The sequence below is a fragment of the Marmota flaviventris genome, chromosome X (assembly GCF_047511675.1).
Source record: "Marmota flaviventris isolate mMarFla1 chromosome X, mMarFla1.hap1, whole genome shotgun sequence".
Lineage (NCBI taxonomy): Eukaryota > Metazoa > Chordata > Mammalia > Rodentia > Sciuridae > Marmota > Marmota flaviventris.
The window spans coordinates 51033610-51177788 of NC_092518.1; positions in this window are offsets into that span (position 1 = coordinate 51033610).

Consider the following 144179-nt stretch of genomic DNA (forward strand, 5'->3'; position numbering starts at 1 on the left):
TTGGTTGATGTTATTTGTTAATGTCAAACCTAATTGATCTAGGACATCTCGTCCCCATAAATTTACGGGAAGATGATCCAATACATATGGCTGTATAGTTCCTTCACATCCTTCAGGATCCTTCCAATCTAATACCATTGCACTTCTATGGGGATTAGTCGCCACTCCTAGGCCTCGAAGCGTTTGAGTGGCTTGTTGTAATGGCCAATGTTTTGGCCATTCTTGACGAGAGATGATGCTAAGGTCTGCACCTGTATCCAGTAGCCCATTAAATTCATGTCCTTGAATATTTAGTTTTAGCATGGGGCGAGAATCTAAATTTAAAGAAAGCATAGCCCAATCTATACCTGTGGAACCTAATCCCTTGGAACCTCTTTCTACAGTACGACTGGAAAATTTATCATGTAGGCTGGGTATTATTAGTAACTGTGCTATTCTATCTCCTGGTGAAATTACTGATATACCCTTTGGAGAACTGGCTATAATTTTTATTTCACCTTCATAATCGGGATCAATTACCCCAGGACTTATCATAAGTCCTTTTAGAGTAGAAGAGCTGCGTCCCAATAATAAGCCTACTGTTCCTTTGGGAAGAGGTCCTTTCACCCCTGTGGGAATGATTTGAACTCCCATCTCTGGAGTTAGTACTGCTCTGGCGGAGGCGCAGATGTCCAACCCTGCGCTCCCTCTGGTTTGTCTGATGAGGGATCTGATGGACAATGTGTCCTGGGCACTACCCTGATGGGGTTGCTGGGTTCCTCCAGTGCTCCGTATATTTGTGGTTTTGGGCCCCGGAGCATTGGGCCCCCTTGTCCATTTTTTGGCAATGGAGCCTGATGCCTTTCTCCACGATATCGTGGATAAACACCTGGTCCTTGTTCGTTTTTTGATAATGGAGTACCCTCTATGGTGGTTTGAGAACGGCATTCATTAGCCCAATGTCTCCCTCTACGGCATCGTGGGCAAATACCTGGTATTCTACTCCTTGGATACCTAGTTTTGTTAAACCCTCCTCCAATGGGGCAATTCCTTTTAAAATGTCCTGTTTGTTCACAATTGTAGCATGTTCTTGGCCTGGCATCTAAAGCCTGTTTTACTGCAGCTGCCACAATTTGCCCTTGTTCATTAATGTCTCTGGCATCTAAAGCCTGTTTTACTGCAGCTGCCACGACTTGCTCTTGTTCATTAATGTCTCTACATAATTTAATATATGTGTTTAAATCTTCATGTTTCCATGGTCTAATGATATCTCTGCACCAACGATTCGCTTGCTCATAAGCCAGGTGTTTTAGTAATGGCATTGCTTGTTCTGTATTCCCAAAAACTCTGGTAGCTGTTTGAATAAGCCTATCTACAAATTCAGCATAAGGTTCATTAGCTCCTTGTATTACCTTAGATAATTGACCTTGTAAACCTCCATGTCCTTGTAAAGTCTTCCATGCCTTAATTGCATCTGCAGCAATTTGTGCGTATACGCCAGGATCATATGCAATTTGTTGCTGCTGATCCTCATAAGGTCCCTTTCCTAACAACATATCTAGATTTCTCTGAGGATAACCAGCTGCTGCATTTCGCCTAGCCGTCTCCTTGCAAAATTCCTCATTGGCAACCTTCCATAACAGGTATTGTCCTCCATTTAGCACAGCTTTACACATATTAGCCCAATCTGCTGGCGTCATGTTCAAGTTGTTAATGGATTCGACCAAGCTTACAGTGAAGGGTGCTTGAGGACCATAGGTTGTTACAGCCTCTTTTAGCTGCTTCACTGTTTTGAAATTTAAAACTTGGTAAAATCGCTGCCCTCCTGCCTCAAATACAGGGCATGTTAATATTTGAGATCTTGCCTCAGGATCCCAACTATCAACTGCGGGGGTTGGGGACCTCCCAGCATATGGAGGTGGCCTTGTTAGTTGGACACTTACGTCCTCTGGTGATAGAAAGGTGTTAGTAGCAGTCTCCTGTAGAGGTGGTGCTGTTGGTTGGACACTTACACCCTCTGGTGATAGAAAGGTGTTAGTAGCAATCTCCTGTTGTAACTTTCCCCCTGATGGCTTTTTCTGTTTTACACTTTCTTTCTCTGTCTGACTAACTTGAGAGGCCTTCTCTTTTACTTGAATCTTTTCCTCTGTCTGACTAACTTGAGAGACCTTCTTTTTTACTTGAATCTTTTCCTCTGTCTGACTAACTTGAGAGACCTTCTCTTTTACTTGAATCATTATGTCTTCTCCTTCCTCTACCATTGTCTGAACTGAAGGCTTTGGACTAAGCAAACAAGATACGAACGTCCACAATGGCAATGTGCCAACTGGCAGAGTCCCTGGGCTTTTCTTTTCTATTCTTTTTAAATCTTCACCATGATGGTTCCATTGTGATATATTTAACAACTCCTCCTTAAAAAGCCATGGGCTACATTTTTGTATTGTATCAACGTATGCCCTGACTGCTACTGATTTTACTGGGATGCCTCCTTCCTCTAACAATTTACTTAACACTCTTTCAGTTTGTTTTTTACTAATTTCTGATCCCGTATTTCTACTATAATACAACCCAACAAGATGACGCCAAACAAAACCGAGACAGAATGAAATAAAAAGGGAACAACAAAAAGTCATTATAGCCTTTCTATCCTCCTGACATGTGCATCCGTCCTTTCTCCCTATCTGTTCCTCAGACGTAAATAGTTTTTCCTCAGATGTGAGCGGTTTTTCTTCCGTCTCACTCATCTCCAGGGACAGGCAACTTAAAACAAAAGTGAAACAAAATAACAAAAGAAGAATCTTAAAATGGCTACCCATCCTCTCGCCCTGCCCTCAGGGGCGAGCAGTTCACTTACCCTCAGTCGCTCCCCGTGCGAGCCACCAGATGCCGCAGTCTGGCTGGGCACAATCAGAAGCCACTTGTCAAAAGAAACTAACTTTATTTTTAGAACCAAACACGCCAAACAAACAGCCTCTCAGGAAAAACCCCTCAGAGCCCAACTGCCACCATCGGCTTTTCACAAGCCTCTCTCTCCCCCCACAAGCTTCTCCTCACCTCCCACAATCCTCCTGCTCTTGAGGCCGATTGGCTGGGTCACGTGGGCAGAGCCAAAAAGTCCCCCAATGAGCAGCTCCGTGGTCTGAAAGGGCAGGGAAACAGTCCAATGAGCATCACCGCAGAGGAGCCAATCAGCTAGATGTTGCTGGGGCCGAGGAGCCAATCAGCTAGATGTTGCTGGGGCCGCTGTGAGCCAATCATCAGCCGGCAGCTGGATTGCTGGCAGCTGGAAGTTTGCTGGGGCCCCTTCGGCTGTGGCTCTCAACAATCATCCACAATGGCAATGTGCCAACTGGCAGAGTTCCTGTGTTTTTCTTTTCACTGTCCCTTAAATATTCACCATGACAGTCCCTTTGTGATATATTCAACAACCCCTCCTTAAAAAGCCATGGGCTACATTTTTGTATTGTATCAACGTATGCTCTAACTGTTTTTGGTTTTACTGGGGTGCCTCCCTCCTCAAACAATTTACTTAACATTCTTTTGGTTTGTTTTTTGCTAATTTCTGACCCCATATTTCTGCTACAAGGATAATGCAACTCAAACAGATAACTCAAAACAAAACCAAAGCAAACGAAACAAAAACAGAACAAAAAATTTTTGTATCAATTTTCCTATTTTTTTGATATGTATATTCATGGTCTATCTTTATCTCTTCCTCAGGGCCGAGCAACTTCAAACCTTGAGGCTACCATTTTTCCCAGTTTGCCAGAGAAAGTTCTAGGGATAAGCAGCTTGAAACAAAAACAAATCAAATTAAAACAAGATCACATTGTTTTTTGATATGGTCACCCATTCTCTCGCCTTCCCTCATCGCAAGCAATTTCACATACCTACGAGTTCAGGCATTCCCTGCATGGGCCACCAAATGCCGCAGTCTGGCTGGGCACAAATCACGAGCCATTCAAGCAGGAACAAACTTTATTTCCGAATTCCCGTGAATGCCACACACCCGGCCTTCTCCCGGGACACACCACACACCAACCGGAACTCCCACCCCCAGAACTTCACCAACAAACGTGAACTCTTCAGGAATCCCTGTGAGAGCTCAACCAGAACTCAACGGGAACTCCGTGAGAACTCAAAAGTCATCATCTTAATGGATCGCTGGCATCACCTCTCAACCACTACTTCTTTCAAAAATGCCATGCGTCATCCCAATTCCGCTGTGGCCCTCAACAGGGTTACTTCTAGGGTTATGGTTAGGACTCGAATTAGGGCTAGGTGTAGGGTTATGGTTTGCTTTAGGTTAAGGGTTAGGGTTAGGGTTATTGCTCTATTTTACTTTAGGGCTAGGGTACACTTAGGGCTAGTTTTCCAATTAGCATTAGAGTTAGGGGTAGTTTTAGAGTGATCTTTGGTCTTAAGTTTAGGGTTAGATCCTGGTTTATAGCTAGGATGAAGGTTAGGGCTAGCATTGGGGCTAGGGATAGGGATAGGTTTTGGGTTATGGTAATGGTAGGTTTAGAATTAGGGATAGGGATAGGGCGAGAGTTAGAGTTAGTCTTAGGGCTAGGGATAGTGTTAGGTTTAGGGTTTGTGCTAAATTAGGGCTTGATTAGAGCTATGGTTAGTGGTAGGTTTAGGCTTAGGTTTAGGGCAATGATTAGGATTAGCATTAGGGTTAGGGAAAGGTATGATGTTACAGCTACATTTAGGGCTAGGGCAAAGCATAAAATTAGGGTTAGGGCTAGGATTAATGTTAGAGTTATGATTAAGGCTAGGCTTAGGGATATGATTAGACCTAGGATTTGTGTTAGGGTAAGGGCTAGTATTAGGGTTAGGGCTAATGTCAGGTCTAGGGTTATGGTTAGGGATAATTTTAGGGTAAGGATTATGGCCACATCTATTTTAAGTGTTAGGTTGAAGGTTAGGTTCAGGTTTACACCTAGAGGAATTATTAGGGTCAGTGTCAGTTTTAGGGTATGTGTTAGGTTAAGGATTAGGCTTAGGGCTCAAATTAGCTTTAGGGTTAGTTTTAGGATTAGTGTAATGGCTATGGTTAAATTTAGGGTTAAGGTTAGTTTTAGAGTAATAAACAGGTTTAGGGTTAGGGATAGGGTTAGGTTTAGGCCTAGGGATAGAATTCAGTTATGGTTATGGTTAGGGTAATAGATTGGATTAGAGCTACAGTTAGGACAAGGGTTATGGTTAGGTTAGAGCAATGGTTAGGGTTAGGCCTAGGGTTAGAATTTGGTTAGGGTTATGGTTAGGAATGGAGAAAATTAGAGCTAAGGATAGGGCTAGGATTATGGTTAGAATTAGGGCTACGTTTTGGGTTAGATTTTGGATTAGGTCAAGGTTTAGGATTATGGTTAGGTTTAGGTTAAGTGTTAGGGCTAGGGTTAGGGTTAGGTCTAGGGTAAAAGCTAGGTTTAGGACTCTGATTATGTCTAGGTTTTGAGTTACTTTAGGGCTATTAAGACTAAGGCTAATGTTAGAACTACAATTATGATTGGAGCTAGTGTTAAGTTTATTATTATGTCTAAATCTAGTGTGTAGTTTAGGTTTAGGTTTAGGGTGATGATTAGCGATAGGGTTAGTGGTACTGTCAGAGTTAGCATCAGTGTTACTAATCAGAGTTAGGGATAGATTCAAATTAGGGCTAGGGTTAAGGCTATGTGTAGGGTTAGGGTTTGTTTAAGGGTTGGGGTAAGAATTAGGGATAGGTCTAATCTCAAGTCTAGGGTTATGGTTTGGTTAGGGTTAGGGTTACGCTTAGGGCTTTGTCACAGTTTTGTTTAACAGCTAGGGCTACTTTTAGGATTAGTGATAGTGTTAGCGCTAGTGTTATGGTGAGTTTTAGGCTTAGATTTATTGTTATGTTTAGATCTATGTTTAGGGCTAAGGTTAGGGCTAGTGATAGGGTTATTAACGGATAGAGTTAGAACTAGAAATAGGACTAGGGTGAGAGTTAGAGATAGTCTTATGGCTAGGATTAGGGTTAGGTTTAGGGTTAGGGCTAAATTAGGGCTAGATTTAAGGCTAGGTTTAGGGTTAGGTTTAGGGAAAAGGATGGGGTTATAGCTAGGTTTAGGGCTAGGGCAAAGGTAAGATTTAGGGTTAGTGCTAGGGTTAGGATTAAGGCTATGTTTAGTGCTAGGGTGAGTGTTTGTTTTAGGGCTAGGGCTAGGATTAGGGATAGGGCTAATGTCAGGTCTAGATTTATGGTTAGTGTTATTTTTAGGGTTAAGTTACGGCTATGTCTAGTGTAAGGGTTAGGTTTAGGTAATGGTCAGGTTTAAAGCTAAGTGTATTATTTTTAGGGTCAGAGTCCAGGTAGGGTTTGGTTTAGGTTAAGTTTTAGGGTTAATGATTGAATTAGCTTTAGGGTTAGGGTTACAGATAGGGTAATGGATAGGATTAGGTTTAGGATTCAGGTTAGATTAAGAGTAATGGATAAGGTTAGTGTTAGTGATATGGTTAGCGTTATGCCTAGGGTTAGCACATGAATTAGGCTCTTCTTTAGGGTAATGAATAGTGTTAGAGCTAAGGTTAGGGCTAGGGATAAGTTTATGATTAGGGCTAGGGATAGGGTGAGGCCTAGGGTTAGTGTCAGGGATAGTATTAGTTTAAGAATTAGCATTTGAGCTAGGGTTAAGTCTTGGGCGAGGGTTAGGGTTAGAGTCAGTTCTAGGGTTAGGGTTAGGGTTATGTTTAGGGTAAGGGTTACAGTTTGAGCTAGGTTTAGGGCTTGGGTGAGGGTAGGATTAGGCCTAGATCTAGGGTTATGGTTAGCGTTATGATTAGGGTTAGGATTTTGGCTAGGATAAGGGCTAGGTTTTGTGTGAGGTTTAGGGCTATTATTAAGGCTATGGGAAATATGAGTTAGGAATATGCTTATAGCTAGTTTGAGGGTCAGGGTTATGGATATGTCTAGTGTTAGGGTTGGGTTTTGGGTTAGGATAAGGTTTAGAGCTAGAGTTTATTTAGTGTTAAGGGTCATTGTTCAGAATAGGGTTAGATTCAGTTTGAGTGCCAGAATTACAACTAGATTTTGGTCTAGGGATAGGGTTATACTTTGAGTTAGGTTAACGGTTATTGTAACGGCTAGTACTAGGTTTTTGTTTAGGACTAGGGCTGAATTTGTGACTATATTTAAGATTAGGTTTCATCTAGTATTAGTGTTACTGTTAGGTTTAGGTAAAGGTTTACTGGTAGGGGTAGGGGTAGGGTCCAGTTTAGGGTTAGTGTGAGGTTTAGTTTGATGGTTAGTGTTAGAGTCAGAATAAGGGTCTGGGTTAGGGTTAGGTTTAGATCTAGAATGAGTGATAAGATAGGAATAGTAATAAAATTATGGTTTGAGGTAGGGTAAGGATTACGTTTAGGACTAGGGTAGCATTAAAGTGAGGGTTTGGCTTAGGGAAAGAGATAGGGTTTAAGGTAGGGTTAGGGTTAGGGTTAGGGTTAGGTTTAGGACTCGGGTTAGGGTTAGGGTTAGAGTTAAAAATAGTTAGGTCTTGGATTCGGGTTAGGATTTGTTTTATCATTAGGGCTATGATAAGAACTAATGATAATGGCTAATGAAAGAAATAGGTTTCTGCTTAGGGTTAGTTCTAGGGTAATGTATAGAGCTAGGGTTAGTGTTAGGGGCCGAGTCAGTGTCAGAATTATTTCTAGGGTTAGGGTTAGAGTTAGGTCTCAAATTAGACCTTGGTTTAGGGCTAGGTGTAGCTTTAGGGTTTGGTTTACGTTAAGGTTTAGGGTTATGGCTCAGTTTTGTTTTAGGTTTTGGGTAGAATTAGGGCTAGTTTTCCAGTTACCATTAGGGTTAGGGTTCGTGTTAGGGTGAGGTTTATACTTAATTTTAGTTTTAGATCCAGTTTTAAGCCTTGGGCGAAGGTTAGGCCTAAGTTTGGGGCTATGGATAGGGATAGCGTTTGGTTTATGGTAAGGAATAGGTTTAGAACTAGGGATAAGGCTAGGGCGAGAGTTAGAGTTTGTCTTATGGATAGGGATAGGGTTAGGTTTACTGTTAGGGCTAAATTAGGCCTAGGAATAGTGCTAGGGTTAGTGTTAGATTTAGGCCTATGTTTAGGGCTAGGGTTAGGGTTAGCATTAGGGTTAGGGTAAGATATGATGTTACAGCTATGTTTAGTGCTAGGACAAGAGATAAAATTAGGGTTAGGGCTAGGGTTAAAATTATGGTTAGGATTAAAGCTAGGCTTAGAACTAGGATTAGGTCTATGGGTAGGGCTAATGTCAGGTCTAGGCTTTAGGTTATGCTACCTTTAGGGATAGGGCTATTTCTCAGTTTTGTTTTAGAACGAAGCCTAGGTATAGGGCTAGTTTTATGATTAGTGATAGTGTTAGGACTAGTGGTAGGGTGAAGTTTAGGCTTAGATTTATTGTTATGGTTAGATCTAGGTTTAGGGCAATGGCTAGGGTTAAGGCTAAGGTTAGGGCTATTGTTAGGGTTATGATAATGGATAGGGTGAGAACTAGAAATAGGGTTAGGGCGAGAGTTCGAGTTAGTCTTTGGGCAAGGGTTAGGGGTAGGTTTAGGTTTACGGCTAAATTAGGTCTAGGATTAGTGCTAGGGTTAGTGTTAGGGTTACACCTAGGGTTAGGGTTAGTGTAAGTGTTAGGGTTAGGAATAGGTTTACGGGAAGGGATAGGGTTATAGCTAGCTTTAGGTCTATGGTGAGGGTTACGATTAGGGTTCGTGGTAAGATTAGGTAGGATTTGGGTTAGGATTCACGCTAGGTTTAGGGTTAAGCTGAGGGTTTTTGTTAGGGTTAGGGCTAGGATTAGGGCTAGGGCTAATGTTTGGTCTAGGATTATGTTCAGTATTAGTTTTAGTGTTAGCTTATAGATTTGTCTCATATAAGGGTTAGGTTTAGGGTAAGGGTCAGGATTAGAGCTAGGTGTATTATTAGGGTCAGGGTCCAGGTAGGGTTTTGTTTACGTTAAATTTTAGGGTTAAGGATTAAATTAGCTTTAGGGTTAGGGTTCAGGATAGGGTAATGGTTAGGATTAGGTTTATGGTTCCGGTTAGGTTTAAAGTATTGTATACGGTTAGTGTTAGCAATAGGGTTATCGTTAGGCCTAGGGATAGCATTTCGGGTAGGCTTATCTTTTTGGTTATGGATAGGGTTAGAGCTAAGTTTAGGGCTGGGATTATGGTTATGATTAGGATTAGGGTAAGTGTAGGCATTTGAGCTAAGGTTAGGTCTAGAGGGAGGGTTAGTCTTAGGATTAGGTCTAAGGTTATGGTTAGGGTTATGATTATTGCTAAGTTTAGGGCTAGTATAAGGGCTAGGTTTTGTGTGATGTTTAGGGCTAACATTAGGGCTAAGTGAATGTAAGAGCTAGGGATATGGTTATGGCTAGTTTTAGGGTCAGGGTTATGGAAAAGTCTAGTGGTAAGGTTAGGGTTTGGTTTAGGATAAGGTTTGGAGTTAGGGTTTCTATTAGGTTAAGGGTTATTGTTGAGTTAGGTTAGTATTATGGTTAGGGCCACAATTAAGACTAGTGTTTTGTCTAGTGATAGGTTTAATCTTTACGTTAGTTTAAGGGTTATTGTTAGGGCTAGTGCTAAATTTTTGTTTAGGGCTAAAGATAGATTTATTACTATATTTAGATTAGGTTTGGTCTAGTGCTAGTTTTACTGTTAGGTTTAGGTATAGGTTTACCAGTAGAGGTAGTGTTAGGGTTCTGTTTAAGGTTAGGGTCAGGTTTAGATTAGGGTTAGTTTTAGTGTCAGAATAAGGGTCAGGGTTATGATTAGCATTAAAGCTAGAATGAGGGCTAGGTTTAAGAATAGTAATAGAGTTAGGGTTTGGGGTAGGCTAAAGATTAAGTTTAGGACTAGAGTAGCATTAGGGATAGGGTTTGGCTTGTGGTAAGGCATAGGGTTAGAGGAACAATTAGGGTTAGAGTTAGAGTCAGGGCTCGGATTAAGGCTAGGATTTGTGTTAGAATTAGGGCTATTGATAATGAAAGAAGTAGTTTTCTGATTAGGGCTAGTTCTAGCATTAGCGTTATGGCAATGTTTAGAGCTAGAGTTATTGCTAGGGTTCGACTAATGTTCAGGGTTATTTCAATGGTTAGGGTTAGGACTCAAATTAGGGCTAAGTTTAGGGATAGGTGTAAGGTTAGTGTTTGTTTTAGGTTAAAGGTTAGGGTTTGGATTGTGTCTCAGTTTTGTTTTAGGGGTAGGATAGGGTTAGAGCTATTTTTCCAATTAGCATTAGGTTTAGGGCTAGTGTTAGGGTGAGATTTAGGCTTAAGGTTAGGGATTACAACCATGTTTAGGACTAGGGTGATGGTTACAGTTAGAGTTCTGGCTAGGAATAGGGCTAGGTTTGGGTTATGGTAAGGGATAGGTTTTGAACTTTTGATAGGGCTAGTGTAAGAGAGTTTGGCTTAGGGCTATGGATAGGATTAGATTTAGGATTAGGTTTAAATTAGGGCTAGGATTAGCCCTAGGGTTAGTGTTAAGTTTTGGCCTAGAGTTAGGGCTAGGGTTAGGTTAGCATTGGGGTTAGGGTAAGGTATTATGTTACAGCTAGTGCATGGAATAAAATTAGGGTTAAGCCTCTAATTAAGGTTAGGATAAGGATTAAGGCTAGGTTTAGGGCTAGGATTAGGGGTAGAGTTTGTGTTAGGGTTAGGGCTAGGATTAGGTCTAGGGCTAATGTCAGTTTTAGGATTATGGTTAGGGATAGTTTTAGGTTTAGATTTATGTCCAGGTCTATTGTCAGAATTATGTTGAGCATTAGGGTCAGATTTACAGCTAGGACTATTATTAGGGTCAGAGTCAGGGTTAGGATATGGATTAGGTTAAGGTTTAGGAATAGGGCTAAAATTAGCATTATGGTTAGGGTAATGGATATGGTTAGGTTTCAGGTTCAGGTTAGGTTTAGTATAATGGACAGGATTAGGATAAGGCATAGGGTTAGAGATAGGCCTAGGGAGAGAATGGCTCAAGTAATGGATAGGATTAGAGCCACAATTAGGACTAGGATTATTGTTAGGTTAGGGCTATGGTTAGGGTTAGGCCTAGGGTTAGAATTTGCTTAGTGTTATGGTTAGGGTAATGGATAAAATTATATCTAGGCTTAGGGCTAGTGTTATGGTTATGAATATGGCTATGGTTTAGTTTGTGTTTCGGGTTAGGACAAGGTCTAGGTTTATGGTTAGGTTTAGGTTAAGTGTTAGGGCTAGGGATAGTGTTAGGGCTACGATTAAATCTACAGTTAGGGCTCAGATTAGGGCTAGATTTTGGGTTAGGATAGGGCTAATATAGGACTACCGCTAATGTAAGAACTAGGGTTACAATTAGGGCTAGTATTAGGGTTAATATTAGGACTAGGTCTAGTGTTTATATTAGGTTTGGATTTAGGGTATGATAGGAGATAGGGTCAGAGTCAAGATCATTGTTACTTTTAGGATTAGGGATAGGACTCAAATTAGGGCGAGGGTTAAGGCTAGGTGTAAGGTTAGGATTTGTTTTAGTGTTAGAGTAAGAATTAGGGATAGGGCTAATGTCATGTCTAGGGTTACATTTAGGTTAGGGTTAGGGTTATGGCTAGTTTTGGAATTAGCAAAAGTGTTAGGGCTAGTAGTAAGGTGAGGTTAAATATTATATTAATTCTTATGGTTAGATCTAGGTTTAGACTAGGCTATGGTTAGGGCTAAAGTTAGGGCTAGTGATATGGTTATGATAACAGATAGGTTTCAAACTAGAAATAGGGCTAGGCCAAGAGTTAGAGTTCATCTTAAGGCTAGGGTTAGGTCTAGGTTTAAGGTTACAGCTAAATTAGGGCTAGGATTAGCGCTAGGGTTCCTGTCAGGGTTAGGGTTAGGTTTAGTGTTAGTGTTAGTGTTATGGATAGGGTTAGGTTTAGGGAAAGGGATGGGGGTATAGCTTGGTTTAGTGATAGGGCAAAAGTTAGAATTAGGGTTACGGCTAAGTTAGGGTTAGGGTTATGATTAAGGCTAGGTTTTAGGCTAGGCTGAGGGTTTGTGTTAGGGCAACAGCAATGATTAGGGCTATGGCTAATATCAGGTCTAGGTTTATGGTTAGTATTAGTTTTAGTTTTAGATTATGGCTATGTCAATTGTAAGGTTTAGGTGTAGGATAAGGGTCAAGTTTAGAGCTAAGTGTATTATTAGGGTAGGAGTCCAGGTAGGGTTTGGTTTAGGTTAAGATTTAGTGTTAATGCTTGAATTAGCTGTGGGTTCGGATTAGGGTTAATGTAATGGATACAATTATGTTTATGTTTTCCGTTAAGTTTAGAGTAATGTATAGGATTAGTGTTAGCAATAGGGCTATCATTAGGCCTAGGGTTAGCATTTTTGATAGGCTTTTATTTAGGGTAATGGATAGGGTTAGAGCTAAGGTTAGTGCTAGGGTTAAGGTTAGGTTAGGGATAGGGTTAGATTTAGGGTAAGTGTTAGAGTATGAGCTAGGGTTAGGGTTAGGGAGATGGTAAGGTTTAGAGTCAGGGTTAGGGTTTTGGTTAGGGTTATGATTAGGGCTTGTTTAAGAGCTAGGAAAAGGCTAGGTTTGTGTGGTGTTTATGGCTAGTATTAGCGCTATAGGTTAGGGTTAGAGTTAGGGCCATAATTAGGACTAGTGTTGGGTCTATGGATAGGGTTAATATTTAGGTTATGTTTAGGGTTATTTTTAGGGCTAGTGCAAAGTTTTTGTTTAGGGCTATGGCTAGAATGTTGAATAGATTTAGGATTAGGTTTTGTCTTGTGCTAGTGTTACTGTTAAGTTTAGGTACAGGTTTACTGGTAGGGGTAGGGGTAGGGTCCAATTTAGGGTTAGTGTGAGGTTTAGTTCTAGGGTTAGTGTTAGATTCAGAATAAGGGTCAGGGTTTGGGTTAGAGTTACAGCTAGAATGAGGGCTAGGGTTAGAACTAGTAATAGAGTTGGGGATTGGGGTAGGCTAAGGATTAGGGTTAGGACTAGGTAACATTAGGGTGAGGGTTTGGCTTAGGGAAAGGGATGGGTTTAGAGTAGGATTAGGTTTAGTAATAGCTTTAGTGCTAGAATTAAGGTTAGGGTTAGGGTTAGTCTTTGGGTTAAACCTAGGGTTAGAGCTTGGATTAGCGCTAAAATTTGTGTTAGCTTTAGGGCTATAGCTAATGAAAAAAATTGGTTTCTGATTAGGGCTAGTTCTAGGGTTAGCATTAGGGCAATGTATAGAGCTAGGGTTATTGTTAGGATCTGAGTCAGGGTCAGGGTTACTTCTAGGATTAGGTTTAGCACTCAAATTATGGCAACGTTTAGGGCTAGGTTTAGGTTTAGTGTTTGGTTTAGGTTAAGGGTTAGGGTTAGGTTTATGGCTGAGTTTTGTTTTAGGGGTAGGTTAGGGTTAGGGCTAGTTTTCCAATTAGCATTGCTTTTAGGGCTAGTGTTAGGGTGAGATTTAGGCTTAAGTTTAGGGTTTGATCCAGGTTTTGGGGTAGAGCAAAGTTTAGAGCTAAGGTTGGGCTAGGGATAGGGCTAGGTTTTGGGTTATGGTAAGGGATTGGTTTAGAACTAGGGATAGGGCAACAGTGAGAGTTAGAGTTAGTCTTAGGGATAGGGATTGGATTAGGTTTGGTGTTAGGCCTAAATTAGGGCTTGGATTAGTGCTAGGGTTAGTGTTATATTTAGGCCTAGGTTTAGGGCTAGGGTTAAGGTTAGCGTTAGTGTTATGATAAGGTATAAGGTTACAGCTGTATTTAGTGCTAGGACAAGGGATAAAATTACTGATAGGGCTGGGGTTAAGATCAGGGTAAGGATTAAGGCTGGGCATAGAACTAGGATTAGGGCTAGAAATAGAGCTAATGTCATGTCAAGTGTTATGGTTAGGTAGGGTTAGGGATAGGACTATGGCTCAGTTTTGTTTTAGAACTAGGCCTAGGGTTAGGGCTAGTTTTATGATTAGCAATAGTGTTAGGGCTAATGGTAGGGTGAAGTTTAGGCTTAGATATATTGTCATGGTTAGATCTAGGTTTAGGGCTATGGCTAGGGTTAGGGCTATGTTTAGGGCTAGTGTTAGTTTTATGGTAATAGATAGGGTTAGAACTAGAAATAGGGCTAGGTTCAGAGTTTGAGTTAGTCTTTGGGCTAAGGTTAGGTATAAGTTTAGGCTTAGGTTTAAATTTGGGCTAGGATTAGTGCTAGGGTTAGTGTTAGGGTTAGGCCTAGTGTTAGGGTTAGTTTTAGTGTTAGGGTTAGTTTTAGTGTTAGGGTTAGGATTAGGTTTAGGGGAAGGGATAGGGTTATAGGTAGCTTTATGGCTAGGGCAAGGGTTAGAATTAGGGTTAGGACTAAGGTTACGGTTTGGTTTAGGATTAAGACTAGGATTAGGGCCAGGCTGAGGTTTTGTGTTAGGGTTATGGCTAGGATTAGGGCTAGGGCTAATATCAAATCTAGATTTATGGTTAGTATTAGTTTTAGTGTTATGTTATGGCTATGTCTATTGTAAGGTTTAGATGCAGGGTAAGTGTCAAATTTAGAGCTAGCTGTATTATTAGGGTCAGGGTCTGGGTATGGTTTGGTTTATGTTAAGATTTAGGGTTAATGCTTGAATTATCTGTGGGTTTGGGTTAGGGTTAGGGTAATGGATAGAATTACATTTATGGTTCCAGTTACCTTTAGAGCAATGGATAGGGTTAGTGTTAATGATAATGTTATAATTAGGCCTAGTGTTAGCATTTGGTTTAGGCATTTCTTTAGGGTAATGTGTAGGGTTAGAGCTAAGGTTAGGGCTATGGTTAAGGTTAGGATTAGGGTTATGGTTAGGGTTAGGCCTAGGGTTAATGTTAGGTTTAGGATTAAGATAAGTGTAGTTATTTGAAGTAGGGATAGGGCTAGGGTGAGGTTTAGGTTTTGAGTCAAGGCTAGTGTTAGGTTTAGAGTTAGGGTTATCTTTAGGCTAAGTATTAGAGTTTGAGCTAGGTTTAGGGCTAGGGCAAAGGTTAGCATTAGGGATAGGTCTAAGGTTATGGTTAGGGTTATGATTAGGGCTAGGTTTAGGGCTAGGATAAGGGCTAGGTTTTGTGTGATGTTTAGGGCTAACGTTGGGACTTGGGTAATGTAAGAGTGAGGGATAGGGTTATGGCTAGTTTTAGTTTAAGGGTAATGGATAAGTCTAGTGTTAGGGGTAGGTTTTGGTTTAGGATAAGTTTTAGAGCTAGGGCTTCTATTAGATTAAGGGTCATTGTGGGGTTAGGGTAAGTTTTATGTTTAGAGCCACAATTAGGACTAGCATTTGGTCTAGTGAGAGGTTTAGTTTTACGTTGGGTTAAGGGATATTTTTCGGGCTAGGGCTAGGTTTCCTTTTAGGGCTCGGGCTAGATTTATGACTTTGTTTAAAATTAGGTTTGTCTAATGCTACTGTTAGTGTAAGATTTAGGTATAGGTTTACCAGTAGAGGTATTGTTATGGTTTGGTTTAGTGTTAGGGTGAGGTTTAGATCTAGGGTTAGTGTTAGGGTCAAAATAAGGGTCAGGGTTAAGTTTAGGGTTAGAGCTAGAATGAGGGATACGTTTAGGACTAGTAATAGAGTTAGGATTTGGGGAAGGCTAAGGATTTTTGTTAGGACTAGGGTAACATTTGGATGAGGATTTGGCTTAGGGTAAGGGATAGGGTTAGACGTAGGGCTAGAGTTAGGGTAAGGGTTAGGGTTAGTTTTAGAGTTAGGGTTAGGGTTAGCGTTAGTGTTTGGTTTGGGGTTATAGTTAGTTTAAGTATTAGTGTTAGGGTTAATGTTTGGTGTAATTTTAGGATTAGGTAGTGTTAGGGTTCGGGTTAAGGGTCAAGGTTAGGGTTAGTGTTAGGGTTAGGGTTAGGGTTAGGACAGTTTTAGGTTTAGGTTTAGGATAGGGTTTGTGTTAGGGTTAGGGTTACATTAAGGTTAGGCATAGGGTTATGGTTATTGTTAGGATTAGTGTTAGGGTTAGGGTTAGTATTCAGGTTAGGGTTATGGTTAGGGTAATGTTTATGGTTAGGATTAATGTTAGGTTTAGGGTTATGTTTATTGGTAGGGTTAATATTAGGGTTAGGATTAGTGTTAAGGTTACAGTTAGGTTTAGGGTTACAGTTAGTGTTAGGGTTTGTGTTAGGGTTAAGTTTTGGGTTACAGTTAGCGTTACAGTTAAGATTAGTATTACATTTAGGGTTAGTGTTAGGCTTAGGGTTAGGGTTAGGGTTAGTGTTAGGTTTAGGGTTAGTGTTTGTGAAAGGGTTATGATTAGGGTTAGTTTTCAGGTTAGGGTTAGGGTTAGTTTTAGATTTAGGGTTAGGGTTAGGTTTAGGTTTAATGTTAGGGTTAGTGTTAGGTTTAGGGTTAGGGTTTTTGTTAGGGTTAGGTTTTGGGTTGGTGTTACGGTTAGATTTAGCATTAGGATTAGGGTTAGGGTTAGTGTTATTGTTAGGGTTAGGGTTAGGTGTAATATTAGTGTTACAGTTCAAGTAAAATTTAGGTTTAGGGTTTGTGTTAGGTTTAGGGTTAGGGTTAGGTTAGTGTTACTTATACAGTTATGGTTGGGGTTAGGATTTGTGTTAGGTTTAGAGTAAAACTTAGTGTTAGTGTTAGGGTTAGTGTTAGTGTTAGGGTTAGGCAAGGATTAAGGTTATTGATAGGGTTAGGGTTTGTGTTAGGGTTAGAGTTAAAGTTAGGGTTTGTATTAGGGTTATTGTTAGGATGTGGGTTAGTGTTTGGGTTCCAGTTAGGTTAGGGATAGGTTTCGTGTTAAGGTTAGGTTTGGGGTTAGTGTTATGGTAAGGTGTAGGTTTACGGTTAAGTTTAGTGTTAGTGTTACAGTTAGTGTTAGTGTTTGGGTTAGGATTAGTTTTTGGGTTAGGGTTACAGTTAGGTTTATTGTTAGTGTTAGGGTTAGGGGTAGATTTAGTGTTAAGGTTAGGGCTAGGTTTAACGTGAGATTCAGTTTTAGTGCTGGGTTAGGGTTAGGTTTAGTTTCAGGGTAAGGTTTAGGGTTAGAGTTAGTGTTTGGGTTAGTGTTTGTGTTAGGGTTTGTGTTAGGGTTAGATTTAGGCTTAGGGTTAGTGTTAGGGTTACTCTTAGGATTAGATTTAGGTTTAGGGTTGCAGATTGTTTTAGCATTATTGTTAGGGTAGAGTTAGGGTTAGCATTAGTGTTTGGGTTAGGGTAATAGTTAGGTTTAGGGTTAGGATTAGGTGTGTGTTAAGGTTAGGGTTAGAGTTAGGGTTAGGGTTATAGTTTGTGTTAGGGTTTAAATTAGTGTTAGTGTTAGCGTTAGGGTTAGGGTTACTGTTATGGAATAGGTTAACGTTTGTGTTAGGGTAAGGGTTACAGTTAGGGTTAGGGTTAGTATTAGGGTTAAAATTCAGATAAACATTAGGGTTAATGATAGGTTTAGGGTTAGTGTTAGGGTTAAGGTTAGGGTTAGGAGTAGTTTAAAATTAGGGTTAGGTTTAGTTTTAGGGTTGGTGTTATGGTTAGGATTGGTGTTAGGTTTGTTTTAAGGGTTAGGGTTAGGATTAGGTTTAGTGTTATGTTTAGCATTAGGGTTAGGTTTATGGTTGGTGTTATAGTTAGCATTAGGAATAAAGTAAAGTTTAGGTTTAGTTTTAGCATTAGGGTTAGGGTTAGGGTTAGTTTTGGTGTTTGGGTGATGGTTAGGGTTAGGTTTAACGTTATGATTAGTGTTAGGTTTATGGTTAGGATTAAGGTTAGGTTTAGTGTTCGGCTTAGGGTTAGGGTTACAGTAAACTTTAATGTTGATGTTAGTTTTAGCGTTAGGATTAGTGTTAGATTTAGTGCTAGGGTTAGGTTTAGGCTTAGAGTTAGGGTAAGGTTTAGTGTTAGGTTAGTGTTATGCTTAGGTTTAAGGTTAGGGTTAGGGTTAGGGTTAGGTTTTGTGTTATGGTTATGGTTTGGCTTAGGGTTAGGTTTACAGTTAAGATCAGGGTTACGGTTAGGATTAGGGTTATTATGAGGTTTAGGGTTAGGTTTAGTGTTAGGGTTAGGTGTTAGTGTTTGTGATAGGGTTAGGTTTACGGTTTGGGTTATACTTAGGTTTAGAGATAGTGTTATGATTAGGGTTAGGTTTAGGGATAGCTTTAGGTTTTTGGTTAGCTTTAGAGATATTGTCATGGTTAAGTTTAGGTTCAGGATTAGGGTTAGGGTGAAATTAGGAGTAGTATTATTGTTAGGTTTAGATTTAGGGTTAAGATTAGGGTTTCTTTTAGGTTTAGGTTTATGGTAGGGTTTGTGTTAGGATTAGGTTTAGTGTTCATGTTAGGGTTAGGGTTAGGATTATGTTAAGCGTAAAATTTAGGGTTAGCTTTAGGGTTACAGTTAGAGTTAGTATTAGTGTTAAAGTTAGGGTTTGGGTTAGTGTTAGGATTAGGTTTTAGATTATTGTAAGGTTTAGCATTAGGGTTTGTGTTAGGGTTACAGTTAGGGTTATAGTTAGGGTTATAATAAAGTTTAAGATTAGGGTTAGAGTTAGGTTGAGTTTGGGGTTAGGCTAGGCTTAGGTTTAGGTTTAGGGCTAGGGTTAGAGATACTGTTAGGGTTAGGGTTAGGATTATGATTAGGGTTAGGATTAGCATTAGGGTTTGTGGTAAATAAGGGTTAGGGTTAAGGTTAAGGTTCGTGTTAGGGTATGGGTTATGGTTTGTGTTAGTTTTAGGTTTAGGTTTAGGGTTAGAGTTAGGGCTAGGGTTAGGGATAGGTTTGGGGCTACAGTTAGAGTCAGTGTTAGGGTTAGGTTTAGGGGTCCTGTTAGTGTTAGGCTTAGGATCATGGTTAGGATTAGTGTTAGGGTTAGAGTTAGGGTTAAGGTTAGGTTTAGTGTTTGGGTTAAGGTTAGAGTTAGATTTATGGTTAGTGATAGTGTTAGGTTTAGAGTTAGGGGTTGTGTTAGTGTTAGGGTTAGGGTTATGATTAGGGTTAGTGTTATGGTTAGAGTTAGGGTTAAGGTAAGTTTTAGTGTTTGGGTTAAGGTAACAGTTAGGTTAAGGGTTAGTGTTAGGGTTAGGATTAGGTTTCAAATTAGGTTTAGGGTGAGTCTTAGGGTTAGTGTCAGTGTTAGGTTTAGCTGTAGGGTTAGGTTTAGGTTTCAGGTAATGGATAGGGTTAGGGTTATTTTAAGGTTGGTATTCAGTTTAGGGTTTATGTTAGGGTTAGGGTTAGGGTTAGAGTTATGGTGAGTTTTAGTGTTAGAGTTAGGTTCAAGTTAGGGGTAGGGTTAGTGTACATATTTGGGTTAGGGTTAGAGTTATTTTTAAGTTTAGGTTGACGGTTAGAGTTAGGGTTAGGTTTAGTGTTTGGTTTAGGTTATTGTTTGGGTTATGTTGAGGGTTAGTGTTAGTGTTAGTTTTAGGGTTAGGGTTATTGTTAGGTAAGGGTTAGGCTTAGTGTTAGTGACAGGATTACAGTAAGTTTAAGGGTTAGTTTAAGGGTTAGGATTAGGGTTAGGCTTATTTTTGAAGTTAGAGTTAGGGTTAGGGTTAAGGTTAGTGTTACGGTTAGGGTTAGGGTTAGGGTTAGTATTAGTGTTTGGGTTAAGTTTAGGTTTAGGTTTAGTATTAGGGTTAGGGAATGTTTACGTTTAGTATTGTGGTTAGTTTTATGGTTAGGATTAGTGTTAAAATTAGGGTTGTGTTTAGGGTTTGGGTTAGTGTTAGGAATAAAATTTGGGTTAGGGTTAGTATTAAGTTAGGATTAGGGTTAGGGTTTGGTTAGGGTTCGGGTTATGGTAAGGGTTAGGATTAGTGTTGGGGTTGGGAATAGGTTTGCAGTTATTGTAAGGGTTAGGGTTATGATTAGTGTTAGGGTTAGGGTTAAGATTAGGGATTGGCTTAGGGTTAGGGTTAGTTTATGTTTTGTGTTACGGTTAGGGTTAGTGTTAGGATTAGTTTTAGGATGAGGTTTATGGTTAGATTTGTGTTAGGGTTAGGTTTGAGTTATGGTGAGGTTTAGCGTAAGTTTTATTTTTAGGGATAGGATTATGGTTTGAGTTATTTTTAGGGTTAGGTTTTGGTTTAGGGTTACTTTGAGGGTTAGAGTTAGAGTTAGGATTAGGTTAGTGTTATGTTAGGGTTCAGGTTAGGGTTAGGACTAGTTTTTTGGTAAGGGTAAGATTTAGGTTTAGGATTAATGTTAGGATTACGTTTAGTGTTAGTGTTATGTTTAGGGTTAGGGATAGGGTAAGGTTTAGGTTTAGTGTTAGGGTTAGGGTTAGCTTTAGGTTTAGGGTTGGTTGGGTTTAGGGTTAGGGTAAGGGTCATGTTAAAGTTAGAATTTGGTTTAGGTTTTGTGTTTGTGTTAGGGTTAGGGTTAGGGTTATGGTGAAGTTTAGTGTTAGGGTTAGGTTTAGGGTTCATGTTAAGTTTAGGATTAGTGTTAGTGTTAGCATTAAGTTTAGGGTAAGCATTAGAGTTAGGGTTAGGTTTAGTGTTAGTGTTAGTTTAGTGTTATGGTTAGGGTTAGGGTTAGTGTTTGGGTAAAATTTAGGGTTAGGATTTGGTTAAGTGTTAGGGTTACTGTTATGGTAAGGGTTAGGTTAGGGATAGGTTTAGGGTTTGTGTTAGGGTAAGGATTAGGGTGAAATTTAGGTTTAGGCTTAGATTTACAGTTAGGGTTAGTGTTAAGGTTAGGGTAAGGGTTACTATTAGTATTTGGGTTAGGGTTATATTTAGGTTTAGTGTTAGATTTAGGGTTGGGTTAGGGTAGTGTTAGGTTTAGGGTTAGGGTTAAGGTGAGGGTTAGAGTTATGTTTTTGGTAAGCACAAGGTTTAGGGTTATTTTCATGTTTAGGTGTAGGGTTAGGGTTATGTCTAGGTAAGGGTTAGATTTAGGGTTAGGTTTACCGTTAGGATTAGGTTTAGGTTAGGGTTAGAGTTAAGGTTAGTCTTGGGCTGGGGATGTGGCTCAAGGGGTAGTGTGCTTGCCTGGTATGCGTGCGGCCCAGGTTCGATTCTCAGCACCACATACAAACAAAGATGTTGTCCTCCAAAAACTATGTGTGTGTGTGTGTGTGTGTGTGTGTGTGTGTGTGTGTATATATATATATGTATATATATATATATATATATATATATATATATATATATATATATATATAAATTCTCTCTTTCTCTCTCTCTCTCTCTCTCTCTCTCTCAAATAAAGTTGAGACTTATGTTTAAGTTTAGCATTATTGTTAGTGCTAGGGTTAGGGTTAAGGTTAGAGTGAGGATTAGGCTTAGGGTTAGGGTTGGTTTAGGGTTAGGGTAAGAATTAGGATTAATCTTAGGTTTAGGGTTAGTGTTAGGGTTAGCGTTATGGTTGGTGTTAGGTTTAAGGTGAGGTTGTCGTTTAGGGTTTCATTATAGGTTTAGGGTAATGGGAAGTGTTAGTGTTAAGATTTGGGTTAGCGTTAGTTTTAGGGTTAGTGTTAGGTTTAGGTTTAGGTTTAGTGTTAGGGTTAGGTATGGGTTAGGATTAGGTTTGGGTTAGGGTTAGGGTTTAAATTACTGTTTGAGTTAGGGTTAGGGTTATGTTAGGGTTAGGGTAAAAGTTAGGCTTAGTGTTGGGGTTACAGTTAGGTTTAGTGTTAGTTTCTTGGTAAGGTTTAGGGTTACTTATAGGGTTAGAGTTTGTGATATTTTTAGGTTTAGTGTTAGGGTGAGTTTTTGGTTAGTCTTAGGTTTAGGATTAGGTCTAGGTTTAAGGAAATGTTAGGGATAGGTTTAGGCTTAGGTTTAAAATTAGTGTTTGGGTTAGTGTTTGAGTTAGGTTTATGGTAAGTTTAAGGTTAGTTTAGGTTAGAGTTACTTTTAGGGTCAGGTTTGGGGTTAGTTTTACTGTTGAGATAATGGTTAGGGTTAGAGTTCGGATTAGGGATAGGGTTAGGGTTAGTGTAGGTTTAGGGTTAGGGTTGGTTAAGTTTTAGGTTTAAAGTAAGGGTTACGGTTAGTGTTAGTGTTTGGTTTTGAGTTAGGGTTAGGGTTAAAATTTGTGTTAGGGTTAGGTTTAAGGTTAGGTTTAGTGTTAGGTTTATGGTAAAGTTTAGAAAGTTTAGGGTTAAGTTTGGGTTCTGGGTTAGTTTAGGTTTAGGTTTAGGGTTAGGGTTAGTTTTATTGTTAGGGTTTTTGTTAGTGTTAGTGTTAGGGTTAGTGTTACTCTAACGGTTATGATTAGGGTTAGGTTTATGGATAGGGTTAGGGTTAGTGTTCGGTGTAGGGTTAGGTTTAGGATTAGTTTTAGCGTTTGGTTTAGGGTTATGGTTAGGATTAGTGTTATGTTTAGGGTTAGGTTTAGGGATAGGGTTAGTATTAGTTTTAAATTTAAGTTTAGTCTTTGTTTTAGTGTTAGGGTTAGTGTTAGGTTTAGTGTTAGGGTTAAGTTTATGTTTAGTGTTAGGGTTAGGGTTAGGTTTAGTTTTAGTATTAGGGTTCAGGTTAGGATTAGAGTTATGTTAGGGTTAGGGTTTGGGTTATGTTTATGGCTAGTTTTACAGTTACTTGTAGGTTTAAGGTTAGTGTTAGGGTTAGTGTTAGGATTCAGGTTATGGTTTTTGTTAGAGTTAGGTTTTTTGTTAGGTTTAGGGTTAGGCTTAGGGTAGTTTTAAAATTATTATTAGGGTTAGGGTAAGGGTTATGGTTAGATTTAGGGTTAGTGTTCGGGTTAGTGTTATGGTTAGTGTTAGTGTAAGTGTTGGGGTTAGGGTTTTTGTTTTGTTTAGGGTTAGTTAGGGTTAAAGTTAGGCTTATTGTTAGTGTTAGAGAAAGGGTTAGAATTTGTGTTAGGGTTATGTTTAGGTTGGGGTTAGGTTTTGTGTTAGTGTTAGGGTTAGGTTACGTTTAGGTTTTAGGTTAAAATTATGGTTAGGGTTAGGGATACGTTTACTTTTAATGCTAGGCTTAGGGTTAGGTTTAGTGTTTGTGTTAGGGATTGGAGTAGTGTTAATATTAGATTTAGGGTTAGGGTTAGGGATACGTTTAGTGTTATGTTTAGTATTAGGGTTTATGTCAGGGTTGTGATTAGAGTTAGGTTTGGGATTATGATTAGGATTAGCTTTAGGGTTAGGCTTAGGGTTTGGGTTTGTGTTAGGTTAAAGGATATGGTTAGGGTTTGTGTTAGATTTTGGGTTAGGTTTAGGGTTAGTGTTAGGGTTGGGTTTGAGTTAGGGTTAGTTGGGTTAGTGTTAGGTATAGCCATAGTGTTTGAGTTAGGTTTACGGTTAAAATTTGTGTTATGGTCAGTGTTATGTTTAGGATTATGGTTATGGTTAGGGTTAGTGTTAGTGTTAGAGTTAGGGTTATGTTTAGATTTAGGGTTAGGGTTAGGGTTAGGATAGGGTTAGTGTTAGTGTCAGCATTAAGTTTAGGTTTAGGGTTAGTGGTATGGTTAGCATTCGGTTTAGGTTTAATGTTACTTTTAGGGTTATTGTTAGGATTATGGTTAATGTCAGGTTTAGGGTTATGGTTAAAGTTAGGTTTAGTGTTAGTATTAGGGCTTGAGTTAGCATTAAGGCTAAGGTTAGAGTTTGGATAATGATATTTTTAGGGTTTGGGTTCAGGTTAGGTTTAGGATAAAGGTCAGGTTAGGTTTAATTATAGTGCTAGGGTCAGGTTGAGGATTAGCATTAGGGTTTGTGTTAAGGTTTGGGTAATTGATACGGTTAGAGGTCGGGTTTGGGCTAGGTTTATGGTTAGAGTAAGGGCCAGGGGTAGGGTTAGGTTCAGGTTTAGTGCAAGGATTAAAGTTAAGGTTAGGTTTAGGGTAAGGGTTAGGGTAGGTTTAGGGTTTGAGTTAGGGTTAAAGCTAGGGTTGGGTCTTGGATTAGGGCTAGGTTTTGGGTTACATTTTTGCTCTTAGAGACACAGTAATGTAAGAAGTAAGGTTACAATTAGGGCTAGTTTTAGGGTTACATTTAGGAATAAGTCTAGTTTTAGGATTAGGTTTAGGTTTTGGTTGATATTTTTAACTAGGGTTAGTGTTAGGTTCCAAGTCAGGGTCATGGTTCATTTTAGGGTTAGTGATAGGACTCAAATTAGGTGTAGGCTAAGGGTAGATGTAGCGTTAGGATTTGGCTTAGGTTAAGGTTTAGGGTTTGTCATATGGTTCAGTTTTGTTTTAGGACTAAAACTAAATTTAAGGGTAGTTTTATGATTAGCATTAGTGTTATTGTTACTGATACGGTGAATTTAGGCTTAGGATTAGATTTAATGTTATGGTTAATTCTAGGGTTAGGGCTATGGCTAGTGTTAGAGCTAAGATTAGGGCTAGTGTTTTGGTTACAGTAAAGGATGTGTTAGAACTAGAAATAGGGCTATGGCAAGAGTTTGAGTTAGTCTTAGGGGTAGAGTTTGGCTTAGGGTTAGAGCTAAATTAGGGCTAGGAATAGGTCTAGGCTTAGTGTTAGGCTTAGGTCTAGGATTAGGGCTATGTTTACTATTAGGTTTAGGGTTAGTTTTAGGGGAAGGTCTGCCTGGTTTTTTTTTTCCACCTTCATCTATATTTAACCAAAGGTGACAAAATGAAATTAAACCTTAAGAAACAATGTGTTCATGATAGTGAACAACTGAATTGATAAGAACATACCTTGGAAGCATACTAAGGCTATATAAAAGTTGACTCCAGCCCAGTATCAAAGAAATTTGAACAAAAATAAATCTCACCCTAATATTACCTCTAACCCTAGCCCTAGCCATAAACCTAAACCTAACATTAACCCTAACCTGATTAGAGAACCATTGATTTTAGAATTCCCGCCTTGGGGAGCCTTGTGCGGCAAGCTAAGTGATGAATCCTATGCAACATCAAACAAATCTGACCAAATAATTATGGGAGGTATTTCAGTACATGCATATTTTCTTGTTTTCTCCTAAAGGGCTCTCAGATTAAATTGTTCTTGCATGCTTAAGCATAGGCCTACTTTTACAAGGAACATACCAGTGTCCCTAGAGAGTACTTATGGAGTGTGTGAGGTTTCAATAAGCTAGCACAAACCCTGTTTGATTTTCAGCTGCATTAACTTTCCCATATAGGTCAAAATGAAGTGAAATCTTAAAATACAAAATGTTCCTGATAGGGAAACTGAACGGAGAAGGCCTAAACCTGGGGAAGAGAGTAAATCTAGCTAAAAGATAAATCCTTCTAAGTATCAAATATTTTTGTATAAAACTAACTCTAACCCTAACAGTACCTCTAACCCTAACTCTTTCTCGAACTCTGACTTTTTTATGAAACCTTTGACTGTAGAATTTCCAAAATTGTGCAGCCTAGTGGGACAAGCTAAGGGATGATTTCTGCACAGTATAAAAGAAATCTGTCCCAAAACTTCATGGAGTATATCAGTACATGCATATTTCCCTGTTATCTCCTAAAGAACTCTTGAATAAAGTTGTTTATATATGCTACAGCTTAGGCCTACTGTTACAAGATCAAAGCAGAGATTGCTCACAGAGAATTGATGGAGTATGAAGTTTTAAGCAGCAAGCACAAATGCTTTGATTTCCAGCTCCATTTCCATTTACCTGAATAGGACAAAATGAACTGAAACATTAAAATACAAATTATTCCTTACAGTGAACAATTGAACATATGAGGCCCAAAAATGTGGAGTATAGTAAGAAAGAAGAAAAAGGAATCCTGTCCAGTAACAAAGAAATTTGAACAAAACTAACTCTAACCCTAATAATAGCTCTAACACTAGCCCTAACACTATCCTTAACACAAACACTAACCAGTTTAAAAAAACTGTTGATCCTAGAAGTCCCAAACGTGAGAAGCCTAGTGGGCTAAGCTATCAGATGGATGCTTTGCAGTATCAAAGAAATATGTCCAAATAATTGAGGTGATATTTCATTTCATGCATATTTCTCTGTTTTCTGCTAAAGGGCTCTTGGATAAAGTTGTTTTTGCCATCTTCATCTTAGGGCTACTTTCACAAGGAACAAAACAGAGAGTTCTCACAGAGAACTGATTCAGTGTTTGAAGTTTTAAGCACCTAGCACCAACCCGGTTTGATTTCAACCTCCATTTTCATTTACCTATATAGGTCAATATGAAGTGAAACCTTAAAGTACAGAGTGTTCCTGTAAGCAAACCATTGAAATGAGAAGGCCCAAACATGATGAGCATATTAAGACTAGATAAAAAATGACTCCTTCCAAGTATCAAAAAAATTTGTACAAAACTTACTCTCACACTAACACTACATCTAAACCTAGCCCTAACACAAACTTAACACTAACCCTAACCTGATTAGAGAACCATTGTTCCTAGAAGTCCCACACTTGGAGAGCTTTGTGGGTCAAGCTAAATAATGAATCCTACTCAGTATCAAACAAATCTGACAAAATAATTATGGGAGGAATTTTAGTGCATGCCTATTCCCTGCTTTTTCCTAAAGGGCTCTCAGTTAAAGTTATTTTTGCATGCTTCATCTTAGGTCTAAACTCACAAGGAATATATCAATGTGTCTCCACAAAGAATTGGAGGGTGTGTGCAGTTTCAAGCAGCTAGCATAAACCCTGTTTGACTTCCAGGTTCATTTCATTTACTCGTATAGATCAAAATGAAGTAAAAATAAAATATTAACTGATCCAGACAGCAAAATGATGAACCAAAGGGCCTAAAAATGGGAAACAGAGTAAGGTTAGTTAAAGATGAATCCTGGATTGTATCAAAGAAATTTGAATAAAGTAACTCTAACTCTAACACTACCTCTAAACTGAGCCCTAATCCTAACCCTAAACATTAACACAGCCCAATCACTAACCCTAAATTTAACCCAAATTTTAACTGTAACCATTGCCCAAACCCTAGCTCTAACTCTATCCATTACCATAACTCTAACCCTAACCCTAATGCTAAATGTAGCCCTAAAACTAACATTTACCCTAGACCTGCTCTAACCCTAACTATCGCCATAGCCCTAAATCTAGCTCTAACCATAACACTTACCCTAAACCTAACCCTAACACTAGGCCTAACCATAACCCTAACCCTAACCCTAACACTAGCCCTAATACTAACCATAAACGTAGCCCTAACCCTAGCTGTAATCCTATCTTTTACTCTAAAGTTAAGCCTAACACAAATGCTAAAAATAGGACTAAAGCTAACTGTATAGCTATCCTTAAAGCTATTCAAAACCCTAAACATAACCTGAACACTAACCCTATCCATTACTCTAAACCTAATGCTAATTTGAGCCTTAACCCTAAACCTTAATCAAACCCAATCCCTAATCCTGACACTGACAGTAATAATACACCTAGCTCTAAACCTGATCTTTACTCTAAACCTAAACCTTACAGTAGACCTATTCATAACCACACCCCACAACTACCCTTAACTGCAATGCTAGACCTGACATTAGCCCTAGCCTTAATTTTAGCCCTAGCCCTAACCCAAACCCTCATCTGAGCCATAAACCTAGCCCTATAGCTAACCTTCAACCAAACCCTAACCCAAGAACTAATCCTAACTATAACCCTAGCCCTAACCTTAACTCTAACTGTATCCATTACCCTAAACATAACCCTTATCCTAATGCTAACACTAGGATTAACCCTAACCCTATCACTATTCCCAAAACTATCAATTACCCTAAACCTGACCTGAACCCTAAACCTAACCCTATTTTTACCTTAAACTAACCCTAACTCTAATTCGAGCCATAACCTTAAACTCAATCCTAAACCAAGCCCTAACACTGACCCTGGCCCTAATAATTACTTTAGCTCTAAACCTGACTCTTACTGTTTAGCTAATGCTTACAATAGACCTATCAGTAAACCTTTCCCTAAAACTATCGCTAACTGTAACCCTAGACCTGACATTAGCCCTAGACATAATTCTAGCCCTAACCCTAACACAAACCCTAGCCCTTATCCTAGTGCTAAACATAGCTTTAATTACAATTCTAACCCAAACTCTAGGCCTAACCCTGACACTAACCCTAGCCCTAATATAGCCCTATCCTAAACCTAGCCCTAAGACTAACTCTAACTTTCACATTAGACCTTTCAATTATTCTAACCCTATCCCTTAATGTAACCCTACCCCTAGCCTTAACCCTAGCCCTAACCCTTGACCTATCCTTTACCGTAGCACTAGCCTTAGACAAAACCTAACTCTAAATTGAGCCATAGCTCAAAGACTAAGCTAAACCCTAACACTAGCCCAAACCATAACAACTATCCTAAAACTAGCCCTAATCCAAGCTGTAGCCCTAAAACAAAACCTAGCTATACCTATAACCCTAACTCTTAATTTAAACCAAAACCTAACCTTAAATCTAGCCCTAACACTAGTCCTAATATGAGTTGTAAGCCGAACTCTTAAATTAGCCTGGAACCTGACACTGACCCTAACACTACTAGCTCTAAATATCACCCTAAACCTAAACTTAACCCTAACACTAACTCTAGCCCTAAAAACCTAAAACTAGCCCTAAAAATCACCCTAGTACTTATATTAGCCCAAACCCTAACCCTATCCCTAACTTAAACTAAAACCTATCCCTAATCCTAGCTTTAACCCTAGCCTTATTCGTAACCATAAACCTAGCCATAAACTGATCTCTAACTCTACACATTACCATAACCCAAATCACAACCCTAATGCTAACTGTAGGCATGAACCTAAACCTATTCCTAATCTTAACCCAATCTATTACCCTTAACATAACTTGATCTAAACCTAAACCTATCATTACCCTAACCCTAACACTAACACTAATTCAAGTCATAAATTTAAACCTTAACCTATCCCAAACCCTAACCCTGACCATGACCCTAATAAAACCCCTAGCTATAAACTTAAACATAAACCTACACCTAACCCTTACCCTAGATGTATCCATAATCCTAACCCTAAAACTATCTTTTAACATAATTCTGAACCTGAAATTATCCCTAGCCCTAATCCTAGTCCTAAAACTAAAACAAACCCTAGCCCTCATCCTAGCCCTAAATCTAGCTTTAATCATAACCCTAAAACTAACCCTACCCCTAACCCAAATTGTAACCCTCACTCTACCTCTATAACTAGCTATAATGCCATCTCTTACCCTATTCTTAACCCTAACCTAACTCTAACTGTAGGCTTAAGCCAAACAATAAACCTAGCCCTAATCCTAGCACTAATTTAGCCCTACCTCTAACCCTAACACTAACCCTAGCCCTAAGACACACTGTAACTCTCGCCCTATACCTATCCCTAGTTCTAACCCTATCCTTTACAATAACCCTATCCTTAGCCCTAACCCTTGCCTAATCCTTAGTCCCAGCCCTAACGGTAGATCTAAACATAACTCCAAATCTAACCCTAACCCTAAGCCTAAGCTTAACACTTACACTATCACTAAACCTAACCCTAGGATAAACCAAAACCAAGCAATAGCCCTAACCCTAAACATTAACTTAAACAAAACACTAACACTAAACCTATACCTATCGCTAGCCCTAATTTGAGTTCTAACACTAACTTTAAAACTAACACTGACCCTGACTCATATCTTAACACTCAACCTACCTCTAAACACCGCCCTCACCTTAAACCAAATGCTAAGAATAACCCTAACAATAATTTGAATACTATCCGTAACCCTAAAATGAACCCTGACCTGTCTCTTATTCTAAAACAAACCCTAGCTATAAATATCACCCTAAACTTAAACCTAACCCTAACACTACACCTAACCATAAAACTAAAAGTAACCTAATTTTAACCCTAGTTCTTACATTAGCCATGGACCTAATCCTATCCCTAACCCTAACACAAACAATAGCCCTAAACCTAGATTTAACACTAACTATAACCCTAACCATAGCCCTAAACCTAGCTCTAAACAAATCCCTTACCCTAAGCAAAACCCTAAACCTAAGGGAAACCCTAGACCTATCCTTAATCTTTAGGTTAACCAAAACCTAACTCTATTTATAGCCCTAACCCTAGGTCTCATTCTAGCTCTAAACCAATCCCAAATGCTAACCCTAACCCTGACCCTTATACTGACCATACCACTAATCCTAGGTCTAACTCTAACCCAAACTCTAACCCCAAACCTATGGTAATCCTATCCCTAGACCTAACCCTGAAACTAACTCCCATCCTAGCCCTAACATTAGCTCAGAACCTAACCCTTACGCTAAACATAACCCTAAAGCTAACCCTAGTTCTAACCCTTACCCTAACCCTAACTCAAGACCTAACCCTAACCATAATCCTAGGTATAAACTTAACTCTAACTGTATCCATTACCCTAAACATTACCCTTATGTTAATGTAACCCTAGGCCTGACCCTAACCATATCTCTATTCCTCAAACTGTCAATCACCCTAAACGTAACCTGAACCCTAAACCTAACCTTATCATTACCCTAATGCTAACCCTAAAGCTAATTCAAGCCCTACCATAAGCTCAAACCTAAACCAAAGCCCAACACTGACCGTGACTTTAATAATTCCCCTAGCTCTAAACCTGATGATTACCCTATACCTAACCCTTACACTAGACTTAGCCATAAACCTAACCTTAAAACTATCCCTAAACATAACCCTAGACCTGACTTTAGCCCTAGCCATAATCCTAGCCATAATCCCAGCACAAACCCTAGTCCTTATCCTAGCCCAAACATAGCCTTAATTATAATCCTAACCCTAACCCTAGGCCAAACCCTAACACTAACCATAGCCCCAATCATAGCCCTAGTATTGTCCTATCCCTAAACTTAAACCTAACTCTAACAAGGCCCAAAGACTAACTCTAACTCTCACCATACCCCTAACTCTAGTTCTAACCCTATACTTTACTGGAAGCCTAATCCTAGCCTGAACCTTAGGTCTAACCCTAGTCCTATTCATATCGCTGGCCATAACCCTAGATCTAACCCTAACTCTAAATCTAACCCTAACAATAACCCTGTCTAAACTTAACCCTAGTCCTAACAGTAAGGCTAATCCTAAAACTAGCCCTAACCCTAGCCCTATCTCTAAAACAAAACCGAACCATAGACCTAATCCTTAACATATACCAAGGCCCTAATCCTACACCTAGCCCTTACCCTAGAAATAATTTGAGTCTTAAGCTGAACCATAAAACTAATCCTCACCCTGACTCTGAAATTAACACTAAATCTAGGTCTAAACATCACCTAACTCTAAACCTAAACCTAACACTAGACCTAGTTCTAACCCCTAATACAAAAATTAGCCCAAATCATAACCCTAGTACTGACATTATCCGTAACCCTAACCCTAGCCCTAACTTAATCCAAATCCTAGTACTATTCCAAACCCTAACCCTAGCTTTAACCCTAAACCTAACTCTAACCCTATCACTAACTGTAACCATAAATCTAGCTGTAAACCTAGCTCTAAACCTATCCATTAGCCTAACCATAACCCTTACCCTAATGCTAACCCTAGGCATAAACCTAACCCTATCACTAATCTTCACCCTATCCATTATTCTAAATCTAACCTGAAACCTAAATATAACCCTATCATTATGCTGATCCTAACCTTAATGCTAAATCAAGTCCTAACTTCAAACCTTAACCTATGCAAAACACTAATCATGACGATAACTCTAATAATACCCTTAGCTCTAAACCGAACCCTAAACCTAAACCTAATGCTTACACAAGGCGTAACCATAAAACAAAACTTAAACTATATTTAACCATAAACCTAGACCTGAAATTAGCCTTAACCATAATCCTAGCCCTACACCTAGCCTTAATCCTAACATGAATCGTAACCCGAGCCCTAACCCTAATTCTAACGCCCACCCTAGCCCTAAACTTACCTATAACCCCATCCCTTACAATAAAGCTAACCATAACCATAAACCTAACCCTAACCCCTGCCCTAACTCTAGGCCTAATACTAACGCTAAGCATAGCACTAATCCTAGCCCTAATTTAATCCTATCCTAACCCTAACCCTAGCCCTAAGACTACCTATAACTCTTGCCCTTGCCCTAGCCCTAGTTCTATCCTTAGCCCTATCTTAACTCAAGATCTAATCCTGATTCTAAATCTAAACCTAACTCTAAATTTAACTGAAATCATAAGCCAAACCAAACCCTAACACTACACCTAACCATAATGCTAATCCTAAATCTTGCCCTAGCCCTGGCCCTAGCCATAAAACCAAACCCAGTCATATCCTTAACACAAACCCTTAACCTAAACCAAACCCAAACCTTACACCTAGCCCTAACCCTAACTCTAAAACTTACTCTTACCCTGATGCTGAACCTAACACTAATCCTAGCTCCAATCATCACTCTAACTTAAATTAACCCTAACACTAGACCTAGCCTTAACCATAACACTAAAACTAGCCTTAATTGTAACCCTAGTTCATACATTAGTCATTGTCCTAACCCTAGCATTAACACTAACACTAATCCTACCCTGGATACAAGCCCTAAACCTAGTTTAACCATAATCTTAACCCTAACACTAGCCCTAAACCTAACCCTAACCCTAGCTCTAACCCTATCCCTTACCTTAAGGCAAACCCTAACCCAAATGCTAACCCTAGTCTTAACCCTAATCCTTAGCCTAACTTCAACTCTAACCATATTACTAGTCTTAACCCTAGCCCTCATTTTACCTCTAAACCTAACCCTGACCCTCATCTGACCCTACAAGTAACCCTACAAGTAACTCTACATCTAAACCTGACCCGAAACCTAAACAAAAACCAAACACTAGACCTACCGGTAACCCTATACTTATACCAAAGCCCAACATTAGACCTAGACTCAAAGCTAATCCTAAATATAGCTATAACTCTAGCCCTAGACCTACTCAAAAACCTAGCACTAGCCCTAACTATAACCCTTACCCAAACCAAACACTTACCCTATCCCTAGACCTAAACCTAGTCCTAATTCTAGCTCTAACCCTAAACCTAACCCTAACCCGAACACTGACCCTGATCCTAAAACTTAAACTAGCATTAAACCTTACACTAACCCAAAACCTAGACCTAACACTAGACCTAGCTATAACTCTAAACCTAAAACTAGCCCTAAACAAAACCCTAGCTTTTACATTAACCATAGTCCTAACCCTAGCCCTAAGCTTAACCCAAAACCTAGAGCTAATCCTAGGCCTAAACATAGCTCTAAGTATAAACCTAAGCCTTGCCTTAACCCTAATCGTAACTCTAACCCTAAACCTCTCCTTAGACCTAACCCTAGCTCAAAACCTAACCCTTAGACTAAACATAACCCTAGCCATATCCTAAATACTAATCCTAACCCTAGCCATGAACCTAACCTTAATCCTAGCCCAAACGTTAGATCTAACCATATCCATTACCATAACCCTACAACTAACACTAATTATAACCCTATCCTTAACACTAAACCTAACTCTAACCATAATCTTGAACTCAGAAGTAAACCTAAACCTAACCCTCACACTAGCCCTAACGCTAGTTCAAACACTAACCCTTTTCCTAACCTAACCATAACCTTAACCCTAAATTAACACTTACCCTAACCTTAACACACTAAACCAAACCCTAGCCCTATCCCTAAACCTAATTCTAATCCTAGACTTAATTCAAACCATAACCTAGCCCTAACCCTAGCTCTAAAACTATCCACTGCACTAAACATAACACCAACCCTAATGCTAACCCTAACCCAATTGCTGAAACCTAACCCATCCGTTACCTTAAACCTTAAATAAAACCTAAAGTAAACCATTCAATTACCTTGACTCTAAACCGAACCCTATGCTAATTTGAGCCCTAACCCCTTAAACTTAACATTAACCAAACGCTAACCCTGACCCTGAAAGTGACACTAAAAATAATTCTAGCTCTACAGCTGACCTTTAACATAAACCTAACCCTTACACTAGACCTAGCCATAACTTAACCCTAAAATTATCCTTAACCATAACCCTAGACCTGATATTATCCCTAGCCCAAGTCCTAGCCCTAACCATATAAGAAAACCTACCCCTCATCCTAGCCATAATCCTACCCTTAATCCTTAACTGAAACGTAACCCTAGGCCAAATCCTAATTCTAAATCTCACCCTAGACCTAGACCTAGCTATATCCCCACCCATTCCTCTCAACTTAACCCTAACCCCAGTGCTAACCCTAAACCTAGCTCAACCCCTAGGCTTAACCCTAACACTAACCCTAGTCCTAATCCTAGCCCTAATTTAGCACTAACACTAACCCTCACACTAAACCTACTCCTAAGAATAACTCTAATTCTCACCCTAGACATATCCCTAGTTCTAAAAAATATTCCTTACCATAACCATAACCCTAGCATGAGCCCTAATGCTAGATCAACCCTGACTTTAGATCTAACCCTAAACCTAAGCCTAAACTTCACTCTAACACTATCCAAAACCCTGACGCTATTCCAAAATCTAATCTTAACACTAGCACTAGCCCTAAAACAAAACTGAGCCATAGCCTAATCATAACCCTTAACCTAAAGCAAAACCTAACCCTATGCCTAGCACTAACTTTAGCCCTAATTTGAGTCCTAAACATAACACTAAAACTAACCCTGACCCTGACACTGACCCTAAATATAACCCTTGCTCTAAACATCATCCTAACCCTAACCTAAAAACTGGCACTAGTTCATAAATTAGCCATAACCCTAACCCTATCCCTAACCAAACCCAAAACCTAGCCCTTATTTGAGACCCTAAATTAAACCTAGCCCTAACCCAAAACCTAGATTAACAATACCCTTATCCTAGCCAGAATTCTAACCATAACCCTAGCCTTATCACTAGCTCTAACCCTATCCATAACCATAACCCTATGGGTTTCCCCTAGGCCTAACCCTAACCTTATCGCTAATGCTAACCTTATTCATTAACCTAAACCTAACCTGAACCCTAAACCTAACCCTATCATTACCCTAAACCTAAACCTAATGCTAATTTTAGTCCTAATCCTAAATTTAACCTAAACCAAACCCTAACTCTGACCCTTCCCGTAATAATATACCTAGCTCTAACCGTGACCCTACCCCTAAACCTAACATTTATACAGAACCTAGCCATAATCCGAATCCTAAACTATTCCTAATGTAACCATAGACCTAACATTTAACCTAGCTCTAATCCTAGCCCTAACCTTAACACAAACCCTAGCCCTAACTTTAACCCTAAACATAAACCTAGCTCTAATCCTATCCATAACCCTAGCCATAAACTTAGCTCTAACCCTACCATATACCCTAAACATATCCCTAATTCTAATGCTAACCCTAGGCCTAAATCTAACCCTATGCTTAACTGTAACCCTATCCATTATGCTAAACATAACATGAACCCTAAACCTAAACCTATCATTACCCTATCCCAAACCCTAATGCCAATTTGAGCTCAAACCCTAAACCCTAATCTAAACAAAACCCTAAACATGACCCGGAAACTAATAATACCTTTAGCTTTAAATTTGACCCGTACCCTAAATCTAACTCTTACACTAAACATAACCATAAACCTAACCCTAAATCTATCCCTAACTGTAACCCTAGAACTGACATTTTCCCTAACACTAATATTAGCCCTAACAAAAACACAAAACCTAGCCCTCATCCTAGCCCTTAACCTAGACTTAATCATAACTCTAACGAAACCCTAGAATTAACCCTAATTCTAACCGTCGTCTTAACCCTAAACCTAGCTCTAACCACATTATTTACACTAAACCAAACCCTAAGCCAAAAACTAACTCTAGGCCTAAACATAAACAGAAACCTAGCCCTATTCCTAGCCCTAATTAATCCCTATACCTAACAAACCTGACACTAAGCCAAAACCTATCCTATCCCTAAGACTAACTCTCACTCTTGCCCTATCCCTAGTTCTAACCCTATTTATATCATAACCCTAATCCTACCTATAATCCTAGAACTAATGCTACCCATATCCTTAGCCCTAGACCTAATCTTAGATCAAATCCAAACTCTAAATTGAACTGTAACCCGAAGACTAAACCTAACCATAACACTAGTCCTAAACCGAATGCTAATCTTAAAACTAGCCCTAACCATAGCCCTAGCCATAAAACAAAACCAGGCAATAGCCCTAACTTTTAAACTTAACCTAAACCAAAACCTAACTCTACACCTAGCCCTAAACTTAGCCCTAATTCAAGTCCAAACCCTAACCCTAAAACTACCCCTGACCTTAATTTTGATCCTAATACTAACCCTAGCTCTAAACATCACCCTTATGTTAAACCTAACCCCAACGCTAGACCTAGTCCTTACTCTAATCTTATAACTAGCCCAAATCGTAACTCTACTGCAATCATTGGGTGTAACTCTAAAACTAGCCCTAACTCTAACCAAAATTTAGCCCTAATCTGAAATCTAACTCTAGCTTTAACACTAAACTTAATTCTAACACTAGCCCTAACCCTACCCTAAATGTAGCCCTAAACCTAGGTCTAACCCTATCCCTTACACTAAGCCAAACCTAACCCTAATTCTAACCCTAGTCCTATCCCTAATCCTATTACTAGTCCTAACCCTAACCCTCATTCTAGCTCTAACCATAAATCAAACCTGACACTTATTCTTACCCTAATGGAAACTGTAGGTCAAAACCTGACTCTAACCCTATACTGAACACTAACACTAGCACAAGAAATAAACCTTTTCCTAAACCTAACCCTAACACTAGCCCTAGACCTAAACCTAATCATAAAGCTAGCCATATTTCTAGCCGTAGACATAAACAAACATCTAGCCCTAGCCCTTATAATAAACCTTAAACACTAACCATAACTCTAGACCTAAACCTAGTGATAATTCTCGTTTAACCCTAAAGCTAACTCTAACCTGAACACTGACCCTAACCCTAACACTAATCCTAGCTCTATACATCTGGCTATCACTAACCTTAACCCTAACACTTGAACTAGCCATAACACTATCTCAAAAACTGGCCCTAATCATAACCCTAGTTCATACGTTAGCTGTAGTCCTAACACTAGCCCTAACCTAACCTCAAACCTGGCCCTAATCTGAGCGCTAACCCTAGCTTTAACCCTAACACTAACCCTAGCCATAAGTCAATCCCTAACCCTTCCCTAACCCTAGCTCTTATCCTATTTGTTACCTTAAGCCAAACCATAAACCTAATGCTAACCCTAATCCTAACCATAATCCATAGCCTAACCCAAACACTAACAATATCACTAGTCCAAACCCTACCCTTCATTCTAGTTCTAAACATAACCCAAACCCTAATCCTAACCCTGAAACTTATATTGAACCTAACACTAACTATAGGTCTAAACCTGACCCTAACCTGAAACTGAACCCTAACATTAGCCCTACTAGTAATCCTATAACTAAACCTAAACCTAACACTAGTCCTAGAGCTAAACCTAATCCTAAATTTAGACATAACTCTAGCCCTAGACCTGAACAACATCCTTGCCCTAGTCCTAACAATCACCCTTAACATAACCAAAACACTAACCCTAATTCTAGACCTAACCCTAGTCCTAATTATGGAACTAACCCCAACACTCACCCTAACCTGAACATGGACCCTGACCCTAACATAAACCTAGCTCCAAAGCTCACAATAACTCAAAACCTAATCCTAATAGTACACCTAGCCATAACCCTAATGCTAAAACTAGCCCTAATCATAACCCTAGCTCTTAAATACCCATGGCCTTAAACTTAGGACTAAAATAACACAAAACCTAGCCCTAATCCTAGGCCTAAACCTAGCCTTAATTGTAACCCTAAACTAACCCTAGCCATAACCCTAAATCTAACCCTACCCTTAGACATAAACCTAGCTCAAAGCCTAACATTTACCCTAAATATAACCCTAGCCCTATCCTAAACCCTATCCTAACCATAGCTCTAATCCTAACCTTAACCATAGCCCTAACCATAGCTCTAATTCTATACACTGCCCTAATGCTAGCCCTAATCCTAACCATAATCCTAGCCCTAAACCCACCTCCAATCCTATCCATTAGCCTAAACATAATCCTAACCCTAATTCTAACCCTAGGTTTAACCCTAACACTATCACAATATCTAAACCTGTCCATTACCCTAAAACTAACCTGTACCCTAAACCTAATCCTATTCATTACCCTAACCCTAAATCTAACCCTAACGCTAATTAAAGCCGTTAACCTAAACTGAACCATAAGCTATACCCTGACCTTAAAAATATATCTAGCTCTAAACTAATTCTAACCCTTTACTAGACCTATCAATAAACATAAAATTCTATCTCTAACCGTAGCCCTAGACTTAACCCTAGACACTTAACCTAACACAAAACCTAGCTCTAAAACTTATCCTAACTCAAAAACTAACCCTAACACTAGACAAAACTTAAATCTACCCATTAACATAACCCTAGCTCTTACATTATCCATACACCTAACACTAGCCCTAAACCTCACACACAACCTTTCCCTAATCCTAGCCCTAAACCTAGACCTAAGCATAACCCAAACCCTATCCCTAGCACTAACATTAACCCTAACACTGGCCCTGGCCCTAACCCAACTCAAATTCTAATCCTTACCCAAAATATAACAATAATCCTAACTCTCATCCTAACCTTAAAATTAGCCCTAATCCTAACTGTAACCATAGCACAAATCCTAGCACAAACTCTATCCATTACCTTAAACATAACCCTAACCTAATGCTTACCCAAGCCATAACCCTAACCCTAAACCTAACCGTAGCCCTTAATCTAACTCTACCCTCACCCTAGACATAACCCTAGCTCAAACCCTAACACTTCTTCTAAACCTAACACTAACACTGACCCTAGGCCTATCTCTAAACCTAGCCAAAATCCTAACATTAACACAAGCCCTAACACTAGCACTAACCCTATCCTTTACCATAAACATAAGCATAACCCAATGCTAACCCTAGGCCTAACTCTAATGCTATCACAAACATTAAAACTATCTAATACTCTAAACCTAACCTGAACCCTAAACCTAACACTATCCATTACTTTAACCATGACCCTAATGCTAATTTGAGCCCTAACCCTAAACCTTATCCTAAACCAAAACCTAAACCTGACACTGACCATAATAATATACCTAGCTCTAAACCTGACATTTACCCTAAACCTAACTTTCTGCTAGACCTAGCCATAAACCTAAAGTAACACTATTCCTAACCATAACCCTAGACCTGACATTAGCCCTATCTCTAATCCTAGCTCTAAACCTAACACAAACCCTAGCCCTCATCCAAGTCCTAAACCTAGCCTTAATCCTAAACCGAACACTCACTATATTCCTATATATAATTTTAACCCTCGCCCTAGCCCTGAATCTAGCCATAATATCATCCCTTCTTATAAAACTAACCATAGCCCTAACACTAATACAAACCCTAATTCTAGCCCTAACCATGGGCCTAAACCTAACACTAAACTTAGCGCTAATCAAACCCTAATTTAACCCTGACCCTAAGCAAATCCCTAACTCTATGCCTAAAAATAACTCTAACTCTCAACCGAGCCCTATTTCTATTTCTAAACCTGTCCATTACCATAACCCTAACACTAGCCCTAAACTTAGCCCAAACCCGAGAACTAACCATAACTCTAAATTATGGTTATAAACTCTAAATCTAACCTAACCCTAACCCTAACCCTCACTCTACCACTAACTGAACAGTATCACTAATCATAAAACTAACCCTAACCCTAGCCCTGGCCCTAAAACAAAACTGAGCCATTTCCCTAACCCTAAACCTAACCTAAACCAAAACCTAACCCTACAACTAGCCATAACTCTAGCTCAAGTTCGAGTTCTAGCACTAAAACTAACCCTACACTGACTCATATCCAAACACTAAACCTAGTTCTATATATCACCCTAACCAAAAAGCAAATGCTAACACCATTCCTAGCACAAAGTCTAATCCTAAAACAAACCCTAATAATAACTCTAGTTCTTAAATGAGCCACAGTCCTAACCCTAGTCCTAACCCCAAAACAAAAATAGCCCTAATCTGAGCCCTAAAAACTAGATTTAACCCTAAATCTAACCCTAACCCTAGACCTAAACCTAACACTAACCCTGACTCTTAGCCTAGCTCTAACCCTATATCCTAAGCCAAATCATATCCATAATGGTAACCATAGTCTTAATCGTAATCCTTAGCCTAAATCAAACACTAACCCTATTACCAGTTCAAACCCTAGCCCTCATTCTAGCTCTAAACCTAACCCAAAACCTAACCCTAACCTTCACCCTTATTCTAACCATAACACTAATTATAGGTCTAAACCTGACCCTAAACCTAAACCCTGAAACTAGCCCTCCCAGTAAACTTTTACATAAACCTAATCCTTACACTACCCCTAGTCCTAAACCTAATCATAAATCTACCGACAACTCTATCAATAGACCTAAACAAAACTTAGTCCTAGCCCTAACAATAACCTTTAACCTAAATTATACAATAACACTACCCCTAGACCTAAACCTACTCCTGATTCTGGCTTTCACCCTAACTCTAATCTGAACACTGACCCTGACACTCACACTAAACCTAGCTCTAAAAATGACTCTAAACCAAAGTCTAAACCAAACACTAGACCTAGCTGTTGAGAGCCACAGCCGAAGGGGCCCCAGCAAACTTCCAGCTGCCAGCAATCCAGCTGCTGGCTGATGATTGGCTCACAGCGGCCCCAGCAACATCTAGCTGATTGGCTCCTCGGCCCCAGCAACATCTAGCTGATTGGCTCCTCTGCGGTGATGCTCATTGGACTGTTTCCCTGCCCTTTCAGACCACGGAGCTGCTCATTGGGGGACTTTTTGGCTCTGCCCACGTGACCCAGCCAATCGGCCTCAAGAGCAGGAGGATTGTGGGAGGTGGAGAGAAGCTTGTGGGGGGAGAGACAGGCGTGTGGAAAGCCGGTGGTGGCAGTTGAGGCTCTGAGGGGTTTTTCCTGAGATGCTGTTTGTTTGGCGTGTTTGGTTCTAAAAATAAAGTTAGTTTCTTTTGACAAGTGGCTCCTGATTGTGCCCAGCCAGACTGCGGCATCTGGTGGCTCGCACGGGGAGCGACTGAGGGTAAGTGAACTGCTCGCCCCTGAGGGCAGGGCGAGAGGATGGGTAGCCATTTTAAGATTCTTCTTTTGTTATTTTGTTTCACTTTTGTTTTAAGTTGCCTGTCCCTGGAGATGAGTGAGACGGAAGAAAAACCGCTCACATCTGAGGAAAAACTATTTACGTCTGAGGAACAGATAGGGAGAAAGGACGGATGCACATGTCAGGAGGATAGAAAGGCTATAATGACTTTTTGTTGTTCCCTTTTTATTTCATTCTGTCTCGGTTTTGTTTGGCGTCATCTTGTTGGGTTGTATTATAGTAGAAATACGGGATCAGAAATTAGTAAAAAACAAACTGAAAGAGTGTTAAGTAAATTGTTAGAGGAAGGAGGCATCCCAGTAAAATCAATAGCAGTCAGGGCATACGTTGATACAATACAAAAATGTAGCCCATGGCTTTTTAAGGAGGAGTTGTTAAATATATCACAATGGAACCATCATGGTGAAGATTTAAAAAGAATAGAAAAGAAAAGCCCAGGGACTCTGCCAGTTGGCACATTGCCATTGTGGACGTTCGTATCTTGTTTGCTTAGTCCAAAGCCTTCAGTTCAGACAATGGTAGAGGAAGGAGAAGACATAATGATTCAAGTAAAAGAGAAGGTCTCTCAAGTTAGTCAGACAGAGGAAAAGATTCAAGTAAAAAAGAAGGTCTCTCAAGTTAGTCAGACAGAGGAAAAGATTCAAGTAAAAGAGAAGGCCTCTCAAGTTAGTCAGACAGAGAAAGAAAGTGTAAAACAGAAAAAGCCATCAGGGGGAAAGTTACAACAGGAGATTGCTACTAACACCTTTCTATCACCAGAGGGTGTAAGTGTCCAACCAACAGCACCACCTCTACAGGAGACTGCTACTAACACCTTTCTATCACCAGAGGACGTAAGTGTCCAACTAACAAGGCCACCTCCATATGCTGGGAGGTCCCCAACCCCCGCAGTTGATAGTTGGGATCCTGAGACAAGATCTCAAATATTAACATGCCCTGTATTTGAGGCAGGAGGGCAGCGATTTTACCAAGTTTTAAATTTCAAAACAGTGAAGCAGCTAAAAGAGGCTGTAACAACCTATGGTCCTCAAGCACCCTTCACTGTAAGCTTGGTCGAATCCATTAACAACTTGAACATGACGCCAGCAGATTGGGCTAATATGTGTAAAGCTGTGCTAAATGGAGGACAATACCTGTTATGGAAGGTTGCCAATGAGGAATTTTGCAAGGAGACGGCTAGGCGAAATGCAGCAGCTGGTTATCCTCAGAGAAATCTAGATATGTTGTTAGGAAAGGGACCTTATGAGGATCAGCAGCAACAAATTGCATATGATCCTGGCGTATACGCACAAATTGCTGCAGATGCAATTAAGGCATGGAAGACTTTACAAGGACATGGAGGTTTACAAGGTCAATTATCTAAGGTAATACAAGGAGCTAATGAACCTTATGCTGAATTTGTAGATAGGCTTATTCAAACAGCTACCAGAGTTTTTGGGAATACAGAACAAGCAATGCCATTACTAAAACACCTGGCTTATGAGCAAGCGAATAGTTGGTGCAGAGATATCATTAGACCATGGAAACATGAAGATTTAAACACATATATTAAATTATGTAGAGACATTAATGAACAAGAGCAAGTCGTGGCAGCTGCAGTAAAACAGGCTTTAGATGCCAGAGACATTAATGAACAAGGGCAAATTGTGGCAGCTGCAGTAAAACAGGCTTTAGATGCCAGGCCAAGAACATGCTACAATTGTGAACAAACAGGACATTTTAAAAGGAATTGCCCCATTGGAGGAGGGTTTAACAAAACAAGGTATCCAAGGAGTAGAATACCAGGTATTTGCCGACGATGCCGTAGAGGGAGACATTGGGCTAATGAATGCCGTTCTCAAACCACCATAGAGGGTACTCCATTATCAAAAAACGAACAAGGACCAGGTGTTTATCCACGATATCGTGGAGAAAGGCATCAGGCTCCATTGCCAAAAAATGGACAAGGGGGCCCAATGCTCCGGGGCCCAAAACCACAAATATACGGAGCACTGGAGGAACCCAGCAACCCCATCAGGGTAGTGCCCAGGACACATTGTCCATCAGATCCCTCATCAGACAAACCAGAGGGAGCACAGGGTTGGACATCTGCGCTTCCGCCAGAGCAGTACTAACTCCAGAGATGGGAGTTCAAATCATTCCCACAGGGGTGAAAGGACCTCTTCCCAAAGGAACAGTAGGCTTATTATTGGGACGCAGCTCTTCTACTCTAAAAGGACTTATGATAAGTCCTGGGGTAATTGATCCCGATTATGAAGGTGAAATAAAAATTATAGCCAGTTCTCCAAAGGGTATATCAGTAATTTCACCAGGAGATAGAATAGCACAGTTACTAATAATACCCAGCCTACATGATAAATTTTCCAGTCGTACTGTAGAAAGAGGTTCCAAGGGATTAGGTTCCACAGGTGTAGATTGGGCTATGCTTTCTTTAAATTTAGATTCTCGCCCCATGCTAAAACTAAATATTCAAGGACATGAATTTAATGGGCTACTGGATACAGGTGCAGACCTTAGCATCATCTCTCGTCAAGAATGGCCAAAACATTGGCCATTACAACAAGCCACTCAAACGCTTCGAGGCCTAGGAGTGGCGACTAATCCCCATAGAAGTGCAATGGTATTAGATTGGAAGGATCCTGAAGGATGTGAAGGAACTATACAGCCATATGTATTGGATCATCTTCCCGTAAATTTATGGGGACGAGATGTCCTAGATCAATTAGGTTTGACATTAACAAATAACATCAACCAAAATGCACCCACTATTATGACTAGACAAGGTTTTAGGAAAGGAAAAAGATTAGAAAAACAAGAACAAGGTATAGCAGCACCAATACAAATAGATCAAGGAACAGACAGACATGGGTTGGATTTTCAGAAAGGGCCACTGAGACAATAAAAATTACTTGGAAATCAGAAAGACCAGTGTGGGTTCCTCAGTGGCCCCTGACTAAAGAAAAGATACAAGCAGCCCATGACCTGGTCAAACAACAATTAGCAGAAGGACATATACAACCTTCTGTATCTCCCCATAATACTCCCATTTTTGTCATCAAAAAGAAATCTGGTAAATGGAGATTATTGCAAGATTTAAGAGCCATTAATAATGAGATGGTTATTATGGGACCTGCTCAATCAGGGATTCCTCAGTTGTCTGCTTTGCCAAAAACCTGGTATGTTTTAGTTATAGATATTAAAGATTGTTTTTTTTCAATTCCAATTCATCCTGAGGATAGTCCACGTTTTGCATTTACTATCCCTGCACTGAATCATGAAGGTCCTGATCAGAGATATGAATGGAAAGTACTCCCTCAAGGGATGGCTAACAGCCCAACTATGTGTCAAATTTATGTTAACAAAGCAATCCAGCGACTTAGAAATCAAAATTCTGAACTACAAATATTTCACTATATGGATGATGTATTATTAGCACACAAAGATAAAAACACATTGCTAGAATGTTATGCCACACTTACAAACTTATTAAAAAATTATAATCTAGAGATAGCAATAGATAAAGTACAATTAAATTTTCCAATTAATTATTTAGGAGTTCTATTATCCTCAACCATGGTCCGTCCAACAAAAATTCAAATACGAGTAGATCAACTCAAATCACTTAATGACTTTCAAAAGTTATTAGGAGACATAAATTGGATAAGGCCTTATTTAGGTATACCAACAGGAGAATTGGGACCTTTATTTGATATCCTAAAAGGTCCATCAGATCCAAATTCACCCCGAATGTTAACGCCTGAAGCAAGAAAGGCATTAAAAATCATTGAAACATATATGGAAAATATGCATTTGGATAGAATTGATATAAGTTTGCCTTTATTATTTATTGTACTACCAACAAAAAATATTCCTACAGGAGTATTTTGGCAAGAAGGTCCATTATTATGGATACATTTATCTTATTCTCCTAACACTATTCTTACTACGTATCCTGAGGCTGTAGGACAATTAATACTCAAAGGAATAAAAGCAGCAAAGGGAGTGTTTGGAATTTCTCCCAATAAAATTATTACTCCATATACTATGAATCAAATTGATGAGTTAGCTAATGAGTTAAATACTTGGGCAATAATCATGTGCAAATCTAATGTTTCATTTGATAACCACTTACCATCTAATCCTTTATTGTCTTTTTGGGCATTGCATCCTGTAATTTTTCCAAAAATGACAAGAAAAACACCTATCATGAATGCTCCAAATATATTCACTGATGGGTCAAATAATGGTACAGCAGCAGTAGTTACCCCTGATCAAACTTTTACATTTTTAGTACCCAAACAATCAGCTCAAAAGGTAGAGCTTAATGCAGTTTTACAAGCTTTTGTGATGTTTAAAGCTTCTGTATTTAATTTATTTTCTGATAGTCAGTATGTAGTTAATGCTATAGTATCTCTTGAAAATGCTGGTAGGATTTCCCATTCTTCTACTGTTTTCTCTTTGCTTTCCACTATACAAAGTCTAATCTGGGACAGAAAAGATCCATTCTTTATAGGACATATCAGGGCACATACAGGATTGCCTGGAGCCCTTAGTTTGGGCAATGATTTAGCAGATAAAACTACACATGACATACATATTTTCTCTACACTAGAAGAAGCTATAAATTTTCATAAAAAGTTCCATGTCAATGCTAATACTTTACAAAAGCGTTTTAAAATAACTAAGGAACAAGCTAGACAAATAATAAAACAATGTCAAAATTGTGTGACCTTTTTACCACAAGTTAATCTTGGAGTCAATACTAGAGGATTGATACCTAACCATATTTGGCAGATGGACGTCACACACTTGCCAGAATTTGGAAAATTAAAATATTTGCATGTTACAGTTGATACTTCTTCTGGATTTTTGATGGGCTCCCTTCATGCCGGAGAAAAAACTAAAGATGTTATAGCTCATTGCTTACAAAATTTTGCCACTGTGGGTGTTCCAAAACAGTTAAAAACAGATAATGCCCCTGGTTATACTTCTACCTCTTTTAAACAATTTTGCTCAACATTTGGCATTACTCATATAACAGGAATCCCATACAATCCACAGGGACAAGGCATAGTTGAAAGAGCTCATCAAACTATTAAAATGTACTTATTAAAGCAAAAAGAAGGAATTGGGAAGGGGTATATATTCCCCAAAGATAAACTTAAAATAACCCTTTTTACTCTAAACTTTTTAAATTTGGATTCATCAGGACTTAGTGCTGCGGAAAGGCATATGTGTCCAAAAAATGTACATAAGCCCAAGGTACTTTGGAAGGATATTCTAACAGGACAATGGAAAGGTCCTGACCCAGTAATTGTCTGGAGTTGGGGGTCTGTTTGTGTGTTTCCACAGGGAGAACAGCAGCTGATTTGGATTCCAGAGAGATTAACCAAAGTCCTGACCCAGTGATTGTCTGGAGTCGGGGGTCTGTTTATGTGTTTCCACAGGGAGAACAGCAGCCGATTTGGATTCCAGAAAGATTAACTAAAGCGATTTCTACAGACCAAAAAGAAGATGATTTGGCTCAAATCCATAACAACTGATATCCAAAACTCCAGTTTGGCTATTCTTACATCTGCAACAGAACCAGGATGCTTTTTTCAATATCTATTTTATTATTGCCCTTTGCCATATCATGAAGTTCTATTTTGTTTTTTGAGCTCATACAGACCTAGGTTAATGTTTTGCTGATCAGTTCTATTTTTTGACTATAGAGTTTTTAAACATTGCAATGGAGATTTCACCTGTAAAAAGTTATAAGGCCTTTACTATAATGTTATGTGTTGTATGTATTATGTTATGTGTGCACACTTGTGTTTTGTGTTATATGTTTGAATGTCCATATATCATATATGATGAGCGCTCATGATAAAATGGATCCAAATATTTTTTTTTCACGTGATTTATATGGTTTAATTTAAATTGGGTAAACAACTGTTGAGGATTGTTTTAATATGTAAACAAAAAAGAAGGTTAACAGATCTGTTTGTTTACTTTCACCTTTCCTTTTCATTATATTTAATAATTCTCTTAAAGACAATGTAAATTGTTAAGAAAATTGTTTTCTTTTAGTGCCTTCTGTAATGTTACATAATTTTTTCTTTAGCCATTATTGTCAGAATTCCTATCTTCATCCCAGTGCCGGTGAAGACAATGTAAATTGTTAAGAAAATTGTTTTCTTTTAGTGCCTTCTGTAATGTTACATAATTTTTTCTTTAGCCATTATTGCCAGAATTCCTATCTTCATCCCAGTGCTGGTGAAGTCAAAGATAAAACCAATCTACACCTTCTACAATAGCCATCACTGAACTGCTTGCAGAACTTTCCTGGACACATTGTGAGCTCACCTGTATGCATTTTGAACTATCTGTTGGTGCAGCGACTTGTGGTAGTGTTGGGGTATTTTTGCTGATGATGTCACCGGTGGTACAATTTTTCAAAGGAGCCCTCAATTGGCTTAATGTCATGGCATTTTGCATCCTCCTCTACTAGTGATGGTCTAAAATTTGGGGGCCAACAGAGGTGAGGCAAAGAACCTCACCCCCCCACTGGTGCAAAGGCCTATCCACAAGTATAGCTGTATGCTGGACCGGTAGTCAGTGACGGGTATGATCCAATTGCAGTGGTACCAACCTAAGACAGGAGGCTGACGCCTAGAGGTCAGTTCATCCGATGACGGGTAAGGACCATATGTTGAATTGGACTGCCTAACAGGCACGGTCCCTAAGCCACATGCTTGTTGTTTAAACAGAGAGGGGGAGATGTTGAGAGCCACAGCCGAAGGGGCCCCAGCAAACTTCCAGCTGCCAGCAATCCAGCTGCCGGCTGATGATTGGCTCACAGCGGCCCCAGCAACATCTAGCTGATTGGCTCCTCTGCGGTGATGCTCATTGGACTGTTTCCCTGCCCTTTCAGACCACGGAGCTGCTCATTGGGGGACTTTTTGGCTCTGCCCACGTGACCCAGCCAATCGGCCTCAAGAGCAGGAGGATTGTGGGAGGTGGAGAGAAGCTTGTGGGGGGAGAGACAGGCGTGTGGAAAGCCGGTGGTGGCAGTTGAGGCTCTGAGGGTTTTTTCCTGAGATGCTGTTTGTTTGGCGTGTTTGGTTCTAAAAATAAAGTTAGTTTCTTTTGACAAGTGGCTCCTGATTGTGCCCAGCCAGACTGCGGCACCTAGCCATAATCCTATCCCTAAAACTAGCACTAATTAGAACTCTAGATCATACATTACACATACCACTAACCCTAGACCTAAACCTAACACAAAACTTAGCACTAATCCAAGGCCTAAACCTTTCATAAGCATAATCCTAACCCTAAACCTAGCCCTAACCCTAAGCCTAAACATCACCTTATACCTAACCATAGCTCAAAGCCTATCCTTTGGCCTAAACATAACCCTAGCCTTATCCCTACCCCTACCCCTAACCCTAACTCTAACCCTATACATTACCCTTATGATAACTCTATTACTTATGCTAACCCTAGGCCTAATCCTAACCCTATCACAAACCCTAAATCTCTCCATTACCCTAAACCTACTCTGAAACCTAAATCTAACCCTATTCATTACCCGAAACCTAACTCTAAGCCTAATGCTCATTTGAGCCCTATCCCTAAATCTTAACCTAATACAAACCATAACCCTGACATTGAACCTAAAAGTACCCCTAGCTCTAAAACTGACCCTTACCTAAACTTATCACTTACACTAGACTAAGACATAGACCTAATCCTAAATCTATTCCAAACTGTAACACTAGACCTGACATTATCCCTAACCCTAATTCTAGAACTAACCCTACAACAAACCCTAGCCTAGCCCTCATCCAACTCTAAACCTAGCCTTATAATGGCCCTAACCCTAACCCTAGCCCTAATCCTAATTCTAACCATCACTCTACCTCTAAACCTATCTATAACTCCTCCCTTTCTCTAAACTTAACCCTAAACCTAGTCCTAATGCTAAGCTTAAGCTGAACATTAACCTTAGTTCTAATTCTTGCCCTGATTTAGCCCTATCCCTAAAACTAACCATAACCCTAGCTCTAAGACTAACATTAACTCTCTCCCTAGCCTTATCCCTACTTCTATCTCTATCATTTACCATAACCCTAAACCTAGCCATAACACTTGCCCTATACTTAGACCTAGCTCTTACTCTAGATCTAAACCTAACTCCAAGTCTTAACCTAAACCTAAGCCTACACCTAACACAAACACTAGCCCTAACCCTAAAGTCAGTCATATAACTAGCCCTAACCCTAAACCTAGGACTAAAACAAACATGAGCAATAGGGACTGAGGATGTGGCTCAAGCAGTAGCGCATTGGCCTGGCATGCGCAGGTTGCTGGGTTTGATCCTCAGCAACAATAAAAATATAATTAAAGAAAAAAAAGATGTTGTGTCCACGAAAAAATAAAAAAATAAAAATAAAAAATATTAAAATTCTCTCTCTCTCTCTCTCTCTCTCTCTCTCTCTCTCTCTCTCTCTCTCTCTCTTTGTCTTTCTCAAAAATAAAAAAAACAAAAAACTGAGCAATAGTCCTAACCTAAAACTTTAACTTAAACCAAACCCTAACATACACCTAGAACTAACCCTAGCCCTATCCTTAATTGAAACCTAGTTCTTATATTATCCATTGCCATAACATTAGCCCTAACCCTAACACAAAAATTAGCCCTAATCTGATCCCTAAACCTAGATTAAACCCTAACCCTAACCCTAACACTAGCCCTAACCCTAGTTCTAAAACTATCACTTACCCAAAGTGAAACACTAACCCTAATGGTAACCTTAGACCTATCCCTTTTCCTTAAGCTAACCAAATCTCTAACCCTATTAATAGTCATAACCCTATCCTCACTCTAGATCTAACCTATTCCAAACACTAATGTTAACCCTTACAATTATTTTGACCCTAACACTAACCCTAGGTCTAAACCTGGCCCCAACCGTAGACCAAATCATAACACTAGACCTAGACCAAGACCTAAACCAAATCCTAAATCTAGACTTAACCTAGCCATAGACCTAAACAAAAATCTATCCCTATCCCTTAAAGTAACCCTTAACTTAACACAAACACTAACCATACCCCTAGACCTAAACCTAGTTCTAATTCTGGCTTTAACCCTAACTCTAACTCAAACCAAAACACTGACCCTGCCTTTAAGAGTAACCTACCTCTAAACCTGACCCTAACCAAAAATCTAAACCTAACACTACACCTAGCCATAATCCTAACCCTAAAACTAGCCCTAATCATAACCCTAGCTCTTACATTACTCACACCCCTAACCCTAGGCCTAAACCTAACACAAAATCTAGAGCTAATCCTAGGCCTAATCATAACCCTAACCCTAACCTTAAGCTAAAACTTGATTAGTCCTAACCCTGGCTCAAAGCCTAAACCTTATCTTAAACATAATCCTAAACCTATCCCTAAATATACCCCTAACACTAGCCCTAATGCTAAACTTAACCCTAGCCCTTATTCTAGCTCTAAACCTACCCATTACCCTAAAACTAGCCCCAAACCTATTGGTAACCCTAGGACTAACCCTAACCCTAAAACTAAACAGAAAACGAATACTAGACCTAACCCTAAACCTCACACTTGCCATAGACCTCACTCTAGCTCAAACCCTAACCCTTACCATAAACCTAAACATAACCATAGCCCTAACCCTAAACCTAAACCTCAATCTAACACTAACCATAACCCTATGCCTACATCTAAACATATTCATTACTCTAACCCTAACCCTACCCCTAATGATGATGCTAGCCCCAATCCAATCGTAACTATAACCACACTCTAATCTTATCTCCAGACTAACTCTAGACCTAACCCTCACCCTAGCCCTAACTCTAGCTCAAAACCTAACCCTTATGTGAAACATAACCCTAAAACTAACCCTAGTTCTAACCATAACCTTAACCCTAACTCAAGACCTATTCCTCACCATAACCCTAGCCCTAAACTTAGCTCTAACCCTATCCACTATCCTAATTATTATCCTTACCTTAATGTAACCCTAGTCCTAACACAAAACCTATCACTAATTCTAATGCTATCAATTATCGAAAACCTAACCTGAACTCTAAACTAAACCTACCATTACTCAAAACCTGAGCCTAATGCTTATTTGAGCCTTAACCCTAAACCCTAACCTCAACCAAACTCTAACCTGATTCTGAACCTAATAATTCCCCTAGCTCTAAACCTGACCCTTAACCCTAAACCTAATCCTTAATTTAGACCTAGCCATTAACCTAATCCTAAAACTGTCCTCTCCTCAACCGTACCCCTCAAAAGACAATAGCCTTAGCCATAATCCTAGCCCTAACACTTACAAAAGCCCTAGCCCTTATCCTAGCCCTAAACCTAGATAATCCTAAACCTATCCCTAACCCTAGCTCTAACCCCAATAGTAACCCTAGACCCGATCTAAGCCCAAATTTTACCTTATCATTAAACCTAACCATAACCCTAGACCTAAGAAAAAATCGAACTCTCACACTAGCCCTATCACTAGTTCTAACCCTATCCCTTAATGTAACAATAATCATAGCCCTAAACTTAGTCCTAACCCTTGCCCTATCCATAGCCCAAGCACTAAACTTAGATCATAATGTATCTCTAAATCTTACACTGACCAGAAGCCTAAGCCTAAGCCTAACACTAGCCTTAACCCTAACACTAATCCTAAAACTAGCCCTAATTCTAGCCCTAGCCCTAAAACAAAACTGAGGCATAAGCTCTATCTCTAACCCTTAAACTAAACCAAACCCTAACCATGCACCTACCCCTAACCATAGCCCTAATTTGAGTTTTAAGCTGAACCTTAAAACTAACCCTAACACTGACTCTGACATTAACACTAATCCTAGCTCTAAACATCACCCTAATCTTAACACTAACTCTAACACTAAACCTAGCCCTAATCTTAACCATAAAATTACCCCTAATTTTAACCCTTTTACTTACATTAGCCATAATCCTAACACTAGCACTAACTTACCCCAAATCCTAGCCCTAACCCAAGCCCTAAACTGAGCTTTAACCCTAAACCTAAACCTAACCTTAGCCCTAGCCCTAATCATAACCATAACCCTAGCCCTAACCCTATACGTTACCATAACACTAACCCTAATTCTAATGATAATCCTATGTCTAAACCTAACCCTATCTCTAATCTTGTCCCTATCCATTTCCTTAAACCAAACATGAACCATAATTCAAAGCCTATCATTACCCAAACACTTACCCTAATGCTAATTCAATCCCTAAATTTAAGCCTTAACCTCTTCCAAACACTAAACTAGACCTTCACCTTAATAATACCCCTAACACTAAACATGACCCTAACCCTAAACCTAAACTTTACTCTAGACATACCCATAATACTAACCCTGGAACTATCTTTAAACATAATTCTAGATTGAAATTAGCCATACTCCTAATACTAGCCCTAACCCTAAAACAAACACTAGCCCTCATCCTAGTCCTAAACCTAGCCTTAATCATAACCCTCATCCTAACCCTTCTTCTAAACATCACCCTACCTCTAAAACTAACCTAGCTTACCCTAAACTAAATCCTAAATCTAAACCTAATTCTATACTTAAACTGAACACTAATCCTAGACCTAATTTAGCCCTATCCCTAACCCTAACCCAAACCTTAACCCTAAGACTAACAATAATTCTCAAACTAGCCTTATCACTAGTTCTAATCCTAGCCCTTACCATAACCCTAACCCTAGCCCAAACCTTTGTCCAATCCTTAGTCCTAGCCCTAAACCTAAGACTAAGACTCACACTAACACTAAACCTAATCCTAATGCTAATCATAAAACTAGCCCTAACCCTAAAACTAGCAGTAAAACAAAACCAAGCAATAGGCCTAAGCCTAAACCTAATTTAAAACAAACCCTAACACTACATCTAGACCTAATCATAGCCTTAATTCGAGTCCTACCCTAACCTTAAAAGTATACCTGACACTGACTCATATGCTAAACTCACCAAAGCTCAAAACACCATCCTAAACTTAAACCAAAACTTAGCAGTAACCTTAGCCCTTATTTGAGTCCTAACCCTAACCATGACCCTGACACATATCCTAAAACTAACCCTAGCTCTAAATATCACCCTAACCTTAAACTTAACCCTAAAATTAAAACTACCCCTACCCTTAAACCTAACACTAAAACTAACCCTATTTGTAACCCTAGTTCTTATATTAGCAATTGTCCTAACCCTAGTCCTATCCCTAACACAAAACTAGCCCTAATCTGAACCCTAAATCTAACTTTAACCCTAACCCTACCATAACTCTAGCCCTAACCCTAGATCTAATACTCTACCTTACCCTAAGTGAAAACCTAAACCTACTGGTAAACCTAGATCTATCCCTAATCCTTAGGCTAACCAAAATCCGAACCCTATTAATAGTCCTGACCCTAGCCCTGATTCTAGCTCTAATCCTATCCGAAACCCTTATGCTAACCCTGACCCTTTTCTGACCCTAACACAAACCCAAGGTCTAAACCTGATCCTCAACCTAGAGCAAACCCTAACACTGGCCATACCAGTAACTTATACCTAAACCTCACCCTAACCCTAGACCTAAGACTCACTCTAACTCTCAAACTATCCCTATCCTTAGTTCTAAGCCTATCCATTACCATAACCCTTACCATATGCCTAACCCTTGCCATATCCTTAGTCCTAGCCCTAACCCTAGATCTAACCCTAACTCGAAATCTACCTAAGCCAAAGCCTAAGCCTAACACTAAAACTAGCCCTAACCCTAAGGCTAATCACAAAACTAGCCCTAACCCTAACTCTAGGGTTAGTGTTATGGTCAGAGTCAGGGTAAGGATTAGTTCTAAAATTAGGGATAGGGTTAGAGTTAGGGTTTGGTTTAGGTTAAGGGTTAGGGTTAGGGCTATGGTTCAGTTTTTTTTTTTTTTTTTTTTTTTTTTTTTTTTTTTTTTTTTTTTTTTTTTAGAGCTAGGGCTAGGGTTAGGGCTAGTTTTAGGATTAGCATAAGGGCTAGGGCTAGTGTTAGGTTTAGGTTTAGCCTTAAGGTTAAAGTTAGATTTAGAGTTAGGGTTAGGGTTAGGGTTAAGCTTAGGGTTATTGTTAGATTTAGAATTAAAGTTAAACCTAGTTAGGGCTAGGGCTAAGGATAGGGCTAGGGTTAGGGCTAGGATTAGGGTTCTGGTAAGGGATTGGGTTAGAACAAGGGATGGGGCTAGGGTGAGAGTTAGAGTTAGTCTTATGGATAAGTTTAAGGTTAGGGTTAGGAATATGGCTAAATTAGGGCTAAGATTAGGGCTAGGTTAGTGTTAGGGATAGGGCTAGTGTTAGGGTTAGGAGTAAGGGTATGTTTTGTGCTATGATAAGGGCTGTGAATTGTGTTAAGTTTAGGGCTAGAATTAGGGCTAGTACTGATGTCAGATCTAGGCTTAAGTTTAGGAATAATTTTAGGATTATGGTTATGGCTAGGTCTATTGTAAGTGTTAGGTTTAAGGTAAGGGTCAGCTTTAGAGCTAGGGTATTTATTATGGTCAGAGTCAGAGTTAGAGTTTGGTTGAAGTTAAAGTTTAGGGTTAAGGCTCGAGTTAGCATTTGGGTGTGTTTAGGGTAACGGTAGGGTTTTGTTAATGCTTCAGGTTAGGTTTAGCTAATATTTAGGGTTAGGGTGAGATCTAAGTTTTGCATTAGGGTAAGTGTTAGGGTTAGTATAATGGACAGTTTAGGGCTACGTTTTGGGCTAGTTTTATGGTTAGGAATAGGCCTTGAGTTACAGTTAGGCTTAGGATTAGAACAGGATTAGGTTCAGGGTTTCGTTTAACATAAGGGTTAGGTTTTCACCTAGGGTAATGCCTAGGTTGAGCATTAGGTTTAGGGTTAAGTCTAGGGTTAAGATTACAGTACGTTTAGGGTTAGGGTTAGGATTAGGGCTAGGTCATCATTAGGGGTAGGGATAAGGTTAGGGTAATGGATAAGTTTAGATGTAGGTTTAGGGTTCTACTTAGGGTAAGATAGAGGTTTAGGTTTAGGGTTAGAGATTTGATTATGTCTAGGTTTATGATAAGGGTTAGGGTTTGAGGTCGGGTTAAGTCTATGGCGAGTGTGAGGTTGAGGGTTAGGTCTAGGGTTAGTTTTCTGGTTAGTTATAGTGTTAAGCATAGGATTATCAATAGTGTTACGGTTAGGTTTAGGGTAAAGGGTAGGTTTAGCGCTAGGGTTAAGGTTAGGATTAGAACTAAGGTTAGTGATATATTTAGGGATAGATGTAGGTTTATGTTTAGGGTAAGGGTTAGGCTTTGAGCTAGGATTAGGACTAAGGTGAGGGTTCGGTTATCGTTAGGGCGAGGGTTAAGGTTAGGGTTATGCTTAAGGCTAGCTTTAGCCTGGGATTAGCTCTAGGTTTTGTGTTAGGTTTAGGCCTAGGGTGAGATCTATGGGTAATGTAAGAGCTAGGGTTATATTTAGGGCTAGTTTTAGGGTTAGGGTTATGGCTAGGTATAGTGTTAGGTTTAGATTTTCGGGTAGGGTCAAATTTAGAGATAGGTTTACTATAAAGGCAAGGTCAGTATTTGTGTTATAGTTAGAGTTAGGGTTACAGCCAGAATTAGGACTAGGTTTAGGTCTAGGGATAGGGTTAGTGTTTTATTTAGGTTCAGGGTTATTGTTAGGGATAAAGTTAGGTTTGGGTTAGGTCTAGGGCAAGAGTTAAGTATAGATTTAGGGTTAGGTTTAGGTCTAGGGCTAGTGTTAGGATTTGGTATAGGGTTAGAGTCAGGTTTAGACCTAGGGTTAGGATTAGGATCAGAATAATGATCAGGGTTATTACTAGGGTTTAAGATAGGTTTAGAGCTAGAGTGATGGCTTGGTTTAGGACTATTAATAGGATTAAGATTTTGGTTAGCCTAAAGATTATGGATAGGTCTAGGGTTACCATTAGTGTTAGTGTTTGGATTAGGGTAAGTGATAGCATTAGAGCTAGGGTTAGAGCTAGGGTTAGGATTAGGGATAGGGTTAAAACTAGGTTTTGGACTCAGATTAAGACTAGTTTTGTGTTAGGCTTAAGTAAATGGCTAATGTAAAAACTAGGGTTACAATTAGGGTTATATTTAGGGTAAGGGTTAGGGGTAGGTGTAAGTGTAAGTGTTAGGTTTAAGATTATGGTAAAATTTAGAGCTAGGGTTATTGTTAGGATCTGAATAAGAATCAGAGTTTGTTTTAGGATTAGGGTTAAGACTCAAAGAAGGGCTAGGTTTACTGTTCGGGTTCAGTTTAAGATGAGGGTTGTGTTTAGAGCTAGGGTGACTGTTAGGATATGAGTTAGGGTCAGGGATAGTTTTAAGGTTAGGGTTATTACATGAATTAAGGCTAGGGTTACTGTTAGGGTTTCCTTTAAGTTTAGCATGGTGTTTAGAGCTAGGGTGACTGTTAGGATATTAGTCAGAGTAAGGGTAAGTTTTAAGGTTAGTGTTAGGAGTCCAATTAGGCCTAGGGTTAGGTCTAGGTGTACTTTTAGGGTTTGGTTTAAGTTAAGGTTTAGGGTTAGAAGTATTGCTCAATTTTGTTTTAGTCTTAGGTTTAGGGTTAGCACTAGTTATATGATTAGCATTAGTGTTAGGACTAGTGTTAGTGTTAGGCTATGCTTAGGGTTAGGGTTAGATTTGAAGTTAGCATTAGGTCTAGGGTTTGGGCTAGGTCTAAGGATAGGGCAAGTGTTAGGGATAGGGTTAGGATTATGGTAACAGATAGGTTTAGAAATAAGGATAGGGTTAGGACAAGAGTTAGAGTTAGTCATAGAGCTATGGTTATGGTTAGTTTTAAGGATGGGGCTAAATTAGGGATAGGATTGGTGCTAGGTTTAGTGTTCAGCTTAGGCCTAATAATAGGAATAGATTTATGGTTATCTTTAGGGTAAGGGATGGCCTTATAGCTAAGTTTAGAGGTAAGGTGAGGGTTAGAATTAGGGTTAGGGATAGGGATAGGTTTAGAGATATTATTAAGGCTAGGTTTACTGCTAGAATGAGTGCTAAGGTTTGTTGTAGGTTTAGTTCTAGAAATAGAGTTAGGATTAACGTCAAGTCTAGTGTTACAATTAGGGGTAGATTATTGTTAGGTCTAGTGTAAGTTTTAGGCTTTGATAAGGGTCAGGTTTAGAGCTAGGTGTATTTTCAGGGTCAGGATAAGGTTTAGGTTTTGTTTTAGCTTAATGTTTAATGATAGGGCTCAAATGAGCATTAGGATTATTGTTAGAGTAATGGATAGGGTTAGGTTTAGGGTTCAGGGTAGGTTTAGGGGAATGGAGAAGTTTCAGGTTACCAAAATGGTTAGGGTTAGGCCTAGGGTTACCATTAGGATTAGGGTTATCATAAGGATAATGTATAAGGTTAGAGCTAGGGTTAGGGCTAAGGTTATTGTTAAGATGAGGTCTAGAGTTAGGCTTAGGTTTTGGGTTAGGGCTAGTAAACCTAGCTTAGGGTAGGGTTAGGGTTAGGTTTAGGGTAAAGGTTAGGTTTTGAGATAGGGTTAATCCTATGGTGAGGGTTAGGTTTAGTGTTAGGTCTAGGGTTAGGATTATGGTTATGGTAAGGTTTATGTTTAGGTTTAGGGCTAGGGATTTCATTAGGTTTAGGGTAATATATTGGGTTAGATGTAAGGTTAACTTTAGAGTTAAAGTTAGATTTAGGGTTAAGTTTACTTTTAGGGCTAGGTTTACTCTTGGGTTTAGGGTAAGGTTTAGGGTTTTAGTTAGGGTTAGGGCTAAAAGAAGGGTTAGGTTTAGGGTTAGGTCTAGGGTTATGTTTATGATTTGTATTAGGTTTTTGGTTAGGGTTAGGGCTAGGGTTATCATTAAGGTTAGGGTTAGAGTTCAGGTAATGGCCAGGGTTAGAGCTAGGGTTAGGGCTTGAGTTAATGTTAGGATTAGGGCTAGGGTTAGGTTTATGCTTAGGGAGAGTTCTAGGGTTTTGTTTAGGCTAAGGGTTAGGCTTTGAGCTAGGGTTATGACTAATGTGAGGGTTAGGGTTAGAGTTAGGGCTAGAATTAGGGTGAGGATTATGCTTACGGTAGGTTTAGGCCTTAGATTAGGGCTAGGTTTGGTGTTAGGTTTAGGGCCTAGTGTTAGTGCTATGGTTAATGTAAGATCTAGGGTTCTAACTAGGGCTAGTTTTAGGTTTAGGACTATGGCTAGGTCTAGTGTTAAATTTACTTTTTGGTTTAAGGTTGGGTTTAGAGCTAGGTTTAATGTTAGTGTCAGGGTCAGTGTTCAAGTAAGTGTTAGGGTTAACGTGAAAGCCAGAATTAGGACTAGGGTTAAGTATATGGGTAGGGTTAGTGTTTGTTTTAGGTTAATGGTTACTGTTAGAGCTAGGACTAAGTTTTTGTTTAGGACTAGGGCTAGTGTTATCACTAGATTTAGGATTAGGTTTAGGTCTAGGACTAGAGTCAGGGTTAGGTTTCCGTATAAGGTTACTTGTAGGGTTAGTTTCATGTTTCGGTTTAGGGTTACGGTCAGGTGTAGACTTATCATTAGTGTTAGGGTCAGAATAAGGGTGAAGTTTAGAGTTAGGTTTTGGGTTAGGGTTAGAGATAGAATGAGGGCTAGGTTTAGGACTAGTAATACTGTTAGTGTTTGGTTTTGGCTAAGTATTAGGATTAGGACAAGGTTTAGTATTATGGATAGGTTTTGGCTCCGTACAAAGGATAGTGTTAGAGCTAGAGTTAGGGATACTGTTACGATTAGGTTTAGGGCTAGGGTTAGGGATAGGGTTAGGTTTAAATCTAGTTAGGGCTCAGATTAGGACTTTTTTTTTTTTTGTTACGGTTAGGGCTATTTCCAATGTAAGAACTAGGGTTACGATTAGGGTTAGTTTTAGGGATCGGGTTTGGGCTCTGTATTGTGTTAGTATTAGTTTTAGGTTTAGGGTGATATATAGAGCTAGGGTTAGTGTTTGGATAAAAGTTGGGTCGGAGTTAATTTTAGGCCTAGGACTCGAATTATAGCAAGGTTATTGCTAGTTATATTGGTAGGGTTTGGTATATATATATATATATATATATATATATATATATATATATATATATATATATATATTTAGGTTTAGAGCAAAGGCTCGGTTTTGTTTTAGGGCTAGGGCTAGGGATACGGCTAGTTTTTGCCGCAGTCTGGCTGGGCAAAGTAACCGGAGGGGCGGTGACAAGGAACTTGTGAAAGTTGATAAAGCTGGAGCTGCTTTATTACTAACCCCAGACGTATTTATACATAACTGAGTACACAGCTTTTTTCACTTTAGCATCATCCAGTTACAGCAATCAGTCATTAAAAATTCCTCATCATCTTAATAAGTATACACAGCTTAACTTAATTAACATCATTAGATAAGCAGTCAGTCATTAAGGAATCCTTATCATCTTAATGGCTCGCTGGTTTTGGCTCAGAAACCACTCCTCCTAGCATACTGCCATGGGCCATCTTAACTTGGTTGTGGGCCTCATCATCTCCCCTTTTTGTTTAATATAAACAACAAGTATGTGGCTTAGTGACCGTGCCTGTCTTATTGTCCAATAATACATATGGTCCTTACCAATCATCAGATGAGCTGACATCAAGGCGTCAGCCTCCTGTCTTAGGTTGGTACCATTTCAATTTGATCTTACCTGTCATTGACTACCGGCCCAACATTATTATCCATATTTGTGGGTAACCTGCTACAAGAAGAAGGAGGAAGATACAAAACACTACTATACCAAGCCAATTGATGGCTCCTTCTGGAAAAATTGTACCACCAATGACACATCAGCAAAGATACCCTGGTACTAATTATAATTTGTTGTATCAGTTCATAATGCATATAAATGATACATAGTCCAGGTAAGTTCTGCAAGCAGCTTAAAGCAGAGGAATCCATTAATATGTCTATTTCTTTTTGAAGTAAATATTAATGCATCAGTTTGTACAATTTGTCTAACAGCCATTGCAGAAGTTGTAGTAGCATCAGCAGAAACAGCAACATTTGTGATGATGGTAGCTATAATTCTGAAGTCCCATTTGGTTTTTCAGTAATACTGGAAATTCTTCTACCTTTGTCTTCACTGGCACTGGGTTGAAGATAGGAATTCTGGCAATGATGACTAAAAAAATTTGTATAACATTTCAGCAGGCACTAAGAATTATTCTGAACAGAATTAGATATAATGAAAAAGAAAGGTGAAAGTAAACAAACAGATCCGTTAATCTCCTATTTTTGTTACCTAATTTAAATGAAACTGTTTCAATCACGTGAATAAGAAAAAGATATTTGGATCTATTTTTACATGAATGCTCCTCATATAATATATATGGACATACACACATACAGATATGCAACACATAATACAAGTGTGCACACACAACACAAAAGTAAAGGCCTTATAGTATTTCACAGGTAAAATCTCCATTGCAATGTTTTAAAACTCCACAGTTAATAAAAAAATAGAACTGATCAGAAAACCTTAACCTAGTTCTGTATGAGCTCAAAAAATAAAATAGAACTCTATGACATGAGAGAGGACAAAATAAAATTGATATTGAAAAAAACATCCTAGTTACCACCTAGGTTTGACTCTTCTTTTGATATCTCATCCTTCTTGTAATTTGCATATGGGTTTGATGGTATTTCCACAAGAAAGTCTCAAGGTTTTTTACATTTGAAATAGGCCCTTATGATGCTCATCACTCATTAGCTTCCAGGAATGGGAGAACCATTGTCACAGATGTAAGGATAGCTAAACTGGAGTTCTGGATATCAGCTGTTATGGAAATTGAGCCAAATCATCTTCTTTTTGGTCTGTAGAAATTGCTTTAGTTAGTCTCTCTGGAATCCAAGTAAGCTGCTCTTTTCCCTTTGGAAACACACAAACAGGTCCCCGACTCCAGACAATCACTGGGTCAGGACCTTTCAATTATCCCCTTAGAATATCCTTCCAAAGTACCTTAGGCTTATGTACATTTTTGGGACACATGTGCCTTTCTGCAGCACTAAGCTGGGATAAATCCAAATTTAGAATGTTTAATGTAAAAAGGGTTATTTAAGTTTATCTATGGGGGGTATATACCCCTTCCCAATTCTGTCTTTTTGTTTTAATAAATATATTTTAATAGTTTGATGAGCTCCTTCAACTATGCCTTGTCCCTGTTGATTACACGGGATTCCTGTTATTTGAGTAATGCCAAATGATGAGCAAAATTTCTTAAAAGAAGTAGAGGTATAGCCAGGGCCATTATCTGTTTTCAACTGCTTTGGAATGCCCACCGTGGCAAAATTTTGTAAACAATGAGCTATAATATCTTTAGTTTATTCTCCAGTATGAAGGGAGCCCATCAAAAATCCTGTACAAGTATAAACTGTAACATGTAAATATTTTAATTTTCCAAATTGTGGCAAATGTGTGACGTCCATCTGCCAAATATGATTAGGTATGAGTCCTCTAGGATTGATTCAAAGTTTAATTTGTGGTAAAAAAGTCACACAATTTTGACATTGTTTTATTATTTGTCTTGATTGTTCCTAGGTTATTTTAAAACCTTTTTTGTAAAATTTTAGCATTGACATGGAAGAATTTATAAAAATTTGTAGCTTCTTCTAATGTCAAAAAATATGTATGTCATTTGTAGTTTTATATGCTAAATCATTGCCCAAACTAAGGGCTCCAGGCAATCCTGTATGTGCCCTGATATATCCTATAAATAATGGATCCTTTCTTTCCCAGATTAAACTTTGTTTAGCAGAAAACAAAGAGAAAAGAGAAGAGGAAGGGGAAATCCTACCAGCATCTTCAATGTAATTTATAGCATTAACTATATAAAAACTGTCAGAAAATAAATTAAATACGGAATCTTTAAACATCAAAAAATAAAATAAACTTGTAATACTACATTAAGCTCTACCATTTGAGCTGATGGTTCGGGTACTAAAAATATAAAAGCTTGATTAGGGGTAATTACTGTTGCTGTATCATTATTTGACCCATCAGTGAATATATTTGGAACATTCATGAAAGGTGTTTTTCTTGTCATTTTTTGGAAAAAACTACAGGACGCAAGGACCAAAAAGACAACAAAGGATTTGGATGGTAAGTGATTATTAAATGCACAAATAGATTTGCACATAATTATTGCCCAAGTATTTAACTCATTAGCTAACTCGTTAATTTGATCCATAGTATATGGAGTGATAATTTTGTTAGGAGAAATTCCAAACACTCCCTTTGCTGCTTTTATTCCTTTGGGTATTAATTGTCCTACAGCCTCAGGATACCTAGTAAGAATAGTGTTAGGAGAATAATATAAATGTATCCATAATGATGGACCTTCTTGCCAAAATACTCCTGTAGGAATATTTTTTGCTGGTAGTACAATAAATAATAAAGGCAAACTTATATCAATTCTATCCAAATGCATATTTTCCATATATGTTTCAATGAGTTTTAATGTCTTTCTTGCTTCAGGTGTTAACATGTGGGGTGAATTTGGATCCAATGGACCTTTTAAGATATCAAATAAAGGTCCCAATTCTCCTGTTAGTATGCCTAAATAAGGCCTTATCCAATTTATGTCTCCCAACAACTTTTGAAAGTCATTAATTTTTTTAAGTTGATCTACTGATATTTGAATTTTTGGTGGGCAGACCATGGTTGAGAATAATAGAACTCCTAAATAATTTATTGGATAATTTAATTGTACTTTATCTATAGCTATCTATACATTATAATTTTTAATAAATTTGTAAGTATGGCATAACATTCTAACAATGTGTTTTTATCTTTGTGTGCTAATAATACATCATCAATATAGTGAAATATTTGTAGTTCAGGATTTTGATTTCTAAGCGGCTGGATTGCTTTGTTAACATAAATTAGACACATAGTTGGGCTGTTAGCCATACCTTCAGGGAGAACTTTCCATTCATATCTCTGATTAGGACCTTCATGATTCAGCCCAGGGACAGTAAATGCAAAACGTGGACTATCCTCAGGATGAAATGGAATTGAAAAAAAAAAACAATCTTTAATATCTATAACTAAAACATACCAGGTTTTTGGAAAAGCAGACAATTGGGGAATCCCTGAATGAGCAGGTCCCATGATAACCATCTCATTATTAATAGCTCTTAAATCTTTCAATAATCTCCATTTCCCAGGTTTCTTTTTGATGACAAAAATGGGAGTATTATGGGGAGATACAGAAGGTTGTATATGTCCTTCCGCTAATTGTTGTTTTACCAGGTCATTGGCTGCTTGTATTTTTTTTTTTTTTTTTTAGTCAGGGGCCACTGAGGAATCCATACTGGCCTTTCTGATTTCCAAGTGTTTTTTATTGTCTCAGTGACCCCTCCTGAAAACCCAATCCATGTCTATCTATTTTTTTTGATCTATTTGTATTGGTGCCACTATACCTTGTTCTTGTTCTCCTAATCCTTTTCCTTTCTTAAAACCTTGTCTAGCCATAATAGTGGGCACATTTTAATTGTTGTTGTTTGTTAATATTAACCCTAATTGATCTAGAACATCTCATCCCCATAAATTTATAGGAAGATGATCTAGAACATATGGCTGTATAGTTCCTTCACATCCTTCAGGATGTTTCCAATCTAATACCATTGCAATTCTATGGGGATTAGTAGCCATTCCTAGGCCTCAAAGCATTTGAATGGGTTGTTGTAATGGCCAATGTTTTGGTCATTCTTGGTGGGAGATAATGCTAAGGTCTGCACCTGTATCCAGTAGCCCATTAAGTTCATGTCCTTGAAATTTAGTTTTAGCATGGGCTAATCCAAATTTAATGAAAGCATAGCCCAATCTATACCTGTAGAGCCTAATCCTCTGGAACCTCATTCTACTGACAACTGGAAAATTTTTCATGCAGGGTGGATATTATCAACAATTGTGCGATTCTGTCTCCTCGTGAAGTTACTGATATACCCCTAGGAGAACTGGCTATAAATTTTATTTCACCTTCATAATCAGGATCAATTACCCCAGGACTTATCATAAGTCCTTTTAGAGTAGAAGAACTGCGTCCCAATAACAAGCATACTGTTCCTTGGGGAAGTGGTCCTTTTACCCCTGTAGGAATAATTTGAACTCCCATCTCTGGAGTTAGTACTGCTCTGGCAGAGGCGCAGATGTCCAACCCTGTGCTGCGTCTTGTTTGTCTAATGAAGGATCTAATGGATAATGTGTCCTGGGCACTACCCTGATGGTATTGCTGGGTTCATCCAATGCCCTGTATATTTGTGGTCGTGTGCCCTGGAGCATTGGGCCCCCCTGTCCATTTTTTGGCATTGGAGGCCAATGTTTTCTTCCATGATATCGTGGGTAAACACCTGGTCCTTGTCTGTTTCTTGACAACAGAGCAGTAGTGTGAGAACGGCACTCAGAAGCCTAGTGTCTCCCTCATTGGCCTCTTGGGCAAATATCTGGTATTCTACCTCTTTGATACCCAGTTTTGTTAAACCCTCCTCATATTGGGCAACTCCTTCTAAAATGTCCTGTTTGTCCACAATTGTAGAATATTTTTGACCTGGATCCTAATGCCTGTTTTACTGCAGCTGCCAAGATTTGCACTTGTTCATTAATGTCTCTACTTAGTTTAATATATGTGTTTAAATCTGTATTTCTCCATGGTCTAATGGCCTCCCTGCACCATTTATTTGCTTGTCCATAGGCTAGATGTTTCACTAATGACATTGCTTGTAATGTGTCCCCCAAAACTCTGGTAGCTGTTTGCAAAAGTCTGTATACAAATTCCGCATAAGGCTCATTTGTCCCCTGTATTTCTTTGGATAGTTCACCTTGCAAATCTCCATGCCCTTGTAATGTTTTCCATGCCTTAACTGCACCTGAAGCGATTTATGAATAAATGGCAGGATTATATTGAATTTGTTGTTGCTGGCCCTTATTAGATCCCTTTCCTAACAGCATCTCTATATTTCTCTGAGGATAACCTGCTACTGCATTTCGCCTAGCCGTTTCCATACAAAATTCTTGATTGGCAATCTTCCACAGTAAAAACTGTCCTCCATTTAGCACAGCTCTACACATACTGGCCCAATTTGCTGGCATCATGTTCAAGTTGGTAATAGACTCAACCATACTTACAGTGAAAGGTGCTTGAGGACTATAGGTTGTTACAGCCTCTTTCAGCTGCTTCACTGTTTTGAAATCTAAGGAAGGGTGAATTCGCTGCCCTCCTTCTCCCGAAATACAGGGCATGCTAATCTTTGAGTCCCCTTCTCAGAATCCCATGTATTAACTATGGGGGTTGGGGGCCACCCAGCATATGTTGTTTCCATAGGTGGAGCTGTTGGTTGAATATTACACCCTCTGGTGATAGAAAGGGGTTAGTAGCAACCTCCTGTTGTAACTTCTCCCCTAATAGCCCTTTCTTCTCTAAACTTTTTTCCTCTTTCTGACTAGAGTTCCTGGGCTTTTATCAACATATGCCCCAAACGTTCTTGGCTTTACTGGGGTGCCTCCTTCCCTTAGCCATTTATTTAACGCCTCTTCCATATTTTCATCACAAAGACAATGCAATGCACTAAGACAAAACAAGACACAAACATACTGTATCAATCTTCTCCACTTTCTTAAAATGGCCATCCTTCCTCTTGCCCTGTCTTCTAGGGATGAGCAGATTTACTCCCATCCTATCTCTAGGGAAGGGCAGCATTTTCCTGTCACTCACCCCCGAGTGTCCCAGGGCTCCCCGTACTGGCCACTATCTGCTGCAGTCTGGCTGGGCAAAGTAAGTGGAGGGGGGTTACAAAGAACTTGTTACGATTGATACATCAAGAGCTGCTTTATTACGGACACCAGAGGTGTATACAAAACTGAATAAATAACTGTATACATAACTGTATACATAACTGAATAACAGCTTGTTTCAATTTACCATCATCCAGTTACAATAATCAGTAATTAAGGAATACTCCTCATCATTTTAGGTTTAGGTAATTATACACAGCTTAACTTAAGTAACACCATTAGATTTAGCAATCAGTCATTAAGGAATCCTTATCATCTTAATGGCTCACTGGCGTTGGCTCAGAAACCACTCCTCCTAGCATACTCCCAGGCACCATCTTAACTTGGTTGTGACCCTCCTCAAGTTTTAGGATTAGCATAGTGTTAGGGCTAGTGGTAGGGTGAGTTTTAGGCTTAAGGTTAGGGCTAGATTTAGCATTATGGTTAGATCTAGGGTTAGGGCTATGGGTAGTGTTAGGGCTAAGTTTAGGGCTAGTGTGAGGGTTACAGTAACAGATAGGGTTAGAAATAAAAATAGGGCTAGGGTGGAGAGTTAGAGGTAGTCTTAGGGCTAGGGTTAGGGTTAGGGCTAAATTAGGGCTAGGAATAGCACTAGGATAAGGGTTAGGGTTAGGCCTATGTTTAGGGATAGGGATAGGGTTAATTTTAGGGCCAAAGATGGAGTTATATAACTTGGTTCTGGGCTAGGCAAAGGGTTAAAATTAGGGTTAGGGCTAGGGTGTGGGTTCTGCTTAGGATTAAGGCTAGGTTTAGGGCTAGGATGATGGCTAGGTATTGTGTTAGGGTTAGGGCTAAGATTAGGGCTAGGGCTAATATCAGGTCTAGGGTTAAAATTAGGGATAGTTTTAGGGTTTTGTTTATGGCTAGGTCTAGTGTAAGGGTTAGGTTTAGGGTAGGGGTCAGGATTAGAGCTAGGTGAATTATTAGGGTCAGAGTCTGGGATAAGGTTGGTTTGGTTTAAGGTTTATGGTTAGGGCTTGAATTAGTGTTAGGGTTAGGGTTTGGGTTAGAATAATGGAAAGGGTTGAGTTTAGGGTTCAGTTTAGGTTTAGAGTAATGTATAAGGTTAATGTTAGGCATAGGGTTAAGGTTAGGCCTAGTGTTAACATTTGGGTTAGGCTTATGTTTAGGGTAATGGATAGCGTAAGTGCTAGTGTTAGGGATTGGGTTAAGGTTAGTATTAGGGCTAGGATTTGGGTTAGGCTTAGTGTCAGTGTTAGGGTTAGATTTAGGGTGTTAGGGTTTGAGCTAGGGTTAGGGCTAGCATGAGGTTTAGGGTTAGTGTCCGGCTATGGTTAGGGTTAGGGTTAGAGTTAGGGCTAGGGTTAGCATTAGGGTTAGAGTTATGTTTAAAGTAATGGATAAAGTTAGATCTAGGATTTGGGCTATGGTTATAGTTAGGATTCAGGCTAGGATTAGGGTTAGGGTTAGGGCTAGTGTTAGGCTTATGGTCAGGGTTAGAGTTTGAGCTTGGGTAAGGAATACAGCAAGCATTAAGGTAGGGTTTGGTTAGGTTAATGATAGGGTTATGCTTAAAGCTAGGTTTAGGGCTATGAGTTATATGATGTTTATGGCTTACATTAGGTCTATGTGTAATGTAAGAGCTAGGGTTATGTTTATGGCTAGTTTGAGGGTTAGGGTTATGGATAAATCCTGTGTTAGATTTAACTTTTGGTTTAAGATAAGGTTTAGATCTAGGGTTTATGTTAGGGTAAGGCTCAGTGTTCAGGTTAGTACTGGAGTTATCGTTAGGGCCAGAATTAGAACTACGTTTAGGTCTAGAGGTAGGGTTAGTCTTTGTGTTAGTTTAATGGTTATTGTTAGGGCTAGGGATAGGTTTTTGTTTAGGTCTAGGGCTAGAGTAATGGCTATATTTAGGATTAAGTTTAGGTCTAGTGCTAGTGTTACAGTTAGGTTTAGATATAGGTTTAGCGATAGTCTAGTGTTAGGGTTTGGTTTAGGATTAGGGTCAGGCTTCATCCTAGGGTTAGTGTTAGGGTCAGAATAAGGGTTAGGGTTAGGGTTAGGCTTTGGATTAGTGCTACAGTCTGGCTGGGCACAATTCAGGAGCCACCTGTCAAAAGAAATGAACTTTATTTTTAGAACCACACACGCCAAACAAAACAGCTCCTCAGGAAAAACCTTCAGAGCCCAACTGCCACCACCAGCTTCCCACAAGCCTCTCAACCTACCCCACTCCTCCTGCTCTTGAGGCTGATTGGCTGGGTTGCATGGGCAGAGCCATAAAAAGTCCCCCAATGAGCAGCTCCATAGTCTGAAAGTGCGGGAAAACAGCCCAATGAGCATCACCGCAGAGGAGCCAATCAGCTAGAATTTGCTGGGGCCGCTGTGAGCCAATCTCAGCTGGCAGTCTGAAATTTTGCTGGGGCCCCTTCAGCTGTGGCTCTCAACATTTCCCCCTCTCTGTTTAAACAACAAGCATGTGGCTTAGGGACCGTGCCTGCCTTAGGTTGTCCAATAGTACATATGATTCTTACCCGTTATCGGATGAGCTGACCTCAAGGTGTCAGCCTCCTGTCTTAGGTTGGTACCATTGCAATTGGATCTTACCCGTCACTGACTACCAGTCCAGTATACAGCCACACCTGTGGATAGGTCTTTGTACCAGAGGGGGTTGAGGTTCTTTGCCTCACCTCTGTTGGCCCCCAAATTTTAGCTGAACGATCATGACAAGCAGAAGGGAGGAAGATACACCAAGCCAATTGACGGCTCCTTTTGGAAAAATTGTACCACCAATGACATCATCAGCAAAAATACCCCAACACTACCACAAGTCGCTGCACAAACAGATAGTTCACAATGTATACAGGTGAGTTCACAATGCATAAAAGTGATACATAGTCCAGGAAAGTTCTGCAAGCAGTTCAGTGATAGCTATTGCAGAAGCTGTAGATTGGTTTTATCTTTGTCTTCACTGGCACTGGGATGAAGATAGGAATTCTGGCAATAATGGCTAAAGAAAAAATTATGTAACATTCAAGAAGGCACTAAAAGAAAACAATTTTCTTAACAATTTACATTATCTTGAAGAGAATTATTAAATATAATGAAAAGGAAATGTGAAAGTAAACAAACAGATCTGTTAACCTCCTTTTTTGTTCACATATTAAAACAATCCTCAACAGTTGTTTACCCAATTTAAATTAAACCATTTAAATCACGTGAACAAAAAAAAATTGGATCCATTTTTTCATGAGTGCTCATCATATATGATATATGGACATATGTACACATACAAACATACAACATAAAACACAAATGTGCACACAACACATAACATAATAGTAAAGGCCTTATAACATTTTACAGGTGAAATCTCCATTGCAATGTTTAAAAACTCTATAGTCAAAAAATAGAACTGATCAGGAAAATATTATCCTAGGTCTGTATGAGCTCAAAAAACGAAATAGAACTTCATGATGGGGGAAAGGGCAAGAATAAAATAGATATTGAAAAAAGCATCCTGGTTCTGTTGCAGATGTAAGGGTAGCCAAACTGGAGTTCTGGATATCAGCTGTTATGGATTTGAGCCAAATCATCTTATTTTTGGTCTGTAGAAATCGCTTTAGTTAATCTTTCTGGAATCCAAATCGGCTGTTGTTCTCCTTGTGGAAACACATAAACAGATCCCCGACTCCAGGCAATCACTAGGTCAGGACCTTACTTAATCTCTCTGGAATCCAAATCGGCTGCTGTTCTCCCTGTGGAAACACACAAACAGACCCCCAACTCCAGACAAGTACTGGGTCAGGACCTTTCCATTGTCCTGTTAGAATATCCTTCCAAAGTACCTTGGGCTTATGTAAATTTTTTGGACACATATGCCTTTCCACAGCACTAAGCCCTGATGAATCCAAATTTTAAAAGTTTAGAGTAAAAAGGGTTATTTTAAGTTTATCTTTGGGGAATATATACCCCTTCCCAATTCCTTCTTTTTGCTTTAATAAGTACATTTTAATAGTTTGATGAGCTCTTTCAACTATGCCTTGTCCCTGTGGATTGTATGGCATTCCTGTTATATGAGTAATGCCAAATGTTGAGCAAAATTGTTTAAAAGAGGTAGAAGTATAAGCAGGGGCATTATCTGTTTTTAACTCTTTTGGAACACCCACAGTGGCAAAATATTGTAAGCAATGAGCTATAACATCTTTAGTTTTTTCCATTCTTGATGAGAGATGATGCTAAGGTCTGCACCTGTATCCAGTATTCCATTAAATTCATATTCTTGAATATTTAGTTTTAGCATGGGGTGAGAATCTAAATTTAAAGAAAGCATAGCCCAATCTACACTTGTGGAGCATAATCCCTTGGAACCATTTTCTACAGTACGACTGGAAAATTTATCATGTAGGCTGGGTATTATTAGTAACTGTGCTATTCTATCTCCTGGTGAAATTACTGATATACCTTTTGGAGAACTGGCTATAATTTTTATTTCACCTTCATAATCGGGATCAATTACCCCAGGACTTATCATAAGTCCTTTTAGAGTAGAAGAGCTGCGTCCCAATAATAAGCCTACTGTTCCTTTGGGAAAAGGTCGTTTTACCCCTGTGGGAATGATTTGAACTCCCATCTCTGGAGTTAGTACTGCTCTGGCGGAGGCGCAGATGTCCAACCCTGCACTCCTTCTGATTTGTCTGATGAGGGATCTGATGGACAATGTCTCCTGGGCACTACCATGATGGAGTTGCTGGGTTCCTCCAGTGCTCCGTATATTTCTGGTTTTGGGCCCCGGAGCATTCGACCCCCCTGTCCATTTTTTGGCAATGGATCCCGATGCCTTTCCCAATGATATCATGGATAAACACCTGGTCCTTGTTGATTTTTTGATAATGGAGTACCCTCTAAGGTGGTTTGAGAACAGCATTCATTAGCCCAATGTCTCCCTCTACTGCATCGTGAGCAAATACCCGGTATTCTACTCCTTTGATACCTAGTTTTGTTAAACCCTCCTCCTATGGGGCAATTTATTTTAAAATGTCCTGTTTGTTCACAATTGTAGCATGTTTTTGGCCTGGCATCTAAAGCCCGTTTTATTGCAGCTGCCACGATTTGCCCTTGTTCATTAATGTTTCTGGTATCTAAAGCCTGTTTTACTTCAGCTGCCAAAACTTGCCCTGTTCAATAATGTCTCTGGCATCTAAAGCCTGTTTTACTGCAGCTGCCAAGACTTGCCCTTGTTCATTAATGTCTCTACATAATTTAATATATGTGTTTAAATCTTCATGTTTCCATGGTCTAATGACTTCTCTGCACCAACAATTCGCTTGCTCATAAGCCAGTTGTTTTATTAATGGCATTGCTTGTTCTGTATTCCCAAAAATTCTGGTAACTGTTTGAATAAGCCTATCTACAAATTCAGCATAAGGTTCATTAGCTCCTTGTATTACCTTAGATAATTGACCTTGTAAACCTCCATGTCCTTGTAAAGTCTTCCATGCCTTAATTGCATCTACAGCAATTTGTGCATATACACCAGGATCATATGCAATTTGTTGCTGCTGATCCTCATAAGGTCCCTTTCCTAACAACTTATCTAGATTTCTCTGAGGATAACCAGCTGCTGCATTTTGCCTAGCTGTCTCCTTGCAAAATTCCTCATTGGCAACCTTCCATAACTGGTATTGTCCTCCATTTAGCACAGCTTTACACATGTTAGCCCAATCTGCTGGCGTCATGTTCAAGTTGTTAATGGATTCGACCATGCTTACAGTGAAGGGTGCTTGAGGACCATAGGTTGTTACAGCCTCTTTTCGCTGCTTCACTTTTTTGAAATTTAAAGCATGGTGAATTTGCTGCCCTCCTGCCTCAAATACAGGGCATGTTAATATTTGAGATCCTGTCTCAGGATCCCAACTATCAACTGCGGGGGTTGGGAGCCACCCAGCATATGGAGGTGGTGCTGTTGGTTGGACACTTACGCCCTCTGGTGATAGAAAGGTGTTAGTAGCAGTCTCCTGTTATAACTTTCCCCCTGATGGCTTTTTCTGCTCTAAGCTTTCTTCCTCTATCTGATTAGCTCAAGAGACCTTCTCTTTTACTTGAATCTTATCCTCTGTCTGACTAACTTGAGAGACCTTCTCTTTTACTTGAATCTTTTACTCTGTCTGACTAACTTGAGAGACCTTCTCTTTTACTTGAATAAATATGTCTTCTCCTTCCTCTACCATTGTCTGAACTGAAGGCTTTGGAGTAAGCAAGCAAGATAGGAACGTCCACAATGGCAATGTGCCAACTGTCAGAGTCCCTGGGCTTTTCTTTTCTATTCTTTTTAAATCTTCACCATGATGGTTCCATTGTGATATATTCAACAACTCCTCCTTAAAAAGCCATGGGCTACATTTTTGTATTATATCAACGTATGCCCTGACTGCTCTTGATTTTACTGGAATGCCTCCTTCCTCTAACAATTTACTTAACACTCTTTCGGTTTGTTTTTTACTAATTTCTGATGCCGTATTTCTACTATAATACAACCCAACAAGATGACGCCAAACAAAACCGAGACAGAATTAAATAAAAATGGAACAACAAAAAATCATTATAGCCTTTCTATCCTCCTGAAATGTGCATCCGTCCTTTCTCCCTATCTGTTCCTCAGACGTAAATAGTTTTTCCTCAGATGTGAGTGGTTTTTCTTCCGTCTCACTCATCTCCATGGACAGGCAACTTAAAACAAAAGTGAAGCAAAACAAAAGAAGAATCTTAAAATGGCTACCCATTCTCGCCCTGCCCTCAGGGAGCAGTTTACCGTATCACTTACCCTCAGTCGTTCGCCGTGCGGCCCACCAAATGCCGCAGTCTGGCTGGGCACATTTCAGGAGCCACTTGTCAAAAGAAACAAACTTTATTTTTAGAACCACACACGCCAAACAAAACAGCTCCTCAGGAAAAACCTTCAGAGCCCAACTGCCACCACCGGCTTCCCACAAGCCTCTCAACCTCCCCCACTCCTCCTGCTCTTGAGGCCGATTGATTGGCTGGGTTGTGTGGGCGGAGCCAAAAAAGGTCCCCCAATGAGCAGCTCCATAGTCTGAAGGGGCAGGGAAACAGCCCAATGAGCATCACCGCAGAGGAGCCAATCAGCTAGAAGTTGCTGGGGCTGCTGTGAGCCAATCATCAGCTGGCAGTCTGAAACTTTTCCTGGGCCCCTTCGGCTGTGGCTCTCAACAGGTTAGGTTTAGAGATAGAATGAGGTCTAGGTTTAGGACTAGTAATAGAGTTAAAGTTTGGGGCAGGCGAACGATTAGGGTTAGAACTAGGGTAGCATTAGGGTGAGGGTTTGACTTAAGGTAAGGGATAACTTTAGAGCTAGGGTTAGGGTTAGGGTTAGGGCTAGGGTTAAAGCTAGAGTTAGGGCTCAGATTAGGGCTAGGTTTTGTGTTAGGGTTACGGCTATGGCTAATGTAAGAACTGGTTTTAAGATTAGGGCTAGTTTTCTGGTTAGGGTTAGGGCTAGGTCTAGTGGTTGGGTTAGGGTGATATTTAGAGCTAGGGTTAGTTTTATGTTCAGAGTCAGGGTCAGTATTATTTGTAAGGATAGGGTTAGGGCTAGGTGTAGCATTAGGATATGGTTTAGGTTAAGGGTTAGGATTAGGGCAATAGCTCAGTTTTGTTTGAGGGCTATGATTAGACTTAGGGCAAGTTTTCAAATTACCATTAGGGTTAGGGCTCCTGTTAGGGTGAGGTTTAGGTTTAGGATTAGGGTTAGACTTAGAGTTAGGGTAAGATCTAGGTTTATGATTAGGCCTAAGTTTAGGGCTAGGTTTGGGCTAGGGTTAGGGCTAGATTGGCTTATAGAAAAGGATAAGTTTAGAACTAGGGATAGGGCTAGGGTGAGAATTAGAGTTAGTCTCAGGGCTAGGGATATGGTTAGATTTAGGATTAGGGCTAAATTAGTGATAGGATTAGAGCTAGGGTTAGTATTAGGGCTAGGCCTTGGTTTAGGGCTAAGGTTACAATTAGGGTTAGGGTATGGTATGATATTATTGCTAAGTTTAGGACTAGGGTGAAGGTTCAATTTAGGGTTAGGGCTAGTGTTCTGGTTAAGGTTAGGATTAAGGCTAAGTTTATGGCCAGGATTATGGCTATGGTTTTTGTTAGGGTTAGGTCTAGCATTAGGGCTAATGTCAGATCTAGTGTTATGGTTAGGGATAGTTTTAGGTATAATTTTATGGTTAGTTATAGAGTATGGATTAGGTTATGGGTTAGGATCAGTTTTAGATAGGGCTATTATTAGGGTCAGGAAAAGGGTTAGGGTTTTTTTTAGGTTAAGATTTAGGTTTATGGCTCAAATTAGAATTAGGGGTAGGTATTTTGTTAGAGTAATGAATATTGTTAGGTTTAGGGTTCATTTTAGGTTTAGATAATAGTGTTAGAGTTATGGATAAGTTTACGATTATCCTAGGGTTATCATTAGGGTTAGTTTTAGGGTTAATGTAATAGATAGGATTATAGCTAGGTTAGGGCTAGGGTTATGGTTAGGATTAACCCTAGGGTTAAAATTAGGTTTAGTTTAAGGGTTAGGGTTCAGGTTAAAGCTATAGTTAGGGCTCAGATTAGGGCTAGGTTTTATATTAGTTTAGGGATAAGGTAGGGCTATGGCTAGTGTAACAACTAGCATTATAATTAGGGCTAGATTTAGGGTTAGGGTTAGGTCTAAGTCTAGTTTCAGGATTAGGTTTAGTTTTCGGGTGATAATTTGAGATAGGGCAAGTGATAGGGTCAGAGTCAGGGTCAGAGTCAGGGTCAGTGTCAGTTTTAGGGTTACGGATAACTTTCAAATTAGAGCTAGGGTTAAGGGTAGGTGTAGGTTTAAGTTTTGTGTTAAGGTTAGAACAAGTATTAAGTATTAGGGCTAGGGCTAATGTCAGGTATACAGTTACAGTTAGGTTACAGTTAGCATTAGGACTATGGCTTAGTTTTTTTTTTTTTTTTGGTGTACGGCTTGGGTTAGGGATAGTTTTTGGATTAGCAATAGTTTTAGGGCTAGTGGTATGGTAAGGTTTAGGCTTAGTGTAAAGGTTAGATTTAGAATTATGGTTAGATCTAGGGTTAGGGATAGGGTTAGGGCTAAGGTTAGGGCTAGTATTAGGGTTATTGGTAACAGATAAGTTTAGTATTAGAAGTCGGTCTAGCTCGAGAGAAAGAGTTAGGCTTAGGGCTAGAGTTACAGTAAGGGTTACATTTAGCGATAAATTAGGGCTCGAATTAGAGCTAGAGTTACTGTTATGGTTAGGCCTAGTGTTGGGGCTAGGGTTAGGGTTAGTGAGAGTGTAAGGGTTAGGGTTAGGGTTAGGGGAAGGAATGTGGTTATACCAAGGTTCAGAATAGGGCGAGGGTTGAAATCAGGGATTGGGCTAGGGTTAGGGTTTGGATTAGGATTAAAGATAGGTTTAGGGCTAGGATGAGGGCTAGGGTTTGTGTTAGGTTTAGGGCAAGAATTAGGTAGAGTGCTAATGTCAGGTCTATGGTTTGGTTAGGGATAGTGCTATGGTTAGTTTTATGTCTAGGTCTAGTGTAAGGGTTAGATTTAGTGTATGTGTCAGGATTAGAGCTAGGTGTATTATTAGACTCAGTGTGTTGTTCAGAATTTAGTTTGGGTTATGGTTTAGGTTTAGTGCTCAAATTAGCATTAGTGTTAGTGTTAGGGTTTGGGTTAGAGTACTTGCTCATGTTAGGTTTAGGTAATGGATAGGGTTAGTGTTAGTGATAGGTTTAAGTTTAGGCCAAGGGTTAGCATTTCGGTTAGGCTGATGTTTAGGGTAATTGATAGGTTTAGGGCTAGTGTTATAGTTAGGATTAGCTCTCGGGTTAATTAGGGTTAGGATTAGGCCTAGGGTTAGTGTTAGGTTTAGGTTTAGAGTAAGTATTAGGGTTTGACCTATGGTTAGGGCCAGGGCGAGGGTTATGGTTAGTTTCAGGTCTAGGTTTAGAAATCGGGTTAAGTTTAGTCCTAAGTTTAGCATTAGGGTTAGGTTTACATTTAGGGTAATGGATATATTTAGAGCTAGGGTTTGGTCTTGGTTATGGTTAGGATTAGGGTTAAGATTAGGGTTAAGGCTAGGATGAGGGTTAGGGTTAGGTTAGGTCTAGGGTTAGGTTTAGGTTTAGGCTTAGGGCTAGGATTAGGGCTAGGTTTTGTGTGAGGTTTAGGGCTGGCATTAGGGCTATGAGTAGTGAATGAGCTAGGGTTAGGGTTATGGCTAAGTTTAGTGTTAGGGTTATGGCTAGATTTGGGGTTAGCATAAAGTTTAGAGCTAGGTTTGTGTTAGGGTAAGTGTCATTGTTTGGGTTAGGGTTAGCTTCAGGTTACGGTCAGAATTAGAGCTAGGTTTAGGTCTAGGGGTAGGGTTAGTTTTTGAGTTAGGTTAAGGGTTATTGTTAGGCCTAGGGCTAGGTTTTTGTTTAGGGCTAGTGCTGGAGTTATGGCTACATTTAGAATTAGGCTTTGTTCTAAGTCTGGTGTTAGGGTTAGGTTTAGGTATAGGGTTACCTGTAGGGGTAATGTTAGGTTTCAGTTTACGGTTAGGGTCAGGTTTAAACCTAGGATTAGAGTTAGGGTCAGAATAAGGGTCAGGGTTAGGGTGAGATTTTGGATTAAGATTAGAGCTAGAATAAGCTTAGGGTTAGGATTAGTATAAGAGTTATGGTTTGGGGTAGGCTAATGATTAGGGTTAAGACTACGGCATTATGGTGAGACTTTTGCTTAGGGTAAGGGACAGGGTTAGAGCGAGGGTTGGGGATAGTATTAGGGTTAGGGATAGTGTTAGGGTTAAGGTTAGGGTTTGTTTAAAAGCTAGGTTTAGGTCTCAGATTAGGGCTAAATTTTCTTTTAGGGCAGGGCTGTGGCTAATTTAAGAACTCGAGTTCCAATTAGGTTATTTTTAGGGTTAGATTTAGGGTTAAGGTGATGTTTAGGGCTAGGGAGATGTTTAGAGCTAGGGTTAGTGTTAGGGTCCGAGTCAGGGTCAGTGTAAATTCTAGAGTTAGGATTGGGACTCGATTAGTGCTAGGTTTACTGCTAGGTATAGGGTTATGGTTTGATTTAGGATAAGGTTTATGGTTAAGCCTATGAGTCAGTTTTCTTTGAGTGCTAGGGCTAGGGTTAGTTATAGTTTTCCAATTAGCATTTAGCATAGGGCTAGTTTTAAGGTTAGATTTAGGCTTACAGGTTATGGTTACATTTAGAGTTAGGATTAGATCTAGGTTTAGGGCTAGGGCAAAAGTTAGGGCTAGGGTTGAGGCTAAGTTTAGGGCTAGGGTTTGGGTTATTTTAAGGGATAGGTTTAATACTAGGGATAGGACTACAGTGAGATTTGGAGTTAGTCTTAGGGCTAGGGTCAGGGTTAGGTTAAAATTAGTACTAGAATTAGCGCTAGATTAATGTTAGGGCTAGGCCTAGATTTAGGGCTAGGGTTAGGGATAGGGTTAGGATTAGGCTAGGTTAAGTGTTTGGATTAGGGCTAGGTTTTGTCTTCAGGTTAGGGCTAGGATTAGAGCTTGGGCTAATGTCAGGTCTAGGTTTATGATTAGGTTTAGTTTTAGGGTGAATTTTATGGCTAGTTCTAATGTAAGTGTTAGGTTGAGGGTTAGGGTCAGTTTTAGAGATAGGGTTATTATTAGGTTCATGGTAACAGTTATGATTTGGGTTAGGTTAAGGTTAAGGGTAAGGGCTCTAATTAGCATTAGGATTAGAGCTAAGGTTAAGGAAATAGATATAGTTCGGTTTAGGGTTCAGTTTATGTTTAGGGTAATAGATGAATTTAGGGTTAGAGATAGGGTTAGGGTTATCCTAGAGTTAGCATTAAGGTTTGGGTTATGGTTAGGGTAATGGATAGGGTTAGAGCTAGGCTTAGGTCTAGGTTTATGCTTAGTATTAATGCTAGGGTTAGGTTTAGGTTTAGGGCAAGTTTCAGGTTAGGGTTAGGTTTAGGTTAATGTTTAGGCCTAGGGCCAGGGTTAGTGTTAGGGTTAAAATGAGGTGTAGGGCTTGATTAGGGTTTGAGCTAAGGTTAGGACTACGGCAAGGATTATGTTTAACGTTAGGTCTAGGGTTAGGTTTATGGTTAGGGTTAGGGTAATAAATGAGGTTAGAGCTAGGGTGAAGGCTAGGGTTAGTTTTAGGATTAGGGATAGGGTTAAGGTTAGGCTTAGGCTTAGGGTAAGTCTTATATTTAGGTTAAGGGTAAAAGACAGGTATTGAGTAAGGGTTAGGGCTAGGTTGAAGTTTTGGGTTAGAATCAGGTCTAGGGATAGAGTTAGGGTAAAATTTAGGGCTAGGATTTGAGTTATGGTTTGGGCTAGGGTTATGTTTAGGGTAAGGGTGAGGGTATGAGCTAAAGTTAAGGCTAAGGCTAGGTCGAGGGATAGGTTCACCATTAGGTCAAGGGATAGGATTATGGTAGGTTTTGTGTTAGGTTTAGGGTTATGGCTAGGGTTATCATTGGGTTTAGGATTAGTGTTAGGGTAATGGATACGGTTATATATAGGTTTAGGTGTAGGGTTAGGGTTAGATTAAATTTTAGGATTAGGGTTAAGGCTATGATTATGTTTAAAATTATGGTATGGGTTAGGATTTGAACTAGCATTAAGGCTATGGTGAGTGTTAGGTTTAGGGTTAGGACCAGGATTAGTTTTTTTTGTTAGAGTTGGGGTTAGGGTTATGGCTATGGTTATCAATAGGTTTAGGATTAGTCTTAGGGTAATGGGTGGTTTAGAGCTGGGTTTAAGTCTAGGATTAAGTTTAGGATTAGGGCTAGGTTTAGTTTTAAAGTTAGGGATAGGTCTATGTTTATATTTAGAATTAGGTTTAGGTCTAGAGTTAGTGTTAGGGTTTGGTCTAGATTTAGGGTCAGATTTAGACCTAGGGTTAACGTTATGGTCAGAATAAGGGTCAGGGTATTTTGCATTAGGGTTTGGGATAGAGTTAGAGCTATAGTGAGGACTATGGTTAGGACCATTAATGGGGTTAGGGTTAGGGTTAGTGTAATGGGTAGGATTAGAGCTAGATTTAAGGCTAGGGTCAAGATTAGAATTAGGGCTAGGGTTAGCTTCAGAGTTAGGGATAGGTCTAAGTTTATATTTGGCGTAAGGTTTAGGCTTTGAGCTAGGGTTAGGACTAAGGCTAGGGTTAGGATTAGCGTTAGGGCTAGGGTTAAGGTTAGGGTTACACTTAGGGCTAGGTTTATACCTAGGATTCACTCTACATTTTGTGTTAGGTTAAGGTGTATGGTTAAGGCTATGGGTAATGTAAGAGCTAGAGTTATAATTAGGGCAAGTTGAAGGGTTAGGGTTATAGCTAGGTGTAATGTTAGGTTTAGGTTTTCATTTAGGGTCGGGTTTAGAGATAGGTTTAGTTTTAAAGCGAGGGTCAGTGTTCAGATCACAGATAAAGTTAAGGTTAAAGCCAGAATTAGGATTAGGTTTATGTCTAGGATTAGGTTTAGTCATTGCGTTAGGTTAAGTGTTATTGTTAGGGCTAGGGATAGGTTTTTTTCTTAGGTATAGAGCTAGAGTTAAGGCTAGATTTAGGATTATGTTTAGGTCTAGGGCTTGTAATAGGATTAGACTTAGGTGTTAGCATTGGTAGGGCTAGTGTTAGGGTTTGGTCTAGGGTTAGGGTCAGGTTTAGACCTAGGGTTAGTGTTATGGTCAGAATAAAGGTCAGGGTTAGGGTTAGAGTTAGGTTTTGGGATAGGGTTAGAGCTAGATTTAGGGCTAGATTTAGGACTATTAATTGTGTTCAGTTTTTGTTAGCCCTAGGATTAGGGATACGTTTAGGGTTATCATTATGGTTAGCATTTTGCTTACGTTTAGGGATAGGGTTGGAGCTAGTGTTAGAAATAACATTTGGGGTAGGGTTGAAGATATGTTTAGGGCTCAGTTAGGGCTATATTTTCTGTTAGGTTTAGGACTATAGTTAGGGAAATGGCTAATGTAAGAACGAGGGTTAAAATTAGGGTTCTATTTAGGGTTAATTTTAGCGGTTAGACCTCAAGTGTTAGAGTTAGTTTTAAGGTTATGTTGATATTTAGAGCTAGGATTAGTATTAGATTAGGAGCCAAGGTCAGAGTTAGTTTTAGGTTTAGGGTTATGACTCAAATAAGGGCTAGGGTTACTGTTAGGGTTCAATTTAAGTTTAGAGTGGTGTTTAGAGCCTGGGTGAGTGTTAGGATATGAGTCATGGTCAGAGTTAGTTTAAGGTTAGGTTTCGAGTAATAAATACAGATAGATATAAGATTAGGGTTAGGATTAGATTTCAGTTTAGGGTTAGGGTTAGGGCTATGGTTATGTTTAGGTTTATGGTAAGCATTAGGGTTTGAGCTTGGGTTAGAGCTATGGTGAGGGTTACATTTACGGTTATGTGTAGGGGTCGTTTTCCGGTTAGGGTTAGGGTTAGTGTTAGGGTTCGGGCTAGGATTATCAATAGCTTTAGTGTTAGGGTTAGGGTAATGGGTAGGTTTAGAGCTAGGTTTAGCGATAGGGTTAAGTATAGGGTTAAGGCTAAGGTTAGGGTTAGAGTTATGGATAAGTCTAGGTCTATGTTTAATGTAAGGGTTAGGCTTTGAGCTATTATTAGGGTTAGGTTTAGGGTTTAGCTATGTTTATGTCTCGGATTTGGGCTAGTTATTGTGTTACGGTTAAGGCTAAGGTTAGGGAAATGGCTAATGTAAGAACTAGGGTTACAATTACGGTTAGTTTTAGGGTTAGGTGTAGGGGTAGTTTTAGTGTTAGTGTTAGGGTGATATTTATAGCTATGGTTAGTGTTAGGATATGAGTCATGGTCAAGGTTAGTTTTAGGCTTAGTTTTAGGACTCAAATTAGGGATAGGGTTACTGTTAGGGTTAGATTTAAATTTAGGGTTGTGTAGAGATTGGGTGAGTGTTAGGATACGAGTCAGAGTCAGGGTTATTTTTTAAGGTTAGAATTAGGACTCGAATTACAGCTAGGGTTTGTTCTAGGTGTAGTGCTAGAATTTGGTTTAAATGTTTAGGTTTTGGCCTCTTGCTTGGTTTTGTTTTAGTGCTAGGGTTAGGGTTAAGACTAGCTTTATGATTAGCATTAGGGTTAGGGCTAGGGCTATGGTTTGGGGTAGGATTAGGGCTAGGTTTTGTATTAGGTTTAGGGCAAGAATTAGGGCTAGGGCTAATATCTGGTATAGAGTTACAGTTAGAGATAGTTTTAGGTTTATGTTTAGAGAAAGGGTCAGGTTTAGAGCTAGGGGTATTATTAGAGTCAGGTTCAGGTTTGGGGTTTGGGTTAAGTTAAGGTTTAGGTTTAGGGCTCAAATTAACATTAAGGTTAGAGTTAGGGTTAGGGTAATGGATAGGGGTTAGGTTTAGGGTTCAGGTTAGATTTAGGGTAATGGATATGGTTAGGTTTTGCGATAGGTTTAGATTTAGTAAGAGGCTTAGCATTAGGGTTAAGGTTATCATTAAGGATAATTTATAGAGTTAGAGCTAAAGTTAGGGCCAGGTTTTTGATTAGGATTAGGACTAGAGTTAGGGTTAGGGTCAAGGTTAGGGCTAGGGTTAGGTTAAAATTAGGATAAGGGTACGGTTTAGGGTTTGAGCTAGGGTTAGTTCTAGGGCCAGTGTTAGGTTTAGGGTTATGGTTATGGTTAGTGTTAGAGTTAGGGCTAGGGTTAACATTAGTGTTAGGGTAATTGATAGGGTTAGATGTCAGGTTAGTGTTAGGGTTAGTTTTAAGGTTAGGGTAGGGTTAGGTTTAGGATAAGGGTTAGGATTTGAGCTAGGGTTAGGGTTAGATTTAGGGTTAGGTTTCAGTTAGTTCTAGGGTTAGGTTTATGTTTAGGGTTAGGATAGGTTTAGATTTAAGTCTAGGTTTATCATTAGAGTTAGGTTTAGGGTTAGGGTTATGTGTAGGGTTTGATCTAGGGTTAGGTCTAGGGTTAAGTTTAGGATTAGGGCTAGGGTTAGGGTTAGAGTTAGGCCTTGGGTTAGTGTTGTGGTTAGGTTAAGGGTAAAGGTTAGGGATCAAGCTAGGGTTAGGACTAGTGTGAGTGTTAAATTAAAGTCAGGGGTAGGGTAGGGTTAAGATTAGGGCTAGGGCTAGGGTTTTCATTAGGTTTAGTGCTATGGTTAGGGTAATGGATAGAGTTGGAGCTAGGATTAGGGTGACATTTAGGGTTTGGGCTAGGGTTATGTTTAGGGTAAGGTTTAGGGTTTTAGCTTGGGTAAGGGCTAGGGTGATGGTTAGGGTTAGTGTTAGGGCTAGGTTTAAGTTTAGGGTTATGCTTAAGGTTAGGTTTAGGGCTACAATTAGGGCTAGGTTTTGTGTGAAGTTTAGGGCTAGTGTTATGTTTATGGGTAATCTAAGAGATAGGGTTATGGTTATGGCTATTTTTAGGGTTATTCTAGTGTTAGGGTTAGTTTTGGGGTTATGATAAGATTTAGAGTTAGGGTTTGTGTTAAGGTAAGTGTTAGTGTTCAGGTTAGGGTTAGTTTTAGAATTACGGCCATAATTAGGACTAAGGTTAAGTCTAGGGTGAGTTAGTGTTTGGGTTAATTTAAGGGTTATTGTTAGGTTGAGGGCTAGAGTTATGGCTATATTTAGGATTAGATTTAAGTCTAAGGTTAGTGTTAGTGTAGATTTAGGTATAGGTTTACCTATAGCGCTAGTGTTAGGTTTCGGTTTAGGGACAGGGTCAGGTTTAAACCAAGGGTTAGTGTTAGGGTCAGAATAAGGGTCATGGTTAGGGTTAGAGTTTGGTTAAATTTAGATCTAGAATGAGGGTGAGGGTTAGGACTAGTCATAGAGTTAGAGTTTGGGGTAGACTAAGGATTAAGGTTAGGACTAGGGTAGTAATAGGGTGAATGTTTGACTTAGTGTAAGAGATAGGGTTAGAGCTAGGGCTAGGACCAAAAAAAGGGGAGGGTTAGGGTTAGGATTAAGGCTAAGTTTACAGCTAATGTCATGTCTCGGGTTAGATTTAAGGATAGATTTAGGGTTATGATTATGGCTAGGTATAGAGTAAGCTTTAGGGTATGGTTTAGAGCTAGGGATAATTTTAGGGTCAGATTCAGGGTTATGGTTTGGGTTAGGTTAATGATTATGTTTAGGGCTGAAATTAGCTTTTGTTTTTAGGGTTAGGGTTATGGATGTGGTTAGGTTTATGGTTCAGGTTAAGTTTAGTGTAATAGATAGGTTTAGGGTTAGGAATATGTTTAGGGTTATCCTAGAGTTAGAATTAGGGTATGGTTATGGTTAGAGTAATGGATAAGATTACAGCTAGGATTAGGGTTGGGGTTATGTTTATGATTAGGGCTAGGGTAAGGTTTAGGTTTAGGGCAAGTTTTGGGCTTAGGGTTAGGTTTAGTTTAAGTGTTAGGGGTAGGGTTAGGGTTATGGTTAGGGTTGAAGGCAGTGTTAAGTCTCCAATTAGTGCTTGTTTGGGGGATAAGTTAGGGGTAGAATTAGGTCTAGGGTCTGTGTTAGGGTTAGGCCTAGTGTTAGGCTTATGTTTCCATTTAGGGATAGGGTCAGGGAGATGGGATTATAGCTAGGTTTAGGGCTAAGTAGAAAATTAGAATTACAGTTAGGTTTAGGGTTATGGTTTTGGTTATTCATAAGCCTAGGTTTAGGGCTAGGTTGAGGGCTAGGGTTTATTTTAAGGTTATAGCAAATATTGTGGCTATGGCTCATGTCTGGTCTAGGGTTATGGTTAGGGACAGATTTAGGGTTAGGTTTATTGCTAGATCTAGTGTAAGGGTTAGGTTTAGAGTAAGGTTCGGGTTTAGAGCTAGGTGTATTATTACAGTTAGTGTCAGTTTTAGGATTCATTTTATGTTAGGATTTAGGGTTAGGGCTTGAATTAGCATTATGTTAGGGTTAAGGCAATGAGACTGTTAGGTTTAGGATTTAGGTTAGGTTTAGGGTAATTGATAGGGTTAGACTTAGTGATAGGGTCAGGGTTAGGCCTAGGGTTAGCATTAGGGTAAGGGTTATGATTAGGGTAATGGATATGGTTAGAGCTAGGGTTAGGGCTAGGGTTATTGTTAATATTGGGCCTAGACTTGGGGTTAGACTTAGGCTTATGTATCGGGTTAGGTTTAGTGTTACGGTATGGTTTAGGGTTTGAGCTAGGTTTAGTTTGCACAAGGGCGAGGGTTAGGTTTAGAATTATGTCTATGTGAGAGTTACAGTTTGGGTCTGGATTACTGTTAGTGTTAGGGCTAGGGTTATCATTAGGTTCAGGGTTTTGGATAGGGTTAAATATCAGGTTAGGTTAGGGTTAGGATTAGGATTAGTTTTAAGGTAATGGTTAGGGTTTGAGCTACGGTTAGTTTAGGGTTAGGATTAGGGTTAGGGTTAGGGTAATGGATAGGTTTAGGGGTTGCAATAGGGTTAGTGTTTGGCCTAGGGTTAGCATTAAGTGTAGGGTTAGGTCTTGTTTTAGGATTAGCATTAGGATTATGGACAGTGTTAGGTTTAGGTTTAGGGTTAGGGTTAGGGTTAGATTTAGAGTTAGGTTTACATACAGGGTTAGGCCTAGGGTGAAGGTTAGGTCTCGGGTTTGGGCTAGGGTTAGGGCTATGATAAGTGATAGGTTTAGAACTATTAATAGAACTAATGTGAGAGTTAAGTTTAGCCTTAGGGCTAGAGTTAGGGTTACAGTTAAGGTTAGGGCTAAATTAGGGCTAGAATTAGCATTAGGGTTAATGTTAGGGTTAGGACTAGGTTTAGGTCTAGGATTCGTTTTAGGGTTAAGGTAGGGTAAAGTATGATATTATAGTAGGTTTAGGGCTAAGGCCAGGGTTAAAATTAGGATTACGGCTAGGGTTAAGTTTAGGTTTAGGATTAAACTAGTGTTAGGCCTAGGATTAGGCCTACAGTTTGTGTTAGTGTTAGGGCTATAATTAGTATTAGGTTTAATATCAGGTCTATGGTTATGGTTAGGGATAGTTTTAGGGATAGGTTTATGGTTAGGTATAGTGTAAGGGTTAGAATGAGGGTTAGGGTCATCTTTAAAGGTAGGGGTATTATTAGGGTCAGGGTAATGGTTAGGGTTTGGTTTAGGTTAAGGTTGAGGAATAAGGCTCAAATTAGCATTAGGATTAAGGTTATAGTTACGGTAATGGATATGGTTAGATTTAGGGTTCAGGTTATGTTTATGGTAATGGATAGGTTAGGGTTAAGGATAGTGCTAAAGTTAGGCGGCGGGTCAGAGCTAGGGTTAGGGCTAGGATTATGGTTAATCTTAGGGCTAGGTTTAGGATTAGGTTTAAAGATAGTGCAAGGGTTAAAGTTAGGGTTAGGTTTAGCATAAGGGTTAGGGATAGGTTTAGGGTTAGTTTTAGGGTTAAAGCTATGGTTGGGTCTCAGATTAGGACTAGGTTTTGGGTTATGTTAGGAGTAGTGTTAAGGATACAGCTAATGTAAGAAATAGGGTTACAATTAGTGCTAGTTTTAGAGTTACCTTTAGGGCTAAGTCTACTTTTAGGATTAGGTTTAAGTTTAGGTTGATGTTTTGAACTAGGGTTAGTGTTAGAGTCAGAGTCAGGATCAGGGTTTGTTTTAGGGTTAGGGATGGGACTCAAATTAGAGGTAGGCTTAGGGCTAGATGAGGGGTAAGGATTTGGTTTAGGTTAAGGTTTAAGGTTACTGCTATGGCTCGGTTTTGTTTTCGGGCTAAGGCTAAAGTAAAGGGTAGTTTTACAATTAGCATTAGTGTTAATACTAGTGATAGTGTAAGTTTAGGCTTAGGAGTATATATAGGGTTATGATTAATTCTAGGGTTAGGGCTATGGCTAGGGTTAGGGCTAAGTTCAGGGCTAGTGCTTGGGTTATGGACAGGCATAGGGTTAGAACTAAGAATAGGGCTAAGGTGAGAGTTAGAGTCATCTTAGGGCTAGGGTTAGGGTTAGGTTTAGGGGAACGGATGCCTGTTTGATTTCCACCTCCATTTCCATTTACCCATATAGGTCAAAATGAAGTTAAACCTTAAAATACAAAGTGTTTGTGATAAGAACCATTGATTCGAGAAGGCCCAAAACTTCAGAGCATACTAAGGCTAGATAAAAGATGAATCCTGCCCAGTATCAAAAAATCTGTACAAAACTAACTCTCACTCTAATATTACCTCTATCCCTAGCCCTACTCTTAACCCTAAACCTAACCCTAACCCTAACCTGATTAGAGAACCATTGATCCTATAAAGCCCACACTTGGGAGCTTTGTTGAGAAAGCTAAGTAATGAATCCTATGCAGCATCAAACAAATCTGACCAAATACTTATGGGAGGTATTTCAGTATATACATATTTCCCTGTTTTCTCCTAAAAGGCCCTTGGATATAGTTGTTTTTGCATGTTTAAACTTAGTCCTACTTTCACAAGGAACATGGTAGAGTCCCTACAGAGGACTGATGGAGTGTGTGAAGTTTCAAGCAGCACAAACCTTGTTTGATTTTCAGCTCCATTAACTTTCCCGTATAGGTCAAAATGAAGTGAAATCTTAAAATACAAATTGTTCCTGAGAGCAAACCTGTGAATGGAGAAGGCCTAAACCTGTGGAACAGAGTAAATCTAGCTAAAAGATAAAGCCTACATAGTATCAAAGAATTTTGAAAACTAACTCTAACCCTAATATTAGCTTTAACCCTAACCATTCCCCTTACCCTAACTTTTTTATGGAACCTTTGACCATAGAAGTTCCAAACCTGGGCAGCCTAGTAGGGAAAGCTAACGGAGGAATACTGTGCAGTATCAAAGAAATCTGACCAAAAAATTGATGGAATATATCAGTAATGCATATTTCCCTGTTATCTCCTAAAGGACTCTTGCATAAAGTTGTTTTTACATGCTACAGCTTAGGCCTACTTTCACAAGAACAAACCAGAAATTGCCCACAAAGAACAGATGGAGTGTGAAGTTTCAAGCAGCTAGCACCAACACTTTTTGATTTCCAGCTCCATTTCTTTTTACCTGTATAGGACAAAATGAACTGAAACTTTAAAATAAAAATTATTCCTTACAGTGAACCATTGAACATAGGAGGCCCAAAAATGTGGAGTATAGTAAGGTTAGGAGAAAAATGAATCCTGCCCAGTATCAAAGAAATTTGAACAAAAGTAACTCTTACCCTAATACTAGCTCTAACACTAGCCCTAACACTATCCTTGACACAAACACTAACCAGTTTGAAAAAGTGTTGATCCTAGAAATCCCAAACTTGGGGAGCCAAGTGGGCTAAGCTATCAGATGAATCCTATGAAATATCAAAGAAATATGACCAAATAATTCAGGTTTTATTTCAGTTCATGCATATTTCTCTGTTTTCTGCTAAAGGGCCCTCAGATAAAGTTGTTTTTGCCATCTTCATCTTAGGGCTACGTTCACAATGAATAAACCAGAGAGTTCCCACAGAGAACTGATTCAGTGTTTGAAGTTTCAAGCAGCTAACACCAACCCGGTTTGATTTCAACCTCCATTTTCATTTACCTATATAGGTCAACATGAACTGAAACCTTAAAATACAGAGTGTCCCTGTTAGTGAACCATTGAAATGAGAAGGCCCAATTTTGATGATGATATTAAGGCTCAGTAAAAGATAACTCCTTCCAAGTATCAAAGAAATTTGTAGAAAACTTACTCTCACCCTAACACTTCATCTAAACCTACCCCTAACCCCAAACCTAACACTAACACTAACCTGATTAGAGAATTATTGATCCTAGATGTTCCACACTTGGAGAGCATTGTGGGGCAAGCTAAATAATGAATCTTACTCAGTATCAAACAAATCTGACAAACTAATTATGGGAGGAATTACAGTGCTTTCATATTCCCTGTTTTCCCCTAAAGGGCTCTCAGATAAAGTTGTTTTTGCATGCTTCAGCTTAGGCTTACACTAACAAGGAACATACCAGAGTTTCACCAAGGAGAACTGAGCGTATTTTTACAGTTTCAAGCAGCTAGCATAAACCCTCTTTGATTTCCATGTCCATTTACATTTACTCATATAGGTCAAATGAAGTAAAATGAAAATATTAACTGTTCTGGACACCAAAACTTTGAACCAAAATGCCTAAACCTGGGAAACAGAGTAAAGTTGGTTAAAGATGAATCCCGGATTTATCAAAGTAATTAGAAAAAAGTAACTCTAACCCTATCAGTACCTCTAAACTGAGCCCTAATTCTAACCCCAAACATTAATATAGCCCTATCCCAAACCCTAAATTTAACCCTAATTTTAACTTTAACCATTGACCAAACCCTAGCTCTAACTATATCCATTAGCATAACTCTAACCCTAAGGCTAAACATAGCCCTAACTCTAACATTTACCACAAACCTGCTCTAACCCTAACCCTCACCATAGCCCTAAATCTAGCTCCAACCATAACACTTACACTAAACCTAACCTTAACCCTAGGCATAACCATAACCCTAAACCTAACCCTAACACTAGCCCTAATCCTAACCTTAAACATAGCCCTAACTCTTGCTGTAATCCTATCTTTTACCATAAATTTAAGCCTAACCCAAATGCTAACAATAGGACTAAACCTATAAGTATAGCTATCCGTAAGGCTATTCAAAACCCTAAACCTAACCTGAACACTAACCCTAACCATATTTATTTCTCTACACCTAATGTTAATTTGAGCCTTAACCCTAAACTTTAACCAAAACCAATCCCTAATCCTGACCCTGACCATAATAATACACCTAGCTCTAAACCTGACCTTTACCCTAAACCTAACCCTTTCAGTAGATCTATTCATAACCAAACCCTACAACTACTCTTAAATGTAATGCTAGACCTGACATTAACCCTAGTCTCAATCCTAGCTCTAACCCTAACACAAACCCTCATCCAAGCCGTAATCCTAGCCTTAATCCTAACCCTCAATCTCACTGAAACGCAAGACCTAATCCTAACAATAACCCTAGCCCTTACCTTAAATCTAACTGTATTTATTACCCTAAACATAACCCTTATCCTAATGCTAACCCTAAGAATAATCCTAACCCTATCACTATCTCCAAAACTATCAATTATCCTAAACCTAACCTAAACTCTAAACCTAACACTATCTTTGCCATAACCCTAAACCTAACTCTAATTTGAGCCATAATCCTAATCTCAAACCTAAAATAATCCCTAACACTGACCCTGGCCCTAATAAGTCCCCTAGCTCTAAAACTGACTCTTATCTTACACCTAACCCTTACAATAGACCTAGCCGTAAAATTTTCCCTAAAACTATCCCTAACTGTAACCCTAGAACTGACATTAGCCCTAGCCATAATTCTAGCCGTAACCCTAACACAAACCCTAGCCCCTATCCTAGCCCTAAACATAGCCTTAATTACAATCCTAACCCAAACTCTAGGACTAACCCTTACACTAATCCTAGCCCTAATCATAGCCCTAATTTATTCCTATCCCTAATACTAGTCCTAAGACTAACTTTAACTCTCACATTAGACCTTTCACTCGTTCTAACCCAATCCCTTACCATAACCCTAACCCTAGCCATAAACCTTGCCCTGTCTTTTTCCCTAGCATTAACCTTAGACAAAACCTAACTCTAAATCGAACCCTACCCTGAAGACTAAGCCAAACCATAACACTAGCCCAAACCATAACACTAATCCTAAAACCAGCCCTAACCCTACCCCTAAAACAAAACCTAGGTATAGCTATAACCCTCAACCTTAACCTAAACCAAACCCTAACCTTAAACCTAGTTCTAACCCTAGTCCTAATATGAGTTGTAAGCCGAAACCTTAAACTAACCCTGAACCTGACACTGACCCTAACATTACTTGCTCTAAATATCACCATAAACCTAAAATTAACACTAACACTAACTCTAGCCCTAAAACTCTAAAACTAGCCCTAAACATCACCCTAGTACTTACTTTAGCCCTAACCCTAAACGGATCCCTAATTTAACCCCAAACCTAGCCCTAATCCTAGCTTTAACCCTAGCCCTATTTGTAACCATAAACCTAGCCCTAAAATTATCTCTAACTCTATCCATTATCACAACCAAAATCAAAACCCTAATGCTTACCCTAGGCATGAACCCTAATCTTATCCCAATCTATTACCCTGAACCTAAATCTAACCCTATCATTACCCTAACCCTAACACTAACACTAATTCAAGCACTAAATTTAAACCTTAACCTATCCCACACCCTAATCCTGACCGGGACTCTAATAAAACCCCTAGCTCTAAACTTGAACATAACCCTACACCTAACCCTTAACCTAGACATAGCCATAATCCTTACCCTAAGAATATCTTTTAACATATTTCTGGACCTGAAATCATCCCTAGCCCTAATCCTAGTCCTAAAACTAAAACAAAATTTAGCCCTCATCCTAGCCCTACACCTAGATTTAATCATAACCCTAACCCTAACCCTACCTAACCCAAATTGTAACCTTCACCCTACCTCTTTACCTAGTTATAATGCAATCTCTTACCCTAAACATAAACCTAACCCTAACGCTAACTCTAGGCTTACGCCAAACAATGAACCTAGCCCTAATCCTAGCACTAAGTTAGCCCTATCTCCAACCTTAATACTAAACCTAGCTCTAAAACTCTAACTGTCGGCCTATACCTATTTCTAGTTCTTACCTTATGCCTTACCTTAACCCTATCCCTAGTCCTAACCCTTGCCATATCCTTAGTCCCAGCCCTAACCCTAGATCTAACCCTGACTCCAAATGAAACCCTAACCCTAAGCATAAGCTTAACACTTACATTAACCTAACCCTAGGACTAAACCAAAACCAAGCAGTAGCCCTAACCCTAAACATGAACTTAAACCAAACCCTAACATTAAACCTAGACCTATCACTAGCTCTAATTCGAGTTCTAACACTAACGTTAAAACTAACAATGACCCTGAATCATATCCTAACACTCAACCTAGCTCTAAACACTGCCCTCACCTTAAACTGAATGCTAAGAATAACCCTACCAATAATTCGAGTCTTATCCCTAACCCTAAAACAAACCCTGACCTGACTCTTATCTTAACACAAACCCTAGCTATAAATATCACCCTAAACTTAAACCTAACCCTAAAACTAAACCTAACCATAACACTAAAACTAACCTGAATTTAACCCTAGTTCTTACATTAGCCATGGTACTAATCCTACTCCTAACCCTAACACAAACACTAGCCCTAATCCTAGCCCTAAACCTAGATTTAACCCTAACTCTAACCATAACCATAGCCCTAAACCTAGCTCTAAACCAATCCCTTACCTTAAGCAAACACCTAAATCTAAGGGTAACCCTACACCTATCCATAATCCTTAGGTTTACCAAAACCCTAACTCTATTAATAGCCCTAACTCTAGCTCTAATTCTAGCTCTAACCCTATCCCAAATTCTAGCCCTAACCCTGACTGTTATACTGACCCTACCACTAATCCTAGGTCTAACTCTAACCGTAATTCTACCCAAAACCTATGGTAATCCTATCTCTATACCTCACCCTGAAACTAACTCCCTGCCTAGCTCTACCATAACCAAGAACCTAACCCTTATGCTAAACATAACCCTAAAACTAACGCTAGTTTTAACCTCACTATAACCCTAACTCAAGACTTAATCCTAACCATAACCCTAACCATAACCTTAACTCTAACTGTATCCATTACCCTAAACATTACCCTTACACTAATGTAACCCTAGGTGTAACCCTAACCCTATCACTATCCCCCAAACTGTCAATTACCTTAAACAAACCCTGAACCCTAAACCTAACCTTATCATTACATTAATGCTAACCCAAATGCTAATTCGAGCCCTAAACCTAAACTCAAACTTAAACCAAAGCCAAATACTGAACCTGACATTAATAATTCCCCTATCTCTAAACCTGAATATTACCCGATACCTAACACTTACACTAGACTTAGCCATAAACCTAATCCTAAAACTGTCCCTAAACATAACCTTAGACAATATTTTATCCCTAGCCATAATCCTAGCCCTAACCCTAGCACAAACCCTAGTCTTTATCCTAGCCCTAAACATAGCCTTAATTATAACCCTAACCCTAAACCTAGGCCTAACACTAACACTAACCATAGCCCTAATCTTAGCCATAACTTAGCCCTATCCCTAACCCGAACCCTAACCCTAGCCCAATGACTAACTCTGACTCTCACCCTAGCCCTAACTCTAGTTCTAACAATACATTTACTGGAAGCCTAATCCTATCCTGAACCATAGGCCTAACCCTAGGCATATTCATATCCCTAGCCATAACCCTAGGTCTAACCCTAACTCTAAATCTAACCCTAATAATTAGCCTAAGCCTAAACCTAACCCTAGACCTAACCCTAAGGCTAATCCTAAAACTAGCCCTAACCCTAGCCCTAGCTCTAAAACTAAACCAAGCCATAGACCTAACCCTAATCCTTAATATAAAACAAACCCTAATCCTACACCTAGCCCTAAACCTAGCAATAATTTTAGTCTTATGCCAAACCCTAAAACTAAACCTCACCCTGACTCTGAACTTAACATTAAACCTAGGTCTAAACATCACCCTAACCCTGAACCTAAACCTAACACTAGACCTAGTCCTAATCCATAACACTAAAATTAGCCCTAATCATAACCCTAGTACTAACATTAACCGTAACCCTAACCATTGCCCTAACTTATCCCAAATCCTAGCCCTATTCAGAGCCCTAACCCTAGATTTAACCCTAAAACTAACTCTAAACCTATGACTAATTGTAACAATAAACCTAGCTGTAACACTATCTCTAACCCTATCCACTACCCTAACCATAATCCTAACCCTAATGATAACCCTAGGCCTTAACCTAACCCTATCCCTAAACTTCAACATATCCATTATTCTAAATCTAACCTTAAACCTAAACCTAACTCTATCAGTATGCTGATCCTAATGCTAATGCTAATTTGAGTCCTAAATTTAAACCATAACCCATCCAAAATACTTATCATGACCATGACACTAATAATACCCTTAGTTCTAAATCTGACCTTAACTCTAAACCTAATGCTTATACAAGGCGTAACCACAAACCTAACCTTAAACTATATTTAACCATAAACCTCTACCTGAAATTAGCTGTAACCGTAATACAGCTCTAAATCTATCCTTAATCCTAACCCGAACCATAACCCAAGCCATAACTCTAATTCTAACCCGCACCCTAGCCCTAAAACTACCTATAACTCCATCCCTTAGCAGAAACCTAAGCATAACCCTAAACCTAACCCTAACTCCTGCCCTAACACTAGTACATATACTAACACTAACCCTAGCACTAATCCTAGCCCTAATTTAATCATATCCTAACCCTAACCCTAGCCCTAAGACTATAACTCTTGCCCTAGCCCCAGCCCTAGTTCTATCCTTAGCCCTATCCTAATTCTATATCTAAACCTAAATCTAAATCTAAACCTAACTCTAAATTTAACTGTAATCATAAGTCAAACCAAACCCTAACACTACCCCTAACCATAATGCTTATCCTAAAACTTGCCCTAGCCCTGGCCCTAGTCATAAAACAAAACCAAGCCATATACCAAACACAAACCCTTAAACTAAACCAAACCCAAACCTTACACCTAGACCTAACCCTAACTCTAAAAATTACTCTGACACTGAGGCTGACCCTAACACTAATCCTAGCTCTAAACATCACCCTAACTTAAATTAATCCTAACACTAGTCCTAGCGTTAACCTTAACCTAAAACTAGCCTTAATTTTAAACCTAGTTCATACATTAGTCATTGTCATAAACCTAGCCCTAACACTAACACAAATTTTACCCCTAATGCTAGTCCTAATCCTAGCTTAAGCCCTAATCTTAACCATAACCCTAGCCCTAACGCTAACCCAAACCCAAGCCCTAACCCTAGCTCTAAACCTATCCTTTACCCTAAGCCAAACCCTAAACCAAATGCTAACCCTAGTCCTAACACTAAACCTTAGCCTAACTTGAACACTAACAGTATTACTAATCTTAACCCTAGACCTCATTCTAGTTCTAAACCTAACCCTGACCCTCATCTGACACTAAAAGTAACCCTAGATCTAAACCTGACCCTAAACCTAAACCAAAACTTAACACTAGACCTACAAGTAAACCTATACATATACCTAAGCCTATCACTAGACCTAGACCCAAAGCTAATTCTAAATATAGCTGTAAATGTAGCCCTAGACCTAAACTAAATCCTAGCACTAGCCCTAACACTAAACCTTAACTTAAACCAAACACTTACCCTATCCCTAGACCTAACACTAGTCCTAATTCTGGCTCTAACCCTAAACCTTACCCTCCCTATCCAGAAAACTGACCTTGATCCTAACATTTAAACTATCTTTCAACCTGACAATAATCCAAAACCTAGATCTTACACTAGAACTAGCTATAACCCTAAACCTAAAACTAGCCCTAAACATAACCCTAGGTTTTACATTACCCATAGTCCTAACCATAGCGCAAAATCTAACACAAAATCTAGAGCTCATCCAAGGCCTAAACTTAGCTCTAAGCATAAACCTAAGCCTGGCTCTAACCCTAACCCTAACTCTAACCCTAACCCTCTCCTTAGACCTAACCCTAGCTCAAAGCCTAACCCTTAAACTAAACAAAACCCTAGCCCTATCCTAAATCCTAATCCTAACCCTAGCACTAATCCTAACCTTAACCCTAGCACAAATGTTAGCTCTAACCATATCCATTACCCTAACCCTAACCCTAACCCTAATTAAAACCCTATCCCTAACACTAAACCTAACTCTAACCATAATCTTGAACTCAGAAGTTAATGTAAACCTAACCCTTGCACTAGACATGACCCTAGCTCAAACACTAACCCATATCCTAACCGAACCATAACCTTAACCCTAAACTGACACTTACCCTAACCTTAACACTTAACCTAAACCAAACCCTAGCCCTATTCCTAAACCTAACCCAAATCCTAGACTTAATCCAAACCATAACTTAGCCCTAACCCTAGCTCTAAAACTATCCATTACACTAAACATAATCCTAAACCTAAGGCTAACCCTAAACTGATCACTGAAACCTAACACATCCGTTACCTTAAACCTTAACTAAAACCTAAAGTAAACCCTCCCATTACCTTAACTCTAAACCTAACCCTAACACTAATTCGAGCCCTAATCCCTTAACCTTAATGTAAACCAAACACTAACCCTGACCCTGACTGTGACACAAATAATAACTCTCGCTCTAAAGCTGAAATTTAACATAAATCTAACCCTTACACTAGACCTAGCCATAACCTAACCCTAAAAATATCCTTAAACATAACCCTAGACCTGATATTATTTCTAGCCCGAGTACTAGCCCTAACCCTATCAGAAAAACTACCCCTCATCCTAGCCCTAATCCTAGCCTTAATCCTAAACTTTACCATAACCCTAGGCCTAATCCTAATTCTAACACTCACCCTAGCCCTAAACATAGCTATAACCCCACTCATTCCTCTCAACTTAACCCTAACCCAAGTGCTAAACCTAACTCTAGCCCAACCCCTAGGCTTAACACTAACACTAACCCTACTCCTAATCCTAGCCCTAATTTTGCCCTAACTCTCACCCTAAGCCTATTCCTAAGAATAAATCTAATTATCACCTTAGACGTATCCCTAGTTCTAACCATATTCTTTACTATAACCCTAACACTACCCCTAACCCTAGCACAAACCCTGACTCTAGATCAAACCTAACTCTACATCCAATCCTAAACCTAAGCCTAAACTTCACTCTAACACTAGCCCTAACCCTGATGCTAATCCAAAATCTAGCCTTTACCCTAGCACTATTCCTAAAACAAAACTTAGCCATAGCCCTAACCATAACCCTTAACCTAAACCAAAACCTAACCCTACACCTAGCACTAACTTAAGCCCTAATTCGAGTCCTCAACATAACACTAAAACTAACCCTGACCCTGACACTGACCCTAAATATAACCCTTGCTCTAAACATCACCCTAACCCTAAAACTGGCATTAATTATAACACTAGTTCATACATTAGCCATAGCCTTAACCCTAGCCCCATCTAAACCCAAAACCTAGCCCTTATTTGAGACTTAACCCTAGTTTTAAACCTAACCCTAACCCAAAACCTGGCCCTAAACCTTACCTTAACCCTATCCAGAATCCTAACCATAACCCTAGCCTTATCACTAGTTCTAACCCTATCCATTACTCTAAACATAACCATAACCCTAATGCTAACCCTAGGCCTAACCCTAAACTTATTTCTAACCCTAAACTTATTAATTAACCTAAACCTAACCTGAACCCTAAACCTAACCCTATCATTAACCTAACCCTAACCCTAATGCTAATTTGAGACCTAATCCTAAACTTAACCTAAGCCAAACTCTAACTCTCACCCTTCCCGTAATAATATACCTAGATCTAACCCTGACCCTACCTCTAAACCTAACCCTTACACTAGACGTAGCCATAAACCTAACCCTAAATCTATTCCTAACGTAACCAAAGACCTGACATTTGCCCTAGCTGTAATCGTTGCCCTAAACTTAACAAAAAACATAGCCTTAAACCTAACCCTAACCCTAATCCTATCCATAACCCTAGCCCTTAACTTAGCTCTAATACTATCAATTACCCAAAACAAAGCCCTAATTCTAATGCTAACCCTAGGCCTAAATCTAACAGTATGCCGAATCGTAACCCTATCCATTATGCTAAACCTAACCTGAAGCATAAACCTAACACTATCATTACCCTAACACAAACCCTAATGATAATTTTAGGCCTAACAGTAAACCCTAAGTTAAACAAAGCCCTAAACATGACCCTGATCCTAATAATACCCCTAGCTCTAAATTAGACCCTTACCCTAAATATAACCCTTACCATAAACATAACCATAAACCTAACCCTAAAACTATCCCTAACCGGAACCCTAGAACTGACATTTACCCTAACACTAATCCTAGCCCTAACCAAAACACAAACCCTAACCCTCATCCGAACCCTAATTCTAACCTTCGTCCTAGACCTAAACCTACTTCTAACCCCGTTATCTACACTAAACCTAAACCTAAGCCCAAAACTAACCTTAACCTAGATCTAATCCTAACTCTAAATCTAACTCTAAACCTAAGACTAGTGTTAGGGTTTGGTTTATGGAATAAGTTTATTTCTAGTGCTAGTCTTAGGTTTAGAGTTAGAATTAGAGTTAGGATTACTACAATAGTTCTAAACCTAATGCTAATCTTAAAACTAGCCCTAACCATAGCCCTAGCCCTAAAACAAAACTGAGCCATAGCCCTAACTTTGAAGCTTAACCTAAACCAAAATCTAACTCTACACCTAGCCCTAACCCTAGCCCTAATTCAAATTCAAAACCTAACCCTGAAACTACCCCTGACCTTAATTTTGACCCTAATACTAATCCTAGATCTAAATATCACCCTAATGTTAAACTGAACTCTAACACAAGACCTAGTCCTAACCCCAGTCTTATATCTAGCCCAAATCGTAACTCTATTGTAAACATTGGCTGTAACTCTAAACCTAGCCCTAACTCTAACCAAAATATAGCCCTAATCTGAAACTTAACTCTAGCTTTAACACTAAACCTAATCCTAACACAAGCCCTAACCCTACCCTAAATGTAGCCTTAACCCTAGGTCTAACCCTGTCCTAACCCTAATCCTATTACTAGTCCTAACCATAGCCCTCATTCTAGCTCTAACCATAACTCAAACCTTACACATATTCTGATTATAATGGTAAGAGTAGATATAAACCTGACCCTAACCCTATACTGAACCGAAACACTAGCATTAGAAATAAACCTATTCCTAAAGTAACGCTAACACTAGCCCTAGACCTAATCCTAATCCTAAATCTAGCCATATCTCTAAACCAAGACATAAACAAAAACCTAGACCTAGCCCTAAAAATAAACTGTAACCTAACCCAAACACTAACCCTACTTTTTAGACCTAAACCTAGTGATAATTCTGGCTTTAACCCTAAAGCTAACTCTAATCTGAACACTGACCCTGACCCTAAAACTAACTCTAGCTCTACACATCACCCTAACACTATCCCTAACCCTGCCACTTGACCTAGCCTTAACACTAACCCAAAAACTTGCCCTAATCATAACCCTAGTTCGTACATTAGCTGTAGCCCTAAAACTAGCCCTAACATAACCCAAAACCTGGCCCTAATCTGAGAGCTAACCCTAGCTTTAACCCCAACACTAACCCTAGTCCTAAGCCAGTCCCTAAATATTCGCTAACCCTAGAAATTATCCTATTTGTTACCTTAAGCCAACTATATACCTAATGCTAACGCTAGTCCTAACCCTAATCCATAGCCTAACCGAAATCCTAACCCTATTACTAGTCCTAACCCTAGCTCTAATTCTAGCTCTAACTATAACCCAAACCCTAATCCTAACCCTGAAACTTATACTGACCCTAAAACTAACTTTAGGTCTAAACTTGACCCTAACCCGAACCTGAACACTAACATTAGCCCTACTGGTAATCCTATACCTAAAGTTAAACCTAATACTAGTCCTAGACCTAAAACTAAACCTAAATCTAGCCATAACTCTAGACCTAGATCTGAACAACAAATTTGCCCTAGCCCTAAAAATCACCCTTACCATAACCAAAAGATGAACTCTACTTCTAAACCTAACCCTAGTCCTAATTCTGGCACTAAACCCAACACTCACTCTAACATGAACTCTGACCCTGACCCTAACAAAAGCCTAGTTCTAAAACTCACCATAACTCAAAATCTAATCCTAACACTATAACTAGCCATAACTCTAACCCTAAAACTAACCCTAATCATAACCCTAGCCCTTAACTACCCATGGCCCTAAACCTAGGACTAAAATAACACAAAACTAGCCCTAATCCTAGGCCTAAACCTAGACCTAAGTGTAACCCTATACTAACAGTAGCCAAATCCCTGACCCTAATCTTCCCCTTATACCTAACCCTAACTCAAAGCCTAAACTTTACCCTAAATATAACCCTAGCCCTATCACAAACCCTAACATAACCCTAGCCATAATCCTACCATTAACCATAGCCCTAATCATAGCTCTCATTTTATGCACTACCCTAACCCTAGCCCTAATCCCAACTATAACCCTAGCCCTAACCCCAGCTCTAATCCTATCCATTACCCAAAAATAATCCTAACCCTAATTCTAACCCTAGGCTTAACCCTAACACTATCACAATCTCTAAACCTATCCATTACACTAAAACTATCCTGTACTCTAATCCTAAGCTTATTCATTATCCTAACCCTAACTCTAACCCTAACACTAATTAAAGCCCTAAACCTAAACCTTATCCTAATCTGAAATGTAAGCCATACCCTGACCTTAATCATATATCTATCTCTAAACTTGACACTTACCCTAACACTAACCTTTCACTAGTCCTAACCATAAACATAACCATAAATCTATCCCTAACCATAACCCTAGACTGAACCCAATATACTTACCTTGACACAAACCCTAGCTCTAAAACTTATCCTAACTGAAAAACTAAACCTAACACTAGATAAAAACCTAAATCTACCCATAAACATAAACCTAGCTCTTACATTACCCATAAATCTAACACTAGCCCTAAACTTCACACACAACCTAGCCCTAATCCTAGCCCTAAACCTAGACCTAAGCATAACCCTAACCCTATTTCTATCACTAACCTTAACCCTAACACTGGCCCCAACCCTAACCCTACTCAAATTCTAATCCTTACCCTAAACATAACAATAGCCCTAATGCTCATCCTAAACCTAAACCTAGCCCTAATCCTAACTGTAACCATAGCACAAATTTTAGCACAAACACTATCCATTACTTTAAACATAAATCTAACCCTAATGCTAACCCAAGCCATAACCTTAGCCCTAACCGTAACCGTAGCCCTGACTCTAACTCTAACTCTCACCCTAGCCCTAACCCTAGCTCAAAACCTAACACTTCTGCTAAACCTAACACTAACACTAACCCAAGACCTGTCTCAAAACCTAGCCAAAATTCTAACATTAACACAAGCCCTAACACTAGCACTAACCCTATCTTTTAACCTAAACATAAACCTAACCCAAATGCTATCCCTAGACCAATCACTAATCATTTCGCTAACACTAACTCTATTACTCTAAACCTAACCTGAACCCTAAACCTAACACTATCCATTACTTTAACCCTAACCCTAATGCTAATTTGAGCCCTGACCCTAAACCTTATCCTAAATAAAACCCTAAACCGGACTCTGACCATAATAATACACCTAGCTCTAAACCTGAACTTTACCTAAACCTAACTTTCCAGTAGACCTAGCCATAAACCTAAATTTAACAATATTCCTAACCATAATCCTAGACCTGACATTAGCCCTAGCTCTAATCCTAACTCTAAACCTAACACAAACTCTTGCCCTCATCCTAGCCCTAAACCTAGCCTTAATCCTAACCTGAACACTCACCCTATTCCTATACCTAATTTTAATCCTTGACCTACCCCTGAACCTAGCCATAACCTAATTTGTACCCCTAAAAGTAACCATAACCCAAAAACTAACACTAACCCTACTTCGAGCACTAACCATGGACCTAGCCCTAACAATAAACCTAGTGCTAATCTAGCCCTAATTTAGTCCTAACCCTAAGCAAATCTCTAACTCTATCCCTAAGAATAACTCTAACTCTCAACCTAGCCCTATTTCTATTTCTAAACCTGTTCATTACCATAACCCTAACACTAGTCCTAACTTTAGCCCTAATCTGAGATCTAACGATAACTCTAAATTATGGTTGTAAACTCTAAATTTTACCCTAACCTTGACCCTAAACCTCCCCATACCACTAGCTGAACACTATCACTAATCATAAAACTAACACTAACACAAGCCCTAGCCCTAAAAACAAAAACAAAAAACTGAGCCATTACCCTAACCCTAAACCTAACCTAAAACAAACCCTAACCCTAAAACTAGCCATAATCCTAGCTCGAATTTGAGTCCTAGGACGAAAAATAACCCTTACCCTGACTCATATCCAAACACTAAACCTAGCTCTATATATCACCCTAACCATAAAGCAAATGCTAACACCATTCCTAGCCCAAACCCTAATGCTAAAACTAACCCTAATAATAACTCTTGTTCTTACATTAGCCATAGTCCTAACACTAGCCCTAACCCAAAAACAAAAATAGCTATAATCTGAGCCCTAAAACTAGATTTAACCCTAACCCTAACCCTAAACTTGCCCTAAATCTAACACTAAACTTAGCTCTAAGCCTAAGTCTAACCCTATCCCTTATCCTAAGCCAAACCCTACCCATAAGGCTAACCCTAGTCCTAATCGTAATCCTTAGCCTAAATCAAACACTAACCCTATTACTAGTCCAAACCTAGCCCTCATTCTAGCTCTAAACCTAACCCAAAACCTAACCCTAACCTTTAACCTTATTCTGACCATAACCCTAATTATAGGTCTAAACCTGACCCTAACCCTAACCTGAACTCTGAAACTAGCCCTATCAGTAAACTTTTACCTAAACCTAACCCTAACACTACCCCTAGACCTAAATCTAATCCTAAATCTAGCAACAAATCTAGCTCTAGACCTAAACAAAAACTTAGCCCTAGCTCTAAAAATAACCCTTAACCTAAACCAAACAATAACACTACCCCCAGACCTAACCCTACTCCTGATTCTGGCTTTCACCCTAACTCTAATCTGAACACTGACCCTGACACTAACACTAAACCTAGCTCTAAAAATGACTCTACACCAAAATTTGAACCTAATACTAGAACTAGCCATAAACCTAAACTAAAACAAGCCCTAATTCGAACCCTAGACCTTACATTACCCATAGCACTAACCCTAGATCTAAACCTAATACAAAACCTAGCCCTAATCCAAAGCCTAAACCTACCATAAGCATAACCCTAACCTTAAACCCAGCCCTAACACTAAGCATAACCCTCACCTTAGACCTAACCATAGCTCAAAGCCTAAACTTTTTCCTAAATATATCCCTGGCCTTATCTCTAAAAATAACCCTAACCCTAGCCCTAAACCTAACCCTAACCCTAACCCTAACCCTATATATTACCCTTATGGTAACCCTATTCCTAATAATAACCCTAGGCCTAACTCTAACCCTATCACAAACACTAAATCTCTCCATTACCCTAAACATAACCTGAACCCTAAACCTAACCCTATTAATTACCCTAATCCTAACTCTAACCCTAATGTTCACTATAGTCCTATCCCTAAATCTTAACCTAATACAAACCATAACCCTGACCCTGAAACTAAAAATTCCCATAGCTCTAAAACTGACCCTTACACTAAACTTAAGACTTACCCTAGACTAAGACATAGATCTAATCCTAAATCTACTCCTAACTGTAACACTAGACCTGGCATTATCTTTAGCCCTAATTCTAGACCTAACCCTACAACAAACCCTAGCCCTCACCCTAGCCCTAAATTTAGCCTTAATCATAATCCTAACCCTAAGCCTAGCCCTAATCCTAATTCTAACCCTCACAATACCTCTAAACCTAGCTATAACACATCCCTTACCCTAAACTTAACCCTAAACCTAACCCTAATGCTAGGCCTAAGCTGAACACTAACCATAGTTCTAATCTTTGCCCTGATTTAACCCTATCCCTAAAACTAACCATAACCCTAGCCCTAAGACTAACTCTAACTCTCACCCTAGCCTCATCCCTAGTTCTATCCGTATAATTTACCATAACCCTAAACCTAGCCCTAACCCTTGCCCTATCCTTAGACCTAGACCTAACCCTAGATCTAACCCTAACTCTAAGTCTTAACCTAACACTAAGCCTAAGCCTAACACAAACACTAGCCCTAATCCTAATGCTAATCATATGACCTTGGACAAAAACAAAACTGAGCAATAGGGTCTAGGGATGTTGCTCAAGTGGTAGCACATTTGCCTGGCATGCGCGGGGTGCTGGGTTCTATCCTCAGCAACAATAAAAATATAATTAAAAAAAAGATGTTGTGTCCACCCAAAACTAAAAACTAAAAAAAATATTTAAAATTCTCTCTCTTTTCTAAAAAAAATCTGAGCAATAGTACTAATCTTAAAACTTAACTTAAACCAAAACCTAACACTACTCCTAATCTTAGCCATAATTCAAGTCCTAACCATAACCTTAAACTAACCCTTAACCCAAATCATATCCTAACACTCACCGTAGGTCTAAACACCACCCTAAACTTAAACCGAACCCTAACAGTAACCCTAGCCTTAATTTGAGTAATAACCCTAACCTTAAAACTAACCCTGATGCTAACTCATATCCTAACAGTCACCCTAGCTCTAAAGACCGCTCTCACCTTAAACTGAACCCTAAAATTAATCCCAGCAATATTTTGAGTCCTAACACCAACCTTAAAATTAACACTGTCTCTGAATCAAATTCTAATACTAACCTAGCTATAAACCTCTAATCCTGACCCTAACCAAAAATCTAAACCTAACACTAGACCTACCCAAATTCCTAACCCTCAAACTAGCCCTAAACATAACCCTAGATCTTAGATTACCCACATCCCTAACCCTAGGCCTAAACCTAACACAAAACCTAGAGCTAATCCTAGGCCTAAGCATAACCCTAACCCTAACCTAACACTTGATTAGTCCTAACCCTAGGTCAAAGCTTGACCTTTATCCTAAACATAAAGCTACACCTATCCCTATATATACTCCTAAAACTAGCCCTAGTCATAAACTTAACCCTAGCCCTAAACCTAGCTCTATACCTACCCATTTCCCTAAAACTAACCCTAAACCTACTGATAACACTAGGCCTAACCCTAACCCTAAAACTAACCAGAAAACTAACACTATACCTAACCCTAAACCTCACACTTGCATTATACCTAACTGTAGCTCAATCCTAAACCTTACCATAAACCTAAACATAAACACTGCCCTAAACCTAAACCTAAACCTCAATCTAACACTAACCATAACCCTATGCCTACATCTAACCACATCCTTTACTCTAACCCTAACCCTACCCCTAATGATGATGCTATCCCTAATCCAATCCTAACCCTAACCATACTCTTATCTTATCCCTAGACCTAACTCTAAAGCTAACCCTCACGCTAGCCATAACCCTAGCTCAAAACCTAACCCTTATGCTAAACATAACCCTAAAACTAACCCTAGTTCTAACCCTAAACCTAACCCTAATTCAAGACATATTCCTGACCATAACCCTTGCCCTAACCTTAGCACTAACCCTATTGATTATCCTAATCCTTACACTTACCCTAATGCTAACCCTAGGCCTAGCACAAACCCTATCACTAAACCTAAAGCTATCAATTACTGTAAACCTAAACTGAACCCCACCCAAAAAAAAAAAAAAAAAAAAACAACAACAACAAAAAAAAAAACTATCATTAACCTAAACCTGACCCTAATGTTTATTTGAGCCCTAACCCTAAACCCCAACCTCAACCAAACTCTAACCTGATTCTGACCCTAATAATTCCCCTAGGTCTAAACATGACCCTTAACCCTAAACCTAACCCTTAAACTAGACCTAGCCATAAACCTAATCCTAAAATTTTCCTCTCCTCAACCATAACCCCACACCTGACTTTAGCCCTAGTCCTAATCCTAGCCCTTACCCTAACAAAAACCCCATCCTCATCCTAGACCTAAACCTAGATTAATCCTAACCCTAACCCTAACCCTAACCCTAGCTCTAACCCCAATACTAACCCTAGCCCTAATCTTAGCCCTAATTTCGCCCTATCTTTAAACCTAACCATAACCCTAGACCTATGAATAAATCTAACTCTCACACTAGCCCTATCACTACTTCTAAACCTATCCCTTAATATTACCCTAACCCTAGACCTAAACTTAGCCCTAACCCTTGCCCTATCCATAGCCCAAGCAATAACCTTAGATCATAATCTATCTCTAAATTTAACCCTGACCTTAAGCCTAAGCCTAACCCTAACATTAACACTAACCCTAACACTAATCCTAAAACTAGTCTTAATTCTAGCCCTAGCCCTAAAACAAAACCAAGCCATAAGCTCTATCCTTAACTCTTAAACTAAACCAAACCCTAACCATACACATACCCCTAACACTAGCCCTAATTTGAGTTTTAAGCTGAACCCTATAACTAACCCTGACACTGACTCTGACACTAACATTAATCCTAGCTCTAAACATCACCTAATACTAACACTAACCCTAACACTAAACCTAGCCCTAACCTTACCCTAAAATTAGCCCTAATCTTAACCCTTGTACTTACATTAGCCTTAATGATAACCCTAGCACTAACTTAACCCAAATTGTAAGCTAATCTGAGCCCTAACCTGAGCTTTAACCCTAACCCTAACCTAACACTATCCCTAACCCTAATCATAACCATAACCCTAGCACTAACCCTATACATTACCATAACCCTAACCCTAATGCTAACCCTAGGCCTAAACCTAACCCTATCTCTAATCTTATCCCTATCAATTTCTCTAAACCTAACATGAACTCTAATTCAAAGCATATTATTTCCCAAACCCTTACCCTAATGCTAATTCAATCTTTAACTTTAAGCCTTAACTTATTCCAAACCCTAACCCCTAGCCTTAAACCTGACCCTTAGCCTAAACCTAAACCTTAAACTAGGCGTACCCATAATCCTATCCCTAAAACTATCTTTAAACACAATTCTTGATTGAAATTAGCCATACTTCTAATACTAGTCCTAACCCTAAAACAAATCCTACCCCTAAACCTAGACTTAATCATAATCATAATCTTAACCCTTATTCTAAACATCACACTACCTCTAAAACTAGCATACCACCATCTCGTACCCTAAACTAAATCCTAAATCTAACCCTGATTCTATGCTTAAACTGAACACTAACCGTAGACCTAATCCTAGCCCTAATTTAGCCCTATTCCTAACCCTAACCCTAACCTTAGCCCTAAGATTAATAATAATTTTCATACTAGTTCTATCACTAGTTCTAATCCTACCCCTTATCATAACCCTAACCCTAGCCTTAACCCTTTGCCCAATCCTTAGTCCTAGCCCTTACACTAAGCCTAAGCCTCACACTAACACTATATCTCATCCTAACGCTAATCATAAAACTAGCCCTAACACTACCACTAACAGTAAAACAAAACCGAGCAATAGCCCTAACCCTAAACCTAACTTAAACCAAAACACTACACCTAGACCTAACCATAGCCTAAAATTGAGTCCAAACCCTAACTTTAAAAGTATACCTGACACTCATAAGCTAAACTCACCCTAGCTTGAAATACCATCCTAAACTTAAACCAAAACTTAACAGTAACCCTAGCCCTTATGTGAGTCCTAACCTAACCCTAACCCTGACTCATATCCTAAAACTAACCCTTTATCTAAATATCACCCTAATGTTAAACTTAACCCTAGCACTAAAACTACCCATAACCTTAACCCTAACCCTAAAACTAACCCTAATTGTAACACTAGTTCTTATATTAGCTATTGCCCTTACTGTAGTCCTAATCCTAACACAAAACTAGCCCTAACCAAAACCTTAAACCTAACTTTAACCTTAACCCTACCCTAACTGTAGCCCTAAACTTAGTTCTAACTCTCTCTCTTAGCCTAAGTGAAACTATAAACTTAATGGTAAACCTAGTTAGATCTCTAATCCTTAGGCTAACCAAAATTTGAAACCTATTAATAGTCCTGACCCTAGCCCTCATTCTAGCTCTAATCCTATCCCAAACCCTTATGTTAACCCTGAACCTTATTCTGACCCTAACACAAACAATAGGTCTAAAACTGACCCTAAACCTAGGGTAAGGCTGAGGGTTAGCATTAGGGTTAGGGTTACCATTAGGGTAATGGAGGGTTTAGAGCTAATGTTAGGGCTAGGGTTATGTTTATGGTTTTGGCTAGGCTTAGGGTAAATAGGTTTGGGGTTAGTGCAAGGATAAAATTAGGGTTAGGTTTAGGGTAAGGGTTAGGGCTAATTTTAGGGTTAGAGTTAGGTTTAAACCTATGGTTGGGTCTCTGATTAGAGCTAGGTTTTTGGTTATGCTAGGGCTCTTGTTAAGGATATGGCTAATGTAAGAACAAGGGTTATGATTAGGCCTAGTTTTAGGGTTACATTTAGGGCTAAGTCTAGTTTTAAAATTAGGTTTAGGTTTAGGGTGATCTTTTGATCTATGGTGAGTGTTAGTGTCAGAGTCAGGGTCGGAGTTGATTTTAGTGTTAGGGATAGGACTCGAATTAAGGGTAGGCTTGGGCTAGATATAGGGTTAGGATTTGGTTTAGGTTAAGGGTTAGGGTTAGTTCTATGACTCTGCATTGTTTTAGGGCTAAGTCTAAAGTTAAGGGTAGTTTTATGATTAGCGTTAGTGTTATTGCTAGTGATAGGGTGAGTTTAGGTTTAGGGGTAGATTTAGAGTTATGATTAATTCTAGGGTTAGGGCTATGGCTAGGGTTAGAGCTAAGGTTAGGGTTAGTGCCCAGGTTATGGTAAAGTAGAGGGTTAAATCTAGAAATATGGCTGGGCAAGAGTTAGAGTTAGCCTTGGGACTAGGTTTAAAGTTAGGGTTAGGGATAAATTAGGGCTAGGAATAGGTCTAGGATTGGTGATAGGCTTAGGCCTAGGATTAGGGCTATGTTTATGATTGGGTTTAGGGTTAGTTTTGGGGAAAAGGATGCCTGTTTGATTTCCACCTCCATTTCCATTTACCCATAGGTGTCAAAAGGAAGTGAAACCTTAGAATACAAAGTGTTCATGATAGTGAACCATTGAATTGAGAAGAGCATACCTTGGGAGAATACTAAGGCTAGATTAAAGATGACTCCCACCCAATATCAAAGATTTGAACAAAACTAACTCTCACACTAAAATTACCTCTAACCCTAGTACTAGCCCTAACTTTAAACCTAACACTAACCATAACATGATTAGAGAACCAGTGATCCTAGAATTCCCGCATTTGGGAAGCATTGTGGGGCAAGCTAAGTGATGAATCCTATTCAACATCAAACAAATCTGACTAAATAATCATGGGAGGTATGTCAGTACATGCATTTTTTCCTGTTTTCTCCTAACTGGCTCTTAGATAAAGTTGTTTTTGCATGCTTAAGCTTAGGTCTACCTTCACAAGGAACATACCAGAGTCCCCACAGAGAATTGATTGAGTGTGTGAAGTTTCAAGCAGCTAGCACAAACCCTGTTTGATTTTCAGCTCCATTAACTTTCCCATATAGGTCAAAATGAAGTGAAATATTAAAACACAAAATGTTCCTGACAGTGAACCTGTGAATGGAGATGGCCTAAAACTGTGGAACAGAGTAAATAGAGCTAAAAAATAAATCTTGCTAAGTATCAAAGAATTTTGAATAAAACTAACTCTAACCCTAACAGTAGCTCTAACCCTAGCTCTTCCCCTAACCCAATTTTTTTATGGAACCTTTGATCTTAGAAGTTCCAAACTTGGGAAGCCTAGTGGAGAAAGCTAAGGGATGAATGCTGTGCTGTATCAAGAAATTTGACCAAATAGTTGATGGAGTATATCAGTACATGCATATTTCCCTGTTATCTCCTAAAGGACTCTTGCATAAAGTTGTTTTTATCTGCTTCAGCTTAGGCCTACTGTCACAAGAAAAAACAAAGATTGCCCACAGAGAATTGATGGAGTGTGAAGTTTCAAGCAGCTAGCACCAATACTGTTTGATTTCCAGCTACATTTCCATTTACCTGAATAGGATAAAATGAACTGAAATTTTAAAATACAAACTGTTCCTTACAGTGAACCATTGAACCTAGGGATCCAAAACATGTGGAGTATAGTAAGGGTAGGAGAAAAATGAATCCTGCCAAGTATCAAAGATATTTGAACAAAACTAACTCTAACCCTAATACTAGCTCTAACACTAGCCCTAACACTAACCTTAACATAAAACCTAATCTGTTTGAAAAACTGTTGATCCTAGAAGTCCCAAACTTGGGAAGCATAGTGGGCTAAGCTATCAGATGAATCCTATGCAATATCAAAGAACTAACACCAAATCATTTTGGTCATATTTCAGTTCATATGTATTTCTCTGTTTTCTGCTAAAGGGCTCTTGGAAAAAGTTGGTTTTACCATCTTCATCATAGGGATACTTTCACAAGGAACAAATCAGAGAGTTCCAACAGAGAACTGATTCAGTGTTTGAAGGTTCAAGCAGCTAGCACCAACGCGGTTTTATTTCAACCTCCATTTTTATTTACGTATATAGGTCAATATGAAGTGAAATCTTAAAACACAAAGTTTCCCTGATAGCAAACCATTGAAATGAGAAAGTCCAAACATGGGGAGCATACTAAGGCTAGGAAAAGATGACTTCTTCCAAGAACCAAATAAATTTGGGCAAAACTAACTCTCACATTAATACTACATTTAACCCTATCTCTAACCCTAAACCACACACTAACCCTAACCCGATTAGAGAACCATTGATCCTAGAAGTCCCACACTTGGAAAGCTTTGTGGGGCAAGATAAATGATGAATCATATGCAATATCAAACAAATCTGACCAAAAAATTATGGGAGGAATTTCAGTGCATGAATATCCCCTGCTTTCTCCTAAAGAAATCTCAGATAAAGTTGTTTTTGCATGCTTCAGCTTATGCCTACACTTACAAGGAACATATCAGAGTGTCCCCACAAAGAATTGAAGGTATGTGTACAGTTTCAAGCAGCTAGCATAAACCAAGTTTGATTTCTGGGTCTATTTCCATTTACTTGTATAGGTCAAAATGAAGTAAAATGAAAATACTAACAGTTCCTGACACCAAACAGTTGAACCAAAAGGCCTAAATCTGGGAAACAGAGTAAGGTTAGTTAAAGATGAATCCTGAATTGTATCAAAGAAATTTGAATTAAGTAACTCTAACCCTAACACTACCTCTAAACTGAGCCCTAATACTGACCCTAAACATTAACATAGCCCTATCCCTAACCTTAACATTAACCCTATTTTTTTTTATTGGTTGTCCAAAACATTACAAAGCTCATGACATATCATCTTTCATACATTTGATTCAAGTGATTTATGAACTCCCATTTTTACCCCAAATACAAATTGTAGAATCTAATCAATTACACATTCACAATTTTTACATAATGCCATATTAGTGACTGTTGTATTCTGCTGCCTTTCCTATCCCCTACTATCCCCCCTCCCCTCCTCTCCCATCTTCCCTCTCTACCTCATCTGTTGTTGTTCAGTTCTCTCCCTTGCTCCCCCCCCTTTCCCCTCACAACCTCTTATATGTGATTTCGTATAACGTTGAGTGTTTCCTTCCATTTCCATGCAATTTCCCTTCTCTCTCCCTTTCCCTCCCACCACTCATCTCTGTTTAATGTTAATCTTTTCCTCATGCTCTTCCTCCCTGCTCAGTTCTTAGTTGCTCTCCTTAAATCAAAGAAGGCATTTGGCATTTGTTTTTCAAGGATTGGCTAGCTTCACTTAGCATAATCTGCTCTAATGTCATCAATTTCCCTGCAAATTCCATTATTTTGTCATTTTTTAGTGCTGCATAATACTCCATTGTGTATAAATGCCACTTTTTTTATCCATTCATCTATTGAAGGGCATCTAGGTTGGTTCCACAATCTAGCTATTGTGAATTGTGCTGCTATAATCATTGATGTGGCAGTATCCCTATAGTACGCTCTTTTAAGGTCTTCAGGGAATAGTCCGAGAAGGGCGATAGTTGGGTCAAATGGTGGTTCCATTCCCAGCTTTCCCAGGAATCTCCATACTGCTTTCCATATTGGCCTCACCAATTTGCAGTCCCACCAGCAATGTACAAGTGTACCCTTTTCCCCACATCCTTACCAGCACTTATTGTTGTTTGACTTCATAATGGCTGCCAATCTTACTGGAGTGAGATGGTATCTTAGGGTGGTTTTGATTTGCATTTCTCTGACTGCTAGAGATGGTGAGCATTTTTTCATGTACTTATTGATTGATTGTATGTCCTCCTCTGAGAAGTGTCTGTTCAGGTCCTTGGCCCATTTGTTGATTGGGTTATTTGTTATCTTATTATTTAATTTTTTTGAGTTCTTTGTATATTCTGGAAATTAGGGCTCTATCTGAAGTGTGAGGAGTAAAGATTTGTTCCCAGGATGTAGGCTCCCTATTTACTTCTTTTATTGTTTCTCTTGCTGAGAAAAAACTTTTTAGTTTAAGTAAGTCCCATTTGTTTATTCTTGTTATTAACTCTTGGGGTATGGGCGTCCTATTTAGGAATTTGGAGCCCGACCCCACAATATGTAGATCACAGCCAACTTTTTCTTCTATCAGGCGCAGGGTCTCTGATTTGATATCAAGCTCTTTGATCCATTTTGAGTTAACTTTTGTGCATGGCGAGAGAAAGGGGTTCAGCTTCATTTTGTTGCATATGGATTTCCAGTTTTCCCAGCACCATTTGTTGAAGATGCTATCCTTCCTCCATTTCATGCTTTTAGTCCCTTTATCAAATATAAGAAAGTTGTAATTTTGCAGATTGGTCTCTGTGTCCTCTATTCTGTACCATTGGTCCACCTGCCTGTTTTGGTACCAGTACCATGCTGTTTTTGTTACTATTGCTCTGTAGTACAGTTTGAAATCTGGTATCGCTATACCTCCAGATTCACACTTTCTGCTTAGAATTGCTTTTGCTATTCTGGGTCTTTTGTTTTTCCATATGAATTTCATGATTGCTTTATCAATTTCTACAAGAAATGCTGTTGGGATTTTGATTGGCATTGCATTAAACCTGTAGAGAACTTTGGGTAATATCGCCATTTTGATGATGTTAGTTCTGCCTATCCATGAACATGGTATAATTTTCCATCTTCTAAGATCTTCTTCTATCTCTCTCTTTAGGGTTCTGTAGTTTTCATTGTATAAATCTTTCACCTCTTTTGTTAGGTTGATTCCCAAGTATTTTTTTTTTTTTGAAGATATTGTGAATGGAGTGGTTGTCCTCATTTCCATTTCAGAAGTTTTGTCGCTGATATACAGGAATGCCTTTGATTTATGCGTGTTGATTTTATATCCTGCCACTTTGCTGAATTCATTTATTAACTCTATCAGTTTCTTTGTAGACCCTATTGGGTCTGTTAGATATATTATCATATCATGCGCAAATAGTGATAATTTAAGTTCTTCTTTTCCTATCTTTATGCCTTTAATTTCTTTTGTCTGTCTAAATACTCTGGCTAGTATTTCAAGAACTAAATTGAATAGAAGTGGTGAGAGAGGGCATCCCTGTCTAGTTCCACATTTTAGAGGGTATGCCTTCAGTTTTTCTCCATTTAGAATGATGCTAGCCTGAGGCTTAGCATATATAGCTTTTACAATGTTGAGGTAAGTTCCTGTTATCCCTAGTTTTTCTAGTGTTTTGAACATAAAGGGATGCTGTACTTTGTCAAATGCTTTTTCGGCATCTATCGAGATGATCATATGGTTCTTATCTTTAAGTCTATTGATGTGGTGAATAACATTTATTGATTTCCGTATATTGAACCAGCCTTGCATCCCAGGGATGAATCCTACTTGATCATGGTGCACAATTTTTTATATGCTTTTGTATCCGATTTGCCAGGATTTTATTGAGAATTTTTGCATCTAAATTCATTAGAGATATTGGTCTGTAGTTTTCTTTCTTTGAAGTGTCTTTGTCTGGTTTCGGGATCAGGGTGATGTTTTAACTGTAACCATTGCCCAAACCCTAGCTGTAATTATATCCATTACCATAACTCTAACCCTAACCCTAATGAAAAACGTAGTCCTAACCCTAACCTTTACCCTAAACATGCTCTAACCCTAACCCTCACCCTAGCCCTCAATATAGCATAACACTTACCCCAAACCTAACCAAAACCCTAGGCCTAACCCTAACCCTAACCCTAACCCTAACTCTAACATGTGAAACCTAAAATTTCAAAGTGTTCCTGCAAATGAACGCTTCAACCTAGAAAAACGAAATTTGGGGGTCCAAGTGGGACTGGAGTACCAATCATTACCGTCATGAATCATCAATATCGGTTGAAAAAATATTTGCTGGAATTTCAGTAATCTCAGAGTTCTGTGAAAGCTTGGCAAACACTTTCAAATGAAAGTTATTTTTTCCTCCACTGACACGTGCCTCTGCTTTGGGCTACTTCAAGAGGGAACAAAGCATAGAGAGGGCACTGAGAACTAATTGAGTGTGTCACGTTTCAAGCAGCTAGCACAAACTGTGTTAGATTTAGAGTTCCAACTGGGAGTACACCTATAGGGGAAAACAAAGTAAAACCTAAAAATTCAAAGTGTTCCTGAAAAGGAACGCTTTAAACTAGAAGTATGAGATTTGGGGAGCCATGTGTGGCTGGAATACTGATGATTCCTGCAACATATCAACAAGATCGGGTGAAAAAATATGTGCTGAGATTTCAGTAAACTCGGAGTTGTGGGGAAGCTTGGCAAAAGCTTTCAAATGAAAGTGCTTTTTTCTTGCCTCTGCTTAGGGCTACTGAAAGAGGAAACAAAGCATAGAGATCACACTGAGAACTAACTTAGCATGTCAAATTTCAAACAGCTAGTAGAAACCCTGTTTGATTTAGAATTCCACCTGCATCTATCCCTATAGGGGAAAACGAAGTGAAACCTAAAATTTCAAAGTGTTCCTGCAAACGAACGTTTCAACCTAGAAGAACAAAATTTGGGGATCCAAGTGCGACAGAGTACTGATCATTACCACCATGTATCAACAAGATGGGGTGAAAAAATATTTGCTGGTATTGCAGTAACCTCGGAGTTCTTTGAAGCTTGGCAACCGCTTTCAAATGAACGTGATTTTTACTTCACTGACAAGTGCCTCTACTTAGGGCTACATCATGAGGGAACAAAGCATAGAGATCACACTGAGAATGAATTGAGAGTGTCAAGTTTCAAGCAGCTAGCAGAAACCTTGTTTAATTTAGAGTTCCAACTCGGAGTACACCTATAGGAAAAAAATGAAGTGAAACCTAAAATTCAAAGTGTTCTTGCAAACGAACGCTTTAACCTGGAAGTACGAAATTTGGGGAGCCATGTGAGGCTGCAGTACTGAAGATACCTGCAACGTATCAACAAGTTAGGTTGAAAAAAATATTTGCTGAGATTTCAGTAAACTCAGAGTTCTGTGGAAGATTTGCAAATTCTTTCAAATGAAATTGTTTTTTCCCTGCCTCTCCTTTGGGCTACGTCAAGAGGGAAGAAAGCATAGAGAGCACACTGAGAACAAATTGAGTGTGTCTAGTTTCAAGTAGCTAGCACACACCGTGTTTGATTTAGAGTTTCAATTGGGAGTATACCTATAGGGGAAAAAGGAATTGAAACCTAAAAATTCAAAATGTTCCTGCAAATGAATACTTTAACCGAAAAGAAAAACATTTGGGCGGCCAAGTGTGATTGGAGTACCAATTATTTCTGACACGCATCAAGAAGTTTGGGTGAAAAAGAAAATATTTGCTGGGGTTTCAGTAAACTTGGAGTATTGTGGAAGCTTGGCAAACACTTTCAAATGAAAGTGATTTTTCCTCCACTGACAAGTGCCTCTGATTAGGGCTTCCTCATGAGGGAACAAAACATAGAGATCACATTGAGAACTAATTGTATGTGTGTCAAGTTTCAAGAAGCTAGCACAAACCTTGTGTGATTTAGAGGCCAATTGTGAGTATACTGTGAGTACTGATGATTCCTGCAACATATCAACAAGATCAGGGGAAAAAAAAAATATTTGCTGAGATTTCAGTAAACTCGGAGTTCTATGGAAGCTTGGCAAAGGCTTTCAAATGAAAGTATTTTTTGCTTTACTCTGCTTAGGGCTTTGGCAAGAGGGAACAAAGCATAGAGAGCACACTGAGAACAAATTCAGTGATTCAAATTTCAAAGAGGTAGCAGAAACCCTGTTTGATTTAGAGTTCCAACTGCATCTATCCCCTATAGGGGAAAAGGAAGTGAAACCTAAAATTTCAAAGTGTTCCTGCAAAGGAACACTTCAACCTAGAATATAGACATTTGGGGGGCTAAGTGTGACTGGAGTACTGATCATTAGGGCCAAGTATCAAAAAGATCCAGTGAAAAAAACATTTCCTGGGATTTCACTAAACTCGGAGTTCTTGGAAGCTTGGAAAAAGCTTTCAAATGAAATTGATTTTTTCCCCGCCTCTCCTTCAGGCTACTTCAAGAGGGAAAAAATCATAGAGCCTGCACTGAGAACTAATTCAGTGTGTCAAATTTCAAGCAGCTAGCAAAAACTGTGTTTGATTTAGAGTTCCAACTGGGAGTATACCTATTGGGGAAAATGAAGTGAAACCTACAAATTCAAAGTGTTCCTGCAAATGAACACTTTAACCTAGAAGAACGAAATTTGGGGAGCCGAGTGCAGCTGGAGTACCGATGATTTCTGAAACATAACAACAAGATCGGATGAAAAAATATTTGCTAGGATTTCAGTAAACTCGGAGTTCTGTGGAAATTTGGAAATACGCTTTCAAATGAAAGTGATTTTTCCTTGTTTGACAAGTGCCTCTGCTTAAGGCTACTTTATCAGGGAACAAAACATAGAGAGCACATTGAGAACTAATTTAGTTTTTAAAGTTTCAAGCAGCTATCAGAAACCATGTTTCATTTAGAGTTCCAACTGCATCTCTCCCTATAGGGAAAAATGAAGTGAAACCAAAAAAATTCAAAGTGTTCCTGCAAATGAATGCTTCAACCTACAAGATCGAAATTTGGGGGGGGCAAGTGTGACTGCAATACTGATCATTCTTGAGAAATATCAAAAAAGATCGGGAGTAAAAATATTTGGTGATATATCAGTAAATTCATTCTATGGAAGCTTGGCAAATGCTTTCAAATGAAATTGTTTTTTGCTTTCCTCTGCTTAGGGCTTCTGTAAGAGGGAACAAAGCTTAGAGAGCACACTGAGAACTAATTCAGTGTGTCAAATTTCAATCAGCTAGCAGAAACCATGTTTGATTTAGGATTCCAACTGCATCTATGCCTATAGGGAAAACGAAGTGAAACCTAAAATTATAAAGTGTTCCATCAAAGGAATGCTTCAACCTAGAAAATGAAATTTGGGGGTCAAAGAGTGACTGGAGTACTGATTATTATGGTCAAGTATCAAAAAGATTGAGTGAAAAACAATATTGGCTAGGATTTGAATAAGCTCAGAGTTCTGTGGAAGCTTGGCAAAGGCTTTCAAATGAAATTGTTTTTCCCTGCCTCTGCTTAGGGCTTTGCAAGAGTAAACAAAGCATAGAGAGAATACTGGGAACTAATGGAGTGTGTCAAGGTTTAAGAAGCTAGCACAAACCGTGTTTGATTTCAACTGCCTCTCTCCCTATAGGGGAAAAGGAAGTGAAACCTAAGAATTCAAAGTGTTCCTGCAAAGGAACACTTTAACCTAGAAGAAGGGAATTTGGAGAGCCAAGTGCCTCTGGAGTACCGATGATTCCTGCAATGTAACAAAAATATCGGGTGAAAAAATATTTGCTGAGATTTCAGTAAACTCGGAGTTCTGTAGAAGCTTTAACCTAGAAGATCGAAATTTTGGGGGATAAGTGCGACTTTGGTACAAATCATTATGGCCAAGTATCAAAAACATCTAGTGAAAAAAATATTTGCTGGGATTTCAGTAAACTCGGGGTCCTTGGAAGTTCAGCAAATGCTTTCAAATGAATTAGATTTTTCCCTGTCTCTCCTTCAGGCTACGTAGATAGAACAAAGCTCTGAGAGTGCACTTAGAACTAATTTAGTTTGTAAAGTTTCACACAGGTAGCACAAACTGTGCTTGATTAAAACTGCATTTCTCCCTGTAGGGGTAAAGGAAGTGAAACATAAAAATTCAAACGGTCATGAAAACGAACGCTTCAACCTAGAAGAACTAAATTTGGGAGGCCATGTGCGACTGGAGTACCCATCATTACCGCCAAATATCATCAAGATCTGGTGAAAAAATATTTGCTGGGATTTCAGAAAACTCGGAGTTCTGTAGAAGCTTGGGAAATGCTTTCAAATGAAAGTGATTTTTCCCTGCCTCTCCTTCGGGCTACATGAAGAGGGAACAAATCATAGAGCCTCCACTAAGAACTAATTCAGTGTGTCAAGTTTCAAGCAGGTAGCACAAACCGTGTTTGATTTAGAGTTCCAAATGCATCTCTCCCTATAGGGGATAACGAAGTGAAACCTAAAAATTCAAACTGTTCTTGCAAATGAATGCCTCAACCTAGAAGAACTAAATTTGGGGGGCCAAGTTCGACTGGGGTACCGATTATTTCTGCCTAGTATCATCAGGATGGAGTGAAAAAATATTTGGTGGGATTTCAGGAAACTCGGAGTTCTGTGGAAGCTTGGCAAATGCTTTCAAATGAAATTGTTTTCTCCTGCCTCTCCTTCAGGCTACCTCAAGAGGGAACAAATCATTGAGAGCACTCTTACAACTAATTTAGTTTGTAAAGTTTCAAGCGGATAACACAAACCTTGCTTGAATTCAACTGCATCTCTCCATACAGGGGAAAACCAAGTGAAACCCAAAAATTCAAAGTGTTACTGCAAATGAACACTTTAACCTAGAAGAAGGAAATCTGGAGAGCCAAGTGTCACTGGAGTACCAATGATTCCTGCAACATAACAATAAGATTGGGTGAAAGAATATTTGCTGAGATTTCAGTAAACTTGGAGCTCTGTGAAAGCTTGGCAAACGCTTTCAAATGAAAATGTTTTTCACTTGCCTCTGTTTAAGGCTTCTTCAAGAGGGAACAAAGCATAGAGAGAGCATGGAGAACTAATGGAGTGTGCCAAGGTTTAAGCAGCTAGCACAAACCGTGTTTGATTTAGAGTTCCAACTGAATCTGTCTGCATAGGGGAATACAAGGGAAACCCCAAATTCAAACTGTTCCTTCAAAGGAATGCTTCAACCTAGAAGAAGGAAATTTGGGGGCCAAGTGTGACTGAGGTACCTATCTTTACCTCCAAGTATCATCCAGATCGGGTGAAAACATCTTTGCTGAGATTGCAGGAAACTTGGAGTTCTGTGGAAGCTTGGCAAACACTTTCAAATTAAAGTGTTAGTTCCTTGCCTCTGCATAGGGCTACTGCAGGAAGGAAAAAGGAATAGTGAGTGAACTGAGAACTAATTGAGCGGGTCAAATTTCAAGCAGTTTGCAGAAACTGTGTTTCAATTAGAGTTCCAACTGGCTGTATACCTATAGGGGAAAATGAAATGAAACCTAAAAATTCAAGGTGTTCCTGCAAACAAACACTTTAACCTAGAAGTACGAAATTTGGGGAGTCACGTGTGGCTGGATTACAGATGATTCCTGGAACGTATCAACAAGATCGGGTGGAAAAAATATATGCTGGGATTTCAGGAATCTTGGAGTTCGGTGGAATATTGGCAAACGCTTTCAAATGAAAGTGTTTTTTCCCCTGCCACTCTTTTGGGCTACTTCAAGAGAACACAAAGCATAGAGAGTGCACTGAGAACTAATTCAGTGTGTCAAGTTTCAAGCAGCTAGCTCAAACCATGTTTGATTTAGAGTTCCAACTGAGGATATACCTATAGGGGAAAACGAAGTGAAATCTAAAATATTAAACTGTTCCTGCAAACGAATGCTTCAACCTAAAAGAACTAAATTCGGGGCACCAAGTGTGAATGGAGTACTGACCATTACCTCGTAGTATCATCAAGATTGAGTGAAAAAATATTTGCTGGGATTACAGGAATCTCAGAGTTATGTGGAATATTGGCAAAGGCTTTCAAATGAAAGTGTTTTCCCCTGCCTCTCCTTCGGGCTACTTCAAGAGGGAACAAAGCATAGAGAGCACACTGAGAACTAATTCAGTTTGTCAAGTTTCTAGCAGCTAGCACAAACCGTTTTTGATTTAGAATTCCAACTGCATCTCTCCCTATAGAGGAAAAGGAAGTGAAACCTAAAATTTCAAACTGTTCCTGCAAATGAACACTTCAACCTAAAATAACTAAATTTGGGGGGCCAAGTGTGACAGCAGTAATGATCATTTTGTCCAAGTATCATCAAGATTGGGTGAAAAAACATTTGATGGGATTTCAGGGAACTCGGTGTTCTGTGGAATATTGGCAAACGCTTTCAGATGGAAGTGATTTTTCCCTGCCTCTCCTTCAGGCTACTTCAAGAAGGAACAAAACAGAGAGCGCACTGAGAACTAATTCAGTGTGTCAATTTTCAAGCAGATAGCTCAAACCGTGTTTGATTTAGAGTTCCAATTAGGAGTATACCTATAGGGGAAAACGAATGAAATTTAAAATATCAAACTGTTCCTGCAAATGAACGCTTCAACCTAGAAGAACTAAATTTGGGTGGACAATTGCAACTGGAGTACTGATCATTACCTTGTAGTATCATCAAGATCTAGTGAAAAAATATTTGCTTGATTTCAAGAAACTTGGAGTTCTGTGGAAGCTTGGCAAATGCTTTCAAATGAAATTGTTTTCTTCCTGCCTTTCCTTCGGGCTACCTCAAGAGGGAACAAAGCATAGAGAGCACACTTAGAAGTAATTTAGTTTGTAAAGTTTCAAGTAGCTAGCACAAACTGTGCTTGATTTCAACTGCATCTCTCCCTATAGGGGAAAAGGAAGTGAAACCTAAAAATTCAAAGTGTTCCTGCAAACGAGCACTTTAACCTAGAAGGAGGAAATTTGGAGAGCCAAGTGTTGCTGGAGGACTGATGATTCCTACAACATAAAAACAAGTTTGGGTGAAAAAATATTTGCTGAGATTTCAGTAAACTTGGAGTTCTGTGGAAGCTTGGCAAATACTTTCAAATGAAAGTGTTTTTCACTTGCCTCTGCTTAGGGCTTCTGCAAGAGGGAACAAAGCATAGAGAGAGCACTGAGAACTAATGGAGTGTGTCAAGGTTTAAGCAGCTAGCACAAACTGTGTTTGATTTAGAGTTCCAACTGCATCTGTCGGTATAGGGTAATACAAGGAAAACCCAACAATTCAAACTGTTCCTTCAAAGGAATGCTTCAACCTAGAAGAAGGAAATTTGGGGGACCACGTGCTACTGAGGTACCAATCTTTACCACCATGTTTCATCCAGATCTGGTGAAAAAATCTTTGCTGGGATTGCAGGAAACTCTGAGTTCTGTGGAAGCTTGGCAAACGCTTTCAAATTAAAGTGTTAGTTCCTTGCCTCTGCATAGGGCTACTGCAGGAGGGAAGAAAGCATAGAGAGCGAACTGAGAACTAATTGACAGGGTCAAATTTCAAGCAGCTAGAAAAAACCGTCTTTCATTTAGATTTCCAACTGGTAGTACACCTGTATGAGAAAACAAAGTGAAATCTAAAATTCTAAGTGTTCCTGCATACGAATGCTTTAACCTAGAAGTACGAAATTTGGGGAGCCACATGGGGCTGGAGTATAGATGTTTCCTGGAATGTATCAAAAAGTTTGGGTGAAAAAATATTTGCTGCGATTTCAGGAAACTCGGATTTCTGTGGAATATTGGCAAACGCTTTCAAATGAAAGTGTTTTATTCCCTGCCTCTCCTTTGGGCTACTTCAAGAGGGAACAAAGTGTATAGAACTCACTGAGAACTAATTCAGTTTGTCAAGTTTTAAGCAGGTAGCACAAACCATGTTTGATTTAGAGTTCCAAGTGCATCTCTCCCTATAGGGGAAAACGAAGTGAAACCTAAAATTTCAAACTGTTCCTGCAAATGAACGCTTCAACCTAGAAGAACTAAATTTGGGGGGCCAAGTTTGACAGGAGTACTGATCATTTTTGCCATGTATCATCAATATTGGTTGAAAAAAAAATATTTGCTGAGATTTCAGGAGTCTCGGAGTTCTGTGAAAGCTTGGCAAATGCTTTCAAATGAAATTGTTTTTTTTTTTTTCCTGCCTCTCCATAAGGCTACTTCAAGAAGAAACAAAGCATAGAGAGTGCACTGAGAACTAACTCAGTGTGTCAAGTTTCAAGTAGCTATCTCAAACCTTTTTTTGTTTTAGAGTTCCAACTTGGAGTATACCTATAGGGGAAAACAAAGTGAAATCTAAAATACCAAACTGTTCCTGCAAACGAATGCTTCAACCTAGAAGAACCTAATTTGGAGGGCCAAGTGCGACTGGAGTACCAATCATTACTGCCTAGTATCATCAAGATCGATTGAAGATATAGTTGCTGGGATTTTAGGAAACTTGGAGTTCTGTGAAAGCTTGGCAAATGCTTTCAAATGAAATTGTTTCTTCCTGCCTCTCCTTTGGGCTACCTCATGAGGAAACAAAGCATAGAGAGTGATCTTAGAACTAATTTAGTTTGTAAAGTTTCAAGCAGATAGCACAAACCATGCTTGATTCCAACTGCATCTCTCCCTATAGGGGAAAACGAAGTAAAACCTAAAAATTTGAAGTGTTCCTGCAAATGAACGCTTTAACCTAGAAGGAGGAAATTTGGAGAGCCAAGTGTCGCTGGAGGACCGATGATTCCTGCAACATAAAAACAAGATCCGGTGAAAAAATATTAGCTGAAATTTCAGTAAACTCGGAGTTCTGTGGAAGCTTGGCAAACACTTTCAAATTAAAGTGTTTTTCACTTGTCTCTGCTTAGGGCTTCTGCAAGAGGGAACAAAGCATATAGAGAGCACTGAGAACTAATGGAGTGTGTCAAGGTTTATGCAGCTAGAACAAACTGTGTTTGATTTAGAGTTGAACTGAATCTGTCTGCATAGGGGAATACAAGGGAAACCCCAAAATTCAAACTGTTCCTTCAAAGGAATGCTTCAACCTAGAAGAAGGAAATTTGGGGGCCAAGTGCAACTGAGGTACCGATCTTTACCACCAAGTATCATTCAGATAGGGTGAAAAAATCTTTGCTGGGATTTCAGGAAACTCGGAGTTCTGTGGAAGCTTGGCAAACACTTTCAAATTAAAGTGTTATTTCCTTGCTCTGCATAGGGCTACTGCAAGAGGGAATAAAGCATAGAGAGTGAACTGAGAACTAATTGAGTGGGTCAAATTTCACGCAGCTAGCAGAAACCATGTTTCATTTGGAGTTCCAACTGGGTGTACACCTATAGGGGAAAACGAAATGAAACCTAAAAATTCAAAGTATTCCTACAAACAAATGCTTTTACCTAGAAGTATGAAATTTGAGGAGCCACGTGTGGCTGGAATACAGATGATTCCTGGAACATATCACCATATCAACAAGATCGGGTGAAAAAAGTATGAACACTTCAAACTAGTAGAACAAACTTTGGGGAGCCATGTGCAACTGGGCAAGTGCAAATTTGTTCAGCCAATCTTGTTGACATATGGCAGAAATAATCGGTACTCAGGATGCACTTGCCCCTTCAAATTGTGTTCTTCTATGTTGAAGTGTTCATTTGCAGGAACACTTTGAATTTTTAAATTTTCTTTTGTTTCCCCCTATAAAGACACATGCAGTTGCAATTCTAAATCAAAAACGATTTTTGCTAAATGGTTGAAACTTAACACACTGAATTAGTTCTCAGTGTGCTCTGCATCCTTTGTTCCCTCTTGAAGTACCCCTAAGCAGAAGCAAGAAAAAATATCCCTAACACTAAAACTAACCCTAACCATATCCCAAAACCTAACCCTAAGACTAACCTTAAGACGAACCCTAATCCTAACCCTAACCTAACCCTAACCCTAACACTAACCCTAACTATAGCCCTAACCCTAACACTAACCCTAACTGTATCTTAAACCTTACACTAACCTTAAACAAACACTAAACCTAACTCTAAAATTTACCCAAATCCTAACCTAACCCTAAAGGCAACACTAACCATTATCCTAATCCTAACTCTAAGCGTAACACAACCCCTAACCCTAAGCTGTCGCGACCCCTTGCCCGCAAGGAAGACGCAACTCCGAAATCTTCTCTCAGTAGTTTTATTCGGGCCCTTGATATTTATTATTCTTTCTTCTTCTCCTTCTCCCGGATGCCCTCCCAGCCTTAATAAAGCATCCCAAGCCCCAATGCAAAGCTGCCGCGTGGAACTCTCTCACAGGGTGGTGAAAAATCATGTGCCAACTCTCTCAGATAAGGAGTTGTTTGTCACATACCACAGCGGAGCCAGCGCCATCTCGTAATGGCGACCATAGTCTGCAGAAACGGCAGAAGCGGCTCACCACAGTTCCCCCTTTCTGTTTTATTAAAACAATACAGGCGAGAGTAGAGGTCCTATCCCACTGTGCAGAAGTGGCTGCATAGTATGGCTCAGTCCTAAGGAGGGCCCTTCCCCAGATCTGAGGCCATATCAGCCGACGCCTTTTTTCGTGGGGCGGGGCGTGGACGCGTCTAACCCGCATGCAATAGGACATGCTCTCCTTGAGGTCCACGTCAAGGATCACTCAAGTGCAGTGCCTTGCCTCGCATCCTGTATCGTGACGATGGTGGACGAAGGGGGATAGCTGAGGCTGAACTGTGGCTGTATTAATGACAAACAAGTTGACAGCACCCTGAAAGAAAGGCACGGACTTTAAAGCGATAGTAAAGCACTAGTGTGGAAACCCATCTGCGTGCAATGGCAGTAAAACCGGCAGAGTGCAAGGGCTTTCCAACACTAAGAAAATAACAAGGAAAGTCATGTCGATCCCAGTGCAATGTTATAATAACTTGGGGTGCAACGACCATGACAAAGGTTTACTGTTTAAGATGCGCAAGCCAGACTTGAGGTGAGTTGTCATTTTCTAAAGCTGCAAGAGCTTGTATGATCATAGCCTTTTCTTGTGCATGGCGAGTTTTAAGGCGACAGAGAAGCCACAAACAAAGTATAACACTGAAGCAACACATTGCACCAAAAATGCCTACTCCCACCCACTCTTTGAAGAAGGAAAAAGCAGAAGATATCCAATCGGTGAATTGACCCAAAGTCACTGGTTCGACACGGGTACTGTTCAAGACAGCAATCTGAGTTAGTTGAGACTGGATCAAGTTTTCTGCTGCCAAGGACCAGGTTCCGGATAGATATTCCCCGATGATGCGGGAGGCATTTCTGGAATCATTAAATCTGACAGAGGTTATACATAAATGTGCACGTTGGTCAACACAACCCAAAAGCACTAAGTCAGCCAATTCTTCTACCTGAGCTTGGAGTAAATCTATCCTTTGGTTGGCAGCTAAAATCCCTGACAAAATATGTTGATTAATTGAATTTTGGGATTCAAGTATGGTGGAAGTTTGTTGAACAACTTGATTAATAGTGGCAGCAGTTTGTACTTGACTGGCCATGGCCACTCCAGCTGTAACTGCTGCAGCAGCAGACACTGCCACAGCTGTCACTATAGCTGCCGTAATTCCAAAATCTCTGCAGACTCTAAGTAGTTCAACAATGGGGAATTTATCTGGGTCCGCAGTGACTGGGATTGGGACAAAGGTTGGAATTTTCATAACCACTGCTACAGTCCAAGAACCATTCCAACACTCAGATAAGAGACAGGTAACACTAGAACAATCCAGCATCCCCGACGAGGTATTGTTAGCCAAAAGGAGCAAGAACGGGGATTGGACGCAGACCATTGCAGGAGGCAATGTAGCATTATGTAGCAAAGAGTTGAGCGAAACAGATGTGAGCCTATTACCTCGTTCACTTTTCCTAACAGTGCCAGAAACATTAGCCAGCCAGGTTTTGGCTCCTAGCAATTGAGCCAATGCAGAAATATCAGCTGAAGCCCCCTTCTCATTGGAAATCAGCCATTGAAACCAGGACCAACCTACTCCTGTAGAGGAGTTGGCACTATGGTTAAAATTATAAACATACCTCTTAAGAGAGGGGGAAAAGGAGAAACCCTTAGTAACTTGAAGTTTCTCCCAAGAATGATCCTGACAAGGCGTAAATGTTGGAGGGAAACCAAGATTAGGGGTACAGTAAGGAGAGGCCTTGAAATGAGTGGCATTGTAAGTACTATTAGAAGAAGGAGGCACTGGGATTAGTACCTTGGAGATCATGGCCAAGGTAGTTATGTTTAAAGCAGAGCTATTTACAGGGGTCCCTGAACCTGATTGCTTCCCCGAAACTACTTGGCTCAGTACAGCATTAATAATACTCCCTGAGACCTGCTTGGACCGCAATGGGTCCTCCCAGTTAGTCAGATTTTTGGTCTTAAGGCTAATGCAATTAGCGTTTCCAAGGCTGAAACAAAAAACTCCTGTGAGATTAACCTGAGATCGATTAAAAATGCTTTCCACGTCCCCTCTAGGAGAGGCACAGGGAGCAGACATCTCACATGAGGTAGAGAAAAGAGTGGGGAGGACACTAGAACTACCATGAACCGGCATCGGCATTGGCCAAGCCCGTGCCACTGCCCACCACTGCATTGGTGTCGTCTGTGCCATCGGCACCAGCACCAGAACCAGAGCACGTAGCAGAGTGAAGATCCTCATCACAGGGTTGCTGTGGTATCTCTTGTTGCTGGTCGGTTGATGTCAAGACTCTTCTTGTCAGGCGTTCAGGGACCCACAACGGCTCCGTGCGATCCTGGGGAAAAACACATACAGATCCTCGTGCCCATGTCAGCACGGGGTCGGGGCCGTTCCATTGGCCTGTAAGAACATCCTTCCACTTAACATAACCAGTCACAGAGGGCTGAGGGGACACATGTCTATCAGCCACAGAGCGACCATGAATATCCAAATTTAAAAAATTAATGGTAAAGAGAGCTAAGGACAGGCGTTCTTTAGGAGTGTGTTCAGCTCCTATTCCCCCTTTTTGTTTTTGTAAAGTTTCCTTTAAAGTGCGATGAGCACGCTCAACAATGCCTTGTCCTTGAGGATTGTAAGGCAGACCATGAGTAAGTTGCACTCCCATGGTAGAACAAAAGGATGTAAATTGTCTGCCAGTATAAGCAGGTCCATTATCAGTCTTAAGGGATGCAGGAGCACCCCATGCTGCCCATGCTTCTAGGCAATGAGTGATAACATTACGTGCCTTCTCTCCCGACAAAGCAGAGGCATGAATAACTCCAGAGCACGTATCAACAGAAACATGTACATACTTGAGGTTACCAAAGTCAGGTATGTGCGTCACATCCATTTGCCAGACAACCAATGGTTTTAATCCCCGTGGGTTCACTCCATAAGTAGGGGGATGAAGAAATGTGACACAATGGGGACATTGTAATACTATCTGACGAGCATCCGCTCTTGAAATGGAAAAACGCCTGCGCAGCGTTAAAGCATTAACATGGAAATTTTGGTGAAATAATTTAGCCCCCTCTAAGGAGGAAGCCAAGCATATCAACTGGCCTCTAGTGGCTGAGTCCGCACAGGCATTACCCTGTGATAACGGACCAGGAAGAGAAGTATGAGCCCGTATGTGCATTGGATAAAAGGGAGCAGTGCGGCTACAGATAAGTTGTTGAAGCTGATTAAAGTAAGCAGATACATTATGGGCATTACTAATAGCTCCCACGGCCTCCAGGACTTTGAGTGCTTGTACCACATAAATGGAGTCCGAGATAAGATTAAAAGGAAAAGAACACTGTTTAAAAACCTCAATAACAATTTGCAGTTCAACCCATTGTGGATTACCAGGAGCAAATTGATGCTGAACAGGGGGAGAATCATTAATTACATAAGCTCCCATTCCAGACTTGGAACCATCAGTGAAAATATTAACAGCCCCCGGAATTGGATTGGGTGAAGTTACCTTAGGGAAAATGATGGGATGTTCTTTAACAAAATGGAGTAATGGATGGGAAGGGTAATGATTATCAATAGCCCCTTGAAACGAGCAACATAGAATAGCCCAGTTGTCTAGAGTAGCACACAAAACATTAAGTTGAGCCTTAGTATAGGGTATAATAAGAGAAGAAGGTGATTGTCCAAAAAATTGAATGCTTTGGTGAATCCCTTTAAGTGCTAACGCTGCAACAGCGTCAGGATAGTATTCTAAAGATTTTCCTGGGGATATATGTGGATGGATCCATAGTAAAGGCCCATCTTGCCACAGTACTCCAGTAGGCTGCCGCATAGTGGCAAGCACACATAATTGGAAAGATTTATCACTTTGGAGCCTGTATAGAGTAGCATGTTGTATAGCTTCTTCTACTGTTGTAAGGGCCGCTCTAGCCTCTTTGGTGAGGCTACGAGGAGAAGCAAGATCTGGATCACCCTTAAGGGTAGCATACAAAGGCTGGAGCACACCATTAGGAATATGTAAATATCCCCTTATCCAATTAATATCTCCCAACAGTTTTTGAAAATCATTCAGAGTTTGGAGATCTTGAATTCTTATGGTGATTTTTTGTGGTTTTAGTTTATCATACCCAATTATTGCTCCCAAATACTCAATAGAATTCCCCGTTTGAACCTTTTCAGGTGCAATATGTAGCCCATATTGAGCTAACAGCTTTACTAAGTCTTTATAGGCCTCATTAACTATCTGCTCTAATTTAGCGGCCAATAACACATCATCCATATAATGAATAATCTTGATGGAGGGATACTTATGTCTGAGAGGTGCAAGTGCCTTTCCCACATACATCTGGCACATTGTGGGACTATTAGCCATTCCCTGTGGCAACACTACCCACTCAAACCTAAGATCTGGCTCCTCGTGGTTACACGAGGGAAGGGTGAAAGCAAAACGTTGTGAGTCTTTAGGATGCAAAGGAATAGAAAAGAAACAGTCTTTAATGTCAATAGCAATAATATGCCAGCCCTGAGGAATAGAGGAGAGCAGAGGTAGCCCTCTTTGAATGGGCCCCATAAGTTGCATTTGAGCATTAACTGCTCGTAAATCATGTAGTAGGCGCCACTTTCCTGATTTTTTCCTAATAACAAATATGGGAGTATTCCATGGAGAAGTAGAAGGTTGGATGTGACCCAAGTTTAGTTGTTCTTTGATTAAATTATGGGCCGCTGCCAATTTAACCGAGGGAAGAGGCCACTGAGGCACCCAAACAGGCTCCTCGGTGAGCCATGTTATGGGTATTTGAGCCCCAGTGGCCCCTAGGAAAAACCCAGACCAAATCTGTTAAGCTTTTGATGACCTTGCACAGGATGCCTACACCCCTGTAGGTGTTTTCCTAGTCCTAGACCTGGCCTATACCCCATATTTTGCATAATCTGTTGAGACACCGGAGAATAGTCATTACTAAGAGTAAACCCCATGTCTTTCATCAGATCACGACCCCATAAAGAGATAGGTAAATCAAGTACATAAGGCTGAAAGGTGCCATTGTGTCCTTCTGGGTCCTTCCAAGATAGATGTCTACAGCTGATTTGAGGGGCTTGGGCATATCCCAAACCTCTTAGTGATTGATCTGAGAGCTGCACCGGCCACCCCTTTGACCAGTCCTTTTGTGCTATTATACTACGATCTGCTCCAGTATCTAGCAATCCCAAAATTGATTTGCCTTCTATGGTTAAGTTTAAAGTAGGACGGTCATTCATATCTAAGGACAAATAAACAGAATTCCCTCCAGTGACTCCAATCTCATCACTTGTCCTTGAAAAAGAATCAGCAGGAAAGCGGGTATGCAGACTGGGTAGAATTAGCAATTGAGCAATCCGGTCTCCTGGGGAAATGGACACAATACCCCTTGGAGCTTCCACCATAACCTTTACTGATCCTACAGTATCAGGACTAATGACTCCAGGAAAGACATGAAGACCTTGTAATATAGAGGATGCACGTCCAATTAGCAAGCCTACAGTGCCAGGTGGTAAAGGTCCTTTGAATTTAGTTTCCACCAATTGGACTCCCATCTTAGGTGTTAGTACGAGTCTAGAGGTGGAACAGAGGTCCAATCCCGCGGCACCTGTAGTGGCTCTCCGCGTCTCATGGGATGGCGTAGAGATGGCCATGTCTCGGGTTTGGGTGTGACATTCTCCATTGCCCCATATATTTGTGGGCCCTGAGGTCGGGGGCCCCTTCGGCCGTTTTTTGGCCCAGCTGAAACAGGCTGTCCATAGATGTCCCACACTGATCTACACTCTTTTGCCCAATGCTTTCCCTTTTTACATTTTGGACACAGCCCCGGTTGACGAAGGCCATTGGAAGGGCCACCGCGAGGGGGTCCAGTAAAATTATCTTTTTTAGGACATTCACGTCTGAAATGACCAGGTTGACCACAATGGAAGCATGTTCCGGCACCAGGACTGCCCCCTTTTGCCATCCGAAGGACAGCAGCTGCAAGACCTGCATTAGTTAAAGGTCCTCCAATCTCTCTACACACTTTCATCCATGCTTCTATGCCCTTATTTTTATAAGGAGTGATTGCTGCTTTACATTCCTTAGTGCACTGCTCAAAGACCAATTGCTTGATAAGGGGCATGGCTCTATCAGGATCCCCAAAAATCTTTCCAGCGGCATCCACCATCCTTGCTACAAAATCTGAAAAGGGTTCTGTAGGGCCTTGTAGAATCTTGGTCAAATTACCAGACACCTCTCCTCTATTTGGAAGCGACTTCCATGCCCGAATGTAAATGTTGTTAATTTGATCATATGCCTCAAGAGGAAATCCTGTCTGTTGATTTGCAGATCTACCCTGCCCTAAAAGCATATCCTTGTCCCAATGGGGATGTCCCGCCGCATGGTTTTGGGCGGCCTGCTCTATTGCGCCCTCTAGCACGAATGCTCTCCAGTCCAGATATTTACCCGGGGAAACGCAAGCCCGAACAAGGCTAGCCCAATCAGAGGGAGTCATACAGTATCTAGATAGATTCTCCACCTGAGTCAGTGTGAAAGCGGCATCCACCCCATAAGTGCGCACAGACTCCGCCAGGGTCTTTACAATTTTAAAATCTAAGGGTTCATGGACTCTTCCCCTGTTGTCATCCTGAAAAACTGGATAAGCAAGACCCATCTCAGCGTGAACAGCCCTCCATGTTTGGGCATGGAAAGCTCTCCCCGAAGTGCCCCCACCATACGGCGGTGGATCCGGGGGATCGTTTTTCCTGAGCTCCTGTTTCTTTTTGTTCCCTTCTTCTGTAGCTAAACTCCCTAGCTGACAAGACAGCCTCCCGAGCTCTTCCTCCTCATCCTCCTCCTCCTCTGACCCACTTTCGCATGGGGGTGTACGCAGCGTACTGAGATCTGGATACAACCGTCTCCTCCCCCGTGTCATGCTCCGCACACTCCCCTCTTCTCGAGTCACTTCGCTTTCTGCCGTCTCTGACTTTTCCTCATGTAATCGCTCTAAAACCTCCTGTCCTTTAGCAAGTGCTTCCTGGCATCTGCCATCCGTAAGGCAACCACGGACCATTTTCCAAAGGGGTATCACCCCACCCTCTAACATGCCGTGCTCAGATGCAAAATCAAGATCTTTGCCTAATTTATCCCAACTAGGCACAGTAAGGCTGCCCGAAAATGCAAACCACGGTGCAGCGATATCCACCTTTTGTAAAAATCTCTGTAGTGTACTATGCTTCACTTCCAGTCCCTTGGAACGTAACAGGCCATCTAGGGCCAGAAGAAGCGGACTTGAAGATGTGGCACCCATGACACAACGACAAAAAAAATACAGACAACAAAAACACACTGACACAGCGAAAGAAACACAGAAAGCAAAAGCGAAAGTAGACGCAAAAGTACACGGCGCGGCTGCAATAAAATGCAAGGCTTCCTCTTTCATTACAGACAGAGGAGCTGCCTCGCTTTCTTCGCGTATCCCACTTACCTGGGACTAACCCCGCTTTAATCGCGGATCCCCCTTACCTGGGGACTGACCCCGCTTTGAACGCGGATCCCCCTTACCTGGGGACTGACCCCGCTTTGATCGCGGATCCCACTTACCTGGGACTAACCGGTGCACCACCCCTGACTACTGAGAGTTCTGATTTTCCCGGGTTTCGGCACCACTTGTCGCGACCCCTTGCCCGCAAGGAAGACGCAACTCCGAAATCTTCTCTCAGTAGTTTTATTCGGGCCCTTGATATTTATTATTCTTTCTTCTTCTCCTTCTCCCGGATGCCCTCCCAGCCTTAATAAAGCATCCCAAGCCCCAATGCAAAGCTGCCGCGTGGAACTCTCTCACAGGGTGGTGAAAAATCATGTGCCAACTCTCTCAGATAAGGAGTTGTTTGTCACATACCACAGCGGAGCCAGCGCCATCTCGTAATGGCGACCATAGTCTGCAGAAACGGCAGAAGCGGCTCACCACACTAAGCTACCTTTAATCATTACCCTAACATAACACTAACCATAACCCTAACCCTAAACCTAACATCAACCCTAACCCTAACTCTAACATTAACACTATTCCTTCCCTAAACATAACCATAATCATAACATTAACACTAATCCTAACACTAAACCAAATCCTATCCCTAACTCTAACATTAAACTTAACCCTAGGACTAAAATTATTGCTAATACTAACCCAAAGCCTAACACTAACCCTAACCGTAACACGAACACTAACCCTAAACCTAACCCTAATCTAAACCTAACCCTAATTCTAAAACTAATCCTAAACTTAACCCTAACCCTAACCCTAACATTGACCCTAACCCTACCCCTACCCCTAACCCAAAACCTAACCCCAATCCTAACCATAACCGTAACCATAAACCTAACCCTAACCCTAACCCTAACTCTGAACCTATCCCTAACCCTGAAAGTATAATTAACCCTAACCCTAACAAAAACATAACCCTAACCCTAACCCTAAAACTTACTCACTAACCTGAACCCTAACACAAACTCTAATTCTAACACTAACATTAACCCTAACCCTAATCATAACCCTTATCTTAATCTGAACACTAACCCTAAACTTAACATTAACCTAATCCTAACACAAACCCTAACCCTAAACCTTAACGCAAACCCTAATAATAGCCCTAAGCTTAAACCTAACTCTAACCCTCACACTAAACCTAACACTAAACCTAACACTAGACCTAACCCTAACCCTAAACCTAACACTAACCCTAACCCTAACCCTAAACCTAACACTAACCCTAACCCTAACCCTAAACCTAACACTAACCCTAACCATAACCCTAACACTAAACCTAACCTTAACCCTAACACTAACTATAAAACTAATCCTTACTGTAACAGGAAACCTAACCCTAACCCTAACCCGAACACAAACCCTAAACCTAACCCTAAACCTCACCCTAACACTAACACTAATCTTAACCCTAACACTAACCCCAACACTAACACAACCCCTAAACCTAAACAAACACAAACCTTAACCCTAAAACTTAAATATAAACCTAAAGCTGACACTAACACTAACCCTAACCCTAACCCTTACCCTAACACGAACACTAAACCTAACCCAAACACTAACGCTAACCGTAACTGTAACCCTAATCCTAACATTAACCATAACCATACCCCTAAACCTACCCCTAACACTATCTTTAACACTAAATCTAATGTAACAATAACCTAACCCTAACCCACATCTAACCCAAACCCTAAAACTAACCGAAACCTAAACCAAACCCCAACCCTAATTCTAAATCTAACCTTAACCCTAACATAATCCCTAAACCTAAATATAAACCTAACACAAAACCTAACACTAACCCTAACCCTAACACTAACCCATAGGCAAAAAAAAAAAAAAAACTAATTGCTAATCCTAACCATAATCCTATTACTAACCCTAACCCTAAACCGAAATCTAACATGAATCCTAACACAAACCCTAAACCTAACTTTAAACCTAAAAATAACCCTATACCTAACCCAAAGCCTAACACTAACCCTATCCTTAATCCTAAACCGAATCCTTACCCAAACTCCAACCTTATTCCTAACCATAATAGTAATCCTAACCTAAACCCTAACCCAAACACTAACCCTAACAGTAATCTTAATACAAACCCTAAACCTAACCCTTACCATAACACTAACCCTAACCCTATTCTTAACCCTAAAAATAACCTAACCTAAACCTAAACATAACCCTACAACTAAACTTAACCCTAACCCTAAACCTAACCCTAAAACTTACTCTAACCCTAACCCTAAACCATAGCTTAAATCTGACCCTAACACAAACCCTAACCTAATCCTAACCTAACCCGAATCCTGTGACTGAAACCCTAACTTAACCTAAACCTAAAACAAACTTTAACCCAAACCTTAACACTAACTCTAAAACTAACCTTAACCCTAACCCTAAAACTAAACTTAACCTTAACCCTAATCCTAACACAACTCTAACTGTAACGTAACACTAACCCTAACACTTACCATAATCCTAACCTTAACCCTAACACTAACCGTAAATCTAAACTAAGTCTAAACTAACCCTAACCCTAAACCTAACTCTAATGGTAACCCTAACCCTAATCATAACTCTTAATCTAACTCTAACTCTAACCCTAACCATAACATTAACATTAACCTTAAAACTAACCCTAAATCTAGCACTAAACCTAACCTAACGCTAAACCGAACCTCAACATTAACACTAACGCAAACAATACTCTAACACTAAACTTAAGCCTAACCTTTACCCTAACAGTTAAACTAACCCTAAGCATAACCCTAACATTAACCCTAATACAAACCCTAACCATAACCATAACAAAACCCTAACTTAGTACTAACACTATCCCTATCCTAACTCTAACCCTATTCTATCCCTAACCCTAAAACTAACCTTAACACTAACCCAAACCATTACACTAACACTAAACTTAACCCTAACCCTAAATCCAGCCATAACACAAACCTTAACCATTCCCTAACCCTAACATAATGCTAAATATAACTCTAAACCGAATCCTGATTGTAACCGTAGTTTAACGCTAACCAAAACCATAACCCTAACACAAATCCTAACCCTAACCCAAATACTAACTCTAAACGTTACCCTAAACCTAACTAACACTAACCCTAACACTAACTCTAAATTTAACACTAACCCTAACACTAGCCCTAACACTAACCCTAACCCATATGCTAACCTTAAGAGTAATCCTAAACCTAACACAATCGAAACACTAACCCTAACACTTACATAAAACCTAACACTAACCCTAACCCTAACACTATCCCTAACACTAACTCTAAACTTAACACTAACCCTAACACTAGCCCTAACACTAACCCTAACTCCAATGCTAACCGTAACAGTAACCCTAACGCTAACACAACCCGAACACTAACCCTAACACTTACTTAAAACCTACCACTAACCCTAACCGTAACCTTAACCCTAACACTAACCCAAACCCTAATTCAAACCTAATGCTAATTCTAACCGTAATTTCAACCAGAACCCTAACCCTAACATTAACACTAACCCAAACCCTAAAACAGACACTAACCCTAACTGTAACCCTAGCCCTAAACCTAACCCTAACACTACCCCTAACCCTTACTCTAACTATACCCTAACCATAACCCTAACCCTAATACTAACCCTAATTTTAAACCCTAACCCTAACAGAAAACCTAACTGTAACCCTAAACCTAACTCTAACACTAACCATAACCATAACCCTAACACTAACTCTAATGGTAACACTAACACTAGCAATAACTCTAACCCTTAACCCAACCCTAATCCTAACCCTAACCCTAAAACTTACCCTAATCCTAACCCTAATACTAAACCTAACATGAACCCTAAGTCTAACCCTAAACCTAACACTAACCCTAATACTAATAGTAACCATAACCCTAACAATAACCCTAATCCTAACTCTAACACTAAATCTAACCCTACCCCTAATCCTAACACTAACACTAACTCTAACTCTAAACCTTACCATAATCCTAAAACTAAACCTAACACTAATTCTAATGCTAAATATAACCCTAATCCTATTCGTAACCCTAACCTAATCCTAACCCTAACCCTAACAAAACCCTACCCCTAAACTTACTCAAAACATAAACCCTAACCCTATTCCTAATACTAAACCAATTCTAATGCTAACCCCAACTCTAACCATAACTCTAAAACTAACACTAACCCTAACACTAAATTTAACACTAACCTTAAACCTAACCCTTACCCTAAAACTAACCCTAACCCTAACACTAACTCTAAAATTATCCCTAACCATAACACTATAATTAATCCTAAACCTAACCATAACACAAACATGAACAAAAACATAATCCTAACCCTAAACCTAATGCTAATACTCACCCTAACCCTAACCCTAACAAGAATATTAACCATGAAACTAACACTAACACTAAAGCTAAACCTAATGCTAACTATTACCTTAACCCTATCACTAACCCTAAACTTAACCCTAACACTAAATCTAATCCTAACCCTAACCCTACCCCTAATTCTAACACTAACACTAAATCTAAACCTAATCCTAACACTAACCCTAAACCTAACCCTAAGCCTAACACTAACTCTAAACCTATCCCTTATTCTAACACTAAAATAATCCCTAACCCTAACGGTAACACAAACATTAACACTAAACCTAACCCTAATCATAATCCTCACACTAAATCTAATCGTAACCCTAACACTCACGGTAACCCTAACACTAACACAAACACTAATTCTAACACTTACACTAACCCTATCCCTAATCCTAACCCTTAACTTAACCCTAACATGAACCTTAAACTTAACCCTAACACTAAAGCTAAAACTAATCCTAAACCTAACCCTAAACCTAACACTTAACCCAACCCTAAACCTAACCCTAACCCTAACCCTAACCCTAACCCTATCAGACAAAAACCCTAACTCTACCATGAACCCGAAGTCTAACTCTAACCCTAAACCTAACCCTAACACTAACCCTAACCCTAAAACGAACACTAACTTTAACACTAACCCTAACCCTAACACTAGCAATAAACCTAAACCTAAACTTAATCCTATGACTAATTCTAACCCTCACCATAATCTTTAAACTAACACTAACCATAACCCTAAACATAACCCCAAACCGAACACTAATCCTAACCCTAACCCTAAACCTGACCCTAACACTAACACTAACCCTAACTGTACCCATAACCCACACACTAATTATAACTCTAAACCTAATCCTAACCCTAACACTAAACCTAAACCTAATTCTAACCATAAATATAACCCTAATCTTATCCCTAACCATAACCCTAACTCTAACCCTAACTGTAAACCATAACAATAACACTAACCATAAACCTAACCCTAAACATAACCATAACCTTAATCCTAACCCTAACACTAACTCTTAACCTATCCCTAACTCTAACAGTATAATTAACCGTAACACTAACCCTAACACAAACCTAACCCTAACCCGAAGCCTAACACAAACTCTAATTCAAACACTAACACTAACCCTAAAACTAATCTAACCCTTACCTTAACCCTAACTCTAACCCTAAAGTTAACATTAACCTAACTCTAAAACTAACCCTAACCCTAATCCCAAACCTAAATTTAAACCTAACCATAAACCTAAACCTAACACTAACCCTAACACAATAGTTTAACACTAAAATTGACCCTAACCCTATCCTAATCCTAACTGTAACCCTTACCCTAACAATAACCCTAAACATAAGCCTCAACCAAACCCTAAACCTTACCCTAAAACTAACCCTAACCCTAACACTAACACTAACCATAACCCTAAAACTAACCTTAACCTAAACCTAACCCTATCACTAATCTTAATCCATAACCTAATGCTAATCTTAACCCTAACACTAATCATAACACTTACCCTAAACCTAACCCTCACCCTAAACTAACTCTAAATTTATCCCTAACTCTCACAGTATAATAAACACTAACTCTAACCTTAACACAAACACTAACACTAAACCTAAACCTAACCCTATCTTTTCTCTCACCCTAACCCTAACCCTAAAACTCACTATAACCCTAACGCTCACAATAACACTAATTCTAACACTGACATTAACCCTAACCCTAAACTTAACCCTAACATGAAGCTTAAACTTATCCCTAAACCTGATTAAAACTAAACCTAAGACTAAACCAAAATTTAACCTTTATCCTAACACTAACCCTAACCATAACCCTAACTCTAACGCTAACACTAACTGTAAAACATAACAATAACACTAACCATAAACCTAACCCTAAACCTAAACATAACCCTAATCCTAACACTAACACTAACTCTAAAATTATCCCTAATAAACCCTAATCAACCCTAGCCCTAACCTTAACACAAACACTAACACTAAACCTAAACCTAACCCTATCTTTTACTCTCACCCTAATACTAACCCTAAAACTCACTATAACCCTAATGCTAAGATGAACACTAATTCTAACCCTGACACTAACCCTAACCCTAAACTTAACCCTAACATGAACTTTAAACTTATCCCTAACCCTAAGCTTAAAACTAACCCTACACTAACCCTAAACCTAACCCAAAACCAACCCTAAACCTAACACTAACCTAACCCTAACACTAACCCTAATGCAACCATAAACCTAAATCTAACCCTAACCCTAACACTAAACCTAACACTTACCCTAACCCTAACACTAACACTACACCAACTGTAACACTAAACCTAATACTAAACCTAACACTAACAATAATCCTAAACACAATTCTAAATCTATCACGATTCTAACCCATAAACATAACACCAAAACTAAATATAATCCTAACCCTAACCATAATTCTAACCATAACACTAACTATACTCTACCCCTAACCCTTACAATAACATTAACTGTAACTAAAACCGAATCATAACCCTAACACTAAACCTAACCCTAATTCTAACCTAAATAATAACCCTAATCTTATCCGTAATTCTAACACGATCCCTAACCCTAATCCTTACACAAACCATAACACTAACCCTAACCCTAACTAACCCTAAACCTAACACTAACCCTAACACTAACCCTAAACCTAATCCTACACCTAACTCTAACCCTAATACGAACTGTAACAATAACCCTAAACCTAACCCTAACCGTAATACTTACCAGAACCATAACCCTAACACTAAACATAAACCTAAACATAACCCAAACTATAACACTAACCCTAACCGTAATCCTAACACTAACTCTAAACTTTACCCTATACCTAACTCTAACCTATTCCTAACCCTAACACTATAATTAACCCAAACCCTAACACAAACCTAACAAAAACCCTAACACTAACACTCACACTAACCCGAAACCTAACACAAACCCTAACCCTATACTTTACCTGAAACCTAACCCTAACCCTATACTTAACCCTAACACTCACCCTAACACTCACCCTAACCCTAACCTTATCATGAACCCTAATTCTAAACCTAACCCTAACTCTAACACTAACCCTAAGGCTAATCCTAATCCTTACCTTAACCCTAACTCTAACTCTAAATTTAAACTTAACCCTAACCCTAACCCTAAACTTACACTAACAGTAACCCTAACAGTAACATTAACACTTACTCTAACCCTAACCTAAACCTAATTCTAACCCTAATCCAATTCACAACTCTAACCCTAAACCTAAACCTTACTCGAACACAACCCCTAACCCTAACCATAACCCTAACACTTACCCTAAAACTAACCATAACACTAACCCTAAATCTAGCTCTTAAACTAACCCTAACACTTACCCTAACCCTAATACTATACCTTACACTAACAATAACCCTAAACCTAAACCTAAATTTAATCTAACCCTAACACTAAAACTTACTCTTAAACTAATCCTAACACTTAACATTACCTAAATCCTAACCCTTACCATAACACTAACCCTAACAGTTACCCTAACTCTAACACTAAACCTAAGTCTAACCCTAACCCTAACACTAACACTTACCCTAAAACCTTTCCTGAACCTAACATTAACCCTAACTTTAACATTAACCCTAACCATAACCATAACAGTAACACTTACCCTAAAATTAACCCTAATACTAACCCTAACAGTAAACCTAACCCTAAACCTAAGATGAAGAGGAACACACTAACCCTAACACTAACCCTAAATATAACCCTAACGCTAAACCTAACCCAATCAATAACACTAATCCTAAACCTAAAACTAACCCTAACCCTAAAACTAAATCTAACATAACCCTAACAACACTAACCCTAGCCCTAATGCAAAAAAATAACACTAACACTAAACCTAACACTAACCCTATTTTAACCGTAAAACTAACACTAACACAAACACTAACCTTAAATCTAACACAAACCCTAACCTTAAACCTAACACTAAAACTAACCCTATTCTAACCCTAACAATAATCCTAACCCTTATATTAACCCTAAACCTAACACAAACCCTAACACTAATATTATCACTAAACCTAACCCTAACTTTAACCCAAGGCCTAACCCTAACACAAACCCTAACCCTAACCCTAATAGTAAATCTAAGCCTAAACCTTACATAATCCTAAACCTTACCCTAACCCAAAATATAAACCTAACACTAAACCTAACATTAACCCTAACGCTAATACCAAACCTAACCCTAATCATAAAACTAAGACTAAGCCTAACCCTAACCTTAACACTAAACCTAAAACTGACCCTAATCCTAAGCCTAACGCTAACCCTAACTCTAATTCTAAACCTAAACCTAACAATAACCCTAACATTAACCCTATCCTTAAACATAATCTTAAATATAACACTAACCCTTAACCTAACCATAATTTGAAACCTAACCATAACCCTAACAGAAACCCTAACACTAACCATAACAATAACCCTAACTCAAACCTAACCTAACCTTAAAACTAAAACTAACACTAGTCCTAAGGCAAACCCTAACACTAAATCTAACCCTAACCCTAAAACTAATCCTACCCTTAAACCTAACCTAACACTAATGCTAACCCTAACACTAACCCTAACCCTATCCTTAACACTAACACTAAACATAACGCTAACCCTAACCCTAAATCTAACCTTAATTCTACTTGTAACCCTAACACTAACCCTAACCCTAACCATAACTTAAATCCTAACCCAAAGCCTGAAAAAACCCTAACCCTAAACCTAAATCCAACCCTAACTTTAAAACTAACCCTTATTCTAACCCTAACCCAAAAAATAATTGTAACCCTAACCCTAACACTAACCCTTAGGCTAACACTAACCATAACCCTAAAACTAACACTAACACTAACCCTAACCATAACACTAATCATAACCCTAATCCTAACACTAACTCTAAACCTATCACTAACCCTAACACTATCCTTAAACCTAACCCTAAGCCAAACACTAACACCAAACCTAAACCTAACCCTAACCCTAACACTCACACTAAACTTAAACCTAACATGAACACTAACTCTAAATCTAACACTAACCCTAACTGTAAACATAACCCTAACTCTAACCCTAACACTAATCCTAAACTTATCACAAACCCCAACCCTAACATTAACCATAACCATAAACCTAACCCTAAGACTAAACCTAACATTAATGCTATTGCAAAGTTTAACAATAACAATAACCCTAACCCAAAATTTAATCTTAACTTTTACCCTAGCCCTAACCCTACCCCAAACCATAACCCTACCTTAATTCTAAGCATAACCCTAACACGAATCCTAACTCTAATCTATACCCTAACACTAAAGCTAACTCTAACCTAACCATAACACAAAATGTAACACTAACCCTAACCCTAACACTAACACTAAAACTAACCATAATCCTAACCCTATTGCTAACCCTAACTCTAACCCTAAACCTAACACAAACCCTAAGTCTTACCCTAACATTAACCCTAACACAAACAGTAATCCTAAGCCTAACACTAAACCTAAATCTTACCCTAACCCTAACTCTAAGACTAAACCTAAACCTATCCCTTATTCTAATACTAACCCTAACATTAAACCTAACCCTCACCATAACCCTAACTGTAACACTAACACTAATCCTAACCCTTGCACTAACCATAAACCTATACCTAACCCTAATGCTAACCCTAACACTAACACTAAACTTAATCCTAATGCTAACCCTAACACTAAACTAACCCTAACACAACCCTAACACTAATCCTAACCTTAACACAAACCCTAACCCTAGCCATAATCATAAACTTTATTCTAACAATAACCCTAACCATAACCCTAACGGGAATCCTAACCATAATTCCAACCCTAACTCAAACACAAACACTAACACAAAACCTAACACAAACCCTAACCCTAACCATAACACTAAACTTAACCCTAACCCTAACCCTAACTTTTACATTAACACTAACTCAAACCCTAACACAAACACTAACCCTCAAACTCACCCTCACCCTAACCCTTACCTTAACACTAATTCTAACACTAACCATAATCCTATCCGTAACAATAACTTTAACCATAAACCTAACCCTAACATAACCCTAACCCTAACCCTAAAACTAACCCTAACACTAAACCTAACCCTAACCCTAACCCTAACACTAACTCTATTGCTATTATTAACACTAACCCTACCCATAACCCTAACTCTAACACTAACCCTAAAGCTAACACTTACCCTAACAATAACCCTAACCTTAAAACCAAACCTAAACCTCACCCTAACACCAATCCTAACCCTAAACCTAACATGAATTCTAACCCTAACCCTAAGCCTAACCCTAACACTAACCCTCACCCTAACCCTCACCCTAAACCTAACTCTAACAGTAACCCTAACACTAATCCACACCCTAAACCTAACACTAAATCTAAATCCAGCCCTAATCCTATCACTAATTCTAACCATAACCATAACCCAAACGAACCCTAACCCTAACCCTAACACTAGCACTAACTCTAACCGTAACCCTAACCCTTCTTCTTAATCTAACCCTTAAAAAACCCTAACCCTCACCCTAACCATAACCCTAACCTAACCCTAACACTAACCCTAACCCTAACCTTAATCGTAACGCTAACCCTATCCAAATCCCTAACTTAAAACCCTATCCTTAATGTACCCTTAATCCTAACACTAATTCTAACCATAATATAAACCCTAACACTAAACCTAACACTAACTCTAACCCTAAACATAAACCAAACCCTAAACATAAACCAAACCCTAAACCTAACCCTAACAATAACAATAAACATAATGCTAACACTAACAATAAACCTAACCCTAACCCTTACCAAAACCATAAATCTTACGCTAATGAGAACACTTATTCTAACACTAAACTGAAACATAACACTAATTTGAACACTAAATTTAACCATAACCCTAAGCCTAACACAATCACTACCTCTAACCATAACCCTAACACTAACCCTAACTCTAACCCTAAACCTAACCCTAATTGTAAAACTAACCCTAACCCTAACCCAAACCCTAACACTAAACCTAAACCTATCACTAACCCTAAACCTAATCCTAAAAATAACACTAACCCTAACCCGATCCCTCACCCTAAACCTAACTCTAAATTGAACACAAACCCTAACCCTAACAATCACACTAACCCTAAACCTAACTATAAACTGAACCCCAAAACAAACCCTAACAATAACCCTAACCCTAACCCTCACACTAACACTCAGCTGAACACTAATCGAAAACGTAACACTGACCCTAACCGTAAACCTAACACTAAAACAAACCCTAACACTAACACTAACTCTAATCCTAATACTAAACATAAACTTAAACCTAAACTGAACCCTAACGATAACACAAACTCTAATCCTAACTTTAACTCTAACCCTAACACTAACCCTAAACCTAAACCTAACCATAACACTAACCCTAATCCTAACACTAACCCTAAACCTAAAACAAACCCTAACCCTAACCATAACCCTAACCCTAACTTACCCATAACCCTAATTCTAATTTAAGATTAACAGTTAACCTAACCCTAATTCTAACCCTAACTCTAAAACTTACTTTAACCCTAAACCTAAACTTAACCCTAACACTAACCATAAACCTAACCCTAAATCTAACTCTAACACAAACCCGTACCCTAACCCTACCCTAACCTAACCCTAACCCTAAGCCTAACCTTAACCCTAAGCCTAACCCTAACCCTAACCCTAACAATAACCCTAACAATAACCCTAACTGTAACTCAAATTCTAATCTTAAATTTAACACTAACTCTAACCATTACGGTAAACCTAACCCTAAACCTAAGTGTAACACTAGCCGTTACCTTAACCCTAACACTAACGCTAAACCTTACACTAAACCTATCACAAATCCTAACCCTATCTCTAACCCAAACACTAAACCTAACACTAACCCTAATCCTATAGCTAACCTTAATCATAACCCTAACCCTAAGACTAAAACAAATCCTAACCCAAACCATAACCCTAAACATAACCTAAACCTAACCCTAAATCTTACCTAACCCTAAACTTAACCTAACCCTATCACTTACACTGACACTAACCCTAACACAAATCTTATCAAAAACACTAACCCCAACCTTAAAACTATCAATAACCCTGAACCTAAACCTAACACTAACCCTAACCGTAAATCTAAACTTAATCCTGTTCATAAACGTAACCCAAAACCTAAACCTAATCCTAACACAACCCTGAAACCTAACCCTAAATCTAATACAAACACTAACACTAACCCTAAACCTAACCCTAACACAATCCCTTATCTAACCCTAAACCTAAAACAAGCTCTAACCCTAACCCTCACACTATCCTTAACAATAACCCTAATCCTAAACTTAATCCTAAATCTTGAACTAACCCTAATCTTAACCCTAACATTTACCCTTACACTAAACATAATGCTAAAGCTAACCCTAAGATTAACCTAACCCTAACCTAAACCCCTAGACCTAAACCTTAACTTAACCCTAACCCTAACCTGAAAACGAAGCCTAACCCTAACCCTAAACGTAAATCTAACCCTAGCACTAACCCTAAACCTAACTCTATACCTAAACCTAACACTAACACTTACACTAATTATAATACTAACACTAACCCAAACCAAAACTGTAATAGTAACACTAAATCTAACTCTACTCTAATTGTAAATCCAACCCTTTTCCTATCTGTAACCCTAACCCTAACC